Source organism: Fringilla coelebs (genome assembly GCF_963513975.1).
Source record: "Fringilla coelebs genome assembly, chromosome: 3".
Classification (NCBI taxonomy): Eukaryota; Metazoa; Chordata; class Aves; order Passeriformes; family Fringillidae; genus Fringilla; species Fringilla coelebs.
This window is the reverse complement of record NC_140030.1, coordinates 62,343,016-62,444,336: the sequence shown is the minus strand read 5'-3', so window position 1 is coordinate 62,444,336 and position 101,321 is coordinate 62,343,016. Positions and strand designations below refer to the sequence as shown.

The following is a 101,321-nucleotide window of genomic DNA, read 5'->3' as shown; positions in this document are numbered from 1 at the left end:
GATGCAGGGTCTTACACCTGCACAGCATCCCGCCCAGGACACAGCAGTTCTAGTTCTAGCTCAGGACACAGCAGTTCTAGCTCTAGCTCTAGTGGAGGATCTTTCAGCACTGCGCTGTTAACTGATGCAGCCCTCAGAGCCGACCCCTGCCCGTGGTTTTGGAGGTGCTGTCCACCCTGATGAATTACCTGTCTTATTTAGAAGCTGGGGAAGGTTACACAGTGACGTGTGAGAGTATCTTAACAGTTCCTGAAGTTAGATAGTCTAGGTAGTGGGGGAAAAAAATTACTTTTTTTTACCTACAAGTGGGAGGTTCTAGGGCAAAAGTAAACGTGATGAAGTCTCGAGCAAGATTTTGAGGTCCCTGAAGATGAATAATTTACTTTGTAAAATCTAAGGATGATGAGCAGTGCATTATGTTATTATATAGTCCCCTAAATAATGTAATATCTATCAATGTTCCTTGTTTTAGCTGTGGGTGTTGTCACCCCGAGACAATTCTTTAACTCGAATACTAGAGGAGGTGCAGTAGCTCTACACAAAGCTCTTTATTTTCACACAAGTTTCTGTCATGTTTGCAAACCCTCAAGTTCTCTGTGTGTTGTGTAGATTCTCTGATGCTGTATCTCAGGAAGCCTGGCTGCAAAGAAGAGCAGGGAGGTACAAAACTGTCAAAATAGAGGTACTGCTCAGCACCACTAGAGTCTTATTTTGAGCTGCTGGAGGAGAAAGAGCAGAGCCAGTGCTAATTCCCAGGATGTTACCTTCTCCCAGGGAGGAATAAGGATGATTGTGGGGTGCCCTTCCTCCCCCAGGTGGTGGCCTGCCTACTGCTTTACTCTGCACTGCAGGTGGAGAAGCTGCAGGTGGTGATATACCACTTAAGGCAAGGGGCAGTTTGTGCAGCTGTGGTTCAAGAACACTTTTCTGAGGGTAGTGTTTCTCCACTGCACTGGTAATGCTGTGTGTGCATCAGTGAAGCCTTGAAGTCTGCTTCTCCCTACAGTGCCATTGCCTGTTGTGACAGAAATGTTGTTAGCTGCTTTTTGGAACGGCTTGCAAATTTGGGGACAAGTTTGCCCTAAGTTCCCTCATCACTGCTTGCAACCACAGCTAGACTTCTTAGGGTTTTTTTTAAGCAAAATTTTAAATTCTGAAGGCAAACTCAGCTTTTTTCCCCTGATAGAGCAGATGGCTCCCAAGTGTTAGAGTTTGTGTATATCTTTCAGGTGCAGATAGGATGTGCATCCATTTCAAAGGAGCACTCTCAGGGTGAGCAAGGTGAAGGCAAGAGTCAAAATCCTTCCCAGATCAGCATTTAACTACACTTTAGTGTCATTATTGCCTCTTGCCATGATCTCCTTTTCCTCTGCTCTGCCTTTAAGCTTTTCCCCCAGGGCAATAAGTGCAACCTCATGCAGTTGATCAGACTGCTAATGGAGAAGGGAGCTGCCACCATGACAGCTGATAAGTGCTTGCCTGAAAAATCACTGCAAATAAACTTCTCAGCACAGGGTGGATGGAGTTGTGTGACCTCAGGCTTTCCTTTTCTCTGCTTCTGGCACACCACACCAGTCTTTACACCTTTGCCTTTTACAGCTTCTCAGGAAAGCACCCAAGTGTCCACAGGATGCAAAAGTGGTGCTTCTCACAGCTAAGAACCCATTGCCTGCTACTGTGCTGGATTGGTCCCCATGGCTACTGTGGTCCCCTTCACTTTCACATTTTCATGCTGATCTGCATGCTCTGTGTGAATCTGCATGATTGAGGGTTTGTTTTTTTTTAATTTTAAATTTTTTTTCCCCTTCTCCCCATTTTTGCAGTCATAGTGTACTATGGGCAAAATGAAAAAGGGAAAAGGGAAAAAACCCTATTTTGACGATATTAGTAGCTTGGCAACCATAAAGCTTTCCCATGGCTTTGCAGAGGAATTTGGAGTGCTTACGTTCTGTACTTCCCTTTATCTTGCTCTGCACTGTGCACCAGAGCTCCAGTTCTGCAACTGATGCCATGAAAGTAGGTTGCTGTGCTCAAATCCAGGGGTTTTCTGAGTCTTCTGAGTCAGTTCAGTGTGTGTGTTGCTGATTTAAGTTGCTGCCAACAGGGATCACCCACTGGCTGTCTCATACTATTTGGGAGGGGGAGTAGGGGGGATATGAGCTTGTTTTCTAGGAACAGAAACAAAATTACAAGGCAACACTTACCTGTATCAAACCGGGCTTCTTCTCAGCTAAGGGAAAAAGTAATGAAAATTTTCACCTGCTCCATGATTTACCTGCTTGCCAACTGCCTGGTCACATCGGCTCGACCCAAATGTGAGAAGTTAGAGCTCCTTTACACGGGTATGAAAGGACTTCCCATAGCTGAGAAGTGTCCCTTAACCTATTTCAGCTTTTGCTCTGTCAGAGGTGATCAGTCCAAGACATTTACCATTCTTAAGCATATGGACATTTCCACTTTGCTCCCAATATTTCCCTCCTATTTCATGATACTAAATCAAATTCCATTATGTGTTCATTTATAGAACGAGCTGTGTTCTCATGATATTTATGGGCTGTTGCATCACGTGCTTTATGCAGGTCAAGAGACATTGCAAACACAAAGGAGCAAAGATGATTCCCAAGCACACAAACTCCTCAGCATGGGCAGGACTGACTTGCATGGGTGAAGCCACTGCCTGGAGCCTGTAGAGAGTTTGCAGTGCTTAGGGACTCTCAGAGACAGAATGCTGGGCTAGGTGCATCTTTCCTGCGTGTACAGGAGGGGTGCAAGTGTGGTAGGGAGGCAGGGAGCTCCCAGCCTGCTGCAATATCTGTCAGTCTGTAGTAGTGGTGAGTAGGGAGAGTACTGCAAAAGAGCTGCAAACAGTTGGCCACGCGAAGGCACAGAGCTGACATTTACTTAGTGGCCCAGAGATGGAGCTGGCACAGCTTTCTGGCCTCATGTTTGTGGTCTGGGAAGCCAGTGAGCTTCAGGAACATTCTGAAATCAGCCAGGTAAGGTTCACAATGTGAACCTTGGTCTCCCTTGTGAGAGAACTGCATGCTCTTGAAGAAATTATTTTTAATTTGCCTTGCAACAATTTTTAAAGAGAGTAAATGAGGTAGACTCATAAGCATTAGCTAGTGAGTTTGACATCAGTCCCAGGCAAAAATGTGAAACAGATGATACAGAGACTGAGCCACAAAGAATTAAGAGATTGAATACAAATAATTTCAATTAACATGGGTTGGAGGAAAAACAGGTTTGAGGGAAATATTTCATACATCTATCTTGCTGCATGAGAAGATGCTTGGCTTGGTTCTGATTCGTAGAACCTAAAATGATGCAAAACCTATGCACTGTGTATCAAATGGGTTCTTCTGTGCCCAAATGCCAGGTTTCAGAATACAAGTGCATTTTGGGAATTGTTTTCACTCATGTTTTCCCTCTCCTGGGACTCAGGAGATATCCAGCAAGAACTGGTCCTTTGCTCCAGCTGTATGGTGCTACTGGCACTGATTAGCAAGAAAATACAAAATTATATTTAGGTAAGAAAGTAATGCATTCAGTATGGACAAAGGAAAGGCCATATAATCAGGGACAAGACTAATTAGATCATAGTTTCATATTGGGAGGCTCAATGTTGGGAGGCAGTGATTTGCAAAAATACTTGCATAATAACATTATGCTAGAGGCACATGTGCAGCTGACCAGCTGTGTCTCAGAGAGCTGGGACACTCCTCACATGTATTTGCAACATTGCAAGGTGCTGCTCGCTCTAGTTGGAGCGCTGGAGTGACTGCTTCTGGGATGCTAAGTAATCCTTGGTGTTCCATGTCTTCCTTGAAACACAAAAATCTGAGGAGGGTTCAGGAAGCCTTGCAAAAATGCAATCTGAGCTACTGTGAAAGAAATGTTTTTAATTCTGAATCTCCTTTGCACCTAGCCCTAAAATCCCTTTGCAGCTTTCTAACTGTAATAATCCTACACATTGTTCCATGACTTCTTACTGGACAATACTAACTTGCACCTCTTAGTTCCCATTGATGAATAAATATCACTAAGATCTCGCTGTAGAGGTATATTGTTGGCAACAGCAATAAATATCTACTTTAACATGTCTGTGTGTATCTATATAAGATTAAAATAGTGGTCATTGGTGATGCTGAATCTATTTCAAATTTGAAAAAGGAAGGTGACTAGTAAGTAGCACAAGTGAAAAAGAATACTGCACAACTTCCATCAGACAGACTGCTAAGAAGGCTGGAAATGAGGGGTCCCAGGTGTTTAAAAGCCTCCTCCAGCAGGATGCTTCCTAATCAGCACTCCGGATTTTTCCTTCCAGTTTTAATAAAGGCTTTGTTTCCCCGGATCTCGCTGCTTCTGCCCTAATTGCCGCCTGTTGGACACAACAGAACGGCATCGCTGGCACACACGAGCCTTGGCTGTCCTGCCTTCTCAGCAGCAGAGAAGCTTGCTGAAATGATCCCCATTGCACTGCTTTTCAGTGCACAGGTAGTTCTATGAAAGAAGTTTAGTTCTTTCTCATCACCCCAGAGATCCTGCACGAAGCACTCACTCGTGCTCCTTTCAGGGGGTAACTGCTCACGAGAGGGGCAGGTGGGGGTAAGCCAGAACCAACCAAGTCCTTTATATCCACTCACACCAGTGCAGGGGCAGACTCTGGCATCATCCCAGCAGCTCTGAAATCAGGCACCTTCCCTGCTTCTCAGCGTTGCTGTCAGCCTGGCAGTGTCGCTGGAACTCTTAGGCAGCTGCAGAGAAACCATGGTTAAACACTGCCTGGGTGTTACACCTAGCAGGAAGGTTTCACTGGCTGAACCTGACTTCTAGGTTACTGGTGCTGCTCTCAGAAGGCAAGGCAACACTTTCCAGTCAATACCATTGCTCTGTGCAGGTGCTGTGGCTTTCTCCTGTGTACTCCAGAGAGATGTTCTTTTCTTAATTTTTTTTAAAATCAAGTCATTGAAATCCTCAGTTTTTGATGTCATTCTTTGTGAGGCAGCTAAGAATCCCACACCACAGGGCAGCCCTGCCAGAAGAGGCCTCCTGGGACAAAGGAGCTGGAAGCAGCAGAGTGGGTTGTGGTGAGGGTGAGTGCTGTCGTTGGAGCACGCAGGCAGTGTCTGCAAACTGCACAGTGCCTAAAATAACAAGCAGTTCATTTTGCCTTAAATAGACTATGTATATGATAATACAGCCTGCTGATGAGGGCCCTCATCTGTCCTTCTCTGCACCTACTTAAAACACAGAAGTTTTGTTGTCATTGTCATTGTTTTGTTGGGTTTCTTTTTCTTCTTTTTTTTTTTTGGTTTGGTTTGTTTTGGGGTTTTTTTGTTTGCTGTTGGGTTTTTTTGGAAGGAGAACTAGAAACAAGAGCCTAGCCCTATGCCACTATGCTTACAGTACTTTATTCTCCACACAGAAACACGACCAGTATTTCCCTCTAATCCCAGCTGGTAGGATAAAAGTCCTGAAATACTGGTGCTAAACCAGCAAAAAGATCAAGTTATTTCTGTCACTGGAAAGTCAGAGAAGCAGGAATGAACCCTTTCAAGTAGAAAACAATATTGAGTCAAGAACCACCCCCATAACTGTTCTGTGTCCTGCCCAAGCTACTGCATGGATGGACAGAAAGGGTCTTTCCATCTAAATGCTGGTGTTGTGGGGATTTTAGGCTGGAAATAGAGTCCCTGTAACACAGATGATAGACAGCCTCACTACCCAGCACTGTGATATCTAAGCTCATCTCTTGGGAATAGGGACCCTAGGAGAGAAAAAAAGCTTTTTCCCCAAACATGCCTTCTTTGGACAGCCCCAGGTCACTTGAAAACACTCCTCAATAGGCAGAGCCTTCAGGATTCTCTGGGGCTCTCCAAAAGGCACTATTTCTCCACCCGTGTGAGTGCTAGCAGGGCATGGCTGTGGTGGTACTCCCAGGGGGATGTTCAGCTACCAGGGAGGAAAGCTCCAGTGCACAGGTCATTCTGGTGCCTCTGTGGCTGGGCAGCAGTGAAGGAGGGGGCTGAGCACTGTGGAACTGAGAGGTTGTGGATCCAAGCAAATTCCAGCTAAAGGAAATAATTTCTCACAAAGCCGTACCTATATTATGCCTGTTGCAGATCTGTTTGCTGGGTACTGTGGGACACTCAGACACTGCAGTGAGGAGGAGCCTGAGGTTTGCTTTATGGCACAGCTGGGCGCCTCTCACTGAGCACACTGCTCCAGCTACTCCGTGTTTCCAGGATAAACTTGCTGTACCTTCTTCTCTGCTGGGATGCAGGAGAGACTGACTGTGATGGAGATGGCCACCACACACAACACGTGCATTCTTCACAGCAAAGGGGACGGGAGTCAAGGAGTCAGCTCTGGGTGCAGGCTTTCCTTGTAACCTTTTGCTTACATTCACAAACAATGCCCTATTGTGCTGTTTCCTGCAGATTATTCTAATAACCACTGAGCAGTGAAGCATGAGCATGCGTTCAGGTTTCTTACATTGAATTCTCATGCGGTAAAAGTTTCTAAGGGTCGATAAAAATGCACGAGAAAGAGAATTGGATAAGATGGAGCGCATGGAACTTTGCTGTAACTCGTGAAACTTGGAAGCTTCCTGGAAGAAATGGATTTTGTACCTAAGGACACACAGTGTTTGCTTTCTTTTCTGCTATTTTATAACTTGTCAGTTATACTGATACATCTCTCCTCTGAAAATGCGTAGCCTGGTGTAGGTAGTAGAGCTTTCATAAAGGCTTGATTGCAATTATAATGGGGGGAAAGGGTTTTAGTGTGTGTGAAAAATACATAGCCCAGGCCTTGCATGGTATTTGAGACTACAAATGCTGATTGAGTGCCTTGCCAGGGAAAAACAAGAAGTCCCAGAGCTCCCATGTGGCTGCTGCATTGCACACGTGCTCGAGCATTGTAGTATATTAGGTATAAAACTCCCTGTCAGTGAAATACATTGTTGTGACCTGAGTGAAACGGCACCAGAGAGGAGCAGAATGGTGACTGTGTTTGGCAGCTCAGCACCAGGCTGTTGGCATCAGGCTCCTGACATGGGCACGGAAATGTTCTGTCCACGGAGAAGGTCACCCTCCCCCGTACTCTGGGCTGTCTTTTGTCCTCTAAACTGACTCAGCTTCCAGCAAGCAATAACCTGAGAGCAGCGTGATGTCATGTTGTTTGCAACAATTTGCAGTCAGACAAATTATGTTCAGTGTAAAAATTAACACACAAGCCTAAAACAACTTCAGAAAATGGAAACATATGGATTTTTCTTACTAAGGTGTTATGGTCCATCAGTTAACCAATGTTGCTAGACAACTTATACAAACAAAAAATGTCTTGCATGAATTGTGGATCCAGCTGTCTCATATTAATTAATTTGATGGGCCAAATTATTTATAAAACACCTAATATTTATCATATCATAAGGAAATGCCAGGTTTGAATAGGTTACTAGCACCATACTTGTTTAATAACACTACTAGTTTTATTAAAGTGTTTAGTTTACTAGTTTAATAATGAAATACCTTAAAATGCAGATTTTTTTTTTCTATTAGACTGGTAAATACGCATCTTTAATACGTCTTCCTTTCTATACTTCTTACAGTTCATAAATTTGAACTGCAGGAAGGGAACTCCTATTCAGACTTCTAAAAATGTAGGATCAGTGGGATGGTTTAACACAAATGTCTGTGCACTAAGAAGGTTTCCAGTGATGCTGGCCACACAGGAAAATTTGTGGATTTTTACCTGAGAGCACATGCAGTTGACTTGCATCTGTTCCACATATCTATACATGGATATATGCATAATTGTAAATACATTCACTTAATGAATTATTTTACTTGAACACAACCTGCCTTGTGAGGCCAGGAGTTAGTACTGAGTGCTGAACAAGGGTTAAGCCTTCGTACCTTTAAAAAAATTGACTTTTATTAGCTTGAGCTGCAAGGATCTGACCCCTGACAATGTAATGTTATTTTAACCACGCTTGGTCTTGAACTGAATGGACGCCTGCCTGGATCCCCTGACTGGGACACTGAACTTTTGTGAAATTCAACTGCACAAAATGAAGGTGGCCCTATTTTGTCCCTTAACCAAAAGGTGATCTCTCTTAAGGGCTACTTCAGAAAGGAAGACTTTTTTCTCTGTACACATTATTAAAAAACCGAAAAAGTGCTCTTTGCTTTCCTCAAATGTTAATCTGCACTCTGATTTATGTTCAGCATGTCAGGATAATGGGGATGGAAAGCACAGGGCACCCTTCTTGGTCACATAAAAACATTGTAAAACATTCTGAAAGTTCTCAGTGTGTCTCCAGCGATGGACCATTAAATAAGAGGAATAAACACAGAAGGGACCATTGACCTGAGCTCTGCATAATTTACTTTATGACTGCCAGCTACATTCACAGATTTACAGGCACTGGGTTTTATCACCATGTGTGAGTCAAGGTTGTGGTTCATAATTACTGTGCAGCTCATGGGAAAGCCCTAAAGACATCTTGTGTTGTATTTTAGTAGTTCCAGTGAGTGGGATCATGGGAAAGGAAAAACCCAAAGACATCTTGTGTTGTCTTTTAGCAATTTAGGTGAGTGGGATCTGTGCTTGAGAATGCTTTGGAGTGCCCCTCATCCTGCTCTATCACCTATATAGGTGAGACTATATAGAATCCTGCTTACTGATTTTGGGGGAAACAACTAATTACTGTTCCACACAGCTAACATACAAGGAAATGTCTCAGGTATTCTGGAAGGGGTAACAGTTTAAAAAGAGAAATGGAGTGCTTGTGGGTGCCTTATGTAGGGTACCTTTACTTTTATCACCAGCTAGCACAGTTCTCCAAGTGACTTCACAGAAAATAATGCCAAGCTGGATTTTGTGGGTCATACCTCACAACCAAAGGTATTTGTCTTGCATCCAGAGAGCCCAGTACGAGCTATCTTCAGTGCACATGGAGGCGTTTCTGCATGGCATGGGGCTGTGCCTTGCACCCACATGAGGTTTTGGAAGGAGTTTGGCATTGCCACCTGGTTCCCAGTGCTACCAGGGACCGTGGAAGGGGCCACAAGAGCTCCCCAGTTAGGTCCTGTTTTCAGAAATGTGTATTTCCTTCCTTTCACAAGGGGTCTTCTTGAGTTAATGTTTTCTACAGTTAAATACTTGCAAAAAGCACTGTGAAATTAAATCCTTTTTCTCCCAGTAGGTGACATACCAGTAAAGGTCTTATTACTGGCTCTCCCACATCAGCTTTGCTGTGTCTATACTGGAATGTAATTCAGTGAGCCACAGCACCATGAAAGCATGTGATGTACTATTTTTTTAATGGATTTTCCTCACAGAGAAGCTATATTCCTGGGCATTTCTTCTGTCAGCCCAATTTAATTGGATTGTAGCTGAAAACAATAACATTACATTTACATTAGCTTTAAAAGTTCTGCATTTTTGCCCCCGCAGCCCATCTGGCTCTAATGTTTCTGAATTTTAATTTAATTATTTTTTTTCATTTGAACTGACTAATTGTGCTGCATTAACAATCTGCTGTATTAAAAGTAGTGAGAAAAAAGGTGTAATATTGATGTTTAGTCTTGGTAAAAGCACTTTTCCCGAGAACCACTCCTGGCTTATTTGATACAATTGTTTTAGTTTCCTTATGCGTGGGTTTGCAACTGAATGAACCCCAAATAAATCAGGACAAAAAAAGACCCCCAGGAGCAGCGTGGTTAAAGCATCCTGGCCACCAGCAAGTCAATGAATGACACACAAGGATTTAAATAGCAAAATGAGACTCACAGATTGACACTTGATTTTTTTACAATCACCATGTCAAGACCAAATGCCACGCATGTAGGAGGGGCTGGAGGCAAAGCTCACCAGGCTTTCAGCCTCGTTGAAAGCAGCCCTCAGCAGGAGATGCTAGCAGGTTACCAGATCAGAATTCAGCTTCAGCACACTGGCAAGGTGCAAAACCCAACCCTTTTTAGCCCTCCCTACGCACAGCCACGCGGACTTGGTCATACAGAAGTAAAAAAGGGATGATCTGTTTCCCAACATCAAGGATGGCTTTAGAAAGAAGTGGTGAGTAAAACCTGCTGCAAAGACAGCCACCTGCAATTAGGAGAATGAAAGTGGCTGGTTCTGAAGGTTCAAAACAGAGCCCCGAAGAAGTGCTTGGGAGAGGAGAGAGGTGCAGGGTGTGCACGTTAGCATGAAATTGGATCTTGGATGGTGTCCTTGAGCCAGTCACACCTCCCTGACATTGCCGCTCAAAGTACAGCCCAGCCACCACGGCCAACGCCCACAGAACACATTCCTGCTCCAGAGGGGCTGTGAATCCCCGGCAGAGCAGCCTGGGAGCTTTGCCAGCCCCACCTGCTTGCCTCTGGCTGCTCTTTGTGAACCCTGTGGATCCTATTTATGAAGAGCCTTGTAGGGAGCTGGGGCCAGACAGGCAGAGAAGAAACAGCCCCAGACAGTGCTCTGCTAGTGCTGGTGTGCCTCTGCAGCCATCCAGACCACGACAGAGCCAGCAGGGAGGGGACATCACTTCCCTGTTAAACCTCTGGGGAATACAAGTGGAAAGGGGATGCTCCACCAGCCCTACTGTTGGGAAAAATATCAGTTAGTGTTTGCATTTCATTGAGAGGCAAGAACTGAGAGCAAAAGCCTCAAATCTGCAGGAAAGACAGTTATCGGTGCAATTTTGCCTGACAGGTGGGAAGAATGATGAGCAGGACTCCATGATATCAGGAGGTGAATTAATTACTTTATATTAATTACTATATTATTCTATACTATATAGAATATAGTTTAGAATATACTACAGTATAGAATATACTATAGTAAAGAATATACTACATCTAAACTGAAACTGAGCAAGAACTCAACAAAATCTCGTGACTGTCTCCTGACCAACCGTCAGGACACAGCTTGCAGAGCTTGGTCAAGAAAAGAAAACACTCACACCAGAGTCCAATTGCCAAATCCCTTCAGGTAAACAATCTTCCATAATGCATTCCACTGGTGCACAAACACAGGAGCAGCAAATGAGATAAGAATTGTTCTGATCATTCTTTTCTCTGCTTCTCCAGGAAAAAAACCTGAGAGAGAAAATTGTCTCTCTATTCAGAGAGCTTGAATCCGACAGACAGTCTGCACAAAAGCAGGAGATTCATTTTACACCTTTGTTTTGGACTCTTCTAACTGGCTGTGGGCTTTCTTACAGATCAGCAAAGATGTAGACCAAGCACCACAGCTATAATCATGGTAGGTGCAAAAATAACCATGGAATGGGTTGGACTGGAAAGGACCTCTGAAAGGTAATTTAGTCCAACAGCCCTGCAATGAGCAGGGACATCTTCAGCTAGATCAGGTTGCTCAGAGCTCTGTCCAGCCTTAAATATTTCCAGGGATGGGGCATGTACCAGCTCTCCAGGCTACCTGTTCCACCCTTTACAGAGAAGGATTTCTTCCCAATATGGAATCAAAACCTACTACCTTTCAGAGTCAAGCCATTCCCCCCTTGTCCCATCTCCCCATACTGTTGTGAAAAGTCCCTCTCAGCTCTTTTGTAGGCCCCCTATAACATACTGGAAGGTGCTATAAGGTGTCCCTGAACTTTCTCTTTTCCAGGTTGAATAACCCCAGCTTTCTCAGCCTGTATTCATAGGAGGGGGCTCCATTCCTCTAATCATCTACATGGCCCTCCTCTGGACTTGTTCAAACAGGTCCATGTCTTCCACGTGCTGAGTGAGTCACAGTAACCCAGGTGGGGTCTCACCAGAGCAGACAAAGGGGATTTTCCATGACAGAAAACTGTCCATGGCCAGGACAACTGCTTTATAGCATCTGAAAGAAGCAGACAAAAGATAGGAGAAAGAGTCTACCAATGAGGGGTGCAGCTGAGCAGGATGCCCTCACACCTTACTCATGGCATACTCATTCCTGCCATCACCCCAAATGAAACATGGAAATGGTACCTTGGGGATAATAACACTTCCCTAGAACCAGCAAGAGGTGCCCACATGCTATAATAATAGATGCTGTGTAAGTGCTGCAGATGGAAAGTGGATGTTGGCTCAATATTTGCAAAATGGGAATAATAAGCCAAAGTCTTCCAGAAGACTGTTTGGTGAGTGTGGTGCAGGAAAGAATGTCCACCACCAGCTCTTTATTCTGCTGCTCTGCAGCCACTGATGAATTAAGCGCTCGGTGTCTTGCTGTGAAGAATAAGTGGAACAGACACGGGGAGATGTCTGACATATATTTTGAGGTGTATTTAATATTGTAGTGTTTCCGGATTCCACTAGCATGCTAGGGGTTTTGGCTTCAAACCAATGTTTGCATCAGTACCATGTGTCTCTGGAACAGCAGTGCTTACTTTAGAGCTGGCTATGAAAATAGTTTCCACTATAACCTCTTGTTTTCACATGCTTCTTTTATTTTATTTTGAAAATCCTCTTTTGAGTCAGAAATTTCCATCTGTATCTTTGCCAAAAGGTGAAGTTTTTCCCCCTTCTTTTTCTTCAGCTTGGAGGGAGAATCTTTCAGATGTTTTTAAGTCATGGGAGAGTGGAAAAAATGCATTTTCCCAGTAGGAATAAAAAAAAAGCCCACATTTTCACAGTAGTAGAAACATACAGGGAAGAGAAACTGAAGGCTGAAACTTGCATTTTGGTCCAGATAGTTCTGTAGTAAACCAGCTTCATAGGGAAGGACTTTGATCTCCCAAAGGCAGAGATGATTCTGATTTTTGGCAGTTAATCAGGCATGGGTCCAGGTTTGAAACTTTGCTGACATTCAGGATATTGTTCAAGGCAGTGTCCTTACAGCTGGCCATTTAAAAAGAAAAGAGCCAGTCCCCAGTGGACTTCTGTCCTTCAGAGCTAATTATAGTCCAGCAATACATTTGAATTCATTCTAAAATCCAATTGAATGGAGAGGAACTAGAAGAACACTGGTGCCAAACATTTTTGAAGCTTTTTCTCAATTCTCACTCAAGTCAGCAAGAGCAAATGAATGCTGTTGAAATCATGGGCAGGCTGGTGCAGTTCAAAAGGGCCAAAGTGCCCAACAAGGTATGTACACACAACTGGCTCGAGCAAATGAGAAACTGCATTCAGTACGCCTTGCCAAATTTTTTGTTGGATGTCTTTTCCCCTTCACATAGGCTGGGAAGCATCAGTGAAAACTCTGCTGTGCTATGTGTAGTTACACTGAGTCAGTTAAAAAGCAGAAAAGAAAAGAAGAAGGGAAATGGGAAGGGAATAGGAAGGGAAATGGGAAGGGAAGAGGAAGGGAAATGGGAAGGGAAGAGGAAGGGAAATGGGAAGGGAAGAGGTAGGCATCTAACCATCATGCTGATGAGTGATCCTGCACCCCTGTGCTGCTTTCTATTACTGTTTTCTCCCATTGAGAATTGTAGTGGATACAGTGCTAGTAAGTCCCTAGAGGATCCACAAGATCTGAACAACTGATGATACTGTTGTGACCCTCAGTTTCATATTTTCTGGCTCTTTTGAAGCTTTAACTACCCAGCCTGCACATTTCATTAAACCTTTTGCTTTCTATCATTCAAAACCTGCTCCAAGTGTACATACGTTTGGCAAAGGCGTCCAAAATGATGTGTTTATTTTGCTCCAGTGCCAAAAAGCAGTGATTCATTAAGGAGCTTGGAAACACAGAGGAAAAGCCACAGCCAGCAACCACCACACGTGCCCTGAAGAGCAGAGAGCTGTGTTTTTCCAAGGAAAATGGTTAGCGCAGCTGAATCGGTGTCATGGCTGCTTCTCTCTCTCAGCTGGACAGGCTGGAGAGCACAGGAATTCCCCTGGACAGCTGGGCTTTGCTGCAGCAGCAGCAGCCAGGAGGCAGCCAGAGGCTGCTGTTGCACCCAGAGGGGAGAGAGAAAAAATGCAAAATGGCCAAGGAGAATTGGTCCAGAATTGGGAGCCTTTCCTTGAATGATGAATTAGGGACCTCCAGTGCTGTGCCACTGCTATGGTGAACAGCAAAAAGGTGCAACAGGCCTTGAGAGAAGAGGTGGAGGAGGAAAGGTGGTGACCTGGAGTAAGAATAGCTGCCTTTGGCTGCCCTACTTCCTTTTCCCAGCTGGGGACATGCCAGCTTGTATCAGTAAAGGGGCCTGTTCATTCTGTTTATTGTAGCTCCTGATACAAACTTTAGCAGCAGCTAAACCTGTCTGTTGAGGAACTCTACACTCCAACGTGTCATTGTTACGCCACTGTTTTCTCCTTCCCCAGTGGCTTGAACTAGGACAGGCAGGATGCTATTTATAATTTCTAATGTAGTCCTTTTTTGTCTTTCATCATAAATCTGGAACCCTGGACAAAATTGAAATCTGGTGACCAACACACTGTTGATTAGAAAATGTCTGATGGTTATTTTCTGCCTGGAAAGGAAATTCTGTCCTGTGCTCTCACAGTGCTGCCACACAACAGCAGGTGCTGGGATCCAGGAGCCGGAAAGAGGCACAAAGGAAATGATCACGTATGAAATACATGAATAACAGGAGCTCTTGCAACTAACAGTCATAAACATGTTGAAGAGTTTTTGAAAATCCAAGGTTTAAAATTTAAAACAGGACCGTGGCATTTACATTATTAAGTATTAGGGTGTGACCTTACAGACTTTGGGTAATATGTCATGTCACCTACTGGGGGATTCTTCACCTGTTTTTCAGGAATATCTGATTTAGGCTTAGGGGCATGATGTGATCCAGTATGCCAGCTCCCCTTGATGCTTTAAACAAAGACAGAAGGTAGCTTTTTCCAGCATCCAGTGAACAGTACTTAGCCCTTCTTAAAAGAAGGCAAGAGTCTTATCCTGAAGAGCACACATTTCTTAAAACATATTAATTTTCAGTAAATTCAAATTTAAAAACTCCAACACTCGTGTCAGATGGGTCTGATTAATCTCTAATTTTTTCACTTTCATAATATCGCACAAGTAGTTCTCCAAAATCTGCATGACAACACTTCCACCACTTATATCAGAAGTCTTTAGGCAGCTGATAATTTTTAAAACAATAGATGTGACCATAATAGTACTCCAAACAATTGGTGAAATACTCTGAGTCTGTGAGAAAATGAAGGCTGCTGCACAGGCCAGGCTTAATGAAGTGGAGCAGAGGAGCTGACTCCAGATCATCACAAGCAAAGTAAACAAACATTAGCAACAAGTGTGGGATGGAGGGAAAGGTCTAAAATCTCAGAGGGATTCAAAGTTTTAGAATTTGCCTTTAAAGAACATTAGGGAAAGAAAGCACTTTTGAAAGATATTGTGGAACAGAACTGGCTGGGGATGAAGCATGTGGAAATGGAAATGTAGGAAGAAAGCACAGGAGGGGGGTAGGGCAGTTTCTGAAGCTGAGGAATATGCACAGGAGAGGGGCAGATCTGCTCTTCACAACTCACTAAATATTTGTGTTGGGACCATTTTCTTCCTATTTTCTGCCTTTCAACCACACACAGTATGTAAATTACTTTGAAAGTCCAGTGTGTACAGTACCACAGAAACTGCAATCTCTTATTAAAATGACAATGGAGATTTTTCAACATACTTGCATTCTTCAAGTCTGTAAAAGTCCTTCCTAGAACAACTTGCTGAGCAGCTACTTAATATGGGAAAGAGCAATGTTAAGTTAAAGAGTACAGCATAAGAAAGCCACAGATAGATGATAGAACCACAGAAGTAGATCCATATGCATTCATTACTAACCATTTAAAACCATACTGACGTGTTTTTATGCAAGCTTCCTCCAGGCCCAGGTAAAACCCCTGAGTCAGAGAGCACAAAGAGATGCCCATGGCTGAGGGCACCCAGCACACAGCCTGGGTGATAAATTATTGAACTCCTGTTGCCATGAATTGTTTACCTGCTTCCCTGTGTTCAAAGCTGGCTTGCAAACTGTTATGGTGAATAATTCAGAGTAGCAAACAGGTTTGCAAGTGCAGAACTTATTTGGAGATAATTTGTGAGCAGAAAGAAAACCCATCTGTGCCAAATCACCAGGAATGGGTTTGCCCAGCTGTGCTGTTTTTCCTGCCTCTGATGACAAAGATCTAGTATGGATAAATAAGAACAGGCATTGAAACAGGAGTTGAGATCATCTGAATACTAAACAAGTCTGAGCCCCTCAGATCTTCTATAGGTGACGACCTTGCTACCCATCACCAAGTGCAATCTTAATGTGAACAAGCAAATCTCATCCAAAAAACTTCTGCTGTATGTTTTGATCAGAATAACCCATATTTGCATATTAGCTCCTGTGATCTAAAGCTCTGAACCCTTAGCTCCAAATTTAGAGACTGAGCTACAGAAGCTCCTCTTAGTTCTGTATAGCTGCCTTCCATTCTACTATGCAGACAGTATGTGATGGGGATTTTTGTGGGAGGAAGACTGGTGATGATCACTCACAAAAACAACAGCCTCTTTTTTAAGGAAAATTTCAAGTTCTTTTTATTTCCTTACACCTGAGCACTGAAAATGGTAGGTGACACTGGTGAAGGCACAGCATTGCTAAGCCATTAAAAGTAAAAAAAAGGACACATAAAAATATTTTTAAATATATTCAAATGAGAGAACATTCTGGAGTTATTGAAAAAGTCTCTGGTTATTACAAGGAAATGGCCTAAATGCCCAATATGCTGCCTGTATAATCCATGAATATGGCCTGTGACTTTGTTTTGATGGTGCCTGTTTAAGAACTGCACTCAGTTTCACAGAAAACAGAACTAGCTTTTTGCTCAACCACAGCTGATATTTCAGCCTCAAGCAAAGAGACTGTGGAGGTACCCTCCCCAGACTCTTCCCCTAATGGCTGCAGGTTCTCTACAGACAGGTACAAATTCAGTGTCATTGTCACACACCTTACTGTGACCATGGCTAAAAAAATGGCCCAGCTTCTTGCTCGTGTTTCGCCACGCCATGACCTTTGCTTTGTTTGTTGTATCATTCAGCTCTGCAGCCTGCCAGAGACCAGGCTGATCATCTTCCAGCAGTTCTGCACACTGGCAGGAGTTGTGAGTGGGTGGAACACATAAGAAATGTGTTTGGATCATTTCTGCTCTGGACTCAGTGCCATCCTCTTGGTTTTTCTTAATAAGCACCTGGAAAATTGTCTTTTCCTGTTACATTTGCCAGTCCTGTATTACAGACCCTGAGATTAAATGTGATAGGCCCTCCTGACAGCTTCTGTTATATTTAGGGCCATAAATTAATCTTGGTAACTGAGAGAATAGTAATACAATTTCACCTGTCTAGAATGCCTCTTTACATGAGCCTACAGGACTGTAAAGACCAGGCAACAACATCCTGCAAGATGTAAGTTATCTATTGCCATCCATCATCCCAGTACAGTAAAAACACTGAAATAGTCCTGGTTTTGATGTTTTATTGAGGGGAAGGAACTTACCCTTTCATATGTGAGATAGATCATTGCGTGTATTATCTCACTCTGACTTTGGAAAAATTTGGAAGTTTTACATCATCTTCCATGAAGAGACCTCGTACCAGCCATTTCAACAAGTGAGACATTCTAGTTTTACAAACACTTCTGGAATTTAGGAAGAAGCTAATTTTCTCCCTTTTGGTGGAGTATTTCCCTTCTTGAGGGTCAGCAGAGTGTCTCTTTAAGAATACTCTCCACAGCACTCAAGGCAGTAACTTTGGGCAAGAAGAGAAGAGCTCTGTGTGTGTACCATGAAGCAATCAGACATTATTACTCACATTGGAATCTCAAATCTGACTGGGGCACAGGTTCCAGGAACCTCATTGATGCTGCTGTGTCAGAACAGTCTGGCATGACTTACTGGCACCTCTTGTACCCATCAGCTGAACTGCTGCTTCACCACCTGATGGAAGACACACATATTTTAGCATCTTTTTGCAGAATTTCCTTCAGTACAAGACTAGCCTTGGATAAAATGATCATGGAAATTTTAATCCTGAAATTCTCTCTTTAATATTCCCCTGCCTGTTTTGTCTTTGCTTGCAATTGTGGATTTCCAGAAACCCCAGAAGACTAAAATACTGCAAAATGTTTAGAAGTCCATATGTCTTATCCCTTAGATGCTTAGGTGCAAAGTGGAATATACAGCTTCAGATATCCTGGGATCATCTACACCCTAAAAAACATGTATACCAAATAAAAGTGTATTTTATCTAAGTAATTGTAATCTTAAATCTCTGCTAGAATAATTTGTTATATCCTTAAACTTTGAACTGTTCTACATGCCAGCTATCAACATGGCAAGAAACCTCATGCACAGATGAGAGCACCTCTATCATACTGCAGAGTTAAAGTCTGTGGACAACCAAGCATTAAATGTGTGTATTTTGTGTGGATGCTCACATGTGAATGTCAGTGGGGTGCTAGAATCCTTCTGTATGGAGGCAATTACATAAATATAGCCCTGCATATGAGAACTGTAATATATCTTTCAACAGCCCAGTTTCCCTTACCATTCATAGAAAAGAAAGTTGTCCCCACCACTTAACTTAGGAAGAAAAAAACAGAAACAAACACAACAACTAAACCAAAAGAAATTGGCAACTACTTCAATTACATGAAGGATGTGGTAACTAAATTTCATTTATTTAGCTCACGAATTGACTTTGAGGACTTTACTACGTCACGTGAACCATTGCAGACAGATGGTATACACTTTTGCATTGTAAACTGGGCTTTTACGCAGGAGGGGAACACAATTTCCTTTGATAAAATTAATGAGATTCACCAGAGGCAGACAGGAAAACTTTTATGTTCCTGTTTACAAGTGACTCCAAAGAGGTAACTCGAGTTTCTCAAAACAAACCCTTTAAAAATAACTTTTCAAGGTAAGAAAAATGAACGTGCCAAATTGCATGCAAAAAAAATCCTGGGAAATTAATGACAGAAGTCATTTAATACAACAAGCCGCCCTTCTGGAAGCCTTTCCTTGGGTTGACAAAGGGACCATTAGGCCATCCACCTTGCCTTTGGCTCCCACTGCACAGTTCAGCCTGGTTCTCTGCGTAAGCCCCACTCAGTTGTCTTCAACACCGTGCTTTGTATGGAACCTGGATTTGGGGCTGTCAGACAAAGAGTCCTTCCTTCTGTGCTTCAACATCCAGGAGTGCTGCAACGCTGTTCTTTCCTTGCAAGGGCACTCTTGGGTTAAAATGCAACATGTCTGTGTTTCCCAAGTTCATTGGCTTTTTCCACACCTTTTGTTGGAGACCGCTTTCTGCGATTTCCATCTTATCTTGTGGATCTCTTTCCAGCTCTCTCACATCACACAGCATCTTTTTAAAGGAGAGACAACAACACTGGGTATGGGACAGCCCTTTTTGTCTGATAAAAAGCACAATGAGGCAATGGGATTTCTACCTACCCTTTTCTACTTGCACAGCTGTGTGTACACATCAATCCCTTTTCCATCAGCACTAGCTCTCTAGGAGCTCATGTTGAATTTCTCCAAGCTCCTGTCAAAGATACATTCCTTGGCCATGTAGGTTGTGTTGTTCCATCCGCCAAGTTGACTTTTTTTCTTATTTTGACCCTATTAAAACTTGTTTGAAAGACCTGAGTTTGTTAAATAATCCAGATAACTCTGTGACTGCCTTGTTCTCATTATCACTCTGTTAATATTTGCTGTCTAAAATTGCTGCCAGTGGTGATTTATTTAGTCTTTTTAAAGCTGTTTGAAAAATACTTCTCTAGATTCCTGATCAAAACTCTGAAGAGCCTCCCTGCAGCTCACCAACATCTTCATTAAATGCTAGTGCGGCTTGGACAATTGATCTGCTTTTCATTTAGCTCTTCATCTGTTTGTGCTTTATTAATTTTGTGCTGTACTCACTTTTTTTCTCTTACTAAATCAACTACCTAGCAGAAGTCTATTACACTCAAGCCTCTGGCAATTTAAGGCATAATCATACAAAATGAGGAAATAAAAGAGCTGTTTACCAGGACCTATTTTCTATAAAAAACCATGAAGACTATCATTAGTTGTATTCTCCATGTATTAGCTGACAATGACAAGTCTTCTGCCTACCACACAGGCAGCAGCAACTTGTGCTCCTTTTATGTCCTTGGTATGGGTCCCACACTAACACACTTCTCCATCCTTGAAACACCACCACAGTGCCCACACATGCAAAGATCAGCTAGCCAAACATCACTTCAACCCCTCTAGGATTTTCCTCTAGGATTTCCAGACCACTAGGATTGTAATTTCACCATGTCTTGCTAATAGGTGTTCTTTAGGTGAGACTTAAGTGTCCTCCTGTGATATATATGCATCTCCCTGCTTATTTCTAGAGGCTGCATAGTAATAGCTATTAGGTGCTCAAGGTTTTGGGGGCTTTTATTCTTTATTTCATTTTTGGCAACAGTTACTTGTTTGCTCTAGCATTAAGCTTGTATCCCTGCTTGGATGATGCTTATGCTTTAAGGAAGACAAATTTGTTCGTTTTGCCCTAGAGCTATATGTGCAATGTCCGTTTTCCCCCGTCTTCCTCATAAGTTCATCCCATTGATTCTGTCCCTTCTTGTCACCTGTTATGGCAGAGAGCTGTCTGGATACCGCTGTCTTTGACTATCTTCTGTCTTCCAAAACTAAAAGTGGTCCTGTCTCCGATTATGTACTTGTGCTTGTGGCGAGCGTCGGGCACTTTTCCAGAGCTCAGCCACAGCCAAACGAGCCTGGTCAGGATCCCATGCCCTGCCCGGGCGCTCCTTTTCCACTCGTGACAGCAGCGCAGCTTGAAAACTGCTCCCAACAGCAAAACACCTCAAGCGGGGCGATGGGATCGCTCCCTGAGGCTATCTCAAATTTCCCCTGTATCTTCAGAGGGGATGAGAAGGGGTGGGAATAACTCCGTGTCTGGACTAAGGCTTTGGAGCAGGGCGGGGGTAGGCAGGGACCGGGACGCCAGCAGCGCGGGAAGCGCCGCCAGCTGCGCACCGTCCTCCCCAAACGCCGTGTAGCTAAAGGGGAAACTCCGTGTAGCTAAAGGGGGGTTTTCTGCCTTTGATTTTTTTTTTTTAATTTTCAAATTTCTTGGAGACCTCTGCGATCCCGGCGCCGCTCCGCGCGGGGCCGAGGCGGGAGCGGCGCGCAGCCCCCGGGCCGGGCGGGGCCGGGGCGGTGCCGGGGCGGAGCGGGGCGGGGGCGAGGGGCCGGGGCCGCGGCGGTGGCCGGGCAGCTCGGCGGGATGACAGGCAGCAGCCACCGGCCCGCAGCCGGAGCAGCCGCCCCCCGCCAGCCGGCGGGGAGCGCGGGCCCGGCCAGCACCGGGATGTGCCCTCGGGAGCAGCCGCGGCGGAGGCTGCGCGCCCCGCGGGCGGCGTGAGCGCCTCCCGGCCGAGCCATGGGCCAGACCTCGGTCTCCACGCTGCCCGAGCCGGCCGGCGGTGAGTACCGGAGGCGGCGGGGCGGGCGGGGGGCTCCCGCCGGGGGTTCGTGGTGGCGGCGGGGGAGCCGCGGTCCCCGGGCGGGCGGTGCGGTGCCCGCGGTCCCGGGGCGGGCGGAGCGGTGCCGGCGTTCCCGGAGCGGAGCGGTGCCCGCGGTCCCGGAGCGGAGCGGTGCCGGCGTTCCCGGAGCGGAGCGGAGCGGTGCCCGCGGTCCCCGGGCCGAGCGGAGCGGTGCCGGCGGTCCCGGAGCCGCCGCCGCCGCTGCCCCGTTCCTTCGGAGCGCAGCGGAACGGGAGGGACGGCCGCCCCCGGCGCTGCACTGCCCGGCTCGGCGGCCCCCGGGGAGCGAGAGGCTCCGCCGTGCCTCCCACCTTCCCCGGGGCTCGGGGCTCCTTCTTTTCCCGTTATTAAATAAATAAGTACGAAGGCTTCCCCTTCGTAGGGAAAGGGAAGGAGCTCTGGCACCTCGCCCAGGAGCGCGGCTAGTAACCCGCCCATCTGGTTGCTTTTAGCTGCAGGACATTTTATGTGTAAGCAGACTGTTGAAAATAAATAAATAGCGTGTGAGTGGAACTGTTTCGGGTCCTTTTCCCCGCCACCTCCATCTCCCCACTCCCATCCCCCCAATAAAGCAGTCCTGGCTGTTTGCAACTTTTTGAAGGTAGTACGCGCTTCTCGGGAATGTTGTTAAGTTAACCCGGTGTGTTTTAGTTACTGAAGAATGGGTCTCTTCCCACAGTAATAGGATGTAGAATCTGAATTAACTTCAGCGAGATTTGAAGTTGCCTGCAAAATTCCTGCATGCCTGTTTTTCCTCAACGCCTGTTTCCTTTACATCTACCAAAAAAAAAAAAAAAACCAAAAAAAAAAACAAAAAACAAAAACAAAAAAAAAAAAAAACAAAAAACAAAACAATCAAACCAAAAACCCAACCAACAAAATCCTGTTGTGGACTTTAATGTTGAAGACTGAACTTTATCCTTAATTTGCTTATTGCTATTATTGTGGGAATGTTTTGTCAAGTGGGAGACAGGGCAACAATCTTCCTCTTTTCCCCTTTTATTTTTCCTTCATTTCTGTTTCAGAGAACAGTTTTAGTACTAACACATAATTTTCAGACAAACTTGGTTATATTCCTAGTCACACCATCCCAGTCAAAACCTTGGATGATTTTCTCACCTGTCAAACATTGCATGAAAGAAAAATTGGACCATTTCCAATAAATGTTACCATCCTGTTGAAGGTTTCACCCAGCAGCCAGTGTGTTAGGATTGTTTCAAGGTAGTCATCAGAAAGCAGATGTAAGGAAACAGATGGACCGGTTAAAATTTTTTTTAAACTTCCTGTACAAAAAAAGTGACCAAACTCTTAAGTGCAAAAGTCTATTGTGAGAGCATTTTGCCTTGGGGGAGGCTGTATCTTGACTAAGGATAACTGTGGTGCCTGTGTTTGCTTGGCTGGATGATAATGGACAATAATTGGGCTGAGTTTCTAGCTTTACCTCAAAGAAAAAGAAATCACTGTTGAATTCTTTCCTGATTGAAAAGAAAATTTTTGATCAGGAGCAGTAAGAGACAGGTATCTGGAGATATAAGTTACGACGATGCTGCCTCAATGTTGCCAAGTAAATTTTAGTTATCTTCATTTTAAGAGCACTGCAGTTTGTGATGAGACAGTGGTAGTGCCTCTGGGAGGTTTCTGGCAGAGTAATTCCACTGCACTTTATTGCTTTTGAACTTGTTGGGAGGGTGTATCCTCAACAATATATAGGGGCAAGAGCATTTCTGGGTGGCATGGATTTTTGGGGCTCATTTGTTTTCTTAGTCTGTTTTACTGACATGACCTGGACACTTAATCCATTGTGAAGTTTGGGAGGCCCTATCCCTCTGTGATCAGGGCAGGAGAATGACTTTCGCTGGTTCCTGTTCCTTGGGTTGCCCTTTAGGCAAGCGGGCCTAAAATCTTCCTTGATTTTGGCGTTCCAGGCAGCTCCAAGCCATTTAAGTCTTTGACAGCTGCTAGAGATTAGAGTTGAAGGAGATATCTGTCTTGCACACGCAGGGGCTACAAATCTGTTTTAGTGCTACGGAATCAATAGTGCATTCAGATCCCCAGTGAGCCACACAAAAGCAGCTGTGAGGAGTTGCTTGCCTGTTTGCTCCCTTTTCCTGCAGCCATGCCAGCCTGGGAGGCTCAGACCCTGCCCGAGGAGCCCTGCTGTGCCCCTGCAGGGCTCAGAGGGGCTGTTGGCTCTGTGCAGGGGAGGGCACCACCAGTAAATCACCCTGGGGCCTTCGGGTAGACTGGTCAAGTGAACATGGTTTGATGTAGCAAACTGAAATGAAAGATTTTTCCTGAAAGTCACAGAGTGACTTAGAAGAGATAAAACAAATACATAATGCAATACTCAGGATGGACCTCAGCCAGTGTCCTGAAGGGCTGGGTTTTATAGATTTGCTTTAAGTTAAAGGTTTTACTCTCAGAAATGTTAATATATGTTGAAGTGCTTAAACAGATCAAGGTCCTAGTGTCACTTTCTCATTGGGTTAAGGGCAGGACTGAGGCCTAATCATAAAATTCAAAGTCCTTCTCAACTGGGCAGATTTAGACTCATACCAGATGGGTTAGCATGCCTATAAAGAGAGGAAGAACTTCAGATTTTCATACTCCATTGGAACTTTCTTTAGCCATACTGTCGTGCTAGAGTTTGCCATCAGCTGCATGTGAGTGGGCATTGAAGTGTTTTGGACAGGAGGATCTGGGCTTTACTCATCTCTCATAACTATGAGTGGTAGATGGGCAGCAAAGCAGGCCTTGGACTGCCTGGTTGGTGCCCATAGGCAGCTTTTGCTCCTTCTCCCAGGTTACAGCTTTCCAGACATTTAGATAGTTTTTCTTAAAGTTTGTTATTTGCCATGGTTAGAAAACGTGAACAAACATCAATTGCAACAGGAGCTTGGGATAGATAATGTGGATAACGAGGAGCACATATCCTTGTTCATTTTCTTTCCTCTTCTCTGATTTTCCCACGCCTGGTAGGACTTGATTATCGTGATCTCTCCCCATTTACTGGCTGGAGTTGAGTGCTTTTGGGGGTTATCAGCCATTGTGGGCAAAAGCTATCTCTTCCACTTTCTAATCTACAGCTTATCAAAGGGCAGCAGAGCTGTGCACTTTTTTCAGTTTGGTTTGGTTTTTTTTCCCCTTTTGGATTTCTTCTTTGATAGCTCAGTACCAGCCATAGCACAGAGAAACAAACAGTGGAGACATGATCAGCATATTGGGAAGGTAGCATTTCAAAGCAGAACTAGTTAGGTGGGAAAAGATTTTTGTTGCTCCTTGAGTAGTGATGCCTTTTCAATAATGAAATTTCCAGTAAAAACAGACCTTGTTAGTGTTCCTAGGAATAGGTCAGGCAGCTCAGCCTGGAATGTGGAGCACAAGCAGAGGGTATGGGAAGGGGTAGGACAAGTTGCCAAGGGAAGGTCCCGGGAAACTCCTGCCCCACTGGTCAGGGTGCTCACTGGGGCCAGCTGAAGATGGGGTCAGAGCCCTGTGCTGAGCTGCTGTGCCAAGGATGAGATCTGCAGGGCTGCTGCTCTGGGCTGGGGGCAGTTCCTCTCCTCACATACGCTTTGCAGAATCAGAGCACAAACTGTCTGGCTTGCGTTTCATCCTTTTACAGACACGCTGGTTTGTTTTTTCCAAGGGCATGAAAATGTACTTCAATAGCACAGGAAAACCATTTCCCACCCAGCTCCCCCCATGAGATGAAAGCAGTCACTGGTAGGATCCTGTTGTTTGTTGACCTTGGCGCTCGGTGGAATGATTCTCATAGGTCAGAAGTGAACATGTTTCTCAGACTGCTGCTTTTCATCTCTCTTGGCTTTATGGGATTTCCTGTTCATGGACGAGGAAACAGCAGCTTCACCTGTGTCTGTGCAGAGCAATTGTAATCGTGTTAACTGGGTGAGCTTGTCATAATCCTGAAATGAAATGGAAAACTGATATTTGCTTCAGCGCTTCTAGGTGCTGCTAAACAAACTAATTGGTTATCCATGGAGAAATTCCAAGACTTGTCTAGTAGAAGTTGTTACTCCATTAGTGCTCTGCATTAGTAGCTGCTTGTGAGCCTTACTGAGGGCACTGTTGTGGAGCAAGCCCTCCTGAGGAGCTGGACATGGAGATGCTCAGCCACAGACCTAAATTCTCATCCTGACTCAGTCCACTATGACTTTGAATGTGCAGAAAAGCCCTCAGAGTAATAATTCTTAAAGGGTTTAAAAAGGAAATTGTTTTTTCTCCTCTGGCCATTTTTCCTCTGTAAAGTGGGAGAACTTTAAAACTCCTTGCACTTTATAGGAAGGCATTTCAAAGCACTTACAGGTGCAGTGAGCTACTCCCAACACACCTGTCAGCTGGTCATTTCAGGTTTTGCTGCACTTCAAAGAGTGGAAAGCAGAGCTATTGAGATGAAATTGTAAGTTTCATTTGATGTGAAGCCTTAAATGACTTGTCCACAGCCACAAAGGACATTCTGAACAGAGAGCCTCATCTTCCTTATTTTTTTTCCCTGAGATTTAATTGGTTAGGGACTTTGAGGCTGAACTCTCATAAGACTACGTTGGGAATCCTATTCATTTCTCCCCATTTTTTTAATGCTTTTTTAAGTTATGCAAGAGTTTTAAATACAATGTAAAGGTGTACTGTTTTCATTTGGTGCTAAATTTCTATCCAAAGCTATTCAGCTATTTTTGGGAAAGTCTTCACCCTGCCAGTGTTGTCAGATGGGACTACAGTTGTGACAGCTTCAGAATTTGGGTTAATTAAGTATGCAATCTGCCTTCGACTTCAGGCTGATTGAGTGGCTATTTTGGATGCCTGGTCGAAGGTATAAAAAGCCCATGTTTTCAAACAGAATGGGTAGCCATGAAGTTGCCTGCTACTAATGAAAACTGCGAGAGCTCTTTTTAAAAGTTGATGTTTGTGTTTTTTGAGCTGAACTATGAAAAGCAATGGCAACTGCTGGAAGCGTAGGTCTCATCATGCTCCCAACACCATGATTCTGATTGGGGTTTGGTGAGGGTCTGAATGTAAGCGTGTGGAATGAATCCCTATTTATAGAGGAAAAGATTGTGCGCCCTTTCAAGTGCAGCAGGTTTTTGGGACACGAAGTGTCAGCACGCTCTGTGACCCGCCGGAGCAGAGCAGTGCCCCCACGGCTCCTCAGCTGCAGCAATTCCTCACTGCAGAGGAGGCTGCAACCCGAGCCTGCACCCTGGGGCTGGGCCGAGAACACGGGTCTCGTAAGGACACAGGGCACCAGCCCCACCACGGGCACCACCTGTGTGTGAGCACAGAGCTGTGGTGCTCAACAGGTTGGTGTCTCACCTCTTCTCCACTGGGGCTGCTCCGGGGATGACAAGAATTTCTCCTTGTTTAGCTGCCAGGGTATGTGACCTTTCATGTCAGGGTGCTGGCTGAGATATCTTCATGTGCTGATGTTTGGGAGCCACTAATCACCTGTTTGCAGCGTTAATCATCGGCTTCCTCATCTGCCATGAGGAGAACGAGAGCTCCCGGGCAGGGGCAGAGCCTTTGCTGGCTGCCTGTGTCTGTGTGGGGGTTGTCTTCTCAGATGACCACCCCGATGCTTCCCCCAGATGAAAAGCTCCTGGAAGATCTTGTTTCCTGCTGAGCCCCCTGTGCTAAGCCCCACTGACAACTGATCCCACGCTGCTGGATCCCTGCCACCCCTTGGATCAGTTGTCCTTCCTTCCTAGATCCTCCTCCTTGGCTTTTTTACTCCTGAGTAATTTCTCCTGAGTAATATGGCCTCATCCTTAGGTGGTGTTCTCTGTTACAGATTTCAGAATGCTTTCCAGTCCTTTTTATTTAATTCCTTGGTTTAAATGGGAAAACTTATCAGAAGTAAGCAGGACAACACCTAAGATAGCCGGGAGGAAACCAAAGAGCTCTCAAATCCTCATCAGTGTTTATGCCATACATATCAAATAGTCCAGCCTATTAAAAACAGAAAGGACTTACACATTTATATCTTTCTTTGTATGTTTTTTCCTTGAAGTTGTCCTTTATTCATGAGGTTTAAAAAATGTAAAATTGCAGAAAAATACTTCTGAATCAATGCTGGCAGGAATTTGTTTTTCACCGAATTAATTGTTTTAAAACACAATGCTGAGGGCTCTTAGCGCCTTGGGTCAATCACTGATGGATTTTTAAAAATACTTCAGCAAACAGCCTGCTCCCAGAACTTATATCTACCTATTGTATTAAAATTGTAACAGTGGCTAGAAAAATATTTCTGATCTGCAGAAATACCCCAGCTAGCTGCCATTCAGTCCCATGTGGAGAGGTAATTTCTGAGCTGTCCATGTGTTGTCTTCTCTAGCTGGCACAAGGCAGGCTCCTGATCCTGCTCTTTTTCTGATATGAAAGGATTGACTTTTGAGTAGGGCCAGTTCTAGGCATAGGAAAAAAGAAAGGAGGTAGTTAGCTGGTGATGACAAAATTACTCTAATAACAGGCAGTGGTAGCTCTGGTCCATTTTGCCCCCAGCAGATCCCAGAGAGTGAGGCTGGTTGCTGGTGCCCCTTCTGAGCCAGGAGAAGCTGTGACTACAAGCCATGGGCAGGGAAAGTAGCCAGACAATGAAGGTGCTTTTTGTTAGTTTTTTCATGCCCCAAAAACAAATCAAAGAGTGACACTGAGTAATTTGTATCCCCCCCCCCATACATGAACTCTACAAGCCCTGCACTGTCTAGTGTATTTTTGGGCAAATGTAAAATTACTTTGGGGTCTGGAGTGTGCCATTTCCTGTAGTGTCTTGTGAAATGGCTCAGTAGGAACTAGGTAGGAAGATCACCATGGATATCCAGGTGATGGGGGGTATGAAGATGGACTGTTTTTTCTTTTCACTCTGTTTGACCAGAATCACATGGGTAGCGGGGCTGGGGTGTCCTCTCTTCTGGGTTTGGAGGTTTGTTCCTGGGTTTAATATTACTATATGTGAATTAATTTAACCTTGCCTTTTTTTAGTCCACATAGTGGTTTGGACTAGCAACCAGCAGAGACCTTGAAATCACCTCTGTTAATCTTATGACTGCTTATTATTAGGAAATTTGATTTAAGACTTGAGTTTCTTGCAAGGCGTGATACAAGGTCACTGCAAAAGAACATGAATTTCTTCTGTCCCTGACTTGGTTTATGGACACTCAGGAATAAAGTCTCTGTCCAGAGGGAAAGTTTTATTTACCTTCTTGTTCTCTTGCTGCTTTGTACAACTGTGATAATCAGTGTAAATGGTAAGAAGCTAGGGAGAAATGTGGCTGCTCCGTCATTCTGTGGAAATACAGGGAATGCTGTCAGGTTGCATGTCAGTAGAATGAGAATGACAGATCATCAGAGGGTTAATACCAAATCTGTGTCAATGATAGCTTTGTGAAAATGAAGTTTCATAGGAAAAGATAAGAGCTGCCTTGCCTTTTCCTTCTCTGATTCCTGCATTGATTTCATATGCATTAGAATGATGTTTTGCCTAGCAGAGTTAGGCTGTGATGCAGCTGTCCTAACATTTGGAACTGTATGAGCAAAACCAGTTCTATTCCTAAAGATCAGCCTGCATTCCTCACCCCTGAGAATGTGCTTTTTAAATTAATGTTTTAAGATTTCTTCCCTCTGACCATCTGCCCAAACTGTTAGCAAATCCTCATCAGGTAGATGCATCATTGTCATTTCAGTGTTATTTAATCCTTTTTGTATTTTCTGAATCTGAACATTTTAATGTGTTGCCCAGTAAAAGCCCAAGAATGGTGCAGAGGCCTTAGATACTGGTTGGGCTTTAGAGCCTGGGCTATTGCATGATCTATGCAAATCGTGTAGTTTATGATCTAGAGATAATTTGCAAAAAATACAGACAATCTCTTCTATTTATTGATTTTAGCCAACTTAGTGATTTGCACAACTAGAATAACTGTGATACAACTAGAGTAACTGTGATACACGATGAAACTTGGTGTTTTCACTGCTATTGTAATTTACACTTTCACCTTAAAACGTTGCTGACAAGACTTAGACACACATGGGGACTCTTTTTCAAGCTTAAGAACATGGTGTGATGTGGGTAGTAAGAGAGGGTCCAGTTTGTGACTCCTCTCCCAATTGCTCTCCTTGCCTATAACCCCCAGAGATCAACTCACCTGAAGCATTTATGTCATAACAAGCAACATAAAGTCACCCAGACTGAAAGCTAATCTCTGTGGGCTTCTTTCCCCCTCCCCCCCTCCCCAAGATCCTGGATGAATCAACAAAGAAATGACACTTCCATTGCATGCTTATGAAAGAGATTTAGTGGGATACAACCAAGTAATTTGAGTCTCGTTACAACTTGAAGTCCCCCTAAGCTGGTGGGAAATGATTCTTAGATGCTGTCTGTCTTTATGAGGAGAAAAAAACCCAAACAGTTCAATGCCAAAAAATTAGATGTATTTAAATTATGCATTTATAATGTGTTATAATTTATTTCATTGTTAATAATTCAGAACTGGCTGTGCATTTCCTTCCCTGGAAATTCATTCAATGTGTCTGAAGATTACTGGTTTGTTTCTTGGAGTTTTATGGATTTATTGCGTTTCTGAGGGGAAGGAAGTGTTGGTTTTGGCACAGATGCTAAGAATATTCTTGTTCTGAAAATGTGAAGCAGTGTTCTAGTGCACTGCAAATCTGGCCTCCTTTTTGTTGATACAGAGAAGGGTGTAGTGGTTTTCCTGCCTTACATATTTTACCACCATGCATGATTCTCCAATTCTCATGAATTGTTCAAGTGATTGATAAAAAAAAGAGAATATTAGTATTAATAATTAGAGCTAAAAATCCATACGAGGTTTAAAACAATCGCAGTAATTGCAGGGTAGTTCCTGTGCTTAAATTCCTGAAGGAAAGTTTTGGAAGGCTGATCTGACTCTTATGAGAGCACACTAGATTTGATTTCTCTGAAAAACAATGCTGTTGTTTATTCTTGCTTGAATAATGCTGGTTTTGACACAGAAGTAGTATATGGAAGAAATAAGTGAGATGTAAGAGAGACTGTGTCTGTGCAAGGGAATGAACAGTTAAGGAGGCAGCTAAGACTGGGGATAACGCCAGTTTCTGGAGAGCTGGACAAAGACCAAGCAGAAATAGTATATACTTTAGTTGGAGGAGAAAGTAATAAGAGAGTAGCAAAACATGAGCCAGCAAGAAAAAGAAAGAGATATTAACTACAAAGCATTGCAGAAATTACCTGACTGTCACTCTGCTTCAAAAGCTTTTTGTTGGGCAGTACTGTCATGTAACTGTGTCATGTTACAGAGAGAACATGATTCTGAAAAGAGGAAGAAAGTTTGTGTTGGAAAAGCCTAGGGGAATTCTCAGAAACCTGAAACTGAAAAAAAAAAAAAAAGTATCTTGGACACTTACAACAACACCCCTCTCTTAACTCCCCCTGCACTTCTCCTCCAGCTGATTTAATTTTCCCATTGCTACCGGAGGCAAGAGGGGGAGAAGAGGAGGAGAGCATGTTTGAGCCAGATCCAGCAAGATGAACAGGGTGTTTCTGAAATGTTTAATGCACCTGGAAACTCTGTAGCTTTGTTAGAAGTGCATAGCAAAAAATGTGTTGAAGGAAAAAAGCATTTAATGTCACTATTGGATCTCAAGGATTATGTATTTTTAAAGAGAAAAAGAGGAAGAAGGATGTACCTTTCTAGCTGACACCCATGAATGATGAAAACCCTTGAGAACACAGGTTTAGGCCACTAGAAAGTATACAAAAGCTAAGCATTATTTTCAATACATTTTAAACCATTAACAAAAGGTTGGGACTCTGCAGGTTTCTCTAGTTGGTAGGAGAAGATGGACATAGATTTTGATGTCTGTCATTGCTCACTGTCTCTGTTGCATAGACCAATTTTTACTTGGCAATGGCTGCAGCAGCTCAGCCCTGTTAAGGTTCAAGCCTTTCCCAGCTGCTTCAGTGCAAAATCAGGAAGATCTGATAGCATGCAGACAATCACCCTTGCATGATTTGGAAGGGTTCATGTCACCCAGCCCTGAAATCTTCCATGAGCATTACTCAGTCCTGACGATGGGTTTTGTGTGATAATGAAATGTTGCTCTCCCCCAGTTAGCTGCAGATGGATCATGTCAGACCTGAAGGTCGTAGACCGTGGATGTAAGTGATTCAGCTAATGGTTGAAGTCATGCCATGGATCTTGCTGGCTTCACCTTCCCACCAGCTGTCCTTAGGGATCTGCTTGTAGAGAAAACATCTCTCTCTCTTTCTGTAGCTCATCCTACATTGCACTCAGGGTTTCCTCAGCCACAGAAGAGAAACACTGCAGGAAACATCTGCAGAAGGTGAGATGGACAAAACACCACTGCTGTACGAAATCCTTTGTTAGGTGAGTTCACCATGGTGAAGGAATCAGCTGAAGACAGCTAGTGAATTATCCCACTGCTGTGGTTAGTTCCTTTTTCACCTTTTGCAGGGGAGCAGGCTGCTCAGCCGCTGCCTGCCTGTGGTTTAGCAGGTAACATCACTACAGCCTGACGGTCCCTGCATGGAATGCTACTGGTCAGCATATTTGGCAACCTGGCTTTTTTTTCCCTGAGGGTCTGTATATAGCAGCAGGGCAGAAGTGAGACCACTGTCCTTATGGCAGCAGGGCACTTGTCTAGTGCCACAGACAAGTTTTTCTTAACCCCCAAAGAATTGATACATCCTCTGTCTATATGGGCCCAGAGGTTTCTTTCTTTCAGTTTAGATTTTTTTCTTGTCTGTGCAGTAAATTCCATGTAACACTGAGTGAAGGTAAAGGAAGAACAGATGCTGCTAATTAAATTAACCATTTCCTAAAAATAAATAGCAGGCACTTCAATCTCATAAAAAATACCAGCATGAGGCCCATTCTTTCTGCTTTAAGTGATTACTTTAATGTCCAGATGCCAATTCAGGGAAAACTTGCAAATGTAGAGAGGTTTATTTTGTCTTACTGTGTCTATTTCCTTATAATTCAGTCTTTGCACCTACCATTTTTGGTGCCTTTTTAAATTTATTTTTTAATGTATGAAGTGCTTAAAAAAGTTTTGAGACAAAAAAGTCATTCTTGTGGGATTAAAAAAAACAAGGACTGTGTTTGAGGTGAGACAGGGAGGGAAACAGATAATGCTGAGGTGGTGTAAGAGATGATGCTTCAAGGAGATGGGTAGTGAAGCAGGAAGTCTTGTATGAAGGCTGCTAGTAGCTCTCTTTAGTCTGGCAGCAGTTAGATGAGAAAGACAACCATTAGTTTATCTCAATTCATTTATTGTTGGTACCATATTGATGGCTCTTCTTCTGACACATGGGCAGGAACATTTTTCTTCTAACCCAGGAATTATGAGTGAAGCCTCACCGAGTGATGCACATGTGTGGAGTCACACATACTCACTGAAGTTTTTACCATCAGGACTGATGTTGTATTTTGCTGTAAATGTCCATAGCACATTTTTCAAGAGAACTGACAATTTTTCAAAAATTTGTCGTGTCCATGAAAACAGAGAAGCCAGAGGTCTGGCAGTAGCAATTGTTTGTGGTTGCAGGAACAGTACATGAGAGAAGGTGAGAGATAGAGCAGTGCTCCCCAGAGCTCCCCAGTAGTAGAATAAGGCAGATTTAGGACATGTGGTAGGTTAGGAGTCCCTTCAACAGCAGGGATTTGCTCTGGGCCTCCCCAGTGCTGAGTAGGTACCATAAGAAGTAAATTGGATCCTTGCATTTTGTGGATACAGCCCTGCTGTTCCTCCACGATGTCTGAATTTGCCTGAAAAAAGAGCCCCTTGCATTAAACTGCATGCCAGTGAAAGTAATGATGAGAACTTTTCCTTGCACAAAAACCTGCATGTTTTTTAGTTATAGTCCTTGCAGTATTTTCACCAGTTACTCACCTCTTCCTAGCAGCAGAGTTTTGTACTTATAAAAACAACATCCCAGACAAGTACTATGACTTCATATAAAATTGAGATTACCTTCAACAGCTTGACCAAAGCACATCAAGGGCAATATTCTAGCGCATTTAGCCCTGGCTTTACACCCTGGTTCGTTTTAGTTGTGAAATTGGTGGGTTTCTTAAAATATTAGTTAAAAGATATGGAATCAAAGGTCCTTTTTAAAAGCCAGCATGCAGGGCCATGGATTCCAGAGTATTTAGAAATGAGGCACTTCCCTCTGTATGAATAACAAGAGTCACTTCATATTTTGTGTTTGTGTTTTCCTGTGCCCAGTTGCCTCCCTGGGGAGCAGCTGCTGAGCCTGGAGTGGTGCCACTGCTGGGGAAGGGAGCTGTGCATCCCTGTGAGCTCCACACTCCAGCCAGGGGCATTCCCAGCCTGTATGCTGCCCCTCTTATTGCATTAAAGTGTGCAGTGTTAGTAGCAGATAAACCTATGGTATTCCTAGCACATGAGCAAATTGGGCAAATACAGTGTTTTGTCTTGCTCTGAGTGTGAAGAAAATGTGTGTGCTGTAGTAATCTTTTTTGCTTAACTTCCCACAAAATTCAATTATACTCTAAAAGTCTGTGTTGGCATGAAAGATAATTAAAAGTCCACCCAAACCTTTGATTCCCACATGGTTTAGAAGACAGAAGCTTAAAGTTAGCAGAGATGCTGACTGAAGTGGGAAGGCAATGTTGGTGATGGAGCTGTTTGCATTGGAAGCTTTGAGGACACATCTGAAGGTTTTTCATCCTCCTCAGAGCAGGTGTTACCTGAAATAGGATCATGTTTTCCCCGGTATCCTGACACAATCCATGGACCCTTGCCTTTAGCTGGCTGCTCCAGTGTTGCTGAGCTGGTTTGGCTAGGGCTGATTTACGTGGGTCACTGGCTGGATGCTGGGCCAGGCTGCTCCTCCTGTGCTGACATCTGACCAAAAACTAAAGGCAGCCTTTCAAATGCAAGGCTGTGTACAGCCCTGTTGTATAGGCCATGTACATGCTCACAAACACGAAACTAAAGTGTCCTGGTTTAAGTGAAACTTAAATATGCTTTATTTATTATTTATTTATGCACTGAATACTTATGGAGCTGGTTCTCAGTGGCCACTATTCACAAATGCATGAAATGTCATAACGTTTGTCAAAAAGCTTCTGAGTGGGACACATCTTGCATTTCTGTGCTTTCCAGTTTAGCATGTTATTCATGATCCTATACAGGAATTAAAAAAAAAAAAAGCCAGTTAACACTTGATTTAGCTGAATTTCATTCCTTCTACAACAAGAAAATATTCAGTGAAGGTTAGTGGTGCTTTTCTAGCACTTTTTTTAAACCTGAGTCAGACTGTGCTGCTGTGCTCACCTATATTCCTTGTATTCTTCATTTGTATTGATATACAGAAAATTTCCTACTAGATACAGAAACCTTGTGGTTTGCTTATTGTGGCTTATAAATGTCTCATCACAATTCCAGGTTTTTCTCTGATCTTCTGTAGCTCTTGTGAGCACAGCATGTGAAAGAAATGCTTGCCCACAGCAAGGAGTTGCATGCTGTAATGCACCAGTCACTTTTTGGGTCTCTCCTGGCGTTAAAATTACCACTCTCTCCCAAAGTTCAGCATCCAGCTAGGGTGAAAAGTGAGTACAGGTTCTAAAAATGTTGAATATGTGTGTGAATACGTGCCAAGTACTTGAATGTTAGCAAGAGTGGGAGGGAGGTTTAAGGGAAATTGTAAACCTTTTTCAAGGCAAGCAAAATGACTGAACTCTTTATCACTTCTTTTCATTTCCCAAATGTCACAGCTTCTTGCTAAGCTCAACAGAGTTGCCATCATTTATTTGTAAGCTGCTTGAAGGTGCTCTTTTAAAGAATAGTTATTAACCTTTCTATTTTAAAACCTGTTCTTATACAAAGCATTTTTCACTGGAGATGGAGTTACAAGGCAGTGTTTTTCAGTATGGCATAGAATTTTTCGGGAGTTATTTCCCGAGGGAGGTAAATTTCCAGGGATTGCAGGAAGGTCCTCTACTCCTTCAGTTGAGGTTGGAGCTCAACAGGTTCCAAGCCACACAGTGTAAGTAACACTGGGGAGTGGCTGTGAAGACATTGTGCCTTGCAGAGGGGCTCAGGGACTGGGTTTGACTCCTGCTTGCCATTCCAGGGCTCTCCAGTGTTCCCTCTGTGCCTCCTGGGCATGGGGAAAAGATCCTCCATCACCTGTGGGATCTCTGCTTTCCTTTCCCTCCCCTCCTTGGATCCCTGCAGTGATGTTGTTTTGGGGTCTGCTGGCTGGGAAGAGCAGAAACCCAAGCAAGCCCTGCCTGCTAGGGTAGGCTGCTCACCTCTGGGCCAACCCTAGGAGAGAGACCTTGTGGAAGTGGAAGTACCCCCAGTGGAAACAGTGATTGCTCCTTCCTTTGTGGGACACTCTGGCCGTGTGTTGATCCATTGCCAACCAGGCTGATAATTTGTCCTTTCTCTCCCTTGTTGGTGCATCAGCTGGGTGCTGATGCGAGTCGCAGAAATGCAATGCTGGGTGCTGGGTGAGTTGCAGAAAGCCCAGGATGAGAAACAGCCAGGTCAGGCAGAAATTGCAAGCAGGAATTTCTGAAGTATTCCTGTGGGCTTTCCTAAGAAAGGGCTCGCTTTCCCAGGGACCGAGAGAAACAGGCGAGCACTCTGGCACACGCTGTTCCCTCTCTAGGAAAACATTTGGTAGTAGTTTAAAAAAGAAAGCTTAAATAATGCCAAAGATGAATTTGGTGAAGACTGATGCTGTACGTACTTTATTTGCAAGGATTTGGAATTTCCAGTGCTGCTTGGAGTTGCTAGCAATAGGCCCAGGGCTTGTCAGTCATATTCGGTTTTTTTGCACCATCTCTTTTATTTTAATCAAGTTCTTATTGTGGCACTCTTAAGCACATGGCTAAATAGTAAAGCTTTTGTGCCCAATTCATCAGTATCAACAAGGTCATGGCACTCCTAATCATAAAACTAAAGAAACTTGATAATTGTGAGAACAGCTTCTGTTTCATTTGGGTTATTAAGTAATTCATGTCAGTGTTTTGTATTTTGGCTTGTAAGTACTCAAGGTTTATCTCTAAATAAATAAGGAATAATAAAAATTTCTTTTAATGAAAGCTACATTTTTTTAAGTTTTAAAGACAGTCTTAAAGAAAATACAAAATACAGTGAAGTGTGTCATTCCATACAGTTTGGAGTGACCTTTGTCCACATTAATCTCACTAAAATAGCCTAAATTATTATTCTTATCAGTATTGGGTTTTGTACAAAGTAAAAAATCAATATATTATCTGATTCACAATCAGCCTGAATGCATCGTAATGGTAATTGGAAGGCTTAAAATGTTTCATTGGGCTGTGATGACTGCTGACTCCTAATTCCTCCTAGAAAAATGAAAGGTTTTCCTGCACAGCAATGTATTGATGCCTGGTGGAGTAGCTGGGTGGGCTCAGGTGTCCCTGACAGACAGACAGACAGACAGACAGACAGGCATTTCATCTGGTGCCCTTTGAAGCTCTGTGTGCTGAAGCTAAGTACTGAATGAATATCTTAGGCCATGGGGTAGTATAGTGCTGAAAAGCACTGGTGGGGAGATGGGGTCTGGTGCTTTTTCTATTGGTGCTTGCTTTCTGGCTCAAGGGATGCTCACCCAACTCCAGCTAAAGCAGTTCAGTTCAAGCTGGCATGTTAAAGTTGAAGTTGGCATTTTGTTTTAGCCTACAGACAGCAAAGATTTATTTTATGATTGCTTAAAATGCCAATGTCTGAATGAGAAAGAGAGGGATGTGCTGGCAAACAAACTCATAGGGGCTTGTGGATAGCTAAATTTTTTTTAAAATGCAACAGCTGAGCAGGTGTCAATGAAAATCAGAAATCTGTTGTTCAAGCTATTGTCTCTCATTTTATACTTGAAGCTGAAACAAGAATTCTCTTTCTGGTGTTTGTCCATACTACTCTTTAAACAAAGAGGTTCTGATCTATGGCCAGCCCTCTTTAAGCACTGTGATAATGCAGTCATTCATTATTAACAGAGAGCAGAGGAGAACTGGAGGCCCCAAACATGTCAGGAGCAGCCACGTGGGGAAATGAAGGTATCAATTATATATCTGCCATGTTGATCATGCTCTTACAGAGTAGTTGTTTTCCCCTAAGGGAAGAATCCACTGGGAGAGCAAAGCATGTTCTCAGTGCCTTCTCTGACAGCAAGATGACATCTCCCCACCTGAAGCTTCAACAAGCCCCTTTCTTGAGCCCCTTTCCCTCCCAGGAGTGCTTGATGCTCTGCTTAGTCCTGGACTGGTGCCTGGATCTAAAAGGAGAGTGCTGCTGGCTCTCCCACAGGGAAGTGGGATCCTGTTTTCCAGCTCTACCCCCACAAGGGACAGGCAGCTGTGCCCCCAGGGTGAGCTGAGAGCAGGGCAGGCTCCAGCCCAGCATCCCAGCACAATGCAGAGCTGGGGGGCAGCAGCTTTCTCGTTTGTAATTTGTTCCAGCTAAAGGTGTTTTTATTGCCAGCACCTCACTTCCAGCAACACTGATTCCGTGGAAAGACTGAAGTAAAAAAATATGTATGAATACAGCCTCAAAGCTTCATGGAGATGGCACTGCAGTTCCACTGGGTTTTACTACACAGTGCCATCACCTTGCTTGATGGAATTACTGTTTCTTGATTGTGTAGGAAAGGGAGCATAATGGTTTTTAAAGTAAAACTGAATCCCATCACTGCTGCACAGACTTGTCCTGTGACAAGGACATGAACATGCCCTGCTGAGAAGGGCAGCTGAGCTGACAAATATATCAGCTTGTGCCTGATTTTCCCCACCTTGGCCCTAGTAAAGAACAAGTTACAGGGAGTAAAACAGCTGTTTGCTCTGTGGCTGGGGATGAAGAGGGTAATGAAACATGATGCAGAATAAAAGTCAGCTGCAACTTGGCAACTCCCTTCTCCTCATAGCAAAGAAGATAACTTAGACTGTATTAAGAATTACGATATTATATGTGCAGAATGATATGAATGATTTTTACAGGCTGTGGTTTTAGAGTTGGCAAATTAGTATTTTGACTAAGAAGACCGTGTTTAATCATTAATAGGTTGTTCTGAGTATTTTGGAGTTTCACTATTATTGTTTATTCAAGCTGGTATCTAGCAACAAAGGCGAGCATTTTAAAGGGAGCTAAAAACTGAACTTAAAAATAAACACAGTTCTTTCTACAAAGAGAGCAGAGCTAAAAGCCTGTACAAATATTTGCAATGACAGCAACAATCAGAAATTTGTTGGTTGGCTTTAAAAGCGTTCTTGACCTCCCTGGCAGGGCTCTGAGGCCAGCAGGTCACATAAAGGGACTATTTGCTTTGAGGTTGACTTGCACACATTTGGACAAGTGCAGTATGCTGTTTCCTGTACTAGAAAAAAAGGTGTTGAAGTGGTGCCAGTAGAGAAGAAAATGGTGCTCTTGAAAGGCAGCACAATGAGCTCTGGGCTGTCCTGTCCCAGGCATTTGATTACATGACTGATCAAATTGCTCCTAAGGTTTTGGGTATGTTAATGTTCTGTTATTTGTAGATGAGGAACTCCTCGTCATAGTACTTAGGAGTGGGGAAGCATTGGGATGGGAGCCCACCGAACCAAACCTGCTTTCAGGTATATAAACATGTTAATTGTGAAATCTTTGATTAAAGATAGTAATAATAAAGGGAAAACCACATGTAATATTCATAATAATTGTGTTTGGCAAGGGCATTGGCTGGTCTGGAATGAGTTGGACTGGGTTTCCCACCTTTTTCACGCTGAAGAGGAAAACAGCTGATGATGTTGGTGCTTCAGGCGGTCACTGCTGCAGCACTGGATGTGTTGAAGGCATCAGAGCATCTCTCGCACCTGTTGGCAGTGAGCTCAGGTGATCACTTCCTGGCAGAATTCTTCCCTCTCTTCACAAACTTCTCTCCCCTTCACTCTGTTCTGTTCCTGTCCCAGCTCAATGGTACATTCTCCAGCTCAGAAGTAGGAGCTGACTCAGTTTTAGAAGCCCAGACAAAAGGCTGTTTGTCTCAGGGCAGTGATAACGTGCAGCATGGCTGGTGGTTCATCCAGGGTTTCTGTTGTGCTGGTGCAGAAGCACAGGCTGAGATGACTGGAAGCCCACTTGTGTGGGCAGCATCTCTGTAAAGCTGTACCTGTGTGCTGCCTCTGCCTGCAGTGGTGCTGCCTTCTGGGCACACAGCCAGAGGTCTGCAGGGAAATGCCTCCGTCTTTCCAGGTGTATCTGGCGTGCCTGAAAGGCTTTGGGGAGGGATCAGCAGTGAGTCCTTCAGCCAGTGATGCCGAGTAGGGGAGTCAGCAGAATAATCTCCTGACATCCTGCAGCTTCTCCTTGGGGTGATGGACACCTCCAGAGGAGCCAGCCAGCTGAGAGCTGTGACAGCCTCAGGCTTGCTTAGGGAGAGGAGAGGGGAGACAAACAGCCCAGAGTAACCTTGGCTATGCTTTTACTCTTTTCCTAAGCTTTTGACCTGGCCTGTTTGGGGCAGATGGAGAGTAAATTGCTGCTAACTGGGGTGGTGGAAGCCAGGGCCAAAGGCTTCCCTCTGGCTCTCCTCACCCAGTTTTATCTCAGCATTGGTATAACACACCTATTAACTACTGCAAAGGTGATTGCTTTTAATTCCTCTTTGTCACCATGCTAGAGAGGGGCCACAGGTGCTTCAGTTGATTTTCACACTTCCAGCCAGTATCTGCTGGGGAGATTTACCACTTGCCTGCAGCTAAAAAGATTTGTTGTGAATTTATTACAGTTGTATTTCTCCCCCATAACATGGCTATGCCAAGAAAAGTCAGTAAAGAAGTATTTCCAGTTTTGCAGTTCTGGTTTTCAGATGTGATGTTTTAAAATACCAGTACAGAATTTAATAAGATGAGTACATGCATCTTACTTTTAGGTGAAATTACAAAATCATCCAAAAAAATATTTAAACTATAAATAGAAATATATACCATTGTAGTCCAAGGAGATTTGTCCCTTAATATTCAGAAACAAGAAGCATTAATTTTCAGTTAGCAGCTCAGTTGCTCAAAGTAGTTAGGTTGCTCTTTTATGTACAATACTTTTAGTTGTTGTTTTTTCTATCCCCCCACATGTCATGGCATTGTGCCTGCCCCTGTTTTTGTGGAGGAGTTGCTTTGACCTTTGATATGATGTTTCATTTATCTGGAAAATGTAACTGTCTGGTGACTTTCCATTCGCTGACTTTTTCTCAAGTATTGGGGTTGAAGAAAAAAGAATAAGCAGCCTGTGTTAAACCTATGATCCCTTTCCTTCTGGTTGGAGCCAGCTGTGTCCAGGGTGAGAGAGGAGGCAGCAAGAAGATTTTTGGCCAGATTGCTTTCAAACCTGTATAACAGGATGGCTGAGCATTTGCTTGTTCCTTCTTCAGGAAGCTGGAAGTGTGGAAGTTAAGCATTTTATTGAAGGGGAGGAAGAAGTTGTGTAGCTGTTCCAATAAGGACTGCATCTTGCCAAAATGTCAATAATTAATTTACAAACACATATTTGTGGGCATATTGCAAACATAGGTCAGATCTTCTTTTTTTTTTTTTTTCCCTAGACCTTAAGAGAATCCCTGATGTGTTTTGACATAAGAAACAGTTGAGAAGAGAGGTGGTGTGATTGTAGAGCTCTGACTGCAGTGCTCAATGTGCTGTAGAGCACACCCAGCTCAGATGCCAGTGTAGATAAAGCAGATGAGCTCTGAACCATGAAGTTCCATGGGAAGTGTAATTCAGTGAGGCTGGGTAGCCCTGACTGGCTGTGTTGCCTTTGATTTTTAGTGTCTCTGCAGAGTGTCCTACAATCATAACTTAGCTTTTTTTCTCTGTAGAATCAACCCAATGGGAGTGAAAGCTTTATTGTGAAGTAACGCTGAAGCTGGAGGTTACAAGTGTGTTACCTGCATTTGGGATGCACTAGCAAGAGACAATTTATGGTAATGAGAGCCTGTAACCTGACAAACCAACCACCAGCACTTAAGCTGAGATGGTTATTGTGGCCAGGAAAAAGGAAAAGCAACATTTTTTGCACTTTACCCCAGTGATGCAGCAAGCACGTGTCAAGCCCTAGAGTGAACCCTGTTATATGTCCTGTTTCCTGTGTAATCAGTAGGAAGCCCAGGTCAGGTCTCCTGCTTGCTTGCTGGGGATCATTGTCTCGTAGGAGTAGGGCATTCTACCTAAGAGACAGATAACTCAATAATCCAGTTAATCCCAGGTGTACAGCTAAGAAAGTGAGAGCTAGAAGAAATACATCATTGTTTGAAACTCTGGTCAAATTTCTTCTCTGCACCCTGCAGAAGGGAGCAAGTGTGGCTGAGCATCCCTCTGAGCCATGCAGCTCTTTGAAACGTGGAGCCCTGAGCATCCATGCTATGCCTTTCAGGGAAGCACAGGCTTCCCTCTTTTCCTTTGAAGTGCCTGTGTAGCTGTACCTGTGCTTTTTGCAGAGTTTAGGTAGGGGCTCATCACAGGCAGAACAGATTGTGGGCTTCTGAGCTGAACTTTCCACTCTTGCCAGGTTTGACTTTCTGCAGCAAGGTAACATTTTGCCTATGGAAGCAGTGGGAGTTGCAAGATTCGGACTAGAAGCAGTTTCTGTTCTTTGGCACTGCTGATCCAAGTGTGATTCCAACAGCCCCAGAAGTGCGTGTGTATCCATTTGTGTGTGTATCCATGCAGAAACCTGGAGGTGTCCAGGCCATTGTCTCCATCCCTGCTGCAGTTATCCTAGGAGAATTCCCTCTGGCTCTTCCAGGGCAGCAGCCAGCCTCCCTATGAAGTAGCCACTACCCAGCCTGTTCAGCTGATTGCCAGCGGGAGGTCCAATTAACATTTGGCAATATTGGCAGTTCCATATGGAAACCACCACTCTGCCGCCCACGTTTGAACTTCAGCTTTTTCCTTTCATTTAATTAAAGGACAATCAAGTCAATTAGCTCATGACAGAGTTTCTGCAAAGTTAAACTCCAGATGTATGGCAAGGCAAAAGCATGCAGATGCCAATTCATTGTGCTGCCTGGAGGTAGATTATGTCTCTCCCATTTACCAGTTTATCCACCGTGAATTAGATGGATTTTTTCCCTTCCAAGTAGGTTATAAAAACCCCAACAACAACAAAAAACAAAACAAAATAAAAACACCCACAAAACAAAAATGTGAGAAAGAAAAACAAAAGTTCCATCTGGTTCGGGTCAGGAGAAATAAGAATTTGAGATACTTAATGAAAATGACATTTATAGTGTCAGAATGACTTCTGATTTTTAATGACAATGTCAAACCTTTTATCATGCAGTGTCTTGAAGTTTGCCAGTAAGCTCAAGGAATAAGCAGCTTATATTCTATAGTAAGTTGATGACTTACTGCTAATTGGGGATAATAGGCATCTGCAAAAACACGTTCATTTTGCTGGCATAAAAACCATGATTTCCAACTCTGTGCCCTCTGGCAAGGTGGTATGGAAAATCATATTGTTGTCAGAAGAGGTTTTGAGGTCTCAGTAAACCAAGAGGACATTTGCAGCACATCCCTGCAAGGCAGCAGGGTGCAGTGGGAGGAAGAGAAACAAAATAAGTGTACTAGCTAACTGGTTGTTAATAAGCACAGAAATTGTATCCAAATCCACAAGTAAGGTAACTCTGAACTGGGGTCAAGGCACCTTCTGCTGCGTTTCTCAATTCATTCGTGGTTAGATGAGGCAATACCCTGAGTCCCCTGTATTCTGACAGGTTTTCCTCACATGCTTTGAGAGCGATGTGGTGATACCACGGCAATACTGCAATGAACTATTGCTAGTGAAAGTGTTAGGCACCAGTGTCACCTCAGTGCCTTGCTATCAGTGGGGCACTTGGTTCTGTGCCTTTTTCCCTCTTGGTTATGTTGTCCAGCTATGGGAGGAGGACTTTTCCTTCATCTTGCCACTCTTGACCTTGCTGTATGACAAGGATCCAGAGCAGAGTTGCAGTGCAGGGGGGTAAGCCTTGGTTGATGCGGGTGAGAGAAGGGATTGCAGCATGAAAGGTGCAGCACGGTGGGGGAAGAAGAGAACTTGACGTTCTGCGGCACCTTCTTGTACTTTACAGCCCTGATGTGAGGAAGAATCCCTTAAATATATACCACTACTCCAGCAGGGTTGGATTAAATCAGTTGTGTAGAAAGGTGCTGGGGAGGGGAGGGCACATTAGGTTCTTCTGCTGGCTTTTCATTTTCACTGCCAAGAGAAAAAATATACAGAAGCAAAAAACGCAGAACATCTAAAGTCATAAATATAGTCCTCTTTTCTTTTGATCATGAATTTCTTTAAGTCAAAGTCTTTAAAAAACAATCTTGCTTCATTCTGATCACAAGGCCTGGAACCAGCAGAAACACACTGTTTAGTTTACAATAATTGATGTTAGACTTGCTTGAAATGATCTGGTGGGTCATTCCTCTGTTGCATTTTGCTCCTATAAAGTTAGTTGTAAGTACTTATCTGAAAAAAGCGTTAGCGTGTGCCAGGGCTGACGTCTTAGTGCCAAAGTGTACCATGCTCTGGGAAAACTGTGGTGGTTCACACACCTGCCTCAACCACACAGCATCTCTGGAGATCATTCACAGCAGTAAAATGTTTCCTCAGCAGCTACAGAGATCAGCACTGCTTATTGCAAGTAGCCTTCCTGGGATAAGACCTTTTTAGTCATCTCTACGCATTTGTAGGAAAGTCAGGGTCATCTACAGGCTGATCTCATCTTCTCTGGCTGCCCACAGCCTTGAGGGAAGGCTGTCCTTTTTGTACATTTCATCCAATTGACAGCCCATGTGGCGTGATTCAGCTTGGCAGTGTCTCCACTAGCTTTGTTGTTGTTGGCCTTTGCAGTAAGATCTCCTCGTCGTGGGACGTCGATGTGCAGGATTCATATCCTCACTTCTTGTCCTTCTTGTGCACCCAGCTGATCCTGCAGCTGGAAAATCTTCACCTAGGGCAAAGGGCTGGAATATGGTCATGTAAAATATGCAGGTACTATGGCCAGAAGTCCTAGTGTCAAACTTATTAATAATATTTCTTGAAGACAATAAAGTAACTCACTGGCTTTTTGAAGAAGGCAGGACTTCAAGACACTATATATACAAATACTAGAGTAACACAAGTCAGCAAGCTCCTCTAAACCTCAGAGAGCTAAGATGTTTCTTTTCCCCTCAGTTAATATGTATAATGTTTATAATGATTAATAGAAAGTAGATAAGTTCTCGGAGGTGAAAAACACGCTGCTTTATTCTTAAGTAGTACATGGCCTATAAAGCAAATCGTGTGCATCTGAAGCATCAGTTTCCTGTGGAGTGTTTCAAACAAGAGGAGTAATAACTTTTGTAGAGATCTTTCTATAAATGCTCTGAAATGTCTTTGCTGACATTGTGGGGTTTTTTCTAAATAGTTTATTAATTGATAAAATGTGCTAGCTTGTGAATATATATGTATACACATAATATATGCACTTTTGAATATAAATAAGTTCCTTTTTCTAGACATATTACTTTATCTTAGATTATTTCTTAAGTTAGTCTGTGATATCTGGCTATGCTTATTCCTTCTTTTCAAATACATATTTCAAATGAGGGAATTGGTACAAGATCCATGGATTAGTAAATTCCCAATTTTGAACACTTGTTGAACTCACTAGATAAATCAACTCCTTGCCTTTTATTGTCAGAAAGAATTAATGTTAACATCTGTTTTCAAAAGTTTAAATCTTCCTGAATAGAATTATTTTCCATTAATTTTGTGTATTTGCTCAGTTGGAAGCAGACAAATTTCTGTAGCTAGGAAGAATATGATTATTTTGGAGTTACCAGTTTTTCAGCAGAGGGCAGAACAGGGACCAATGTAAATCTGTATTTCTCTGTGAGTAGCTATTGGAGCCCTAATTCTCCTCCATTTCTGCAGCTAGGCACAGGGCGAAAAAAATCTAGATGAGGTTTTTGTGAAAGTGGTCTCCTGCAATGGGCTGCACTCCGTGGCTCAGGAGCACTTGAAAAGATCAGTGTTCCAGTGCTTACATGCCCATGCTGTCTGTCAGCAGGATGCAGGCTCTTCCCAGCAGCTCAGCCTTTCTGAGCCACTGGAGAGTTGAGAATGAGTTTTGTCCTGCTGCCTCAAGGGTGGGTAGGCTCTCACTGGGCTGAGCTGATACCTCACTGCTTCTGCCAGTGAGATACTGCCTGGCTCCTGCCCTGGGACAGGACTCCACAGCCAACAGATCCTGGTCTCTTTTCTTCATGGCTTCACTTCTGAGTGTTTGGATTTACTAGTGCTGATTTCACAGAGAAACCTGTGTTTCTGCATCCCAGAGCACCATGGGAATCTGGACTGGAAGGGACTCAGGAGGTTCCTTGGAGCAGGACTGTTCCTGACAGCAGGGGAGGTCAGCTCCAGAAGGAGCTTTGGAGGTTTGCCTGGCTGAGCCTCCACATCCTCCCAGGACCTGTTCCTGTGCTGCACTACCCAACTCCTGGTGGGGTTTTCCTTTCCTCTTTTACCTGGCTTTTCCTGGCTGCAAACTGTGGCACTCATCTCTTCTTATCTCAGCTGGAATAGCAGAGATAAATTTTGCTCTCTTGTCTTTGTACCTACACTCCAAATAACCGTAATTCTCCCTTAGATCCACAGTTTCCAGCAGAGGCTTCTGCATTCCAGAGGGGACTGCACTCCATAGGCAATGCCTGTGAGCCTGGACAAAAGTGCAGCCCCTAAATTCAGGCAAGGCACCCGTGCAGGGCTCCTGGTGCCTCTCTGCAAAACTGCCGACTGCCTTTGGTGATCCTGACATCTCTCACCTGGCTTCTCAGGCTGTGCTGGGGGCTCGCTGCTTCATCTCAAGGCAGTCTCATTTTAAATCTCTCTAAGGTTCTCCTTGGTCTCCAGGGCACACAGGTGAGGAGATTTAGCGCTAATTTAAAATTCATAGACTTCAACGAAGTTATACAATAAATGTTTCTTGCCAGTACTTTATTTCAAAACATTGGAAATAAGGTTTCTTTGACTCTGTTTGCATTACATCAGCTTTCTCAGAGAAAAGATTTTTTTTTTAGCATCCTGGATCAATCTTAAGCCTAGGACAAATATAGGATTCATTACATGTCATTTGTCTGAGAAACAGAATAATAAGGTTGCACCATGATATTATGTGGCTGAATATGTATCTTTTTAGCAGCTAGGTCACAGGACCAGGATTCAGGAAGCTATTTGGCAAACATAAAATTAGGCACTTAATTCTGTGCCTCATATTTTCCATCTGTAAAATGAGGACATTGGTATTTCTTTCTTTGAATAGCATTTCTGATTTAATGATCTATGATTATCATTACTACTGTTCAGAGTGGCATCGACTCTGTTCCAAATTGGTTATAATTAGAATTTTTAGATGAATGAAAGCAATTACAGAGCCTATATGCCACAAACAGTTAAGCCCATGATTAATTTTGAGTCTCTAAGTAATGGTAGTTACTTTGTTGCTCATTGGAGTAAAATTCAGCACATTGGAAGTGTTTGCAGGACTACAGATGGAAGGCTTTAAAAAATGTTAATTCGTCAATAGAAATAAGTAATAGTAGATTTCTCAGGGTAGTTTATTTTAACTGTATGCTACAGGACGTCGTGGGATGAGTCTTAATTGGTTCACAAAACTCCAAGCTTTCTAAGTATTGGCTTTCATATAATTCAATATGTTTTTGCAGTAAAGAAATCCTTCTTTAAGTTTTGGCTCCAGTTCAAAAGCTTATTGTTAAATATGCTTTGTTAGTAAGAAGCCTGACTCACGGCAGGCTGTGCTGGGAAGGACTGATTACCAGGGATATCAAACAGACCTGTTCCCATTCCACTGCCAGCACAGTTATCTTTAGAGTTTGTTTAAGAAAGGATTAATTTTACCCAAAAGAAACAGTTTATGTTTTCACATTGCAAGGGTTTTGTTTTCTGTGTGATGATAGCTAGTTATTCAACTTCACCATGGATTGGGAAAAACTCACCCAAACATACATTGGAAGAAATTCTCCTGTAGTGATAGAAAACCACTGGACTGTGCAAATACATCAGATGAGCATCATGAGATGCAAGTTCTGGACAGCTGCAATTGCAGGGCTGAGAAGCACTGAAGCCCTGGGCTGCCTTCTGGAACAGGAAAAATCCATGTTGGTGCACACGCAGCCTGTTGCAATCTGGCAGTGGAGGAGTTTAGCTATTGGGTACTATTTTGTTTTCCATCCTTCAGTTATTTTTATTTCTTTTCTTTGTACAGTTGATGGTTTGGACAAGGCTTCAATTGCTAACTCAGATGGACCGGCCCCAGGATCCCAAACTCCCCCCTTCAAGAGGAAGGGCAAACTCTCCAACATTGGCAAAATCTTTAAACCTTGGAAATGGCGGAAGAAGAAGACCAGTGACAAATTCAGAGAAACATCAGCAGGTATGTCTGTAGCCCTTTGGTGTCAAAAGGTAGAAAACACTGTGATGGTTTTGCAGAGTAATTGAAAATTGTTAGATGACAAGGATTATTTAGACATGGTATTTGACATACAGAAAAACCATTTGATCCTTGGCAAGGAAAAGCCAAACCTTGTTCATCTTCTGTCTTGAACCTATCCCCTAAAATACACAGCTGATTTGTTTACTATACATGTCCTCAAATAGATGGGAAAATCTCTCTGTCCTCCTGGTAGTCAGTGACTTGAATTATGAAACAAGCCTTACCTTGGTGGGGACAGAAGTCTGGGGGAGAAGCAGATGTAGCCATGCCCAGCAGAAGAGTCAGGATCAGCTCTGCAGCCCCTGCCTTCACAGAGGCTGCTCTGGCCCTTCACTTCCCCACTGGCAAGGCTGGAGGATGGTCTGAAATCAAATGCTGTGATTGAATTATATTCTGTCTGAAAAAGAGGGGTATTAAAGGCTGGGATTTAGTTAGCCAAATATAGTTGTTTGGGGCCACCTGAGATGCTCTGGGGTGTCCTGGCTCTCCCAGAAGGTTTGATATCATATTTGTCATCCCTGTGCAGACAGCTCTGAAACCCTGAGGCATCTGAAGTGGCTTTAGGCATCCATGTTTAGAAAACTGAATACCACCCTGCCTATATGTGTGTGTGTCTGTGTCACTGCTCTAGCCAAACTTTCTCTACAAAAATCCCAAAATTCTGGTTTGGGATTCAAACATCTGATGTTGTGGTTTCCTAAACTTGAATCTAATTAGAGTCTAGTGAGCTTCTGTGAGCTCTTTAGATTCATTGTCACAGTGCAAGCCCTCTGTCTACTGTCCTCCGAGGCTGTCGGCAATAAAACCAACACTAGTCTCCTGAAGTGCTTTCAAGAGGCTCCCCATAACTCTTAGAGATACAGTTTGACATTTTAAATCCATGCCAACCCCTGACAGCTAGAGCAAGGAGCTCTATGGTTTGACAGCAAAACTTCTAAACCAAACTTTTTTTACACAAAACGGAAAAATGAGCCATTTTCCCTGGTGTCTTCATCACTCCAGATGCCAGCTGAAGTTTTGAACAGATTTCCGAGATCTTCAAATCCTTCTTTCTCTCCTTTTTCTGGTTTTTTTTTTCATTTTCCCACATACCCTGCAACAAACCCCCCACAATTTCTTCTGTTACTGCAAAAAAAAAAAAAAAAATCCCCTCAGTCTGACATCTCCTTCATTGCTTCCCGTTTCCTTCAGCTTTCCCAGCACTTTTATCATATTGCTAAAGCAAAGTTATTTCTAGTTAATGACTCCTGAATGTTGTGCAGCTTCTGCTGGACAGGTATGTGATTTTACATGCAACAAGTTCTTCAGAGTAATAACCATTCATTCATAAGCTGTGTATACAGAGATTCCCTAAACTATTAGCATGTGTTAAACTGCTATGCCATTAAACAATAACATATGTATCATTTCTCAATTTTTTTTAAAAAACTAATATCTGGTAAGTTCATGTTAAAGGTTGTATTTTTTATGTTGTACTGTCTTTCTTCCAAGGGCCTGAATCCAATCTTGCAAGCATGACACATCAATTCTTATAATACCAAGGCAGAGCAGGTGTTAGTATTTCTTTTACAAAAGCAGGAAATTAAGCACAAAGAAATTAAGGTCAACATTTTTGAAAGTGCCTCCTTAGATACTCACTTCTACTTAATTCACTGCTCTTGTTCATGATGTTGTGGTCCCTTAAGACACTGATTTGCTTTTAAACTGTGCATGGGATCACTTATGTTTGTGTATGTGCTTCGTGTGAGGCTGGAACTTGAATTGAGAAGTAGTTTGAATTGCATTCACCCTGCCTTAGATGGTAATTTCAGGGATGAATAAAAATAGTATTCTCTGTATTTCTTGAGGAAATAGACCCAGGACCAATGGAGACTGAGAAGAGGCACTGACGTGGCGAGCTGCCCCTTGTTGCTTGCTCGGTGACATGGCAGAAGGAACTTGCTTATCTAACTTGAGAAGGAAATGGGATGACATCCATTCAAAATAAAAATCCTACAGGATATCCTCTTCCTCACACTCCTCATTCAGAGGTGTATATTCATGACCAAGTGGGGGCTGTCTGTGTGCCTGCCTCTGACATGCAGGAAGCCCATTTCCTGGCCTGGGACCATGGGAGATGATCCTCATTCACTGCCAGTTCCCTTAGCAGGGCTTCAGCATGGTAAATCCACATGCAGCTGGAGAAAGGGTCTCTTCCAAGACAGAATGTGGGCTATTAGAAGGAACTCTCACTGCCTCCTCTGGGATTCAATAGGCTTTTTGAAATAGGTTCTTGCTATGGCCTTGCCAGGACCTGTTCCATGGAGCACTTTTTGTCTTAGGAGCAATTGGAAGATGTTCATAAACAGCAAATACCACAAGCATCAAAAAAGGAGGGATGTTTAAATGTTAGATGTTAATATCTATGCCAGTGTGGGAATGATGGTTGGAATTTTTCCCTTTAGCAGTGTGTTTTCCATGCTTTATCTCAGAAAGTCTGTTCTTCGGGCACTGACTGTATGCTTTTTGTCTAGAGGGCTTTCAGAATCAAGGAAAAACAAACATAAAATGCCATCATCTCAAGGGTTTCTCTCCTCTGCAATGTTTTGCTGAGAAGGAAAAGACAGCAGTTTGTGTCTTGGCACAAAGTAGATGCCACTTCAAAGCTTCGCTGCAAAAGTGTGTATACAGAGAGGGATCAGAAGGCAATTTTAGTTCTTACTAGGTCAGAGAAAAATTAATAACCCAAATGCTCTCAAGCTTCTCTTAGAAGAACAAAACTAAGTACTGGAGAATATCCAGAATCTCACAGCACTCTGAGTCAAAGAAGGGGTTTTAAAACTGCCTGAGGTTTGCAGCTGCTGGCCATCACTAAGCAGTCTTTTTTGTGGGGATGAGGAAGGGTAGGGGGAGAGAGAGAGAGAGAGAGGGAGAGAGAAGCTACTTTTTGAGGTAAATGGTTCCCATTATTAGTGTTACTATCACTTGTATTGGGCAAAACAGCAAATATTTGTGAAGGGCAGTAAGATTTACTGGAGTAAATGAGGGCTGCATACAGTACAATAAATAGACATCTTTTCTTATCGTTGCATCTGAAGTCAGGGCAAGTTCTGCTGCTGGCTGCAGCAGGGGAAGGATTTTTACCTGGGATTTTCTTATTCTTCTGGATCATGAGACTGGAGACTGCCTGCCTGCCTCACCTCAGCCTTCTTCAGTAGGCAAGGACTCATAACCAGTCACCCTCACACTCAGGACTGATCTCTTTGTAAAAAATCTCAATACTTACATGTACACAGGCAGAGAAATTGTTCTTTACATTTTTTTATTGCTGAAAGTGAGAAACAGTATGTTGGTGTTCATGTTGAAATTCTATATTTTTTGACACCTTTGTATATACACATATATATCTACATATCATATATGTGACAGATGTTGAGCTATATATGTTCACATAGATAGATAAACATACATTTTTATATACACATATTGCATAAAAGATTTGTGCTGATAGCATCAGCTGGTCACTCAGCCTAATTGCATAGAGTTTTAGGAATCTCAAACCCAGTCTGCTGAGCTAACTACTTTTGACTACTGCTATGTTTCAATAAGCTTTCCTAAAATGATAGAGTTGCAAAGTCAAGCATGCAAAAGTCAGGAAATGTTTGAACGATGGTGCTGGGTGACAGGATGGTACAAAATACTTTTGTATTTTAAATTACACATTGACTGTGTAAATATGAAATATATTGTGTAATCTAAAATAAACCAAATATATTGCATAATCTGCAATGAACTATAAATTATTATGATGAGTCCAGGCTAACTGAATAATGCTCAGTATAAGTTCCTAAGTTGACAGGCTAATCATTCCTCTTATACAAGAGGACATATTTTTTTGCCACTTCGATTCAAATTAAGATTCTGCCTTTTTCTTTGTATGAATTGAAATTATGGTACTAGTAGTGAACACTAGCTTGATTTTTTAAAATATTCTTTCCATGGGGCCAATAAAGTTTAAAATAAATTAGCTTTTCAAGCTGAATTAATTGAGCTTAATCAGTTTAAATAAAACCACCAATCATGTCTAGCATTTTTGAAGATGGAGGACTGGGACTTAATCTTCTTATCTGTTCACAAATTTTCTAATATGTGAAATGGAGATAATTATGTCTCAGGGTTGTTATGAAACCTGTGTAATTTATGAAATGCTTTGAGGTTTTTTTAGTTGAAGTGTAAGAGGTTCATACCTTTTAATGACAATTGGCATTTCCCATGATAATTAATTCAATACAGTTGTTAATTCAGCATTGAAAAAAAAAATCATCCTGAAAACTAGAGAGATATTGATGGGGAGAGGTCTGATCCAACGTTCTTAACTTGATGGAAAGAGCATTGCTGTTTTCAGGCGGCATTGAATTGTCCCACAGATATGTAAGAGATCACCTCATTTCACTGTCCCCAAGAAATGAGATGTAAAAAGAAAGCAGAGAGAAAAAAAGAGTGGGAATTAAATAATATTTGTGATGCTGAAATAATAATAAAATAATATTTAGAGTGCCGGCAACAAAGCAAATACCAAGTGTATGTGTACAGTGCTCATCCTTCAGGGCTGTCAAAGGAGATTTCACCCTGCTTGTGAATGCACCTGCTCTCTAGAAAGACCAGGACACTCCATCCATGCCTGCCCACATAGTGCTCTGTCTCCATGACCCCCCATCTCATTTAAAGCAGGCTGTGGCACTGCTCCCCTACATGAAAAACTCTTTGCAGCCTGGGGTGTGTTCCTGTGCCAATGTGTGTGACAAGGCACATGCTTTAAAATACACAGGGGAGAAACTGGAAGAGCTTGTGAGTAATTTAGGTGTGGGACCCAAGGCAGCCTAACTTGATCAGAGCTCAGGCTGGCACCCTCTCCCCGAGGAGGCTGGCTGGTACTGAGAGTCTGCAGTGGGCTCCTTCATGCTGTCACATGTGACTTGAATGCTGCAGAGGTCTGACCTTTAATGGACAGATCCCTCAAAGTACCTGGGTGTATAGACACAGACTTAATGCCAGCTTACATTCTTGAGCCAGTAATGCTTGCATTTGTGAGCTCTTGATCTCACAGACATGAGTAGCTGGTGAAAATGCTTACTCCCTCCAGCTCTTTTGCCAGGAGTTGGTGCTGTTTTGATGGGGAAATGCATCCTACATTTAGGAGCTGCTGAATCCCTGCGCTTTTGCAGCGTGAGAAATAAACCTGGTACTGTAACTTTGGGGAGCACAGAATCTGAGGGACTTTTTGCAAGAGTGTGTAACAATGGAACAAGGGGAAATGGCTTTCAACTGGAAGAGGGTGGGTTTAGATTAGATGTTAGGAAAAAATTCTTTACTTTGAGGGTGGTAAGGTGCTGCACAGGTGGCCCAGAGTTGCTGTGGATGCCCCATGCTGTAGGCATTCAAGACCAGTTGGATGGGTCTTTAAGCAACCTGGCTTGGTGGAAGGTGTTGGAACCTGGCTTGGCAGAGGGGTTGGAATGAGGTGGTTTAAGTTCCCTTCCAGCTGAAAGCCAAATTCTATCATTCTGTTCAGCCATCCCCTTCACTGATGGAGAAGGGCAGTGGGAAGCTGTAAGCAGGGTACCTTCAGGCGCCTGAGCTCAGCCAGTCTGGTTGTGTCAGTAGCTGAGCACCTGCTGCTGGGAAAGGTGTTTTGCTAGGCATGGAGGGCAGCTTTCTCCAAAGAGTCAAACTGACTTTTCCATGCCTTCACAGGAGCCTGTCACTCCACTGTATGGCTGAGTCACTCCAGCTGGGCTGGCACAAGTGAGATTAAACACTGCACAAGGTATTATCACTCTGCATACAGCAATTAGACTGACCCTAGAGAGTGTTTGAATTGGTTAATGAGACAAATAGCCCTATCCCATAGCATTAATAGGATGAAGCCCAGCACAGCTGAACTTCACCACATGCCCTCAGCTTGAGGTCCAAATGTCACACGGATTTTGATGTCTGTATGTAAACAGAATCAGGATGGGAGACTGTGAGACTGCCTTTTCCTAACAGGGTAGTCTGGACTTTACAAGTGATGCTCATGTTTTGTGAACATCATGCACCATGGTCCCATGGAACATAACAATAATATCCCAGATCACTGCATCAGTTTGGGGATGGGATGCAATGGGGAGCTATTCTATTCTGACATCTGTAAATGCTTTTCCCTATAAACTATTCAGCAATTTTCCCATGGGAAATAAACATAATAATTAGAATGCTTCGTGCCACAGTCTTGAGGTTTTTGTGTATGAGGTTTGTTGGGGTTTTTTTTTTGACCTAAAAACAGGATGCTGTATTTTTTTTCCATGAAAGTCAACCAGCACCGATCGATGAGGATATTATTCCCTTTAAGAACACAATTTTCTGGCTTCTCTTAAAGGTTGTTTTTGTTGGTTTTTTTTTTCTTTAAACAGTTTGCATGTCACAAGAGCTACTCTGTGAGTTGCTTTCTCTGAGCAGGATTTGTGTCTCGCTACTCAAAACCTGTACAAAGCAGATGAAGGTATCGCCTGCTGAGCTACTCAGTCCAGTCAGTGGGAAAAATGTACTTTTACATGTTAAATGCCTGTGCTAGGATGAGTTCAGTTTCACCCTGAAATTGCTTTTCCCCACTGACCTTAAAAGAAGCCTCAAGGAGACTTGCTGAGCTGAAGATACTGGATCATATGAGTCCCCACTTCCTGTGCCTGAAATTGCAGGGCAATATTTTCAGAGACTGTCCAAGAAAACCCTAACCACTTCTTCTGCAGAACTGGAGGAAACAAGAGTTCTCTTTCTATAAAATAAAAATAGTTCTCTACATTTTTTTCACAATCATCAGCAGTATGAGAATAAATCTATTCTTAACTGTGCTTTTTCTTTAGTGTTGGAAAGGAAGATTTCGACAAGACAAAGCAGAGAGGAGCTGATAAGAAGGGGAGTGCTGAAGGAAATGCCTGAGCAAGGTGATAACACATTAACTAGAATTTAGCTACTAAGCACTAAACATGTGTGATAAAGCCACTTTTGCATTGTTTCCATGTAGTTAAATAGGTATGAGGAGACCAACTGAGAAGTGGGAGAGGTAATTTGGGCCAGCTGACAACTGAAGTTAACTCAGGGGGTTTGTGCTCTGTAACTGCTTCTGCCATAGCAGACCTCTGGTCATATCCTGAAATATTTTAATGCTCCCTGTAAGTAATGTGACTTCTGTGGCTCCTGCTTATTGTTTGCCAGAATTCTTTCTAATTAGTGATAAATCTATTTGTGAGTCAAGTCTGCTGTCTAAAGCCACTAGAGTATAAAATAAGAAATTTTGGCTGAAAAATTAGAGGCTTTGGAACCCAGAAAAATCAATATAATGCATTTCAGGTATCAAAAAGTACCAGTGCTGGGATCATATGGATCCAACCACTATCACACAGGCCACAATCATAAATGGCACCAGCATTAAACAGTGGGCAAGAAATCACTAGTTTCAAAATGCTCTAAGGTTGAGTACCTGGCATTAGCCAGAATTTTCATTTTGAAAAGCATGAGTAAGCCGAGGTAGATACCTCTGTGCTACATCCAATTATGTTTCTAGTGGTATTCTCCCTAACATTCTTCATCTTTTATAAATATAGATCAAATAAAAGTCAAGTGAATAAAATAATTTTCTGTAGCTTAAATTAAACCATTTGTCATTTTATCAAGGAGTCTAAGAACTGCACATTTTCCAAAAATGATTTTCTCCTAGAAGTTGTGTTTTTCTGTGCCATCTGAAGAGTCAGTAAAGTATCAGTGTGTATGGGTTGTATCATACCCACAGATACTTAGCAGCAAAGGGTCTGTTTGTTGATGTGTGACATCCCTTGTCTGTACAGAGTTTGGCTGATTATCAGACGATGACATTCAGCATAGCTGGCTTCTGCACTTGTCTCTGCTACTGTCATTGTCCTAAAACAAGACTTGTAAACTCTCCAAACCTCAGTTTGTCCATCTGTGGATTTGTTGTGGGCTTTGCCACGTGCTTTACTGGGGACCTGTGTGACCTTGTCCTTTGAAGGTTGTAAATTGTATTTACAGTGGGAACAGTTAATGAAATGTGCTGACTTCTCTGGTTGGTTACAGTCTAACATAAATACTATAATTTGTGATAAAATTGTGAATACTTTGGTCATCAGTCTCCTTGACCCTCTCTTCCCTCCTTAAAAGGGGATGGGACCTTGGATTCCTTACAAGGATTGAGCAAAATAAGAAGAGGATATAAATATGAACCATTTTCTCTTCTTCCTCCCATATCAATCTTCCTCACATTGTGCTTCATGTTTGATGAAAATCGTAATTTTTAAGGACATTTTGAAAGAATATGGGGTTGGTTTGAAGGTGCTAAAAATAGAGAGGTAGAAAAGAGAGTTAAGGAGTGTGAAGGTAGTTAGAAGGAATGACTATGGGGATGAAAGCTAAAAGAGGAAACTACACAGAGACTTGAAAAGTGAGAAGAAGCGAGAGCATTTCACATGGAGTGAGGAAGAATGAAGTGGAAAGTGGCAAGTGCCACTTGGAGGCAGGGGGTGTTTGCAGAAGCAAGATGTGAATAAGAGGTGGCAGTGTCAGATGTGGAGGCAGAGAGGAAAGAGTGGATTTAAGAAGCCCTGGAAGAGAGAAGCTGAAGAAACTGAATGTTGCAGTTAAGTGCAAGTGTCAGCTGTAGTAAATTAGACTAAGTTAGGAAGGCAGAACTCATTTTTTCCAAACCAAGTTGATGTTAGAATGCGGAAGGTAATGAAACAATCACCTGAATGGGAGCACCCAAGGTGGTAGGACAGAGGCTGCATAATTATGTTGAAACCAGGGAAGTGCCAAACATCCAGGTCTGATAGCACACAGCAAGGAAGAGAAGTGGAATTGCCACGCTAAGTGAAGAATCAATGGGAGGAATCAGAAGAGATGCCATGTAGATTTGCTTACTTTTTGGATGGACAGCAAGAGAATCCTGCAAAAAGAAATTACCAGAGAAGAAAATCAGCAGCAACTTCCAAGTGCATGGAACAGAGAAAGCTGTAAGCCAGCAAGAGTAGCACTTTTCAGCAATATAGAGACAAACAGGGAAATAAGCTTTTTTCAGAATAACTCTGAAGCTGAGCTAGTCTGGGTAAGTGAGTAAAGTACCATCAAAGCTGAGAAAGAATTTGACTTGCAGAATTTTAAGTATGATATGATGTATGATACAGGAAGACTTCACCTTGGTTCTTAAGACTGGATGATCTCTTTGTGGCATATTTTTATGAAGTAAAGGGGCACATACATTCTGAAAACTTCTGTCAGAATTCCTGGCATGTTTACATGCTGGAAGTGCCCCACAGTAGTTCTGCAGCTGTGCCCCCCCGTTGTCCATTTCTGGAATATGCTGGAACATATTACAGCTTTGTTGTGGTCCCTGCACACATTTCTTTGCTGTGTAAACCAAGCTGCAGGGATAAGAGAGCAGTTCACTCATTAACAGAGATGAAAAAGGCAACCAGCAGGGACTTCCAAGCCTACTACTGCAGAGGTGTCTACCCAAAGAACATGAAAGCCTGTAGAGTTTCTTTACAGAGTTACTTTCCAGAGCAGATCTACAGCCTGATGTTTCAAATTTCAGTAAGTCTTTCTCCTTTTCTTCCACAGAAGCTTGAAAGCAGAGGGATGCTGTGTGTTGTAAGTAGGTGCCAAGTAATTAGTTAAACTGGGCAATGACTCTTTAAATTTCATTTCAGATGGTGATGTAACAGTAAATTTTGAAACTTCAAATGGACACACCATAGCCATTGGTGAAGAAACCATACAGGAAGAAAATGTGGTAAAAGCCAGTGGAAATAATGGCACTTTATCAGAGAAAGCATCAGCATCAGAAGGAAAAAAAGAAGATCAGAAAGGTAAATTAATGTATTCTTCACAGATTGTTTTTTGCATACTTTAAATATTAACATGTTCTTCCACTAGCATCTATACATGCTGTGAGTTCTGTCCTGCCACAAGGATGCCAGCAGAACCTGCTGAGAAGATAAGACTTGTGAAACACCAGTATTCCCTCACTGGTAGGCATGCCTTTACCTGTGCATGTGGTAAGATAATAAAGAGAAGCATGATCTGAACATCACAGTGCATGCAGGGAGGTTCAGTTTCCCAGTTCACTGTGAGCCTTCCCTTGTAGCCATGGCCAAGCTTTGGTCTCAGGTTTTCTTCTTATGAAAGAACACACTGAGTGCATATGCATCACCTTGCAGCATCATTGTAGAAGTGCTTGTGGGTTGAATGTTCAAAAGTGTTTAAGTCACCTGAAAACCATCTGTCATTTTGAAAGTAAGCTCAGCACTCATTCCAATTGGTTTTCATGGAATCTTAAACACTTGCAGTCCAGCACTTCAGACACATTCAAGGGGCTGTGTCACTACTGCAAACAGAAACAAGGCCATTTATGGAAAATAAAACCCCACTTTACAGGGTTTTCTATAGATGAATTGTAGTAAATACTGGTAAATATTTAACAGTCCCAGTGTCCATCTTAATTTTGCTGCCTTTACTCAGATCTACCTGAGTTTACTCATAAAGGAAATATGATTAGTATGGAGTCACAGTATTTGAACCAATTTTATTTTCTTTCTCTACCATCTTGAATAATGCACCGCTTCTTTCCCCTGTCTAAAAGTGTTCTTAACTAGTATTTCGTTTATTGGATTTTCCTAGCAGAAAGAGCAAAGATGCAAAAGATCAAGACCTTCATGGCTGGCTGAAGCCACGGAGGCAGGACAGAACAGCCTTTCCAATGTCTTCTGCTAAACTCTACCTAGTGGTGAAGGATCCTCTGGAGGTTGAGAGGGTCAGTTCAGCTAACAGAAAAATTTGAATTCTTCTCAGAGCTACGTAAATCACTTGGCTATTTTAAAAGTGGATAGATATGCAAGGAGAATCTTATGAGATTTCTTGTACTTCCTGTCTCCCAACAAGGCAGAAATACAAGATTAGCCTTTGTCATGACATTTAAATACGTCTTTCTTTTGGTGCCAACTAGAACCAGATGTGTATTGGGTCAGGGGAAAAGAGTTATAAAAGCCATGGAAAACTCCTTTAAAATGGTTCAGTTTAACTTAGGGGTTAGATCAGACCACTTATTATTTTGTGCATCACTAAATACAGCCTTTTGGAACTGTCAGGACTTGGAAGTTTTCCTAAGGTACAGTTTATTATTTTAGAAATACACATTTCTAACCGTGTTGAAATCCCCTCTAGCTGACTTTGCAGAATGTAGAACTCCAGTGAAGCAGGAGGGGTTCAATACCTATTTCAACATCTTATTAGACTCTGCACTCTCTACATATTGTTTTGACCTTATGGGGAGAAATTAAAAATGATTACTGTACAGGAGTAGATTCAGTACAAAAGAAAGTATAGCTATCAGTCCAGTCCCTCTCAGAAAATTAAGACTATGTGGAGGAAAGAGAAGAAAAACAAAAAAATGAGCAAAACTGGCATTCTAGGCTTCACTGAATCTCAATATGATCATCCAGAAGATGCAAACCCCCAAAAGTATACTTTCCTCTTGAACCTAAACATGAAGTTCTTCTATGAGTTAACATATTGAGTCCCCTGAAACAAAAGGAGACTGGCAGAGCAAGGAATCCACAGCTGCAGTGGAGGTTTGCTAATGCTCACAGAGCATCAAAATCAGAGCTGAAGCAGGAATACTCAGCTCACTGTCTTCTGCTAAGACCAAAAAATGTTCTGGTGCTTCAGATGACAACCCTCCATGATGAGAACTGGGATGGGTGGATCGAACACTAGCTGACAGTCAGGAGTAATGGCTGCAAGAGGTTCATCTTCAGCGAGGCTAATGTGAGGCTTCTAAAGTCATGAACTCAGGTGTAAATCTTGAAGGAAGATGTGTGCACCTGCCACATTTGTAGGACCCAAAGACAGGATTAATTCCTGCTGCTTAGTAGCACGGTGTTGTGCTGCATTTCCAACTCCCACCGAGTCAAAGTTTGCCAAAAAATGCATCTCAGCTTTGTGAAGTTATAAGGTTATTTTAAAATGCTCTTAAGAAATGGTGGTGATCTTTACTTGCCCCCTTGTTCAACTGGGTCTTGAAAATGGTCTTCTCATATAAATGTGATGACTGCAGCAGCCAGAAGCTTAAAAAGAGCAGATGGTAGAGGCACATTGTGATAATATGGTGAAAGCTGGCAGCAACAGGTTGTAGAATGTGGAATATATTGGGAGTTAAAACAAGTTAAAGGAGGAAAGTTTTTTCAGCATGAGTTATGGAAATACAGTATCCACAGGGCAAACAATAGGCTCAGCAATGCATATAAAAATGAGTAAAGCAGAAGCAAGTGTAGGAGACAATCCCTGAACGTTGTTCCCCTTGCTCCCCTTTTATATGTGATGAAAAATTCTCTTGAGGAATTTAATAGTATAACTGTTACTCTTTGTAGTAATGATGATAGTCATACAAGCAGGGTGTTTAGAAGAAAATTTCTCCTTTATGGCAGGATGACAAGAAACAAGTGACAGTTTAACATAAAGCAGCTAATTGATGGATAAAGCCTTGCTATTGAAAAATCAGATAAATCTTTTTCTGAGATCATTTATTCACGCTGTGCTTGCACTGGGTTGACTTCTGAATTCTGTTGTTTTGGCTAAGGAAAGTCACTAGCATCTTTTGCAGAAAATAAAGAGTTAAACTATAGCTATTTTATCTGTGAGCCTTGCAAGGGATACAGAGCAGCAAGTGGACAGGCAGCAATGTCAGAGAACACCCTGGGTGTCTGGGCAGCAGACTGAAATCTCCCGCTGTGCTGGGCTCCTGAGCAGTGCCCAGAGCTCCACATTCCAGGTGGGGTCTGAGCATTGCAAAGAGGATCCAAGCAAGGGGATCTCTGCATCCTGCCCCCTGTAGCAGTGTTGGACAAGATCAAAAGCCACATCAGTAGAATAGGTATCAAAATTGTCACTGTTTGTCTCCCTGGATATCAGGACCTAGCGTGGTGATGCAGCATGCCTGCTGCACGTGGTAAAGCCTCCAGGTACTATCTCAGAGGTGCTTTTCCCCTTCCAACCCTCCCAAGTTGTCTCTGGAACAGAGATGTACGAGAGAACCCCTTATTTGTATCTGAGATCAGTTTGTAAACTTCGGTCTTACTGATTTTTGTCAAAGCAAGAAAAATCTTTTGATGATTCTTGCAGATGGTTCCAGATTTCATAGTTAGCTTGGGCTTGAAGAAGTGAAAGGCTCAGTAACCATCAGCAAGATACTGCCTGAAAAAAACAGGAAGAAGTTCTGTTTTGCATACCATCAGTCAGGTGTGTTAGGTGCTGCTTTGATAAATAATTGCATTGCAGAAAGCCAGAGCTCTGTTACAGGTGCTGTGGGTGATATGGGGCATAAGCTTCTGGAATGTTCCTGGGACATTTGCAGGAGATCAATCTTCTCAGGTTTCCTCATGTCTGAAGTAAACATGGGTAAAGGAAGCAGTTTTTAGTCCTGTTTCCAAATGAATTGTTGGGATACATGTGCATATTTTTTCTCCAAGAGGTTAAGTCTCATATGAGAGCTGGAAAAGGTTCCAGGCCTTAGTATGTTGTGTTTACAGGTTCCTTCCTCTATATTTTGTCTGCTTTCTTTAAATCTGCCATTAAATTTAATCTTCTCTTTTTCATATGGGTAACCAAAGAAAAGAAGGTTGGAGGCACAAACTCTGGTCTTAATGACCATGCATAGTTGCTCTCTAATGCTTTAGTTTGTCCACCAAGGAATGTTCTTCAAAGTCTAATTTTCTAGGTTCCTTTTCTCAGAGGTCTTTTCTGTATTTCCCCAAAGCAGAACAAAACCTGTTTGAATATAAGGTAGTAACCCTCATCTTCCAGGGTCTCAGACAAGAGCCTGCTTTGTCTCAGAAGATTAAACCTGCAAACCAGTCACTGTGAGAAACTAGGCAGATTTTCATCACTCTTGTGTCCCTAGCTGACTTCCTGCACTCCTGAGCTCTGTAGATCATTGATATGAGCAGCATACATGAAAGGTTGTGGGCTTTTTTGCCTGACTCCCTAAGAATCTCTCATTCCAGCTAAGCTATTTGCTGGGTGAAACCAGTTCTTCTAAGAATAGTATATCTTCGATTCATCACCTGAACTATGTAAATGAGGCTGAATCCAAGTATTCTTAAAAGGAAAGCTACTCTAGATAAAGCTGTGTTTGGCTAGAGCCTGTCCACTAAGTCAGCTGGGCTGGCTCATGCTGGTAGAGTGATGAGAGAGGCACGGGCTTTCACCCACAAAAACTGAGTGCCTGAAGAAAGCTCCTGACTGTAAAGCTGGTTTGTTTGTTTCAGGTATTTTCTTTTATAGAAAACATATCCTAATATCCTAATGTGGCTCCAGAATTAAGACTGTGTACATTTTTTAAGGAACTAACTATTCAATTACTTGTGTATATCTTTACAGAAAGTATAAGAGAATGCAGAAGCCTACATGCCTTCCACCCTCCAGGATTCCCACAGATCAACTGAATATGTCTTAGGCATTATCTTTTTTTTAGCAGCTTACTTCTTACACAAAGATTGAGCAGTTAAAATTGTAGAAGGATAGTTAGGGTTTTTTTTAAACCTTTATTATCGTGAAACTAATGCAAAATACCTGAATGTGGTTGCTTTAGGTGAGATGTTACACCTGTCCCTTTCTCCCCCCTCCTGTTTTCTACTCTGTCTCTGTTATAAGGCCTCTTGCATTTGGTGCTGTTGAAATTATGGAGTCAGTAAGATCTAGAAGTCTGCAGATGTGCAGATCTGCTTATCCATCTTCAAGAAAGAGGAATTCAGAACTGCAGAGAGAGCTGCAGGCAGCATTGTGAGACAGCTGTCCTGGTTCAGTGTAGCAAAACAGAGCCCGAGAGAGCCCGAGTGCATTGGATGAATGTTGCAAGTTGGTAAACAGCCAGGGGAGAGCATGGCTAAAGGACAATGCTGGCACAGGTAGAAAGGAATAAACAGTGGCTTGAAATGCAGTTAGAGTGGAAATTAAAGGAAGCTTTCTAACAATTAGAATGGGTCTTTTCTTGAACAGAATTTTATTAGCAATAGCAGGAACAAAAAATGGAGCTGGTTAAATCTTAAGTTTATGAAAGGATTTGTCTGAGTTGACCACCTGCATCAGCACAATCAATGAGTCCAAAAAAGTGACAAAAGACACCTTGTCTTGTCCTGTGTCCCATGTTCCTGACTGACAGCTTCCTGGATTTTGATTAATCAAAACACAGCTCTCTGCATAGTCTGGAAAGGAAACTCAGGATCTGCAAAACTCTTACAGAGTTTCATTGTGCAAGGAGTCATCCTGCAGAAGACAGCCAACATACATTATTTCCAACTTTCATTTTACACAGTTTTTCTCCAATGTGTTGTGTTCATCCTCCAGGAGGAGGGTGCAGTTGATGGAGATCATACACTGCTGCTGCAGCACTGCTGCTTTTCTGTGAGGTAGCTCCATGACGCTGCTCCAGCTGTACAAACAAAAATACCAGTGCTGTAGGACAAAATCCTCGGGTAGAAAAGCTCTGGCCTTCTGTTCCTTAGAAGTTCACAGAAGTAAAGAAAAAAATTCTGGTATTTTACAACCTATCCTCTGAAAGTATGCCCAGCATTTTCATAGGTTCATTTGGTCCAGAACTTGCAAAAGGTCCCACTTTTAGTTTGCAAAACTAGTAATCTGATTTTCTAGTGCATGTGACACACTGGCATCTCTCTGAAAGTCTTTCAGATTGGACGAGTCCCCACAGGAGCTGTTGTATACTGAGTACTTTGTAAATCTCACCATAATTTAGGTGTTTCCATGAGAACTGAGCTTTGTTAAGAGTCTGGCCCCAATCACAATTTCTGGAAACAAGAAAATCTGGTTTGAAACTGAGGTTTGTTGAAAATTTGGCATTTGGAAAATTTATTCCAAAAATAAACATATCATTGATTCAAATGCTTAATGAGATATTAACATTTGCTTTCCTGTTAAAGATGTAATTTATAAGCAAGTTGCTTTTACAGCAGATATTTCCGTCAAGGCAGCAGTGGATAAAAGATATTCCTATCAGATGTGTTTTGGAGACCTTTTGTTAAAAGGTCAGTTCCTGATGAACAGATGTCTAAATTAAGAAAAGCAGCAGCAATAAAAGTGTGTTGCAACTGGTACTGAGGTACCTGGGGATTGGTTTGAACAAATAGATGGGTCTGAACTGATTCAGATGCCCCCTTGTTTTGGCAAAAGAAAGAGCAGGCACGAAGACCAAGGGCCCATGTTCAAGCAGAATCATGTTAGGGAGGTACAATTACAACATAATTGTATCTGTAGCCATTAACAGACATCAGACCACCTCTGTCACTGTTCAAGATCAAGCCCCTGTTGCAGTTATTAGTTATTTGTTTTACTCAGTGTTATTGTATATACCAGACATTTATTATAGCATCTTACATAGATGCAGAAAACCACAAGAATTTTCCAATGGACTTGCAGTAAAAGAAAGGACATTATGATTAGGCACTGGAAAACAAGAGGACATCAGACCAGGATAAAAAGCACAATAATGGCAGCCTAAATATTGTCAGCTTTGGCACCACAGCAGAGGGGAGTTTAAGGGAGGACAGTCAGTGAATATTCACAAAGCCTGAGGTCAGCAGAGGAAAAGCAATGAAAAGCATCTGCTTCAAACTTGGCTTGTCACTGTCAAAAGCTGATGTAATGGACTGGTCAGGTAGGAACTGGAAATCTGTCTCAAGTAAATTGGAAGCTGTACCATGGGCAAAATCAGACTGGCAGTGAGATAAAAAAATAAAGCTTACAAAGGTAAAAGCAACAAAGCTAATAAGATGGAACAATATGGTCAAAGGCAATAAGCTTCATCACAGATTTCCTCCTGGCTGGGAGTAAGAAGAAAGTTTGCTGTAATCAAGGGGCAGTCAAGACTGGATGAGAGGTGTAACTATCTGAGCAAGCAGGATGCAGCTGTGCAGGAGTCTGCCAGGAATGAGGTACATAACACTATGAAAAGAGCTGTCCTAGACAAAGATAGGGTTCCAGTAATGGCAAGGCATTTCTGTTAAAATAAATGCTATATAAACTGCCAGTTTTAATCAACTGCCAGTCGAAGTCTGCAAGCAAGAACTTTGATGTGAATGAACTGCTATGGGTTTGGTTTTCATTTATAGTTTTTAGTTACTTGTCTACAGAAACATTGAAAAGTATAGGTTGTCACTAGGGTGTGTTTATTTGCAACTAAATAAAGCTGTAGCCTTATATTTTATTTTGTATCTTTTTTCCTGATTCAGAAGATAAATTCTGATAGACATTATTTAATCAGTTATATACTTTTGTGTAGATTGACTGTATTACTTTAGAATATGGTGAATGCTGTATTACTTTTTCTAGGCTATCATTCTTTTTTTAACATTTTCTCTACTAATGACCTGAAACAAAACACAGTAATGGTATATAAGTAAACAAGTTTTAAATTCTTTCTTACTAGTAAATAAAATTTTAGCATTATGGATCTTTAGTTAATACATATAGCAAAGAATTGTTTACACTTATATTATTTCTGATCATCATATCCTTCAGGATCTTCAAAATAAAAAAGCATATCTTCTCTTGCCCTGTTTAGTACTAATGGACTTCAAATTTTAAAATGTCCTGCTTTTTCAGGATTATATCACCATTTCAACTTTGAATGAAGGTAGGTAGAATTTCACAAGGAGACCCTTGTGCTGTAAAAGGAGGTCAGAATGTAACAAATAAGGATGTTTCTTTCTCCATCCAAAGTCTTTCCATGGAAAACAGAGAGATGGTACAAGAATCTGTGCTCAAAAAAATATGTTTGAACGTTGTAAAAACGTTTCTATGAGATGGTCCTTTCAAAGCTTTAGCAAAAGCATATTAGTTTATAACAGGCTGGAAATAAAGGAGGAAGCCACTGGACAGTTAATTCCTTCAGCTCATGATGACACGTGTGCGCATGTTGCTTCTAATAACTGCAGGTGATGCATTAGGTTCATGTTAACAAGCCTTAAGCTAGAAGTTGGAAAGGCTTTGTTTCTGAGAGGAAGAATGTCTTTGTTGTCTAGCTCATTATTTGTTTTTTCGTCTACTAATCTTAAAGCTAAAATGTGTTGCTTATTGCTTATCTCTTGGGAATCATTAACATGGGAAAGAAGAGAGATGAGAATGTCCATTTAATGTGTGTGAAGAGTGAGACTAATAGGAACATAATGCAAGAAATAAAATGGTTTTCTCTTGAGTGATAGAAGAGACTGTTAAAAGTCTCTTCAGCATTTGCTTCTTTCTTCCCCAGTCACAGTTTTCAGTAACATGCAAATGAAGTCTATATGATTCTGATGGAATGCTCTTGCTTCTATAATATCCATTTTCAGAAAGGTTTGGGAAGGCTATCTTGAGACAAAATGGGCATAGAATTGGTTTAGCTGAATAGATAAACATTCCCATCTGGGAACTTCAGCTCTTCCACCTGGGAGCACCAAGTTTTACAGCCGTAGTGATTATGTACAGTCATAGGTTGACTGTAAATGGCTCACCTACATTAACATTACAGCTGGCATTAGGCATGCACTTTTTAAATTAATTTCCTGGTCATCCCCACTTACCCTGCTTTGGTTTGCAGGCTACAAACAAACCAGAGGGTTTTTTGGATGAAACTAAGCCAAAAGATGCACTCAGGAACTTGTACTCCCTCCACCACTAGACATGCAATCTACAGAACTAGCCTGAAGAAAGCCCAAAGTCAAGTCTCCTGAAATGCAGATTGGGGCTATTGAGTCCTCAGTGCTACCTACCTCTTTCACTCTGCAGAGCCATTCCTATTGCACAGCACAGGGGAGATACAGACCAAACCCCTGCTGACTAATGAACTCTAGACTCTCGAAAGTGCAGTTGTGTAACAGTACCTAAAGAACCTGCAGGAGGGGAGAGCATTTCCCTGCCAATGATAACCTATCTTATTTAGCTTCACTTGTTTCTGAAGAGTAAAAATACTCTGAGGAAGTTACCCAAAATAAAGCTGCTAAGAGCAAACAATATGCAGCTCAGAAGGATTAATTGCTTCAGGGGAAAACTGGGAAAATTTCCGCTGCGTAGTCATGCAAGCCTGTGGCTGGGAGAAGGGCCCTGTTTACATCCAGGTTCATGTGAATCTGAGTTTTACAACCTGTTGTTCTTAGCATGGGTAGGGCTGAAAAGAAGCTGAGGAGATTTCTGAGAGAATTAAATACCATTCCCTTATTTAGTTTTAAGCCAGCGCTTAAAACTACTGAATGTGAAGGCTGATCCTTGGACGTCTAGAATAGATGAGTCTGAGAGAAGTTCCAGGTAAATATTTTCCATGACAAGATCCTGGGTTGAGCTGAACAGTAACTTTCTTCTGAGGTAATAATTCATTAAGAGGCAGAAGATGAAGTCTCTCCTGATTCCCAAGAGCTCAAGCAGCAGAAGTAGTCACTGTGTGTTGAGGCTTGCTGTTGGATTTACGTGGTGTATGTCTGTGTCAGTTGGCTTCTGTTCACTTTCTTACCCATAGAGAGCACTGGTCACTGCCCAGAAATTCCGACATCCCATGCTCCACCACTACCTAAGCCTAAGCCTAAACCTAAAAAAGCTCCGCTACCACCAAAAAATGCCATTGCCGCTTCCAGCGCCAGCAGCCATAAGGGTAACGAAGCACCTCACGCTAAAAAAAAGGGAAAGGCTCCTGCTAAGCAGCCTCCTCTCCCGCCGCCCAAGCCAGCAGGGGCCAGTGCAAACCGAGACGCTGGTGAGTACTGCCCGGCGGGTGCATGTGCATGGGGCTCTGGCTGGGCTGGCGGTGACCCTGCCTTCCGACGGAGCGGGGTTACTGAGGAGCATGCCGGGGTGTTGGCAGAGAGCTGCCTGCCGGGCTCTGGGTCTGCTGGCCACAAACACCCCAGACAACACACAGACCCCCTCGCTGTTGAGTGAACCTCTGTACCACGCCGAGCGCATCAGAGACAACACTGAATACCCAGTTCGAGTGACATTGAATTCCCAGTTGAAGTGTGAAAGCTGGCAGAAAAATGACCCAGGATAGAAAGTGACTTCTGAAACCAATCACAAGTTACCCCTAACTAAAACTAATTTGGTATTGCTGTAACTTTCTACTGGAAGTATCAACTATTCCAGTTAATTTGACAATATGACAAGATCGCAAAGAAGTTAAGAATAAAACCATGAAGCATCTTAAAAGACTGTTGAATAGCAGTTGGTTTAGCTGACCAAAAAAAATGACAACCATTAGAAATGACCAGGCTTCCCTCAGGTGCTGTGATTCTAAGTACATACTGGAAATGGAAAATATCAATCATCAGGCACAGAGCACATGTGTTTATCACCACACTATTGCATCAAAATTCACCAGTGATGAAAGATTAAAAATTATAGGTGGATGCTCTTAAGCTACTGATCGAGAGTTTGAGTGGCTGCAGCATAGACAATGACCAAAATGAAAGCATCCACACAATTTGAACACAAGCAGTATTGTGGTGAATGGGCTCCATATATGTATGGGCAAACCTACACAAGCCCTGTGTTTTCAATCTCTGTCCGTCTTCCTAAGCCCTCCAGTCCCTTCAGTATTCTCTGCAAGTATTCCTCTTCACAGCTTGTACATTTTGGCACATTTTGTATTTGAATCATACAGAAAAGGACTGTTTGAAAACATTGCAAGACTTCTAGAATTACAATAATAACTTTGCCATAAAATATCCATTAACTTGGTATTAACTGTCCCTACTGCTTTAGATGACTACAAGAATAAACATTTTGAAAATCCAGAATTTGCTGCTTGTATTTCACATGCAGCTGGGAAACTCAGCTCTTCCTAGGTGAACCAGCCTTGTAACAGCAGACCTTTCAGATATAAAGCAATCCATCACATAAAGAAGTGTTTATACCAGTAGTTGGTAACAAGCTGTCAGGTATCTGATTTTTTAGACTAAAATACTTTCAGGTTCCAGATTTGTCTTCTATTAGCCTTGCTGAAATGTCAGTGCTTGCAGACTATACAGATGTAAGATATATCCATGTATATCTCTTGTTCTACTGGTAATTTCTTCCAAATTCAAAAATATGTTGTGTTCATTCAAAGTGGGACAGTCCTAACAAGCAGAGCTGGTTTGGAGCAGTGTTAGTACAAGGGGTTTGTCAGACCCCCATGAAAGTGAACACATGATGCAGCCAGTGGTCAAGTCCCGTGAAGGAGGAGGGGAATAAGAGTAATAACTGAGACATGGCTCTCCTGAGGGCAGCACAGCAAGTTTCCATACTGAAATAGTGGGACTGGGAGAATGGGACTTAAATGTAGGCATGGATATATGCCAAAAGGCAAACAACAACCATTAAATTTTTCATTTAATCAGAATTCAAATCTTCTACTGAAAAAGAGGCATGACAGAAAATTGTCAGCCAGCCCAGTCAAAAACAACAACAGCAAAATTACTTTTGACCCATGTGGACCCGTAGGGGAGTTTTCTGTGGGAGAAATCTTTTAAGTTTCTGTATCTAATTGCAGGTTCTGAGAATAATGTAAGAATTTTTACAATGGAAACATGTTTTGACATTTTCCCAGCCACAATCGAGTGGCCATATATTTGTACTATGCTGCAGTTCTTAAATGCAAGCATGTAACTGGTTCTGTTGACCTCCAGCCTGCACTGAAGGGGATCAGAACCAGAGCCTTTTCTTTCTGCCATCCACCTACTCAGTAAGATTTCTGTTAAATAATATGCAGGTTGGAACTATTTCTGCTGTAATTATGAACCTCTGCCGATGCCATTTTCTGCTTCATTTTGTTTTGCATGTAAATTGAGTGATTTGTACCTGATGTGGGAAGATGAGTGCAGTATCAGTTGATTCAGGACAGTGCCCTTTACAGTCACCTGGGAGCACAAAGAGGAACAGGGATTTGCCTGAAGTTTCTATAAATTTTTTCAGATATACTGAAAACTTCACAGCTCTCTAAATGTTTTTAAACCATAACAGCTACAGAAGAGAACAGTAAAGTGTCTTTTGAATCAGTTTCCATCTCCTTTGAGAACAGTCTCACTTTGAGAATTGTTTTTATATCATGAACTTACTATGGCCAGTATCTGCACTTTGATTCTCTCCCAGTCTCCTGGGGCATTGTTTTTATTTAAATGCTTACAAGTAAAGTAGGCCCTGCAGCAGATTTCTATTACAGCTTTCTGTTTTATTCAGTAAGCTTAGCCAGAAGGCTGCTATGTAACTTTATAATGCTTTCATTTGTTCTCTGGAACTTAATGAATTTTTAGAATTATATCAGAAGCATTTGAGTTGGATGCATTTTGATGAACCATTAGATGGTTGTCATTTTTATTGCTTTTTAAATGGGAGTCAGAAGTGTGAAGCTCCCATCTCAGGTGATGACGCAGCATGGCATTGACACAGCAATTGGAAATGTGGCTGGAGTGCGCATGGAAGTGTGGGCTAGCTGAAATCTCTTGTGAGATTCATTATACATAAATGCTTCAGTATGGTGAGCATCACAGGATTAAACAGCCAGCTTGGCCAGCTTGTACAGCTACAGTCAAAACCTTGTTTCACTACATTTTCAAGACTGCCCGAGTTGGCCACTGGTGAGATGAAGGCCCCCAGCACATACAGGAGCCCTCCAGTGCCTCCTCCCTTCTGAAGGTCATTTTGCACAGTGACAGCTGTGGTTCCTGCCCCTCTGCTGTTTGTCATTATGTAGGAGGACACCAGTTGCAATAACATTGTGAAAGGTAATTGACTGATAGTCGGTAACAGTCCTCAAATGTTCATCGAAAAATGTAAGGAAAATCACAGGGCTTTCACAGTGATCAGACCAACAATTCATGCAGAAGGAAAGGTCAGGCACTGTTCTCTGTCAGGGAGCTTTTCTTTTTTTTTTTTAGCTAAGTCACTACACATGTTTTTAGAATAAGTAGTGGACTTCTTAGATGATGTCCAGGCCAAGTGTAACAGGGCAATTCAGAGTGCTCAAAACAAACTCCTACCCATTTGTGAGGCTGGTCCTCTCTGCTGTTCTTGGGCAAGTATTCATCATTTCAGTGTCTCCCACACAAAGGTGAAATTGGAACTGCAACATTTGATCATCTCAAGCATTTACATGAAGTATTGTAGAAGTATCAGGTGTATTTTTTTTTAAGACCAGCACAAGTCAATTCATGCAGAAAATACAGTGCAAAAATCATATAACTGCAAGAATGTAAAATGCCTTTTATTTTCTTGTTTTAGCTGGTTCCTCTCATGCAAAAAAACTACCAGTCTCCAAGTCTTCTTCATCACCATCTCCTTCGTCCACATCATCTCATCCCAAAGCCTCCAAGGAGACTTCCAGCAAATCTGGCACATCAGGGACTCCCAGGGGCAAGAAAAAACCTGGGAAACAGTCAGCCCCACGAACAGCACCGGACGGGGCTGCTTCTTCCCCCTCAGGTGCGGCAGCCGACGCTTTGGAAGCCAAGGCAGAAAAACCCAAGCCTGAGCAAACTTCTGTAGCAATTTTTGAAACGCAGAACGCAGACCAGTCGAGCAAGCTTGTTGTGCCCCCTCCTCCCACCGCTGCCCCTCCTCCACCTCCCCTTCCACCTCCTTTTCCTGCTGCAGCTGGCCAGCCTGCTGGCTCCTCAGATGCCCAGGATGTGTCAGGCAGCTGTGTGGCAGGGCCACGCAGCCCTGGCTCGGACACAAAGCCTCTTCTCCCCACCGAGCGTGGCACAGACCCCAGTGGGAGCGGTGCGGCCCCAGGCAGTGCCGCAGATGCCGGAGGAGCACCCACGGAAAGGTGAGATGGAATGGCTGTCCTGGGGCGGTGGGACCACGGCCAAGGAAGACACCTTTGTTTGCACTGTGGGACGTGGGGATCTCTTCTGCTTCTTCTGCTGACTGGGAACAGTTTGTGTGGCAGCCCAGCACAGTTTGTTCCTTCCTAGTGCCTTCGAGCCTTTCCCCTGCAGCACCTCATGTGTCCCCAAAAGGTCATTGCTCATGACCTGTCTCTTACTTCATTGTGTGCCTGGCACTGGGGTCAGCAGCTCAGCTCAAAGCTGGTGACACTTTTATTTATCTCTCATAAAGGCAAACAAGAAATTATGCCGAATTATAAGGGGGTTCTTTCCTGTAATGTGGTTTTTTTTCTGTAGATGTCATTAGATATCTCACTGCTAAAGTTCTTGATTCAATAGCTGAATTTATGTGAAGACTTGAAAATGAGGGTTTTTTGAGGCTTCAGTTAGTAGGTGTTTGGTTTTTTACTGCCTAATAACTTATCTAAATCTCAGGCATTGTAAAAACTGGTCAAGAGAAGAGTCATAATTACATTTTTTTAAGCAAAATAGTTGGCAGAAAAATTAAACTGGCTTATTAATTTGTCTTTTCCCTGCCACAAAAATCAGCATCTTTTCTATAAATCCAAGAGGGTTTCATCTAGATGCCAGTAGCCTAGAGACCTTTATTTAAATTCTTGCTGGTACATCTGTTGCCAGCTCTACATTCTAGTGCAGCATCTCCCCCTGCCCTACCATTCCTTTACATAAAGATTTTCCCAAGGCAAAGGGCAATCTGCTGTTGATCCCCAAGTTCATTAGTAATGAGCATGAACATTTTGAACTCAACTGCAATGAGACTGTATCTACAATAAATAGGGTTAAGCTTCCAGAACAGGAAACTTTGCAGTCCCATCTGCTCTCCAACTTGCTCCTCTCACCCCCAGCTTTGTGAACTGTTCTCTCTCGATCCCACCCCACAAAAAATAAAAGCCAATTAAGATTTGTCTTAATGAAGTCTTTACAGCACATCATTCAGGATTGTCTGCATCCTTTTTCTTAACACATACACATAGATACATATACATATACATATCTACATATGTTAAAAATGTCTTATATATGTTTGTTTATTAGAAAGCAATTACTTTGACTAACAGAACTTTTATTTTCATCCTTGCTTATTCAATTGCTTCTCATTGGTGTTTCGTTCTGCTTGCATTGATGTGTCACCCTATCTGCTCATGAATAAACAGCTTGGCTGCCAAAGAAGACCAGGAAGGGGAGGCTCCAGATCAAGCATTCTCTGAGCTAGTGGAGGAGGAGGCTTCTGACACTGCTGCCCCTCCTGAGAGTGAAAGCAGCCGAGAGAGCCATGGCAGTGACTCGGACTCGGACGGGCCCATCCTGTACACAGATGATGACGATGATGATGATGATGATGAGAATGCAAGTACTGAAAGTAAGCATCCTGCCCAGAAAGCTGCAGGCTGCTGTTTGCAGATTGTGTTTTGTGAGCATGCCTGACCCATGCCAGTGTGAGGCAGAGAGGGGAATGGCTGCAGGGAATGCTTTTAGGGGATTCGGTATTTTGTCACTACTGAGAAATGAGTGTCCTTCTTCTCCAGGCAATGATGATCAGAGACCTGCTGGGGCCTGTGCCTGGGTGAGAGCATGCCGGGACCCAGGACATTCCTCTGGCTGCCCTGGGGAATTTGGGACCCTGGCAAGGGTCTCAGAGACCTTGGCACGGAGTTAAAAACACCTGTGCCTTCAATTTTAGTCCATGGAAAAAATTACCAACTTTGTGTGAAGATTTACAAGCCACAAGAGTTTGAGTAGAATGATAGTTAATTTGTCACAGGGTGAAAAAGTAGAATTTAGGGGTTTTAGAATGGGGGTTCAAGAGGCAAGATGGACAAATCTGGGTGTGTCCTGTCCTTCTTCTTGTCCTCCATCTTCTGCTGGGATGGTGACACTTTTTGATTGGTTTAGAGTAGAAACAGACTGTCTGACATAGGTGATAAGTATTGGAAAATTACTGTAAATAAAGGCACACATAGTTCGTAGTATAAAAAGTTAACACCACCCCAAGGGCAGATGCTGTGCCCCAACCTGACCTGCTGGACAGATCTCAGCAGGTCAGAGAAAGATTGTAATAGATAAAAAAAATAAACAACCTTGAAAAGCAGAACTGACAAATCTCAACTTCTTTGGTCATGAGGTTGGGAAAAAAAGACTTTTATAATACCTGGGGGGTCATCTCAACCACAGAACCCCGAGAAGAGCAGATCAATCATTGCAGGGAGAAGAGTGGAAGGGGGAGGAACAGGCTCAGGAGGATGTGAGGGTGGGACAAGGTGCAGAGCTTAGGGCATCACAAGCCATTCATTTGGCTTGCCCACACCATGAGTTCCTTGTGGGAGTTCCAGGTGTGGTGGATGACAGAGGAGGCCCATCAGTCAGCAGCTTCACTGTCTGAAAGTCACTTGTTCCTCTTTGATCAGGATCTTTCAAGCACTGGAGCAACCTTAGCAGGCAGAGCAGATCACAGCAGATTACATCTAAGTTTTACAGCTTTGAAATTTCATCTGGGGTCATGACTCTATCATCACCTTAACTGGGCAGAAGCCCTGCAGTGCTGAAGGGGTTGTCCTGCCCCCATTCTGCCTAATTCCTGCTCCCAGCTGTTTTTTCCTTAGGCTAGAGTTCGTGTTTATTTTTGTAGGAGCAGGGAGCAGCTGTTGAACTGATTTTCAGTAGAATTTGTGGTTCCCTGATCCAGCTCACCCAAAGGCTTCTCCTTTGCTTGGGCAAAGAAGGTGGCAGCAGCAGGCTGTCAGGAGCATGAAGGAGGGCAGCCCTCCCTCTGCCTCCTCCGGGGTGGCTTTATGTCAGTATGAAATCGCCATCAAACCATGGTTTGAGAGCCTTGCTCACAGCTTTTTTGGAGGAGGTGCTTCACTGTGCCCAACAGAGAAGGTTTGAACACCAAGGTCCAGTGCACCAAAGTGGCATGAGGCAAAATGAACATGTTTTTTGGTTGGTTTTTTTTTCTTAGCCACTGGTACAGGAGGAGGTGAAGTGCTAGATAGCTCAAGAGGCTGAAGTCTTCTGTTGTTCTTTGCTGGGTTTGAATACAACCCAAAGTGATAGAAACCAAAAGTTCTTGTGTTCACACAGCAGCACAGTGTCTTATGAAAAGTGAGCTGGGAGCCCATGGTCTTAACCAAACTGCCTTACACAGTGAAAACCTGCCAGCCTGAGGCATATGTAGCCCACCTTGGTCAGAATGTCAAGACACAAGGGAAATACTATAAAGGCTGAGAAAAAATGCCCTTCCCCAGCTGGCTGAAACTAATGCTGGCCAAGCTGCAAAGCCCTTGTCCCTACAGTGTCAGTTCTATGGAGAGCAGATTGCTTCAGTGTCTGGGGGTTCCCGCCTGGCTTACTTTACAGGCACTCAGAGCACTTTTCTAAGCTGTATTTTTTTTGTTCAGTTTACAAATAACTTAGAGATGGAAAGCACTATAAAAGAACTAAGTGGAAATTGATTAAAAAAAAGTTGAAAGAATGAGGGAAGTGGTGATAGAATGAGACTAAGCCATTTAAGGCTGAAGAAAAAGAGCAGCAGGTTGCTAAATATACTAAGTAGATAAATAAGCCAACCTGTAATGTATTAGACTTCAAAGACATTTTAGTGTAGATTTGTCATTTTTATCCTATCACTTCACTGATGTCAAGTGATGTTTGTATCAATTTTGCCGGTAGCTTTTCCCTCCAAGCCTTTTAGCTTTTTATTTTCATGAACTGAGCTAAAATTTTTCTTTTGATGTTAATTAAAATTCTTCTCCTGCATGTGGGAACAAGGTTGCTTTGGGGAGGTATTAAAGTTCTTACTCAGAGTTTGTGTTTGTAACCTGAGCATGAATGAACTAAATCTACCCTACTCCTCCTTTCCTCAGGCTCTTTGGCAAGTAAAATTCGTCGTAGGGATACTCTTGCTATCAAACTTGGCAACAGACCATCTAAGAAAGAGTTAGAAGACAAAAACATCTTGCAGCGTACATCCGAAGAGGAGAGGCAGGAAATCAGGCATCAGATTGGAACAAAGCTTGTGAGGTATCAGTCACAGGGTCAATGTGGTTTCACTGGGTGGAGATGGAGGAAGAGAATTGAGAACACTGGGTTCGTGTTTTAAATGCAGCCCAATGTGCACTGCAGGATCTTTGTGGTACAGCTGTCTGGAAAAGGGTGGTTTTATTTCTCACAAAACTTTAAACTGTCAATAATGGATTTTTTGTCATGCAAGAAACAAAATCTGAGAGCTTTTGGGGGTTTAGGTACTTTGGTTAAAAAAGGAAAGAAGAGGAAGAGGGTAAGAATGACTCCACAACAAACAATGCCATGGTTCTCATTCTTTCTCAGATTTGTTAGCAGAATTTCCACTTGAATACCTATCTCAGGCAGAGCACTAGTTCCTGACCCACAGAGCATGCCTGTGCATGTTTTCCCTTCTGACCCTTCTCCTCTTCCCCTGGCTCTCCAAGTCCTTCATTATCATATGCTGATTCCAGCATAAGAAGTTGAGCTGGTTGGTGTTTAGTGTTTCACTGTACCCAGTGCTGAGGCACGTGTTACTCCAGCTGTTAAACTGCTATGGGATGTATGTTACTTTCTCCTTCTGGACTTGAGAACATTGCATAAAAAAATTCACTTGCCTTTTACAAAGTTTTTTCCAAAAAAAATCTTCATTTTTATTTTGGCGTTTGTGGTCTCTGAGAATAGACTCCAACATGCCTGTATTTTGCTAGACCTGTCCCTGTTTCTGTTTGCCTCAGTAATGTTGTCCAGATTTGGAGGATGTCCTGTGTTTTTTGAAGATTCCCAGATACTGGGTAGTTCAGTTGGTACTGCTCCAGTACAGAGTACAGAGCCCTGCATCAACACCCAGAAGATGAGCTCTGTGAACTGGGTGTCTGGCCAAGGCAGCTATTTCATTACTGAACTGTAAGAGTGATCTACTGTGCAGAGCCCAAGGGTCATTTTAGTTCTGCCAACAAAGAGGGGTGGTTGTTATCATTGCTTTCCTGAACAGCTCCAGCTCTGGGGATCACATCCTGCTTGTCAGTCCTCCCTTGGGGGCTGCAGCTGCAGAAGCTGCTTTGGGTTTCTGCTGGAGAGCTGAAAGGCAATGCACACAGCTCTGCTTTGGTGGCAGGAGACAAGATCTGTGTACATCAGGGCTGTGCTCATACCCAAAATCACATCCAAGTTTGATGCCAGTTTCTTAAAAATTCCTGGCTGGTGGTCAGCACTTGGCAGCATTGAGGTCAGTGGAAAATCTGTTCCCACAGCTCAGTCAGGGTTGAGTCAGGTCCCCACCTGGGACTTCCTACAGCTGGGACTGGTCACCTGTGGTAAACCTGCCAGTCCTCTGGGACAAATCTGTAAGTCCAAGAGTGATTTGACTTGGATGAGTGTCACGAGGCTAAAGACAGCCAGTAGTGAACTGTGTGAGTGTTGATGAACAGACACCTATCTTGAACACACCTGCAAAATATGTTTTACTGCTGAAATTCTTCTTGCTCCTTTCCTCAAGTGAACAAGTGGACTTGTTTAGTAAACACAGAGACAACATCAACCATGTACAAATCAGAAAATTATTATCTCAGTTTGGGGTTTTTGTAATGGCAGTTGTTATATTTAGGTAACTAAATAAAATTAGGTTTCAGGTAAAGCTCACAATTGTATTGTACATAGAAATTAATGAGGAATGAACAGCTTATGGATTTTGTTGGTTTTGGTTTTTTTAAAAACTTTAGTAAGACTTCAAAATATCAAAAGTATCAAAATTCATTCAAAATACCTGAGAATAATCTAGCAATTGCACAGCTGATTATAATGATGGTGCTTGGGAACAAAGAAAGTACATGGATTTATTCATAAAATTATGCCTGTGAGGACTTTATATTTTCTGCTACAAATTCTATTATATTATTCAAGTACCAGTTATTCATGTGTTCAAATGGCAACACTACATCTTTGAAAACAAATGGCCACTCTGGTTACATGAGCAGTTATTGTAACTGCCTGGAAATTACATCCAGAAATTACATTTTTTAAGCTGTATTACAAATCCTAAATGTGTCATTTAGATCTGGTTTTAAATCAGTCACTTGCTTTGTTCCCACAGGAGACTTAGCCAGAGGCCCACAACTGAAGAGCTGGAGCAGAGAAATATCCTGAAGCGTAAGTATTGCATTCAGGTTTCATACAGTGTTTGCTTAGAAGGGGAGCATGTGTTGGATTCATATGGAAGCCCATCATTGTTGCTCCAGTATTAGAACCATAACAAGAGAGAAATGCTGTTCTAGAAAATAATGTGTCAACACTTGATTTATACACTAACCTGTAATTGTAGCTTTGAAAATCCCATTTATTGAATATGCCAAATTTTACTTGTCACAATCTCACTTCTTGAAGCTGGTCCCAAAGAGCAGGAATGACTTGGATACCCTTTATAAATAGTTCTAAGCCGGTTAACCTTCCACCTGATTTTTATGAGGAGGAGGAGGAGGAGAAGAAAGGAATATCAGTTGGAGGTGCAGGTGGGATGGAAGGGCAGAGGTTGGAAGGAGGAGTAGAAAGAAGAAAGGCAAAGTGTTCAGCAGAAAGTCAATGGGTATCTACCAACTATTTCAGCATGCTGGCCTTCATATTCACTTCTGACATAAATGTCTTCTGGACTGAAACATGCATGAGATTCTCACTGAATATCTTCCCATCGATTAAATCCTTCCTCATATCCCTGCTGAAAAAAAAGTCTGTAATTCAAATAGTCAAGGGTGGAGGAAGTATATTAGATGTTTACCCTTTCTGCCTATTCTGCCATTTATGTTGCTTCTGTTTTTTGGCTGGCAAACTCTCCAGAACAAGCATTGTTTTGTCTTCCTTTATGAATCTTTCCATAAGAAAGATGTTACCTAAACACACAGTGCAACAGGTGCCATGCCCAGCTCCACCTAGTCCTGTGTTCATCTTGCAGAGGTGGCTAGTACTTGATGGTTAAGTAGAAGAAATAAATGAAGAAAAGACACTTCATAGCAATAAATCAAAAATCACACAAATAGCAAACAAAAAAACTCTTAAGGCATGAGAATTTCTCACACCTGATCAAAGACTTGGTATGATGCTGTTATGTTATTTAAGCAATTGTTCAGTAAAGTTGGAGCTCATCTGTGCAATCCTGGTGTCAGCCCTGATGTGTAGCATGGTAATGGGAAGGGAAGAAAAGAAAATGGGATGTTCACCTGACAGCATCCATGGACTGATGACTCTGTCACTTGCTCAGGCTAGCAAATCAGGGAGAGGGCAATTATTGGTTTTCAGGCAAACCATCCTGATAATAAAATGCTAATAAAATCTTACTGCTGTTGTTTGAGCTCTCAAATGCCAAATAGTGCCATATCTCACTGCAAAGGGAAGCTGCAGTTCATGCTTGCACAGGAGGGGGACCAGGGGACTCCTGTCCAGCACATAATGTGAATAGACTTTCTAAAACTGTAATTTCCAAACCTATAAATTTCATAGATAAATAAAAATAAAATGGGAAATAATAACTTTTTTTTAATATATTACAAACTGCTCATCCTGGACTGTGTGAGAGGGGTAAATCCAAAGCATCTTTGGTGGACTAGAATACGGCCACTGAGCCGGGAGCACCAGCTGGGCTTCCTTATTGCCCTTTCTGCCTTATCTCGAGGTGACCAACCCAGCAGGAAATCTGTGATGTATTTAGCATCCCCTTTTGCCAGTGTTTATTCCATTCACTGCTCTTGCAATAAGTAGCTCAAGACTGGAAAGCAGTTAATAGATTTCCTCTCCTGTTTCAGCTTGTTTACTTTAAGCTTTTGGCAGCGCACCAGGCTTTGCACTCAGTGCCTCCTGCCATCCTCCCCTGCTGCTGCTGGGGGGTGTCTTAAAGAGGCCAGGGAGAGTGAAAAATAAAGGCTGGCAAGCAGGATTGTAAATCACAAAAAATCACAGAGACCCTTGTGAGCACGTGGAGGAACTGCTTTTTGCTCATCACTGAGATATAAAATATTTCAAGTTGAAAGTGATCTATTAAAACCAAAGCAAACCAAAACCAGGACAGGGTTTGTGATGAGGGTCTGACTCAGAGTCCTTTCAGGGTACAAGTTCTCTCTAAGCCATAAGGTGCTTATATTTTACATCAAAATTATTGCCGTTCCTTCCTGTGGATCATTTGAAAATGTTTACACATCTTAAATGCCTTTGTTGGTGTAGTGAGCTTTTGTGAGTAAGTTGGGATTTCTTTCATAAAGTTTCCTTCCTCATATTTTTTAAGGAGTGGATGGGGAGAAAGAGTTATATTATTGTGTGCATGTAAACTGCAGCTAAGGGGATGTATTGTTTTGAGTAATATTTATCAGACTTTGAGGTTACAGTAAGTGGTAAAGGTCCAAATGTTTACTTCAGGATAAAGTTCAGCCCAAATCTTCTAAGAGGTTCAGAAAAAAAATCCCTATTTTTTTTCTTTTTTTGTATTTCCAGTTAGTGAGCAAGTTTGTTTTGCAAGAAGCTTTGTTTTGATAATATTTCCAGATAAACCAGTTACTGAAAATCCTGTTTCCAAGTACCATCGCAAGACATTGCAGGCGGATTTGTTTAAAAACTCTTTGGATAAAACTATCCAGACTTCTGAGACTTCCCACACTAAAACAAAGTTACGACAACTTAAGAGTCCACTTGAAAGAATACATAAAGCCCTCTGTTTTTTATAAAGGCAGGCTTCTTGTACACTGGCTTTGAACCAGCAGTATTTATAGTATTGCATTATGGCAAAAGAAACTTTTTAGTCTTCCAAGAATTTCAGATTAAGATAACTGTAATTTTTTCCCTGTATTTGTAAGGGACAGTGAAATTCTTGTACAGTGCACCTGCATGCCTGCCAGCAATGGCTTTGTAGAAAATGGGGTTTAGCTCTTGATGCTGGTTAAGGAATATTAATGGTTATCTTTGCTTGTAAAACCAGGAAAGAGAAACAGCTTTGTGCATTTCAGAGCATTGCAAGAAGCAAGTGCTTTGTTTGTCTTTTCTTTCTCTTTCCTTAGCAAGCCCACAGAGAACTCTAAACATAGCTAATCCCATAGGGACACAATGGAAAGTTTGGTTTTATGCTCCAGGAGTACATTTTGGTCAAGAATGGAGCAGTCCTCAGGCAGGACTCTTTTCTTCTCCCCTTCTGCTACAAAAAAAAAATGTCCCACAGAATAGAAGGCGGCCAGATGTAATGTGGCAACAGTTGCAGGAGCAATAATGTATAGATGACAGGGAAGCTGCTGGTTTGGCTTTGACTGGGAGATAATTTAACTTGACGGCCACAATAACTGATGCTAAACAAAATTGTTTCAATTAGGAGTCAAATCCCAGTTTGACCTCTTAGGAATTGCAGGGAGGGAAGGAGAGAAGCCATAGTTTTGCTGGGATCTAATCAGAGACTCCTGCAAGCAAAGGGCGCTCGCTGGGCTGGTTCTTTGCCAGTAGGGCAGCAGCAGGACATCTGAGGAGGGGACTTGCAGCTGAGAACGCTGTGTTTATATTTTCTCTCTCCACATCACACAGATTAGATCTGCTTTTAAGGTGGAAAGCAGTGATAAGTATGTTCCTGTGCATTAATGTGTTCCTGTTTGGCCAAGTGAGTCACTTCATACCTGCAGCTAAATCTTGGCCCTCTGGCTGGAATTTTCCACAACACCTACAGGAACCAGGAGCACCAGACCCATTATTTTTAGCACCACACATCTTCTTAACTCCCTACAGCAACTTTCAAAACTTTTACCTTAAAAGACCAAAAACACACTGTAGTTTTTACTGTTTGTAGGTATTTGTATCCAGGCAGCGTTTCTGTAGCACCAGGCTCAAAGCAAGACTCTGCCCAGCAGGCTGGAGGTGGGAGATCGGTGCTTTGGATACAAGTCAGTGCCAGAGACAGGGGCCCATGTGCCAAACAGCAGATTCAGTGTATTACTAGCAGCCACAAGATTTCAGTCCGTTTCCTTTAGCTCTTAAGTTTTATTCCTAGAAGTAAGCCATTTGGATGTATAAAATCCCGTCCCTGACCTCTGATGCAGAAGACTGTCTGTTCCCCATGGGTTTGATCCTCTCCTGCTTTTCCCAGGATTTAAGGAAGCTCATGGTGCCTCCTGTTGGAATTATCCTCCAGAAGATGGCCTGCTCCAAGGGGTACCTAGACCCTCTGCCCAGTGACTAAGATGCTTGCCCTTTTGAGGGGTTTTCCCTTGTCTCCCATCCTGCTGTGCAATCATCTGCTCTCCACAGGGATCTGGCTTCACAGCTTGGGATGGGCAGCTAACCTTCAACCTTCCTAAATATCTAGAGAAAGATTTTAAAAATATTTTATCCTCCCCCAAAATACAGAGAAACACTATTTCAGGTGTCATGCTGTTGGTAGTTCTTCCTCAAGGTATACATTAAGCAGCATGAGCCCCTGTTTCTTACATGAAGCATCTTATTGCTGCTTCTTAGGAAACACTGGGGTTTAGACAGCAAAGAAAGGCACAGCATATTTTACAGACTAAAGTAAGGAAAGGGCAGTACAGTGATGTGTACATTCAACTGTCTTTATGTCTGCTACTGGACATTGTCCAAGGTAGGACTTAAGCAATTCCATTCATGAGGGGACAAAATTTTTTATGTCACATGATTCCCAAGTGAATGGAACCCCAAAGTAATAGTTTATGTTTAATTACCTCAGCTACTGTGTCTATTGATTGCAAAGGCAGTATGTTTAAACAAAAGCCTATAGATGATTTATCTGTCCCAAAACAACTAGAGACCTTTTGACTTTTTTAGGTGAGGTTATTATGAGATTGGTTATCCTTTTATGCTATGAGTCCTTAAATATACCAAATTTATTTATTGATAGATAATTTAAAAATTAAACTGTAGATTAATCTATAACTCTCCAGTTACAGGTATTCTTCAGTTTGAGTCCATTTACAGTTCCTCTATGGAAACAGGCTATCCATTTCTTTTCCATTTAACAGAAAAGCAATTAATAAACCATAAATTACATCCATATTTCAGTATCTCAGTAACATCACCATCAACCTGAAATCCAACCTAATCGTGACAGCAAGACTGTGCAATTGCACCTTGCTTTTGGAAACCTGTTCTTAGTGTTGGAGTCTTCTCACAGAGCAGATCTTGGGCAAGCATTGCCTTTTTCCTACTTTTTCCCTTCTTACTTTTTTATTTTTATAATTTGTCCTCTCCTCCTTTCCCTGATATTCTTCTTATAGGAAAGCAATTGAGTAAGCAAAGGATATCTGCAAGTACCATGAGGTGTCCTGTTGTAGCATTTTCTCCAGTGTGAAAATCATTACACAGAAATTGTCCTCAGGCCAGGTCACCTCTACTAAGACAGCAGGCTGGCCATAGGAAAGAGGGAAAATACAACTATGCCAGGTTTTAAAACTCCCTTTTCTTCTATACAAGTTGGCTATACCCAGAACAAATGAATTTCTTTAAATTTATACTTGAACTGTAATGCAGAGGCTGTAATCCCCAACCATGAATAAAACAGGATCAGAATTTTATGTATTTATCTAGGTGGGATATTTCAGCCACAAAACTTTGCATTTAACCATCAGAGTTGGACTGAAAGGGCAAATAATGTTCTTCAAACCATACATCAATTTAAAAATATGCTGAGCCCACATGAACATGTCTTTCTAAGTGTGCTTTTCACTGGCAGTCAAGAAATCAAGTTTGGTAAGAACAGAAATTTGTTAAAAGGAACTTGTTCCATTCATATGCCCAAATATATTCTAAAAATGGACATCATTTTCTGCTGTACTGGTCCAGCCAGTGGCCCTTAACCAAGAGGGCTTGAGTGTTGGATCATATGCCCCCATTATAAAACCAGAAAAAAAATTATATAATAAAACCAATTTACTGACAAATGACAGTGGAACAAATGTCATTGACTCATGTCTGTAGCAGTAGAAGAAACTTGGGTAATTCAAATACTCAGAGTAAAATTTTCACTTGGCATTTATAAATTAGACTCTTATTCTAAAATCAATGTTGGAAGCAAAAGCAACAGTGTTTGTAATGTTAAAATAAGTAATTGAAACATCAGGCAACTCTTTCAGAGTACTTGCTTGCTGGTACACAGAAAGGAAATGACAGGCACCTTCTCTTTGCTGTGCTCACGACCCACAGTTGAGATGTCTACAGAATCAGGGGAAATGCGGATAGGGAAAAGAATGAGAGCATACAAAAGCCAAAAAGCAGACAACACAGGCGGCATCATCCAGAAATATGAGGAAACATGAGCCAGGACTTGGAGTTCTGAAGCTTTCAACCAAGAGAAATACAGTATGTGCAGTTATAATACTTAAATATTCACTCCTTTTTATCTCTTCTGAAAACAGAGAAGAATGAAGAAGAGGAACAGGAAGCCAAAAGAGAAATAAAGCGTAGACTCAGTAGAAAGGTGATGATGTGCTTTTTTTGTATTGTGTATTTTTGTACATAGAATTATGTTTCATAAGAATCTAAAAATCAGTGTATAGATATTGCTGCAAATGTCCATCAGTCATTTTCCCAGATTAGAAATCTGCTTAAAAAGCAGTACAAGCCAAGTCCATGTTGGGGGAAACCCCATCCTGTCCAGTTCCCCACACCTGGAGAAGCACACTGAGTCTGGCCTTATTGCTGTTTCTAAGCAGGGGACATAAGTGACAGTTTTCCTCTGTAGCATGACCACTCCTGTCACTTATGATCAAGGGCTGCCACACCTGTAGATCCACTCTTCCCTAGAGCACTGGAGAGGGCAGCAAACCAATGTAACCCCTACGACATCCCTTCAGTGCTTTTCTAACCACAACAGTGGTCTTAGCTTCTGCAGGTGGGATCATGCTCATTGTCCCTGGAAATGGAGCAGTTACAGGTCTGTTCTGGGAGAGGATGGGAGGAGTTTTCATAAGTACCCCTGGTCTGCCCGTCTCTGCAAAAATACAGTTTCCTTAATATGATCATCCTTAGTTAATTAAAGTGAATATTGTTTGAGGTGGCTGAAACAATTTGGCATTATAATGACCCCTAGATGGTCAAAAACAGGGGGTTTTTGTTAGGCAGATACTTCCAAATGTCACATATTTTTGATATTACAGTTTTAACACAGTGTAACCAATAATGCAGATGGCCTAGTGGGGTAGTGCCAATTGCAAAGTCACAATTAACATTCCAGGGATAACTGTCATGATTCTCTGACCTGCCCGACAAAGACTATTTTTATAATTGAAGAAATCAGGTTAGGCTGCCTCCCCATTCCTGCGCAGCGCTCCCAGGATGGTGCCTTTTTTTAGACACCTGAAAGTGACCCTATTTAGAAATACCATTAAAGTTCTCTTGAGATTACATCATACCCTCCTCTTTGATTTTATTTCATCTTATTAAGCATACTATTTCTGCCTCCTGCTTACAGCTCAGTCTGAGGCCTACAGTGGCTGAACTTCAAGCGAGAAGAATCCTTCGATTTAACGAGTACGTGGAGGTCACGGAATCTCCGGATTACGACCGTCGTGCTGACAAGCCTTGGGCCAGGCTAACTCCTGCAGACAAGGCAAGGCACAAATGTAGATTATAAGAAAATGCTTTCATCTGTCACTTTTGGGGAGCTTTCCTCTGGTTTACATTCTCTTGATTGCCAGCATCACAAATGACATCTGCTGGTGACAGCAAGATTGTCATGGTGCTACTGTGCATCTACTGCCTGCAGCTAAGAAAACCCACTCAGATGCCTATTATGAGCATATTTTACACCTCCATTGTGACAGTTTGGGCCAGAATTTCTAATTTTTGTTTTCTATTTGTTAAAACCTTGCTAAGACAGATAAAAGTTCACCAAAGGTGGCCCAGATCTGAGGGAATTCATGCAGGGGTTTGCAGGCAGAAGTCTGTGTCACTGCTACCAGGAGTTCGTTTTGTCACTCATTTGAGAGAAAAAAAGGCAGAAGCTGCTCCATCCTCCTCAAAGTTCTTGGCCATAACCACCAGTGCAAGAACTGACCATGTGCAGGCAGCACACCCTCTTGGGAAGTTTGCCCCTAACATCCTACAGTTAATATAGCCCTGCTGCCTGAATACAAAGGATGAGACAAATGATCCTGTGATTCTCATTTTTAAAAAATATTAGTCAAAGATTACCATAAGGTACTCTTCCATTTCCCTCCTATACTACTTAATGAAAGGAGAGCTGTAAGATTCAGGTAGCCCAAAGTTCTGGCTCTTAAAGCACTGGGTCTGAACCAAGATGTGTGGACTTTATGAAACTTCTGTGAGATGTGCTTGACATGAAAAGTGGTGTGTGCATGAACCCACTCTATTTGAGCTAAGGGTAGTGAAGCACTGATTTTATTTCAGTTTGCATTTCAATATTAATATTTAAAAATTTACATCTCATCTGACAGTTGAATCAGGTCAAGGTGAAATAGTTAAAAATGTAGTCAGAAGTGTTTGTAGATGTTTATGGGAGATGCTGAGCGCTGTCTAGTCCTCTCATAGTCTGTGGGAGGTTTGAGGACCCAGCACCTCCACTTTGACAGAGGTTCAACCAGGGTAAACTGCACTAGAAAAAAAAATGGAGTTTCCTACCTACTTCAGTAGCAGTTTTTCAGCTGATCCTGTCAGCTCCAAGTTTGTTGGCCTTAGCAGAAAAGCAGACTTGGGGTTGCCTGGAGACTCCCTTGTCCTTTATTTTCCCAGAGAAATCATTCTTCTAATTCCAGTAGGAGCAGAAAATTGTGCTGCAGCTGTATTACAGAGCTGGAGCTCTGCTGTCTGGTGCTCAGAAATCACTGTCTCTTCAGTACTCTACAGCAGCCTCATGTAAGCATGCTGTTGTGGCTGAACATGACCATCCCTGCTTAAAGCAAAGTTTATCATTTATTAGATGGCAGCCTGCTGATGCTATAATTTTATCATGCTGCTTGTCTGTTCTGCACTGAAAGGCATGCACACTAGATGACATTTCTTTAGGGATTAATGCAATTATACTGTCTTTATTTAAAGTGGTGAAAGAAAAGAATGAGTAAAAATAAACTGTCACTTCCTTTGAAAGTAAAGGTAGGAAGGTGTGTGGCATAGAAACAAAACCCCTTGTAGTATATATTAGAATACTTCAGAAACTGTATTTATTACTTGATGAAGTAAATTGTACTCACTTGATGAAGTAAATTGCTTATCAGTCTCAACATAAGCAACAAGGCATTTACAAACTGTACTGAATTTCTGCTGTTCTTTAGTATCTGCCAACTAAAAATCCAAGCCTGAAATGTCCAAATAATTAATGTCATTTTACATAAAATGAATCAAACCAAGTGACTAATCCCACTTAAAAAAAAAATGCTGTTCATCTTGCATTCCTGAAGTCCTGTCTCCAGAGGAGAGATACAAGGACCCTGCTGTGCACACAGTGCCTGTGCTGGCAGAGTGACTCACCAGCTCCTCAGGGCTGTGCCTGGAGATAGAATCCCCTCCTGTCTGCCTACTCAGCAAGTGATTGTCAGGGTAATCCAACCCCTTGCCCATTTTTGTCAGTAGAAGTGCTCCGTTTCAGTGTGGGCTTTGTTCACCCATTGCAGTTGATTTGGTGTTTCTTGGTTTACTTTTGGTGCTTGATGCTTTTCGTTTCTTTGTAGTGGATGAGTACTTTGAACAGCTCTAATTGAAAAGTCATTTATGTTGATGATTGGAAATGTGTGAGAGCTGTGGATTACAGTGAGGGAAAACTGAAATGGGAACTTTAAGACACCTGCAATGGTAGGGCCACATTTCTTTCAGACTCTTTGTTTTCCTGAAAATTCATATTTGTTACTGTTGCATATATCATTATTGTTTATTAGGCAGCAATACGGAAAGAACTGAATGAATTCAAAAGCACAGAAATGGAAGTACACGAGGAAAGTCGGCAATTTACCAGGTGGGTGAATCCCTCTTCTTGTGTAAGTGTGAGAAATGAGTGTGACAGCAACCCTCTGCTTTTCTGCAAGTTCTCTGCACTTGTGTCATGATTTGTGTGGATTCCTGTCATAAGTCCCCTTGAATCCCACCGCTGATTCTGTTGGAATTCCCAGTATTGCTGATGCCATCTCTAGCTGATACAGCAGTGCAGGTGACTGCAATGGACTGGTCACTATGTAGAAAAAGATTGTTAGGGGAATCTAAAAAATAATCTTATGCAAGAACCCGTCAGTTCTTACAGATGAAGTTAGTAATCTTCAAGCACACAAAATAAAAGGGGTTTCCTTCTCTAGCAGCACTCCCTTGCTCATTAAAGTATACATTTGTGTAGATGCATTTCATACGTGAAAATTAGATGATGCTTTGAACTTCAGAAAAGCTCACTACTGTCTTGGCGAGCTTTCTGAGGGTCACTTAGGCTCCTGGCAGCAGTTTCTGGGGAACAAGATAGATTCCCTTGTTGCCACTTCTAATGTGTTACGTGGATTTGCTTTGTTCTCTGCTTTGAATAACACCAAGATGTTGTCTGAAGCATTGTTATTTTAAGGAGCTCTGAAGTGTCCAGAGTATTTTAGCAAGCTTTCAAATTTGGCAGAATTATTCTTAGGGGGAGGGACACAGTTTCTGAAATCTCCATGGCATGTGTTCATTTTTCTTGGAAGTTACAAAGGCTGAAAATTGCCACCAGCAATCAAAACTTGATATTAGGTTGGCCAGCATTGTGTACATAGTATTAATGTCTTTACTTCCACAGAAAATTCAGTCAAACAAACCCAGTTGTCTAAGACTGGGTCCCTTCTGTTTCCTGGTACTGTTTTAGCCAAACTCAGGATCTGAGCTAGTGAGTGTGAATCACCTAATTAAAGAATGCGTCACAAGGAAAATTCATGATGGGTGTTTCATGTATCTGCTACTTCACTGTTTGATTTCACAACTTCAGTGATTTCTTTCTTACCAAAACATGGAGTTGTAAAAAATAATAACTTATCACTTCTCTGTAGATACAACATAAACAAATTCATTTTTAAAAATTCAAACCAGTTTCACAGACAGCAAACCTAAGCCAGAAGATGGACCAGGATGCAGAGTTTTAATGTAGTGTTGCATTCTGAACACTAGAAAATGTATTTTTCAAACATGGAGATGTATCTTTTAATTTGGCTTCTGATGTAATTTTCTCTTTAGGTAGCACACAGTATATCTTTTGCAGAATGTATAAAAATACTACTTTTAAAAAAAGAGCATCCCAAGGGAGAGAATAAAAATAGCGGGTATAGAAACCAACCTCCTGCTTACATTGTTGTGTTTCTTGAGTTGCTTTGCAATATTGAGGCTTAAGTACAGACAGGCATGATTCATACAAAAAGAATTGGATATTTTTTCATGAGCTTTGAGAACAGTAGAGGCTGATTACAACTGGATTCTTGAAAGCTGAACCAGGAACCTTGTGGAGTGACAAACCAGTAAAAAAGTGAATTATTTTCTTCAAGGAGGGCCTTTGAAAATGGAGTGAAAAATAAGAACAGCCAAATTGTGATAAATACAGGCAATGATTCTATAGGGTGCTGAAAAAATTTCAACCTGAGAGAAATCAGTTTTTTTCTGTTGCTTATCCATGCTCTTTTGTTTCACTGTCATGTTGTGGAGTTACTACACAGAAGTCAGAAGAGTAACACTAGAAAAAGCTAATTAAGAGCAGAATAACATGCAGATGTTCAAAGTCGATTGCAATTTTGAAAATAAAAAGGGATCCCATTTTCCCTTAGATATCTCATCAAAAATTATGTAATTTCTGCTACGTAGTATTAGATTGATACAACAAAAGTGATTTAAGAAAACCATAGACAGAAGTCTCTAGCCAGAGAATTAATTACTCATTCATTAATTATTTTCAAGACCACTGAGATTATGCAAACCAAAAGGCACTTGCATTGGCACCCGATTAGCAAAGGCTATCCTGTGATAGACTGAGACAACAAGGAAGCTGCTTACTAAACAAAAATAGTCATAGTTGATGGTTTCCTATACTATTGCAAATTAATTATAAATTATTTAATATTATAATCAGCACTTATAGTTGAAATGTTTAAAATTTATATCAAACTTTGAAAAGAAAGAACAATGGGTTTCATTGTTCATCATTTACTGTAATGCCTGTCAATTGACTGGTTTTCTAGTCCTAGTAATTTAGACTGATTCTTTCTGTTATTTCATAACAAAATCCAAGAAAATTAGTTTCCAAAAATAGAGAAATCAATACAAGTTTGGGAGGAGCATATTAGCAGGTGTTCATGAAGTGTTTCTAATGAAAATGCTATATATAGTCCAGTATATTGTTTTTCCACAAAATACAAAACCCTTGTTTTTAGCAATCCTCTGTACTCTTATTTAATAGATCAACTGCATAGTTGTAAATGTCAGGCTTTGTGCACACCTCCTTCATTTGAGAAATGCATCCCTGTATTGTATTGAATCAACCTACAGGAATAATGTGTGGAACTATTAAGAGAAAATGTGTCAACAAAAATTTGGGTAAATCTGTTGTGTAGATGCATCATTATCTATGCCTTTTTCAAGCTGCTGCATCTTTTACTGCTTCATGGACAGATAAAGTTTTAAAGCCATTTAAACAGAGATATATGTCTATACACTGAGAACCTGATACTGGTGCCCTCCTTACCCTTTTGCTTGGATTCATTACATTTAACATGATTTAGAATTTCAATTGCTGTAGGTTCCTAGCTTATTTTAGAAAGGATTGGTGACACCTTTTGGAGCAACCCACTTCTCTAGCCATCATACAGGCAATCTGGAGTGATGCACATGCCCTACCTAAAAGCCTAAAAAAGTGAGGTATATTTGGGTCTTCATGTACCTCAGTTCACTGCTGTTAATATGAAGAAAGCATTTGAAATGCTAGAAGATTTGCTGCTTACTTAAAAGAAAATAGAAAATTTTTGTTAGCTTCAATTTACACAAGGATTAAAACCCCAGAATTTTAATTTTTATGGTTTAGCAAAGCTTTTCCGATAATACTTACTGGCAGCATCTGCAAATAACAAATGCAATTGTAGCTAAATCTGTATTGGCAAATAGACTGGAGACTCTTCCCTGGCCCTGAGGCCAGCAAGCTTAGCACAGCTTGAATCCACGCAGTTAACTTGTTCTTCTCACCTCAAAACAGGGTGATGTCCCCCCCTGCCCAGCCTGCCTGCTGTCCTGTGCTAACTCCAACCATGCCCAGGCAGTACCTGAAAGCACTGGCTGACCCAAGCAAAACTCTGCCAGGGACCACACTGGCAGGTTAATGGCACGGACAGACAGCGACACACCAGCGCTTGAGCCACACCAAATCTCTGCTTGGTTTTCTAAGTCGAGAGAGATGGACAGCAGGAAATAACAGCTCTCACTCTAAACCAACACAGATCAGGAAAAGCAGGAATAACGGGCTGACAAAAGGAAACAGCTGTGAGAATGGGATGAGGATCAGTGTCATTGTCAGTTGAAATAACATAATTCTAAGATAATTCTAAGATTTTAATTTATCTTTTCAGGTTTCATCGTCCATAACTGTTTGACCACATCCCATATTTCAAGTAACAATTTTCTTTGGGGAAATTATTGCGTCCTGAAGACCTGAAATTGCACTGGAACTTGATTGAGTATGAGTGTGTGCTACAGCTTACCCTGAGGCTGATGAAGAAAGTGGCCCTTGTCTTTGTCAATGGACAAATGATTAGTCTAGGAGGAGAACCCACAGGAAGCGTTTGTCCATGTCCAGACAAACCACAGTTCTGTGGCCAGCCCACACGGACAAGCCAGTGGACTTCTTTGTGAGAGCTCCACGAGTCAGGAAGTGCTGAAGACAATCGCTGGAGAGCCTGCTGCCAGGATCTCATCGGGCTTCATGGGGCTGGGACTGAGGGTAACAAAGAGGGAGGGGGGTGACAAAAGAACTGAGAGCTGGGGGGAAAGAGACTTTGTCTGTCAGTCCACAGAGCTAAGTGGAATGGATGGGACTACTCAACAATGCATTTGGCCAGTGGGAAGAATTATTTTTTAAAAGAGAGAGTGTAAGCAACTGTGCATGTCAGTTTTTTCAGTGGCTGCAGCCTGTCTGAAAAAGATAGCAAGCCATAAGTTCTTGTGTCATCAGTACTTTAGGAAGAACTATCATTTTCTTTGGTGCCAGTAAATACAGTTGCCAGAAATTAGTCCTAGTATAACTCAACTGTCTTTTTTTAAATCCCAGTGCCCATGCTTCAGGAAAACACATGGAACATTCATACAGAACAAGTAATATATTTTTTTGTTTTTTAATGTTGACATACTCTGGATCCTCAGAGATACATAAACAGGATTTGAAGGACAAATAATGTGACACTATGAATGCAATGAAATGCTTTGTGTTTAGAAACACTCCTTGCTGTCACTTGCCATTCAAACCAGAGGGATCATTTTCTTTGTCATCCATGGCAGGCAGTAGTGACAACTTTGACATCATGCTAGTGTGAATCCAAAGTCAGAACTGAAATTAGGCACTGAAGTCTTTATTAATAGGCCTGAGCAGCAGTGACTACTAATGTAACTTTTTACATTTAAGGACTCTTACACTGCTTTGAGGAATAACTCCCAGATCAATCAGTGTGTCTTCAGCTAGCGGTCCTTTAAAAGTGAAAGAAAAATCCTTGGAGTGTCTCCAGCCTGTTTTTGTTGAGTGTGAAGAATGCTTCTTAGATTCCTAATTTTTTATACTATCTTGAAATTGTACATGTGAATATAATACTATTAAAATTAAGTGGTATGGAGTGTGAAAGGCAATACATGGTTTTTCTAAGTTGGCCCAAAGGCCTATTAAAAAGCCTGTGGCATTGTTTACACTAAGAAAATCTCTGTCCTATATTAGCACTTATTTATCCTTTGAATTAGTGTACACAACATTGAGGGGGGGGGGTCCTGGAATTCACATATGCATACATTTAATGCAGTATTACAATATATTTGCTATTTATCCTTTCTAATGTGTGTACATATTACAATTTATTTTTGTCTTTTATGTGTCCTGTTCAGTTTTTAATTATGAAGTGTAAGTATTTCTTTTTCTGGCAATAAAAGATCTGTGTAGATGTGATTTTTACCTCAGAACCTGGGATAGATTCTTGTGGAATGTGTTTAGTTTATAAAATTGAAGGTTGTTGTTAGAGATGTCATCCTGAAGGCAGGAAGACAATTTGGTGGCTAAAATTAGATATCCCTCTTTAGAGCTATTTACAACAAGACCAGGTTTGCATAAATGAGGTGGATTCTTTTAATGAAGAACACTTCTAGTAACAGAAGAGTGCTTTCCAACAGCCGTCACTCCCTGTCACTATTATTTTTAAGGACATTGGGATAGCTTTTTTAAAAAAGGTAAAATTTAAATAACTGTTAGGCTCCACTACACTTTGGTAAAAATCTAATGATGAACAAGCCACAAAATATCAATAATCAAATAAAAAAAGCCATCTACAAGATTGTTGCAAAGAAAAGGAAGCAGCACCTTCCTTTTTTAATGGAATCAATAAGAGCCATTAGGATTCCATTTGCAGAAAATAAGCTTCTGGAAAGTCCATCATTTTATAGACATAGAAACACCACTTTGACATCAAGGAAGCAGTGAAAATGTATCATACAGGATTAGCAGGGCATTAGGTTTGTCAGCAATTCTGGTAGAATGCTAATTTTTATTTTTAGAATTTGAAGAGTAAACTCAAAAGTTACACTAGAATAGTTCTGCTAAAACTTTTTTTTGCTGATGTTGCCAAATTTAGGAATGTGTGTCCAAAATCATATAAAGGTCTACTATGTTGACTTTGAAGTATAAAACACAGTATTTCACTTCAAAGGAACTGAGAGGAGCAATTAAATAGATTTCAGTGTTACATTTATCACATTGAAACATTTGAAAGCAGCCAAGATACTGAAGGCAGAAAGACAGCTGTTACACAGGCAGAATAACTCGGACAAAGGTAAGGCCAGACTACATATATTTTATATAAGACAGTAGCTCCACCACCATGCCAAGGTACACACAGCTTACACAAGCAAACTAAGACTTGTTAAACTCTTAGGATGAAGTGAAAAAATTGACTTTGCAAGAAGACATTCCTCTATACTAGGCCTGGACCATGGATGGAAAGTCACGTGCCAACCTTATTGTTTTAAGAGTAAAGACACAAAGATGAGGGTACAACTTCTGGCTCAGACTTCTTCAAGCTGAAGTTATGTCATAAGAAATAAGGATGTGTAGGTGAGGTATCACTTAGGCTTTTCCTATCTTCCTATTCCCTCCAAGCCATTTCTAGTTGCAGGACTCTAGCCTTGGTAGAGATGCTGAGTTAATTTTTAATTTCTTACTATTTTGATAATAATCAGATGCATAGTGTGGCCCACAGTTCAGTGAACTAATTAAACACATTTATGTAACTGGACAAAAAGAGTTACCTTTATGGGAACTTATGTAAAATCTTATGTAGTATACTACATAACATTATTATAAGATATAGCAGAATTAGAACTTCAAACCATCCATAGTGTATTGTATCCACACAGAGACACAGAATTGTATATACTATTTTTGTATTCTAAATACAAAATTTAGAACTTAGAATTTAGAATTTTGAAATTAAATTTTAAAATTTAAAAATTGAATTTAGAAATTTAGAATTTTGTGGCAGAATTTTTTGGCAGAAAAACAACGGCTGTAAAGTGTTGTCCATGCAATAAAAAATAACAAGAATTTGGTATGTCACCATGTGCAGTGAAACAAGTTTGCTTCAAGAAGCCTGAAGTCAATTTCTGCTGCCTCTCCAAGTTGTTTGTATTGATAAGTTCAAATGTTTTCCAATTGCATCAACAACCCATTGGAAATATTACATCATATACCTGCTTTGGTGCTGCATGCCTTCTAGAAGGGAAAAATCAGGCTAAGTCCTGAGAAATTAGTGAGTTAATAATCCTAGAGTTAAAAATAAAAATATGTTAAACAGGCAAAGAAAAAAATAGCACTTTTCATGCAAAGTGTAGTACAGTCCACTTGGCTAAGAAGGATCAGTATGATAATTTTTATAGTGGAGAAATCATTTAAATGTCATGCACAAGATATGACAAACCTCACACACATGATATCTATGTTCCCACAGAGTCAGGTATGCCTACATCCACAGAATGAGAAAATGAGCAGCTTGAAGTGGCTTCTGAAATTATCTCACATATAATATTTATCAGTATAATCACACATCACAGTATGTTGCTGTGGGTGCAAAAGAACGGATGCTTAATCAAATCCTTATTTCTTCTTCACATAAAAAATTGAAATGGTTCTAGAGTGTCTCGTCTCTCCCCTCCTTCAGGTAATACATATTAGTCTTTATAACTCAGATACAGCCTATCTGGATTTTTTTTTTAATTGTGCTATATATGTTGACTCAACAAGTACCAAAAAAAAATAAATTAAATGCTAGTGATTATTTAAGCTAATACCATTTCAACTGGTGATTTGAAACATCTTAGGACCAGAAGCAACATCTCTTCAAAGTCACTGAAAGTATTTATGGCCATTTGTAGTTCTACAGACTGCATTTAGTTGTTGGGTTTATCATTTACCTACAGTTGTGCATGTCCCTTGCTGTGGTAGACTTGACTGGCCTCTGATGTGGTGTGGGGTAGGAAAGCCCCACCATCCGCTTTGGCCAACCTGAGCACCTCTTAGAGAAGGACCACAACCTCAGTGCTGACATTGAAAAACCTGATAACCCTATCAGATAAGCACCCATTTTTTTAACTTGAAAGCCAAATGAAAGCTGTGAAACAAAGGGATGAAGTATCCCCGCTATTACAGAAATTAGACCCCTCCTTCCAGGTGAAGTGAGTGCTTGGTTTCCTGCAGAGATGCTTCAAATTCAGATCTGTAAGTAATAATACTACAGCTACATGAGAGAATTTATTTAAAATTAACAGTTGCTTAACCTGACTATAAACTCAATCTAAACCCCGATTTTTTATCATCATAAAGTGCAAAAAGATCCAGCCAGCAACAGACTAAAACTATCTAATCCAGTCTGGCAGCCTGGGAATCAAGCAAAACTCCCTGACCATCTGCAGCTGGCAGGGCTTGGAGTCAGGGTAGGGAGAGCCACACTGTCACCTGGGTACCTGACAGCACAGGCCTGTGTGAGCACTGCTGACATCCTAAGCAGAGACCAGAATATTGGCCCATGTCTTAATGGCTGGTAATGCTTTAATGGCAAAGCAAACCAAGCTAAAAGCCTACATTTACATGAGACTGTCACATGCACATGAACGATGTGTTTAACACTTTCATGTCCTCTGCTTTTAATGATCTTCAGGAGTTAAGACCTGTGCCATTGTTGTAAACTGAACACAAAATATACTCAGGGTGAAAAAGCAAGTATGGATAGACTTGCCTCCTGCCTTTAGGATCTTCCACATTTAGTTCCATTATTGTTGCTAGCTGTAGTCTTATTATGCCAAGATCAGTGCAATATTCACTGATGGGGCATAGATCATGATGAAAAGAAAAAATATATTCTGAAAGATTTTATAAAGATGACACAAAAATATTTTGAAGTTCAAATTAAATAAAAAAAGCAGTCCCCAGAATAGCTGAAAACTTCTATTTAACAGAAATCTGAAAAAAAAAACCCCACCAAAACTTACAAAACTGTATCTATACAGAGAAAGGGAGAAATGAAGTGAAATTAACATATATTTGTTGTAATGTTCAAATAGGTTTCTATTTATAAACTCTAATAATTAATAAGGTCTTGTTATTTGTGTTTCCATTTAGTTTCAAGATTTTAATGGAAATAAAACTCATATGAACTAGATACAGCATTTCACCAATATTTTATAGAAGCTACATATTGCATTGGATAGAAACAAAGAAAGCAATGGTATTACCTGTATCTTCTTGTTCAAGCAAAAATTCTTTATATTAAAAAAAAATCTTGCAATACTATGTCAAATTTAACAATATTTAAACATTGTTATGATATAGTAAAACGTTAAAATGTTGCTAAACATATCTTCCATTCACTACTTTGTGTGGTGGTATATTGATTTGTAAACTTGTACAAATTTTGGAATTAAAGAAATACTGTGTTTTGGGTTATTATTATTTTAGCTGGTGTGATTTGAAACAAAAATATCAATGGCTTGTTTGAACGGGCACTCGACTGTATCAGTAGCAGGGGAAGGGTGTGGAGATGGCACATGCTTAATTGCCTGCAACTGTCTAGATAGCTCTTAAGTTCTGGAGGGAAGAGGGGGTTTCCTTAAAAAAAAAAACCAAACAACAGAATTCTATTTACAACCAAACTGCAAATCTGGGAGAGGCACAAGAAGATTGCAGAGCACAGACACTGTTGTGCACACAGGAGCTGATAAAGCTGGTAAGTTTGTGTCCCTTCCCAGCGTTCTGCGGCACAACAGCTCAAGCAGTAAATCATGGCAAGGTTTGTGTGTGCTGCTTTGGACCCAGCTGCACCTTAAACACCGGGAGATCACAAATCAAACCTGTGTTTCCCTGGCAGAGCTGCAGTACACCAGGACAAGGGCAGCAGTAGGAATCATTGCACTGCTGCCTCTTCCAAGCAAGCCCGCACATGGGGACATGACCCCAGTAAGGAGGGCTCGATCCCACATCCACACCAGTGTGGGTAGCTGAGTTCCAGTACAGTCTTCCGAGGGTCCAGCACAGCCACAAGATTCTTACTTGCTGAATAGACTCTAAGGCAGCCACCATCACCTGAAATGGAATTGTCATGTGAATTCATTGCAATTAAAATTTTGCATATAGGTGTCACCCATTCAGACACTGGGCCAATTCTTAGACTTAATTTTTTCTATTAATCTGATGAAAAATAGTGAAAAATTATTCTTTAAGTAACTTCCTTTGATTTCATTAAATATTCCCATTTTCAAGTCAAGTAAGGCAAACAAAACTCAAACTTTGATTCTCCACTGCCTGTCATGCTAAATAGTTACTGGTAACTAAAAAAAAGTATCTGAAACATTATCAGCTTAGAATTGCTCTCCCTCTAAAACGTACTTTCCACATGTTTCATTACTTTCGAAAGATGGAAGGCTGTGGAGAATCAATACCAACAACTTTTCAGCTTACACAGGGCAGATTTTATGTTAAAATTATAAAATTAATGCTACTTGGCTCAGTGTGATTGAATATGGTAACTCTAAATCTCTAGATTTGATATTGCATTTTACACAGGTGTGTGATACCTGTGAATGCAAGTAACTGTTACAAATTAATTATAGCTACTTCTTGAGGTTTTATCTGTAATGTAGTGTGTGTGTATGTATATATATATATATATATACACACACACAAATATAGTCCAGTATCATCACCTGAAAAACATAAAGAATGTATTGGGAGGTATATACAGTATATATGTTACGCTTGTTTTATGGTGTTTGTATTAAACAAGGAAACTGAAAGTGTGTTGCCTAGTTGTACAGTACCGTAGGATTATCTGCCGTGCACAGTTCCAAGCACCTTAGACAACTGTGTAGCTCTTTGAATTATAGATATATAATGTGTATATATATATATATATAGAAAAATAGAAAATTTTAAAAATCACCTCTAGAAAATTGTTCAGAAAATCTTCACTGAAAATATTTTCTTCTTGAATCTCTAGCATGTACATGGGCACACATAGTAGAGTTAAATTCAGAGAGCCTCCAGAGGCCAAATTAAACTCCCTCCTCATGGAAATTAAATGAAAAAAAGGTTTCTGAAACCTTCCTTTGAATTTTAGCAGTCCTTCAAACACATCTGGTAAATTCCCTGTGTGTGGTGTATTCATGGAGAGGTGTGTTCAAAGAGGTTTGTTTAAAAAACAAAGTTAGGGTTGTAGCTCAGTTGAGACCTAATCTATGCTCCCAGTTTCCCCTTTTTTTATCAGCAAGAAGTGTTTCTTAGTAGTTTCACTGACAGCAGATTTACAGTGGAAATACACCCTCTGCACAGGACCAAAACTGATCTGCACAGCTGAGGGTTTAGCCTAGTCAGCACTGCATCTGCCAATCTTTTAACTTTCAAAGTGACTGACAATAACTTTTGGTTTTAATTACTTCAAAATAATTTCTTCTTTGCAAGAACTAAGAGAAAAAATGAGCATAAACTTCCTCACACAGAAGGCAAGTTGATGATTATGCTAAGGATGTGCTTCCAGCATATTATCTTTTAAGTGGCTGCCTTGACAGTGAGACTGTTTCACCTGAGTGCTTACCCCCTCAGTCTCTGTAGATGCTCTTTGCTGAGTTCTGTTTGTAGTCTCTGCAAAGAATCTGAGAGTGAGAGAGTGCAGTGGGATGGATGGCCTTGTAAGGCTTGGATGAAATGGGAAGCTTAAGCAGAGTCTCTGAGACACTCTCTCATACACAGTTAACTTACACGTAGTACTAAGTATTGAATTTTTATATAAATCAGGAGATTACTCACCCTCAGGTATCAACAAAGGAGGCAATGTGGTGCCTATTGTTGCTAATCCACGATTCAAACTCATCCCCAGATGTATTACTGTAGTATACAGATATGTTACTGTTAGTATACATTAGCAATCTTCTGTGATATGGGAAGGAGCCTGTTTTAACCTCTGTGTGAGCATATAATACATACCCTTCCCCCTAGATACCTAGAATCTAACCAGGAAATTCAGGGGAAGGATGTAAATTAAAGACAGAAAACACTGAGACTTAACAGGTAAACTTATCTTACACTTAGGAAACAGCTGACTAATAACAGAGCTGAGAGCAAAAGTTAATTTTTCCCACATCCAAACTAATACAATGCCCCGAGACCAGATCTGGGGTGTGTGGAATGACAGTACTGCCACCACCAGATATGGAGGTGCCAGGTTTAGGGGATTGTGAAGTGTAATCCTGTCACCAAGTCTATGTACATGCACTTCTGCGGATGCCAGAGGCGCATGTCAGGAACTTGGAAGCAGCAAGGAGTAATCTAATCTACATCATTACCCCACAAATAAATGCTAAGTACTGTGTTTTCAACAGCTGAGTGACTCTGTTCTTAATTACCCTGTGAAAATCCAGCTCTGCTATTCCAGCTGTCGCTGGGTTGGCAGTACAAACATACTGCAGGGAGGGAGTTGTTGCTCTTGGGCGCAGTCATGAAAAATCGATTCGCAGGCTGCGGTCCAGCAGGGGTCATTGCTGATCTATCTCCTTGTGCCGCGGGATGTGCACCACACCCGCACAAGGCCGGCAACAACGAGACACCCACCGGGCACTTTTTGCAAGAAGAGGAAAGTCCAGCCTTTGCACAGATACATGCAGAGATAATCTGAATCCTCGGAGTACAGGAGTTATTTCAGCTAAAAGACTGGATCAGATTAGATTGTGCACTTCTGCAAGAGTGGTGCGATGAAACTGGATAAAGATCCAAGACTTGAAAACAGCCAGAAGAATGAAAATCTGGGTTCTTTTGGAGCTTTAGTGACACCTACTGAAAACCAATGAAATCCACCCAAATATGACTAAAGCTAATACTTTAAGGTACATGCATGCATATATATTTAGCTGCATCCATACACACATAATGTGAAAAACTTTTCTGAATTTTCAGTGAAAACCTGTTCTCAGTTTGTTACTGTTTTAGTCGCCTGTAAACACATGGGGAAAAACTGCTCCCCTCTGTTTTATACTTTCTTTTGAAAATAAAGCAGGTTTTAAAATATCCAGCATACTTCTCTTTTTCTTAGCAAAGAGCCTGTATGTGAGTGCCGGTGTTCCTGCACAGCCCTGCTACATGGTGCAGGCAAAATTAATACAGCTAAAGTCATATTGCAGAATAGTTCAGCTTGGAAAGGACCACAGTGGATCATCTGGTCCAACCTCCCTGCTCACACAGGGCTATCCCAAGGCACGCGGCACTCAATCGTGTCCAGACGGTTCATAAGTATTTCCAGTGAGGGAGACTCCACAGCCTCTCACGACAATCTATCCCACTGCGGGATCACCCGCACAGTAAAGAGATTCGTCCACATACTCAGGTGGAACTTCCCGTGCATCAGCTTCTGTCTATCACCCCTTGTCCTACTGCTGGGCACCATCAAGCAGAGCCTGGATCCAAACTCTTGACACCCTCCCTTCAGATACTTATGGACATTGATGAGGTCCCCCCCTTAGTCATCTCTCCTCTGAACAGGCCCAGTTCCCACAGCAATTCCTCGTTCGAAATAAGAACTCAAATATAGCAAAACACTGTTAACACCAACACATTTTACTTACTCCCTGTCCTTCAGACTGAGCCCCCACAACCCGCCCA

At 41.9% G+C, this 101,321-nt stretch overlaps 1 protein-coding gene across 1 annotated transcript; it reads left to right on the top strand.

Annotated features, from left to right (window-relative positions):
* Positions 1-21,196: 21,196 nt before the first annotated feature.
* Positions 21,197-93,700, top strand: PHACTR2 (phosphatase and actin regulator 2). Its single transcript, XM_084202535.1, has 12 exons — positions 21,197-21,427; positions 47,796-47,963; positions 54,905-54,985; positions 57,761-57,919; positions 71,343-71,892; positions 73,129-73,334; positions 75,838-75,994; positions 78,069-78,124; positions 84,358-84,419; positions 85,413-85,550; positions 87,832-87,908; positions 91,504-93,700. The coding sequence occupies exons 1-12, from the start codon at positions 21,385-21,387 to the stop codon at positions 91,517-91,519; spliced, it is 1,713 nt and encodes a 570-aa protein (XP_084058661.1). The 5' UTR covers positions 21,197-21,384; the 3' UTR covers positions 91,520-93,700.
* Positions 93,701-101,321: the final 7,621 nt, after the last annotated feature.

What these genes read in the sequence shown, in the direction of transcription:
- PHACTR2 (XM_084202535.1), top strand. Translation starts at nt 21,385, where the DNA reads ATGGGCCAGACCTCGGTCTCCACGCTGCCCGAGCCGGCCGGCG. An exon ending in GCTGCCCGAGCCGGCCGGCG is followed by an intron (nt 21,428 to 47,795) that starts GTGAGTACCGGA and finishes TTCTTTGTACAG; the next exon opens with TTGATGGTTTGGACAAGGCT. An exon ending in GGAGGAGCACCCACGGAAAG is followed by an intron (nt 71,893 to 73,128) that starts GTGAGATGGAAT and finishes ATGAATAAACAG; the next exon opens with CTTGGCTGCCAAAGAAGACC.